This window comes from Petromyzon marinus, chromosome 52, assembly GCF_048934315.1.
Source record: "Petromyzon marinus isolate PM22_M1 ecotype Great Lakes invasive population chromosome 52, UKy_Petmar_22M1.pri1.0, whole genome shotgun sequence".
NCBI lineage: Eukaryota > Metazoa > Chordata > Hyperoartia > Petromyzontiformes > Petromyzontidae > Petromyzon > Petromyzon marinus.
In genome coordinates this window covers 12,251,465-12,380,912 of record NC_133718.1, presented here as the reverse complement: position 1 = coordinate 12,380,912, position 129,448 = coordinate 12,251,465, and the positions used below count along the sequence as shown (strand labels likewise).

Sequence of the window (129,448 nt, the reverse complement as noted above, 5' to 3'; positions counted from 1 at the left end):
AACGTCCTCGCTTGGTGTACAGGAGCTCGCGGTGCCTGCTGCTGCTGCTGTGTATTTGGAGTTTGCGTGGCCACTCTCTCCGTGGTTGCGTGGATTTCTCTCCGGGTCCTCCGGGTTTTCCCTCCACATTTAGAATCATGCGTTTGGAGTATTTGGCCGCTTTCAATTTCCACGCGATAAGCCGCTGCGTTCAGCTCTCATGTGTGGCCAGGCCACTTGTGAAACAGAGCTACATAGCTCAGTAGACCTTACATGGTCAAATATTTTTTTTTACTAAGAACTTTCGTGACTGCAGGAATTCATATTCTTGGTTCTTTCGGTAAAGTCACGTAGATAGAAAATAAAAATAAAATAATAAAACGTAATATTTTTATATATATAATAAATTGAAAATAATTAAAGCAAAAAACCCACTGACGTTTCGATCGCAACACAAGCGGTCTTCCATCAGGCGGAGAGTTTTTTATTTATTTATTTAAAAAAAATTTCTTTTTATTTTCTATCTACGTGACTTTCCCGAAAAAACCCACATTTAGAATCAACAGCACGGCGTTTAGATTATTTGGCCGCAGTAAATCTCCACGTGATAAGCCAACTTCGTCGAGCGGTTATTTGTGGCCAGGTCGCTTCTGAGCTACGTAGCTCAGTTGGGCCTTACACCTGGTTACATAGTTTAACGTGTAAAAAAATAGTTGCATTTTAGTTTCATCAGCGACACTCTGGGGGCAAAGAGAGGTGAGGGTTTCGTTGGTACTGGGACCGATCGGCCATGCACTTAATCGATTATGTGACCAAACGCCACTCACAATAATAATAACAACAACAACAACGTAACGCGCAATAATAATAATAACAACAACAATAATATTGAGTTGTGGTTGTTGTAACACCCCGGTTTACGTCGGGGATGCGTTCCTAAAAAGTGTGACAACGACGGATATCGAGACGACGTCAATCAAAGCGATTGACTGGGAAGGTGGAAGCGATGTGTTTAGACCGGAAGAATCCGATGAGCTATGAAGCTCTTTTTCGCAGGTGTCCAGACGGGGCGGATCAGGAAGTTACAACCACAACACAACACAGACGCAGAGAGGAGTGCAGAGTGGAGGAAAGCGAAGCAAGTCCCTGCATCGAGCTGCACTTTTAGGTGCGCTTCTGTAGCCGTCTGGAACGCTCTTCTTTCCGATATCCGTAAGCCACTGGAGCTATGCGCTCACTCATCTAGATTGAAAACTAATTTGTTGAGAACTGCTTTTTGTGTTTAGTTTGCTGTCCTTCCCCCGCACCTCCGATTAGCACGGGTGGCTACGTACGGTGTGGAAGAAGTTCAACATACAGTGCGTACATGGCGAGCCGACCTCGGCATCGGCATTGAGCGTCTGAACGTATTGATGCCATGCGCAGGATTTGAGCCGGAATCAACCGTAAAAGTTTAACTCCTAGACCTGGAATGATCCTAACAGAATGAAAATCCACGCGCTAAATCGCGCATCTAACGTCTGCGAGTCGTGAGCGAGCGAGTTGGGGCCACCAACCGTCGATACTGCGCCGGCAGAAGCCCTCCTCGGAGTCGGCGGTGCGGCCGATGACCCCCGAGCCCCCGGGTAGCCGCGGAGGGAGCCCCGAGGCGGTCCCGCGGCTCACCCTGACCTTGGTGCCTCACCTTGACCTTGGTGCCGAGGGGCCCCGTGAGTTCCGCCTCCTTGCCCAGCGTGAAGCAGTTCACCGTCTCCTTGCCGTTCACGAAGAGGCGCATGGTGAAGTCGTCGCCCTGTCGCTCGTACACCACCTCGATCTCGGCCGTCTTTCCCCTGGTGATGACATCCTCCTCGTACTCTGCGGACGCGACAGAAGGAAACAATGATCCCCCGCATAGCCGTTAGCAGGCTGTCGGGGCAAGTGCTGTAAGCGGGCACCTACGAAGGACAGCACCACGCCCGACATCACCGGGTACTCACTTGAGGCTGAGTCGACCTAGGGGAGGCCCAATGCCGGTTGGGATCATCGTCGCTGGTGTTGGCCGTGAGCGGGAATAGAACTCGTGTAGCTGGGTTCGTAGGTAAGCACGCTAACCACTCCATGAGCGCTCCCCACACCACGACAGAGCAAACGCCCCCCACGTCACACTTGACAATGTCACCGGCAAAATTCTCTCGTAACAATCATGAACAGCGTTATGTCAACTCACAACTCTCAATCATCAGCAGAGTGATGTCAACTCACAACTCTCAATCACAAGCAGGGTGATGTCAACTCACAACTCTCAATCAGCAGGGTGATGTCAACTCACAACTCTCAATCATCAGCAGAGTCATGTCAACTCACAACTCTCAATCACAAGCAGGGTGATGTCAACTCACAACTCTCAATCATCAGCAGAGTGATGTCAACTCAGAACTCTCAATGATCAGCAGGGTGATGTCAACTCAGAACTCGCAATCACAAGCAGGGTGATGTCAACTCACAACTCTCAATCACAAGCAGGGTGATGTCAACTCAGAACTCTCAATCACAAGCAGGGTGATGTCAACTCACAACTCTCAATCATCAGCAGGGTGATGTCAACTTACAAATCTCAATCACCAGCAGGGTGATGTCAACTCACAACTCTAAATCACAAGCAGGGTGATGTCAACTCACAACTCTCAATCATCAGCAGAGTGATGTCAACTCACAACTCTCAATCATCAGCAGGGTGATGTCAACTCACAACTCTCAATCATCAGCAGGGTGATGTCAACTCACAACTCTCAATCATCAGCAGGGTGATGTCAACTCACAACTCTCAATCATCAGCAGAGTGATGTCAACTCAGAACTCTCAATCATCAGCAGGGTGATGTCAACTCAGAACTCTCAATCACAAGCAGGGTGATGTCAACTCACAACTCTCAATCATCAGCAGGGTGATGTCAACTCACAACTCTCAATCACCAGCAGGGTGATGTCAACTCACAACTCTCAATCATCAGCAGGGTGATGTCAACGCACAACTCTCAATCATCAGCAGAGTGATGTCAACTCACAACTCTCAATCACCAGCAGGGTGATGTCAACTCACAACTCTCAATCATCAGCAGGGTGATGTCAACTCACAACTCTCAATCATCAGCAGGGTGATGTCAACTCACAACTCCACCGCCGCACAGAATTCGCTCGCTGTCGGAGAGAGGAGAGGGGAGGGCGCTTGGAGGATCCAGAGACGAGCGGGAAGGCGGCATCGGTAGCCACGCGATGAGGAGCCGGGGATACCAACACACTCGGCGGTGATCGATGTGTTATCGATGTGTTATCGATGATGTGTTATCGATGATGTGTTATCGATGATGTGTTATCGATGTGTTATCGGCCAACGGACGAGTGATTGCGTGTGAGAGGAACCCGGAGTACCCGGAGGAGACCCGCACGTTTTTGTTGGGTTCGATCGCGTAGGTATAAATGTGTCGTTAGCCCGCCACCACCCGACACAGAAAATTAGTAAGGTTTTGCCACGTAAACGACGCGCCAATTAGTTACTAGTTTAGCCCACCGGTGTGTTGGAGAGTTAACGACACATTCATACTGACGCGATCTAACCCAACAACACTTTTATTATGAATAATATTGGTCGCGAAAGCCGGCTACATGTTCAACTCTATCCCGTACAGACCGGACCAGGTGGGGTCCACATTTTGCTGTAGCGCCTTCTCCTGCCAACGCCAGACTACGTGCTCCTCCTCGGCGTCCACCCGCGGTGAGGGCGTTTCACAACGTCTATGTGTGATCCACTGACCCTCGCTGCTGGACCGCATGGCCGCCACGTGCGTAGCCACCACCGCAATGGTTCAAGGGTGCAGCCCTGCCACCGATCGCTCACGCGACTGCTGGCAGAAAGGGCTTCCACGCAGCCAACAACCACAGCCTCGACTCGCAGTGCAGGCACGAAGTGGCCATGCCACCACGTGCGTCGCGCGAGCTGAAAAGTAGTTTTTTTTTATATATTTAAAAAAAAAGAAACGGCCCCATGAAAGCGAGGCCCTCTCGGAATGCGCCCGACACTTACTGCATGCTCTCATGAACTCTTCAAAGTTCTCGCTTTTGTACATCTTCCATTTGCCCACGAATGACATAGCTGGGCGAAGGCGGAGAGGCGGCGGCTGCGGCGACGAGGTGGGAAAGGAAGCGAAGTTAGGAGCGAGCTTCGGCTGTGCCAGGTGAGCTCCTGGCTGCGCGACCCGCAGCATTTATAGCCGCAGACGAGGCCGGGAATGCAGCCGTCAGCAGCCACGAGATCGTAAGTCAGCCCCAGTGATTGCTGGCGGCACTCCCCGGGGAACAAGAATGAGACTTGAGCGAAGAATATAGAGGCGCGGACATGCAGTTGCCGGCTCACGTCGCTGCTGGTGGAAGGTTCCTCAACCCCCCCCCCCCCCACCGGCTAAATGAGTCGCGGGAGGTGTCGGGCGCCGCTCTTGGCAGTGTGTGGCTGGCCAGGCCTCGCTGTGTATGGCAGAGATTGATTTTATCCATGTTAATTGTCTTGTTGTGTTTGATTGATTGACTGTATCCGAGGCACAGCGTGAGGTGCCTGATCACTTTGTTTCTAGCTACAAGCAAATATCCTACTGGACATCTCTGAAAAGGAGCTTTGTAACTCACCGGATTACGCCACTTTAAATAGTCTGATTCTGTTAGCGCCACCATGGCACGAGAGTCAAAAGCAGCTCACAGTGTTAGTCTGTCAAGATGATGGGTTCGATTCGGACCCTGATGCCTCGCGTTCTCGCCGTGATCGCGTGGATTTCTTTCCGGGTTTTCCCCCCGGTTTTCCCTCCCCGTTGAGAACCAACGTCAAGCGTTTAGAATATTTGGCTGCTGATATAAAGTTCCACACGACGATGAGCGACATCGTTGAGCCATCGTTTGTGATAGCCAGGTCGCTTCTGAATAAGATCTAAGTAGGTCAGTGGGCCATACCTGGTAAATAAATAAATGAACACCGTCGTGACCCCCACTTCGCTGTCGGCTGCCCCCCATTTAAAGAAGCTCACACGACAGGGCTGCTTCAGTGGGGGGCTGCGGCGTCTGCGGTGTGGCTCCTACGTGTCACATGTATCAAAGTCGAGGTAGGCATTGAACCTTGGCATACATAGGCAGCTCATAGATTTCACCTGCAGTATAGGCAGAGGTGCCTGTGCGTTTGGCTCAAGCCGCATGACTAATGTGCAGGAGGATAATAAAAGCCACATAAACCCGTGTTTCCAATTAAATGTTGTAATGTCAGCTTTGCTCGGTGATAACGTTCACGGGTGTTCAAAGGTATGTGTGCAACATTGGTGCATTCGCGAATGCACTCTTTCACGTTCAGTTTAACACGCGGTCGGCTTTCGCGACCAATATTATTCATAATGGAGGTGTTTGGGTTACATCACGCAAACATAATTTTACATTCGCAATAAGCTTGACAGTTGTAACCAGACAGTGGTGTGCAGTGAGTGCCAGGCTCACGCTTATTTATTTCATTAAAACAATTATAGGGCATCCAAGGTTGATTGTATCGTTGGGTCGCAGGATCGTGAGAGGTGGCGGGGAGGCATGGGGAGGCCTTCATTCGGCAGGGGATTGATCATGGCTGCTGCTGCTGCCGCTACAGCCAGTGGTGACGATGACGCCTGGTTGTATCCCTTGAGATGGAGCGTCTCGTTTGCCAGGGTGGCCAAGGGTGTCAAGTGACGGCCGTGTAGCAAGCACGGGATGGCCACGTCGTCAAAAAAAACTTTAGTAAATGTGCACTTTGTAACGTCTTTAACACTGCGACGCACAGCCGTACGTGGATTGAATGTCTGTGACACTGCCCGTGCGTGCAGCAGGCAAAGTGACTTCGTGCAGTGCGTTGCAAGCCACTGAATGTGCAGGGTGATCCTGATGTCTTCTCAGCCCCATTTAAATCTCTGCAAAGGAAAACAGTGTTCGGGGTCCATTACTTGGGGGCCACAAGACATCCGGACCACCGTATCGAGAGAGGCAGCGGAGGTATCACAATGTAAAAAAGTCACGATGTATAAGAATTGTAATTCTGTAAGAATGTTGATCTCTCGCACCGTACGTAGAGAGCTGTGGTATGGGAGAATGAGGAGGTGACAACCGCTCCCAATGCTGCCCCCCCCACCCCCCTCCATCCTCTCCATCGTTGTCGCTGCTGCTATTGCTGTGGAGTTCTGCGATAAGGGCTGAATAAATACAATCGTGAGATTGCATGTGATGGCGAGCGTGCACGTTATCTCTGCATTATATTGTCAAGGTGAAACGTGAACAGGCGTGTACCAGAGCCAGGCTGAACCCCCCAGTCAACGCTTTAGTGTTTGCTTTAAACATCAAGATTATAATGTGCCATGGCCAAAGGCGTTGATGTCACCACCACCCCCTCGGTGCCAACGCTTCCTCTCCTCCGTAGTCGACACGCAGCCACCTCCATTAACTCGCCTGACAATGTCACGCCACCATCTGATCTAAGACTCACACAGAGAGCCACATACTCCGCACAGAGCTCCATAGACTCACAGAGACCCATCGACTCACAGAGACCCATAGACTCTCTAAGAGACCCATAGACTCTGAGAGAAATCCATGGATTTCCACAGAAAGCCACAGACAAATGGCAATCATGATTATGAAGCAAACTTGTAAGGCGCCGTCGCAGTGTTCGCTCGTACTCGACAAAAAAAAGACGACTCAAGAGGAGCGAGGATGAACCACAGACGAGTGGGAAGGCAGCAGCCACGTGATGAGCCAGCGCCAATAAATTACAGCTCTGCGGTCCTCTATATATTAAGATGTTATCGGTCAATTAATGAGTGTTTGTTTACAAGTGGGAGGAAACCGGAGCACCTGGAGAAAATCCGCGCGTGCGTGGGGGAAACACTCGATCCCGTACAGAGGGAACAGGTGGAGTCGATGTTTTTATTATTACCGCATTGTTCTGGCAAGTCAGTGGATTGCACAACGACTCCCACGAGAAGGGAGATTTGGAGCGTGCGTGATCCACCAACGCTCGCCTCCAGAGTGCTGGGTCACAGGCCACGCTCGTAGCCACCACCGTATTAGTCTGCGGCTTTCCATGGGAATAATCTACGCGTGTTTCTCTCAGAATAGATGGCTCTCTTTGGGAGTCGAGCTCACACAGAGACCCACACATCTGCCCTAACTAAACTATTTTTGTAGTAAAAAAAAACTAAACTCTTTTTGAATTCATATTATTGGGTTTTTTCGGTAAATTAACGTAGATAAAAAATAAAAAAAATAAAAAAATCTCTCTGCCTGATGGAAGACCGCTTGAGTTGCGATCGAAACGTCAGTGGGTTTTTTGCTTTAATTATTTTCAATTTATTATTAAAATGTTTATAACGTTTTATTATTTTATTTTTAATTTTCTATCTACGTGACTTTACCGAAAGAACCAAGAATATGAATTCCTGCAGTCACGAAAGTTTTTAGTAAAAAAAATATATATATATATTTGACCATGTAAGGTCCACTGAGCCATGTAGCTCTTTTTCACAAGTGGCCTGGCCACAAATGAGAGCTGAACGCAGCGGCTTATCGCGTGGAAATTGAAAGCAGCCCAATACTCCAAACGCATGATTCTAAATGTGGTGGAGGGAAAAACCCGAGGACCCGGAGAGAAATCCACGCGACCACGGGGAGAGAGACACGCAAACTCCAAATATACAGCAGCAGGCGTCCGGATCGGGATCGAACCTACGACATCCTGCACACCAGGCGAGGTAGTTAACATCTCGCCACCACATGCTCATCTCGCAGGCGACAACCCATTGTGAGATTATACATTACGACGTCTTATTCTGTGGATTTCACTCAGTCATTAACATAATACATGCTCACTACATTAACACCGTGTCGCTTGTGTCCCAGTATTTGTCGTCAATATTTATTTGACGAGACTTTTCTTGCAGCAGGTCCACAACAAAGACTAAGATCCCCCGTATAGCCTTAACAGACATTGGAGGCAAGTGCTGTTCGCGATCACCTTTGTGGAGAGCGGTAGTGTCGCAGTTAGCGCACTGCGCTTGGAACCCAGCGACCCGAGTTTGATTCTCACTCACGGCCAACACGATTATCTGATTCGGTTCTGGGCTACCCCTAGGTCGACTAAACCTCAAATGAGTACCTGGTGCGGTGTGTAAACATCGCCACTGAGGAGACAAAGGTAGTCGGGCGTGGTGCTGGCCACCCACCCCCTCGTGTGCCGTGCCGGCCTTCTGTAAGTGCTGTTTGCTGCTGGCCGATTCGGTCTTCGCGAGTTTGGGTCTGTGCTCAGCAAACATGTATTTTGTAAATCATCAGTGTTTGCATGTGCTGGCTGTACTTCGAGTCGAGACCCCTTCGACCAATATTATTATAAATAATAATTAGTTTTTTGGGGGGTTTAGATAGTCGTGTAGGTATAATGCCAAATGTTTACCTGGAACACACCACCAACGCGACAGGGACAATGGAATAAAGATTAAGAACTCTCATTAGACGATGAGACCCAGAAGGTCAAAACCGACCTAGTTTGCTTTAAAAGGGACTCATTTCGTATTGAAAAGTCTGAAGCCAATGGACGCAAACTTTCTCCGATTAGCACGGTTGGCTACGTGCGGTGTGAAAGAAGTTCAACATGCATACGTACAAGTTGCCACTTGATTTGGTTTTTCAGCAAAATCGGAGGCACGCTGAAAAGGCCAAGCAAAATTTAGACAATTTTGTCCGACGTTTCATTGGGGATTGCATCCAGCATCATCAGTCGAGACGGACTCTACCGTCAAACATCGGTCTGCTTGGCGATTCTACGCGATGCGCTTCGTCGCTAATGAGTCAACGCGTTCAATAAAAACTCCGCAGCCTTAAAAGGAAAATATATAATAGGCGACGTTTCGGGAAATGGTCGTTCTTCAAAGCACACGTTTCATTGTGCGTGCTTGCGCGAATCTACCATTGTTCCTGCTGCACAAATGCTCGCCCGGATGTGTACAAAGCAGCCGTGGAGAGCCATCGTGACAAATCCCTGGGCTAGCCCACGTGGTGAACGCCTTGCGCACTGCGGTTGAGATAAGCAAGATGGGACGTTCTTCACCGGCCGTGATTTATCCACTGCTGAATGAAATCCTCCCCCATCCCGTTTGCCATCCCTCGCTTCCAAATGAACATGAGGTTTAGGTGCAGTACGACATTAGACATCGCACAAATGTGTCTCTACCGCCTGGGCAAGAGTTGTAATAAACACGTGGTCACATTGCATCCTCGGACACGACCCAACCATTGTTTGTGCGCGACGATGAATGGTCGTTGCCCGAAACGTCGCACGTTATATATATTTTCTCTTTTAAGACCACGGTGCTTTTGACTAAATATGTTTGGGGGTTTTTTGTTGTTAATTGTACCCGACCACGATTGAGTGGTGCCTAGTGGGGGGCCGTGGCGCAGGAGTTAGCGCACTACGCAACAAACCTGGTGACCCAAGTTCGATGCCCGCCTCAGGGCCAACTATCGGTAACGAATATCCCCGAGGTGGATTCAACCTTCAATGGGTGTCCGGTTTGGTGTAAACATCAGCATTGAAGAGACAAAGGCAGCCAGGCGTGATGCTGTCAATATCACCCAGTGTACCGTATCTACCTGACCTTCATAGATGCTCGTGAACAGCACTTGCCCCAAGTCTGTTAAAGGCTACACGGTAGATCTTTGTCTTATTTTGGGACTTAAATAAAAGTCCTTAGTGCCTCAACATAATGAAAAATCAAGAGCTTGCCCCTAAGCTTAACCGGTACCAGCACAGAAACAGGCATGTTGGGTTTTTTTATCATCACCTGTTTATTCAGAAATATATTTGAACATATACACTCATATACAAAATGGACAAAGCCAAATGGCAACCATTACATATGTAAAAAAAAACTCCACAAAAAAAACCGGATTCGAGCAAATGTCATTAACCTTTGAGATTACAGAGACATTGGAATATTGCCTTCTCTACTAGTGAGCTGTGCGATATCATGAAACAGACAATTTGTCTGTGACCGTGCAGATGAAAATAACTTCCCTACCAGCGCCAACATATCATACAAATCCAAAACACACAATTGGCAAATTATCCACCGAGCCAAGGCCTGTGAACCATGGCAAGAAAGGTCCTGCTTGCAAGTATCTATGTAGAACTTTTTTCGCACCGTACATAGCCAACCGTGCTCATCGGAGGTGCGGGGGAAAGACAACAAACTAAACGCACACAAACAGACGGTGCTCCTTTCAAATCACTTCTGCTTGCTCCTTCCCTCCCGTCTCTTCCCTCCCCTCTCATCCCCGACATCTCGGCCCCCCGTCATTCATTCTCCCCCTCTTGCCCTGCTGCTCATCTAGAGCCATGCCCTCTTTGTCTCTCCCATTTAATTTTCGGTTTACATGCATTAAAATGTGACTCTACTCCCCTTTCCGTGGTGTGCCACGGGGAAAGAGTGGTTATGCTGAGAACAACCAGGCATTTACCCACACACAAAAATACGAGCGATACTGGACGGTAATACCAGGAGCTGCTGTCTCTATAATAACATAAATCACGTGTCTTTAAATGTATTATACCACCGAGTTAAGAAGTCAACGCACGTAAATTGTTCACTACCTAAAAATAATTTTGAGATGGCCTGCATATTTATACTTGCAAGCCTCGAGTACACACAGAGTACAAATGATGTACCTACTTCACATTAGGCTACAAGGCACTCCAAAAAAGGAGCTTGTTTAAAACAAATCTATGCAACATAGATTATGAGAATAAAAACGCACGTGTGGTGTTCACGATAGAGGCCGACCGAAACTGAATTTCTGGTTTCAGCCAAAACCGAAACCAGAAACCGAAAGTTAAAAGTTTACTTTCGGCCGAGACAGAAACAAAGGTTTATAACCGAAGTTACTGAACACAAGATTTATGAAATGTCATGATGCAATGCTAATTTAATTTAAAAAAATCTAGAACTAATCATTCAGAGCCTGCAGTAAGAGTCGCTAAATATCAAATCTTTAGGTGTTACTTAGTAATTATATCCAAACAAACGAATGTTGTAGTTAAGAAACAACAGTTTTTCCGCATTCAGCCAAACAGGCTGCTGTCTGTTGACCGGTTGTATCTACATTAGCAGCCTGCAAGGTTGCGGCTGTAACCTCGCTCCCAAGCTGCTGCTGCTGCTACTGACGTGTGTGTGTTTGTGTGTACCTTGTTTGTGTGTGTACGTGTGTGTGTGTACGTGTGTATGTGTGTGTGTTTGTGTGTACGTGTGTGTGTTTGCAGCCTATCGCATAGGATTGCCTAGTGCCAACTGACGGGCCAATAGGCAGAGTGATAGACGTAACACTAGCGGTATATTCTAAAAATAGATTTTCGGTTGACGAATGACGACCGAAAGTGAATATCAGTTTCGGCCTAAACTGAAACTATGCCGAAAGAGGCCATTTGCCAACTTTCGGCACCGAAACCGAATTTCGGTCGGCCTCTCGTTGACGATGCGTGTCTGCGTGCCGTGCGGCGATGCTGTTGGCTGTGTCCGCGTGTTTGGTGTCGTGCCGTGCATCTGTCAGACCAGAGAGGGCCCCTGCAGGTGGTGCTCTGACGTGAGAAGCGATGGAGTGAAAAAACCCAGCGCGTGGCAAACGCAGACGATGAAAGGAATTAATTGTCCATGCCAGAGATCGCCCCTTCATGACAAAGGCAATTAAGAGTAAACTCTGTGACACTTTCTGTCATCGATCGAGCCTAAGAACGCGTGATTAATATTATAATTTAAACTCGTAACGTGCCGAATGGTATCCCTCCTCCTCGCTCTCGAAGAGACAGAACGACTCCGAGGTCCGAGGAGGAACCACGGGTGAGTGGTCCTCTATGCATTAAGGTGTTATCGGCCAAATAATGAGTTTACATGTGGGAAGAAACCAGAGTTCCCAGAGAAAATCCACATGTGAGGGGGCAACAATACCCCATACAGATGGAACAGATTGAGATTTGGCCACATTTTTCTGTACCGCCTTCTCCTGGTGAGCCAGGGTATGGCACTCCTTGATGCCCACAGGGAAGGGAGTTTCACAACATTTGTGCGATCCACTATCCCTCGCTGCCTCCACAGTGCTGGATTACAGGCCACATGCATAGCCAACACCGCCAAATTGAAAATTATACTGTATTAAAATTCCAATTCCGCGTAACAATACGAACGTAACACCAACTGCACATTAATTTAAAATTATATAATTTTCCAAATCCCATTTCATATTTGTTACATTTCAGACTGTTACGGGAATATTGTATGCCTGAAAAATGTATCAAGATTATAATCGTGTGGCATGAATACAAGCACAGATCATACCTTCGTTTTTCTCGAAAAAGTTTTAAAACCAGTGAACCTGCCCTTCATATTTAAATAATTATCTAAAGCAAACACCACGTGTGGAATTGGCGATGAACTCTTGCCACATTACTTGAGTGACTAGTGAACCATGGCAATACTGAACCATGCCAATACTCTACTGCAGATATTCCTTTAACAACATGCACGAGACAACTGCTGCCAAATCAATAACACCGGTTCACTACAAAGACAAAGGTTCCCCGTATAACCTGAATAGACTTTTGAGGCAAGTGCTGTTCGCAAGGAGCACCTATGAAGGCTGGCACGGCACACGATGGGGTGGTGGGTGGCCAGCACCATGCCCGACCGCCTTTGTCTCCCCAGTGGCGATGTTTACACATCGCACTAGGTACTCATTTCAGGCAGAGTTGACCTCGGGGAGGCCCAGGACCAGGTCAGATAATCGCCACCGACGTTGGTTGTGAGCGGGATTTGAACTCGGGTCGCCGGGTTCGAAACGTGGAGCACTAAACGCTGCACCACCGCTCCCCCACCCCCGGTTCGCTCAAAACCACCCCACCACCACAATCAACAGAATGGTTCTATTCCACAAGGGCAAATTCCACTAAACAACCATACGAGGCAGATATGCGCGTGGTTTTACTCGAGAATCCTTATGCAACTATAAAACTAAATAAATAAGCAGACAATAAATCTCCTCCGTATATAGCCGTCCCTCCACAAGTAGCAGTGTTGCTTGGATTTAACCAATGCTGCTGAAACTATACACTCCCAGAAGCGCTTGTGGACAGATATATATAGAGGTGTAGTGTCTGCTACGAGTATTCTCCACAGCGACGCTCATGATTATTTTGTGTTAACGTTACACAGGGTCAGTTGGCACATGGTCATCATTTGTGTAAACAGCACACGTGATAATACGTGCCATTGCAGTCCTGTGGTCCCTATTCGCGTGTGAAACGTAAATGTAACAAAAATTTGATACAAAAACTTACTGCAGCGGTCCTGCAAATGCAACGCGAAGTTGGGTGGCTCGAGGTGGGATCATTCACACGTTGGCCCCAACTCCAGATGCCGACTGCGCAACATAACCAAGGCCCGGATTCTTAGGCACGGCTCAGCTCAGGCTTGGCCCAAAAGAGCCAGCCGTGAACCACGTGCTTAACTTGGGCCAGCTCTGATGAAAGGCCCTAAGCCATGCTCAGGATTTCCCGGGAGCCGAGCCTGATCCGAACCGTGGCTGAGCGGCCGCTCACTCATGCCTCTCTAAATGCGACCGAGCGGCTCAAGCCTGAGCCGAGCCAGGGGCGAGCCAAGACTAAGAATATGGTTCTCGGATGTAACGAGGGCACAGGGTTGTTTACGGCTCCGTCTCACACCAGGGTGTGCGGGCACAATGTGGTGCTGTGGTAGTGCGTGCAGTAGGGTGTAGCATCCTCGGTGTGCGTGCACTCAGCCCTCAACTGCCGATCCCCCAGAGGACGGGCGGAGCGCCCCACCGGTGGACACGACCTGTGAGGAAGGGATCGAGCCTCCCACCACCCCCACCCCGGGCGGACGGATGGAGCAGTCCGAGTCCCATCGCTTGAGCTCGTCGCGGACCAGCCGCTCCATGTGGTCGCGCCTCACTTCCTGTCCGGGCCAGGAGCCTCTCTCCTCCTGTGCAACAAAGCGCAAGCGTGGTGAACGGCGTGTACCGACAGCAGCACCGCACCGATGCAGAGGACGAAAGGGCTCCCTCGTGCATCTGCACACTTAGGGGGGCTCAACTGGGAAGGGGGAGAGGAGGAGGGGTTACAAAAACAGCCCGTCCCCTTGACCCTGCGCCGATGTGGTCCGATCCACTAGAGGCACCGTCTTTTAGCCACAGACCCCCTATCCCGTGTGACACCTGCACCGCCCCCGGCCCAGCACCGATATTTTCCACCGTACAAAAGAGCCATGCTAAGCCAGCCTGGCGCAGCTCGAGAGCCGCCAGCTTATTGCTTTTTCACCACAGAAGTCGAGCTGTGCCGCTGACGCGTGTTCGCGGCTCGAGCGTGCGATGCACCTGCAACAGGCGTGTGACGGCGTGTGACGGCGTGTGACGGCGTGTGACGGCGTGTGACGGCGTGTGACGGCGTGTGATGGTGTGACGGCGTGTGACGGTGTGACGGCGTGTGACGGCGTGTGACGGCGTGTGACGGCGTGTGACGGCGTGTGATGGTGTGACGGCGTGTGACGGTGTGTGACGGCGTGTGACGGTGTGTGACGGCGTGTGACGGCGTGTGACGGCGTGTGACGGCGTGTGACGGCGTATGACGGCGTGTGACGGCGTGTGACGGCGTGTGACGGCGTGTGACGGCGTGTGACGGCGTGTGCTCGCGGTGTGACGGTGTGTGACGGCGGTGTGGCGCGCGTCACCTCGCCCATCCCACTGATTAGCCGGGAGAGCACATCCCTCCGCCGCAGCCTCTGCCGCTCCATCGCCTCCAGCTTCACCATCACCGCGTCCATTTTGGAGACCACGCTTCCGATGGAGTGCTCCATCTGGTTGACACGACGCACCAACCTACGGGCAACACCCAACGTGCTATCACCATGACAGAGCATGCTACGATGAACTACCATCACCATCAGTCATTGTCTATCCACTGCTGGATAAAGGCCTCCCCCAAAGCTGTCACCATCTCCTGTGGTCTGGAGGTGCAACAATAAAAGTAACTTGTCCAGCTCAAATGAATTATAATCCACTTATCATGCTATATCAGAAAAAAAAGTTTGATGGCGTGATAACTTGGGTGGATTCCTGTCTGTCTGGGTGCCGTCACGTCACCCGCACCCCACAGCATCGAGCCGGGTTCCTGCGTCGCACCAGTGTCATGCCTCACCCCCCCACCCTCCACCCTGGATGTGTATCATACAATTAAACTCAAGAGTTATCATATTCATACTAAGGAGGAATGGGAGCGAGCGAGCGAGTGAGCGAGGGAGGGAGGGATAGAAGAGGGAGGTGAGACAGAGTGGAGAGGGGCAAGCAGAGAGGAAAGAGAGAGTAAAACGGAAAGAGGACAGCGGGAGAATGTGATAAGCAGTGGGAGAGAGGACTAGGGAGAGGTAAAAGATATTGAGACACACGATAGGGGGAGGTGGGAATAAGGAGAGTGAAGGTGAGAGAAACAGGGAGAAAGATAGCGGGAGGGAAGTGGGTGAGATACAGTGGAGGGAGAAGAGGAGTATAGAGGGCGGGAGAGGTAGAATAGGGGACAGAGGAATGAGAAACAGAGACAAAGTGAGACACTGAAATAAATTGCAAAATACAGTACAGAGAAGGCAAGAGAAAGGTGGAGACTGGGCTCTGTACAGTAGAACAATAACAATTTTGCTGGCTCGTTAGCTGGGTGGGATGGATTGATGGTCATGTGTGGTTTGCTTGTTTTACTAAATATCGATTTGTTTGTGCACCATTTTCTATTGGTTCTGTAACGTGGATTTTTTTTTTCCAACTTCAATTTGTTTCATTATTACACTGTTTTATGTTATTGATTTTTTCATTTTGGTCACCCAGGTCACTCTTGCTAATTAAACTTATCCCGAGCTCTCGCCTGGTTAAGACAAAAACTTGAAGGAATGCACCTTGCTCCTGCACGCGCAAACTGATCGCTCCATACACAGCAGTCCAACCGAGCCATGACCAACAGACGCCGTGCACAGCGACGAGACAGGCGACAACATCCGCGCTTTCGTAGGGGCTCACACTCGGAACTCCTCCCGCGAGACGCCACCGCCACCGCCTTGATGGTGATTTCCACGACGGACGACGGTTATGTCATCGTCCTCATCCGAGTCTCCGTCGTCATCGTCGTCATCATCGTCGCGGCTCGTCACTTGGCTGGGCAGCGAGTGACGGGACCGCGAGGTGGAGGTGTCCACGTCGTCCCCCACTTCATCCGCGGAGCCTCCCAGAGCCTCCTGGAAAAACGACCACAACTCAAAAGGCCATCGCGACTTCACCGGATTCTCCTATTCTTTTCAAGTTAAGAGTGTATGTGCGTATGTATTCATAAAGTATATTCTCCGTAACGCCAATGATCATTTTGAGATTGGTATTATATACTTTTGCGTCGAACTCAGACTCATATCGTAAAAACAGGGTCCTTGTCTGTAAGATCAGCAGCTCACCAGCACTGATAAAAGAAGCCTCCTATTAGCACCTCCAATTAGCATGGTTGCCTACGTATGGTATTGAATCAATGCTGCTGAAATGATGCACTCCCAGAAGGCTGTGCGGCCAATGGGTTGCGTAAAAAATTCTCGATGTTTTTTTTTTTTTTCACGTGGAGAGACGGAAATGTGTAGACGTATTGTCTGCTTGTGTATTTTGTAAAAACTTGGGGGTGCATCTCACCCTCCAGTAAGCCCTTTCATCCGCAGGATAGCGCTCTACATGAAGTAAAATACTGTGTCTCATTATCTCAAGCAAGGAAGCGTGCGGCATTCATTTCATCATTATTTAAAAATTATATTACCTTGGGTGCATTTTATGTATGTTGAACTTCTTTCACACCGTACGGAGCCAACCATGCTAATATTGATGTGAAGTGGACTGTATAAATAGAGCCTGATTGATGGATACAAGCAACTTTGAACCTCTGATTAGCACGGTTGGCTATGTACAGTGCGAAAGAAGTTCAACATACATATTTACAACTTTGTGCCCATGGGGCACCATGGGGGGGGGGGGGGGAGTCAATGATAGAATGTATGCAAAAAAGACAAAGCAATGGGAAAGGGACGAGAGAAGCAAAGCAATGGGAGATTCGAGGAAATGGTTGAAAGAGGAACAGATAAAAACGCGAGGAAATGGGTCAGCAGAGATGAGAATTGGGGGGGGGAGAGGTTGCATCATCAGGGCCTCAACACTGCAGCATGGAGGAGCGGCATGTGCTTTCGCAGGGGGTGGCGGGGAGAGGGAGAGATTCAGAGCGGGGGTGGCCACATCGAAGTCACGGGATTTACGGGAGGCTCGAGATAATTTAGATTAAAATGTCTAAGAAGAGTGTCTTTTCAAAATCAACAGGACCAAGGCTAGTTCCAGAGAGGTCACACAGCAAGGAATTTGAGGATGATGCATCAGACATCAGCCGGACAACCACGCCACATCTGCTGGAAGATGATGAGTTTACATTTCCTAATTAGGACGATTATGCCAATTGGTGAGTTATTTAAATGTTCTGGAATCAATCACATCCACGTCACCTTCTCCAGACGGAGGTCCCGCCTCATCTGGAGCTGCTCAGCACGAGTGAGGGCTCCATCGCCATCATACCGCGCAAACACTGCCTCGATCTCAGCATCGGCAAACCCCTGTCTGCACCCACAGCGAAGCAATGTCACAGCGCCACGTCACACCACGTCACCATTGACCACTTCACCAAACCACGTCACACCACATCAAACTAAACTATTTTATTTTAAACTATTACTAAACTATTTTTATTTTCCAAGGTAAGGTCCACTGAGCTACGTAGCTCTTTTTTAGAAGCGACCTAACTAAGTGACAGATCAACACAGTGGCTTTTCACGTTGAAATGTATAGCAACCAAATACTCTAAACGCTTGTTGATTCTAAATTTGAAGGGGAAAACTGGAGGACCCAGAGAAAAATCTACGTAACCACAGGAAGAGAGACAAACTCCAAAACTATAGGTGTCAGGGTCAGGATCGAACCCATGACCTGCTGTATACCAAGCGAGGTACCATATCACCACAACACTTTACCACATCACCACCAGTTCACACCACCATAGCACCACCACAGGAGACACGTTTGTTTGTTACATTCGAGTTTCTAATCCGGCAGGTAGGTGAATACACCGGCAGGTTAATACTGCACGTGTTTAACCTTTAAAAAAATGTGCATATTGGTATAAAGTGGCCGTTTTAAAGATCCTGTAACATCACTGACAAGGAGAGTAGTCCATTATCTACTGGCATCGTGGTCCTAATTTGCCAAATTTAGAAAAATTCTACTAAATTGGAAAAAGCATAGTGATTGCTGCCCCCTACTGTGAACATTTCACAAGGCTCTCCTTAAAAAAAGCATCATGGGACTCAGTGAGGCTTCTCCGGGGTAAACTCGCATCATAGTACGAATACTATTTGCCAAATATTTAAAAACAGGTTAGCACGGTTGGCTACGTACGGTGCAAAAGAAGTTCAACATACATAAAGCAGATTCGTTTTACCCTTTCAGATTCTGTCTCCATGTGGCAAAGTTAATTTGACCAGAGGGGGGCAGAGTCTTCTGTATTCCTGCAACACGTGGCTTCTTACAGCTCAGTCTGTCCACCACCTTCATCCAGCCCTGTGCACAAAGACAACGATCCCCGTGTAGCCTTTAACAGACTGCTGGGGCAAGTGTTGTTAAGGAACACCAAGGAAGGCTGGCACGGCACATGAGGGGTGGGTGGCCAGCACTACGAGCGGCCGCCTTTGCCTCCTCAGCGGTGATGTTTACACACCGCAACAGGTACTTATTTGAGACGGAATCGACCTGGCAAGGCCCAGGAATTGGTCCAGATGATTGTCATTGGTGTTGGCCATGAGCGGGAATCGAACTCGGGTCGCCGGATCCTTAGCACGGTGCACTAACCGTTACACTACCGCTCCCCACACGCACACACGCACCTGCTTGATCACACTGGAGAGCTGAAACTGAGGCTGGCTGTGGGCTTGTTCGCTCTTTTCTTCAGAGTACGCTTCGCTCACTATAGCCAGGAACATCACCTAGAGGTGGGGGGGGGGGGGGGTAGTTAACGTCCAGTGCAGGGCAGGAGGTGGGAAAACCGTTAAGCATTGACCCAGATCTTTTGCCATGCGCACCCCACATACACAAGCAAGCATGCGTGGACGCCTCTGTTCAATCCACCGCTGGATGAAGGCCTCCCACTCCCAAGCCATATAGGGTTATTTTATCATACTTCACTGTGCTGGTGAGTGCAGGTTTATGAAGAGAGGCAGCATAGATGTGGAAGAATAGTACCGTATGTAATTCTTTTTTTTTTTGTATTTTGCACGGTCTTCTGCTGGCAAAGATGTAACGCCAGAGCAGCAGCTGCATACACAGCATGCTGTCTGAACTCGGTCGGCCATTAGCGATATCCTGGCTCGACCCTGGTCATCGGCACCAAATGAAAATCAACTCACGGACAGCAGATCTACCAGGACCGCTTCGATACAGAAAACAGCACTGAGAGTTGGCTGAGGAGCTCAGGGAGAAAAGTCCTGGACACAGTTCTGAGATGACACCACTGGGGTACATGTTTCTGATTTAGAAATAATAATATTAAACTTGTAACGCGCCGTTGTACTGTCCTCACTCACTCTTGAAGAGAGAGAAAGACACGGAGGCGGGAGGAACCACAGACAAGCGGGAAGGCAGCCACGCGGTGAACCGGTGCTAACAATTGCCCGAGCTCTGTGGTCCTCCATATATTAAGGTGTAAGCAGCCAATTAATGAGTGTTAAAACCAGAGCACCTGGAGGAAACCCATGTGGCAAGCTAGGGTTTTGACTCCCTTCTCCATGCCCACAGGAAGGGAGTTTCACAACATTTGTGCGATCCACCAACTCTCGCTGCCTTCACAGTGCTGGATTACAGGCCACGTGTGTAGCCGCGACTGCCCAATCCTCTCAAGTGGAGAGAGAACCGTTCATCTTAGCCCATCCAAACTAAAGCAAACGAATCGGAGACACAATGCGCTGCGAGAGAAACGTCTCAAGCTGTGCTGCCCTGCCCTCTTGGTATCAACCGGTGCAGAAGAGGTGTCGTTTAAAAAAAATCTAAACCCTGCAATTGATAAAACATGATTAATACCGAGTGTGTGTGTATGAAACAAGCCCTTACGTTTCAAACAACACAAGTAAACAGCACACAGCCTCTGTGCATTGTCAAAAATTCAGAAGCACATCCTGAAGAAGTGCACGGTGCTCTTATCTTAGGTCACCATCAAAATAAATTTGTGCAACTGTGACCGACCGACCGACTGACAGGCAGGCAGCAGTGATGCAGTGATAGACAACTGTGCACAAGTTGCGTTCTTATTTGCATTCATCAGCAGAGTATAGTCACCAATGCTCACTGCTGTCGTTTTGGTTTAAACATGTGGATTTCAGGTCTATGCGATGAATCTGTTATGATAGTTTCGTCTCGTAAGGTACAGATTTTACGACTGTAAGCAGGCCCTTACCATCATGATGAGCCCCACGCAAAACACATATGAAACAAAGTAGATTGGCCCCATGATCCGACTTGCAGCCTCCAGAGATGAGAAGTCAAAATCTCCCAGCAAAATACGCACCTGTGTCAGGCTGGGGACAGAATCAAGGACATCATTCGGGGTGCGTGCTAGTTCGGATCCGGTTATTACACCTGCAGTATTAACCAGGGCTACCTGTGTCTGCTTCACAATGGACATTAAGGATCCCGTGACTGCGTTCGAAGAAGGGAAGGTCATTGTGTGCCGGCGTAGTGCTCCAAAATTTTTTACTCTAAAATGAATTAATTGGCATTACACAAGGCAAAATTGGCCCATCCTGCAAAAACTTAGCAGTACCCTCCTTCACATTCAGTTTTCCATTGATTTATGTGGATTGGGTTGGTGCGATTGTGTATATGCTGTGAAGTTATTTCTAGCAAAAATTCACTAAATGCTCTTTGAATTCACTTATGTGTGGCTATGTGGTCGGCCGAGGGAGAACACTGTATGTGTGTGGTAGGCGCTCCTCTGCTGGCAGCTGTCTCGTGCGGTTTTCTTTGTGCGCCCTTTTCTTGGAACGCAGCTTCCTCCTTAAGCGAGGGCTAATCAGTACACTCATTGGTCAGAATACACACCAGAAACATCTACTAAGAGGTGTATATATAAATGGGAGGTCACTCCTTCTCTGCTCCTGCTCCTGGGGTCTCTAATACTCTTCCTCTAGAACATCTCGCTACCAAGGGGTGCCACGGTGGCACTAGTGTCCAGAAGGATCTTTATATTTTTATACAATAAATATTTTCTTGCTTCATGTTTCCAATGCATGGTGCATTCCAACAATAAAACACGTTGCTCGGCGTTTCAGGTTGTGTCCTCATATACAGGCTCATTGTTTGGGATTTTACAGGGTTGTCCGCCGACATGTAGATTTTTAAATGTCGTGAAATGACAGTGGTGGGTGCACATGAGGCCGCAGGTGCCTGGCAATGTTGGTGCTGGTGCCATGCTGCTCACATGCAGGAGCTGAACGAGCTGAAGTCGGGAAGCGCGCCGCCAAAGATGAGAAACGCCAGCTGTGCGAACGCCAGGAACACCGTGGCGAACACCAACGTGTAGCCGAGTAAGTCCCAGGCACAGCGGGTGAGGGCACACCCGCACATCGTCAGTGTGCGGCACATGGATCCAAACCGCACCACCTGGAAGCAAGCGCAAAGACAAAGATGCCCCCCCGCATAGCCTTAGCAGACTGCTGGGGCAAGTGCCGTTAGCGAGAGCCTATAAAGGCCAGCACGGCACACGGGGGAGCGGTATTGGCAGCAACAAGCCCGGAAGCTTTGGACTCCCTAGTCTAATGGTTAGACCCTGTACAAGGTACTCAAGTGAGATCTATTCACACCAGTCTATGGTTGCTGCACAGAGCTCCATCTATTCTTGTTTGAGATTATACAGGGAAATGAGTGTGTGTGTGGGAACCTTACCTTGATCCAGGCCACAAACACGATGACTCCTGTGACGATGATAAAATTCTGCTCCCACTCGGCAACGGTGCTCACGGTGGAGAAGCTCATGGCTCGACTGGAAGATGCTTCTCCGAGTAATGAGCTTGAGAGGATTCCGTGGTGGACACCAAAAGCCGTGCCCACCACGCACAGCTGCACACGCACGTCACAAACAAAAGACAAAGATTCCCCGTGTAGAATTCAGCAGGCTGCCCTGGTTATTACTGTGGGTGTGTTCACATTAATGTACCACGTGCTGTCTGCTTCACAGTGGACATCAAAGGTCTTGTGACATCATTCAAAACGAGAAGGCCATTGCATGCCAGCGTCGTGGTCCAAATTTGCCAAATTTGACATATTACATCACCAATTACTTATTTGTGATTATACACCACAACATCACTCACTACTGTGAAACTCTTCCAGACTGTGTCGGGGAAACTCAGTCGCACCTTTCTTCGTGATAGCACTGTGGTATAAGAGCAGGACAAATACCAAATAAAGCAAATACCATTTACATTATTGTGTTGTTTTTTTTACTATGGGAAAAAAACGGAGAACTCAAAAGGACACCCACACAGAACAGGATGAGAATAATTCCACACACAAAGGCGCCTGAGCCCGGAATCTAACCCAGGTCGTTCATGCTGTGATGCGCGAGGGTTACACTGCGCCACCCTGCCGCCCCTTTATGGTGGTTATGCTAACAGCGATTGTGGCAACGGCGATCTGTGGTCCTCACGGCAATGATGGAAATGTCGAGGAAGGTCCACGGAGAGGAGAGAAAGCCAGCAGGACCCAGGTTTCTGAGCTCCAGCACCTCCTCCACCAGATAGTAGATGGTGAGCAACGCAGCTAGGAGGCCACACACGGCGCGTGCATCCCACAGGGGGGTGCCAAGCGGGCGGCCGGGAGTCAAGGACAAGGCCGTGAGGATTCCTCCAGTCGGGGGAAACTCCATGGACAGCCTAGGGACATTGATGGGAATATTGGGGAAAAGTATCACGCTAGAGCACAGTGGGCACAAGTGGGCACTGGATGTGCATCGGCGAGACGAGAACCGGCGCTGTCAAAACAGCAGGGCCCACGATGGGCACCATGTGCCTGTGTCAGCGTGAAGACTAGACCGGGCGTTGTCAAAACGTGATATAATTTTCGGCAGCCGATGGAAAGGTTCTGGCAAGGACAGTGATTATAACACCGAGCAGAGAGACAAAGGCAAGGCATTGTAGTCGCCACGGAGTTCAGCGAGCACACACGTGATGATTCGTTGAGACATCGTTTAAACATCCATTATAATTTACTCTAACGCCCACGATGCATACATCCATTGAATCACGTTCAAGAACTATTTGTAATTTATGGAAATTATACGAAAATATTATCATTAGGCTAATGGGACAAACGAGATCAGATCGTCCAGCGCCAACAAAAAAAAACATAGATTTTTCTTTTAATCAGATCCGTGATTCATCACGAAATGGCACGTAGCTGTAGGGGAAGGAAGGGCTGCATGCGAATCTGCTCCCCGTACCGTACGACCATGTAGAGGCGAAGGTTTGGGTTGAGGAGCGCGGCGTCGACCGAGAGGAGGCGGGTGGCCCTGTCCAACCAGCTCGCGTCGCGCAACGCGGCCAGCTCCTGCCACGCAGCGGTCCTCGAGTCGGCTGGCAGCCTCACGGCGTACCCGCCTGGGCCGTACCAGCCCAGCGCTCCTTGCCACGGAACGCCCGCCTCCGAATCAAACCGCCATCTGCACACCACAGTGCCAGCGCGTGCCACGTACAACAAACGCTTAACAATAATAATTATAATTATTATTTAGATTTAAAGCTTTCGTGACTGCAGGGATTCATATTCTTGGTTCTTTCGGTAAAGTCACGTAGAAGGGAAATAATAAAATAATCGAAATAAAACATTTAAATTATCACGACGTTTCGATTGCAACATAAGCAATCATCATCAGGTGTGAAAACCACAGCAAGATTTTTTTTTGAAAACCACAGCAAGATTTTTTTTTTATTATTGCTGTGGTTTTCACACCTTATGATGATTGCTTGTGTTGCAATCGAAACGTCGTGAGAATTTTGTTTTATTTTTATTATTTTCCTTCTACGTGACTTTACCAAAAGAACCAAGAATATGAATCCCTGCAGTCACGAAAGCTTTAAATCGAAATAATAATTATTTGGAAAAAAATGTCCATTTGGTGTTCACGCGATGCTTATAGTGCAGGACCAGGGCTTTACACTCACGTGTGCACACACAGTGATTTTCTTTTAGATGTGTGCAGCTGTAATTCTGTGTACACTTGAGATTAGGGTTGTTAAACGACAACCGGTAAACCGGTAACCATTATCTGAATCAATTCCCGGTTTTGAAAGTCAGGAACCGGTCTCCAGCAGCATGTAATGAATGAATAAACCAACTGAAAACTTGCACCGTCGTTTCATGTGCCGCGCCGAGAGGTTAAATTGAACCGACGACCTCTGAACGGCAAGTCCAGAGCACCGACCATTACAGCACTGTGGCAGCAGCTCCCTGCATCTCTCAATTAAAAGCTGAACTTTTTCTAGTTATTGCTCTTAGACAATATGTGCAATGACCCGGTATTAACTGTTTATATTATTGCTGTTCCCAGTAAATTTCAAAAAGTGAGATTTTAACAGCGATACTTGAAATGCATGCGCCTTACACAGTGCTGTTTGCAGGCCCAAACGGATCCTTGTTTTCGTTTGCCGATGAGTACGGCCCATAACACTCTGTCGTTCCAGTCCCCAAATTGGTGGACAATGACCAACAGGAGTTGTTGTGAACACGTGCTTGCCTTGAAAACACACATGCATGTGCGTGCACACATCAGCAAATAATTACACATTTCTAAACTTAGAGCCTTGTTGAAACAACTCGGTTAACGGTTGTTTACAACACACGTGTATGCAGAGCAGGCTGCGACAAATCCTTAATGCACCGATAGAAACGTGTTTGACAGTAGACTTGTCCAGGCGGTTTTGGAGCATGCCTGTAATCCAGCACTGTGGAGGCCAGGGTTGGTGGGTCACACAAATGTTGTGAAACTTCCTTCCCATGGGCTTCGAGGAGCCATATATAATGTGACAGCAAAATGTGGACACCGCTTGCTCCATCTGTATGAAATAGCGGTGCCCCATCGCATGCTCCAGTTTCCTACCACTTGTTCCAGTTTCCTCCCACGTGTAAAAACACCACTAATTCATTGGCCGATAATACCTTAATAGTATCACAGAGCTTGTGGTGAAATTTAACGCCAGCTCACCACGTGGCTGCCTTCCTGCCTTTGAGTCGTTCTCCCTCTTCGAGAGCGAGAGAATACCATGTGGTACGTTAAACGTTACCATTGTTATCATTGAGTCAGATCTAATCAGAAGCCAAGACCTACTTTTTCCTTGGAGGAGATAAAACTCAGAGGTTTATTTAGGACAAGAGACTTATTCACCACTAAGAGGAATTTTCAGAACAATTACAGCCATACGCAAAAAAAACACGGTGGTCAGAAATTTGTCTCCAACACACGCCGTGTGATTATTGGCTTCCGAGTCACATTTTACTCTGTCGAAGCGCTTTATCGAGATGTCGTTTGTGTTCAAATGAGGCTGCATATCTGGGCAAGCAGAAGTCTTACCGATTATCATGTCATGGTCACCTAAAAATGATCCAAACATTCATTTGTCACATTCCTTTCATTCATGCTGGATAAGCCCTCAATTTAAATAGGGTACTGCTTGCTGTGAGAGAAAAACCATTGTGCACCTGCTGTGGCAATGACTTGTGAAATGTAATGCTTTGGCTCCTGATTTTTTTAGCACAGAGACACCTCCAGTGGAAAAAATAAGACATTTCAATTTTATATAGTAGCATCACTCCATCATGCACAATGCTGGCTATTTGCAGCACTCAGAGGCGCATAGATTCATACTTTTTCAGCCAATTAAGGAGTGTTTATACATGTGGGAGGAAACCAGAATGCCTGGAGAAAATCCATGCACTTTGTTTATCAGTCTTTTCCTGGCAAGCCTGGGGTATGGCTCATCCTCGGCACGAAAGGGAATGGAGTTTTACAACATTTGCGCGATCTGCCAACCCTCACCTCTACAGTGGTGAATTACAGGCCACGTGCATAGCAACATTGCCTGGCTGATATTACAAATCAATACACTGCAAGTATTATTAAGGCACACATGAGAGCTATATCATGGCACTATGTTCCAGCATGGTCTATATTGAAGCTCGACTTCAGTACAGGCAGGGGAGAAGAGTCTATAATCGATGACCAACACTAATTACGACTGAAATCTTCACCTACATTAGTTCAAACAAGCCTGACTCTTATTCTTAGTTTTTTCGGTAAAGTCACGTTGAAGAGAAACAACAAAATAACAAAATATATATAAAACAATAAAAAATTCTCACGACGTTTCGACCATAACTCAAACGGTCATCATCATATATTTTGTTATTTTGTTGTTTCTCTTCAACGTGACTTTACCGAAAAAACTAAGAATATGAATTACTGCAGTCACGAAAGCTTTAAATCAAAATTTAAGCCTGACTCTGCTAAAATAACCAAATACATACCAGGGCAAAAACAAGAAAATACAAGATATTGAAAACAGTGGACAAACATAAATAAAAATTAATTCAAATAAATTTCTTGCAGTGTAAAATTAGCTTGGACAAATAACTTTAAAAAAATATTCATAACAAAATAAAGTTGCAGAAAAGTCGGCGTGGATTTGCGTGATTATTGCACGAACGCTCATGTCCACTAAGAAACATCATTTCCACACAGCACATAGTGCGCGCAACTCGCTCTATGTTATTAGCCATGGCCGGGACACAAACCCGGGTCTCACCAGGGTCATAATGCAGAGCACTCGCCATACATTGTTTTATTCCATGCAAAACCTTACGTATTATAAGCATGTATAATGTTTCATCTTATTCTTAGTTTTTTCTTCAACGTGACTTTACCGAAAAAACTAAGAATATGAATTACTGCAGTCACGAAAGCTTTAAATCAAAATGTTTCATCTTCTTTGGTTCTTTCGGTAAAGTCACGTAGAATGAGAATAAAATAATAAATTGATAAAATAAAATAACACGGTAATATTCTCACGACGTTTCGGCCACAACACAAGCGGCCTTCATCAGGTGAAGGGACGAGACTGTCTGGTAGGACAGCGCTGGAGTGAAAGAGCCACGTTCAGATCACGGCCTTTAAGCTGTGTGAGAGGAACAAAGCGCCTTGACAAAGGAATTAGCATATAATTTAGCATTGAAATGGCTGAATGATTAGCTTGTGACTGGTCACAGAAATAGCTATGTTAAAAGTTAAAGCATACACATCCGCAGAGGCACCCCTTGTTAAAGGAATTAGCATAGAATTTAGCATTGAAATAGCTAAGTTAAAGCATACACATCCGCAGAGGCACCCTTTGACAATGGAATTAGCATAGAATTTAGCATTGAAATAGCTGAGCGATTAGCTTGTAACCGCTCACAGAAATAGCTACGTTAAAGTCAGAGCATACACATTCACCGAGGCACTTAGTACAAATCAAACAGGAGAATTTAGCATTGAAATAACTAGGCGAATTTAGCATTGAAATTAATGAGTGATTAGCTAGTGACTGGTCACAGAAATGACTATGTTGAAGTCAAGGCCTACACATCTGAGCTATTCACAGTACTATATAGTGAACCAATAAAAACTCAAATATAAATTACCTTAATGTTATCAATAAACTCTATATTCTCCAATCAGCTAAGCTACCAACAATAAGTCGTTATATATCACAATGCTATAGCATTGCTATAGCATTGCTATAGCATTGTGATATATGCTAAGGTAATTTATATTTTAAATTACATTAAGGTAATTTATATTTTAGTTTTTATTGGTTCACTATATAGTACTGTGAATAGCTCAGATGTGTAGGCCTTGACTTCAACATAGTCATTTCTGTGACCAGTCACTAGCTAATCACTCATTAATTTCAATGCTAAATTCGCCTAGTTATTTCAATGCTAAATTCTCCTGTTTGATTTGTACTAAGTGCCTCGGTGAATGTGTATGCTCTGACTTTAACGTAGCTATTTCTGTGAGCGGTTACAAGCTAATCGCTCAGCTATTTAAATGCTAAATTCTATGCTAATTCCATTGTCAAGGGGTGCCTCTGCAGATGTGTATGCTTTAACTTAGCTATTTCAATGCTAAATTCTATGCTAATTCCTTTAACAAGGGGTGCCTCTGCGGATGTGTATGCTTTAACTTTTAACATAGCTATTTCTGTGACCAGTCACAAGCTAATCATTCAGCCATTTCAATGCTAAATTATATGCTAATTCCTTTGTCAAGGCGCTTTGTTCCTCTCACACAGCTTAAAGGCCGTGATCTGAACGTGGCTCTTTCACTCCAGTGCTGTCCTACCAGACAGTCTCGTCCCTTCACCTGATGAAGGCTGCTTGTGTTGTGGCCGAAACGTCGTGAGAATATTACTGTGTTATTTTATTTTATCAATTTATTATTTTATTCTCATTCTACGTGACTTTACCGAAAGAACCAAAGAAGATTAATCATTGCAGTCATGAAAGCTTTAAATCGAAATGTATAATGTTTACCCAAGAATAGCCCCAGCGAGTCTCAAGACTCTTGTGAAGGAGGGGCCTGCCAAGCTTTCTCAATAGGGAGGGGGGGTGGGGGAGGGGATGTTGCTTTGTGTAATGCTAATTAAGTTTCTTGTCATTTTCCAACATTTGAATGTTTGGACAAAACCAGTTCCATTTATTTTTTTACTGGAGAATTCAGAGAAAACCTGTGCAGAACAGGGGGAGAACATACAAACTCCTCGCGGGAAGACGCCCAAGTCAGGAATCGAACCCAGGAACTTCTTCCTACAAGGCACAAGCATGACTGCTGCACTATCGTGCTGTCCTAACGAGTGGATTGAGCGTAGGTCTCGTGGTGCATGCAGGCTCTTACCAGATGATCACAGGCTCCACAACCAGATTTTCCCCACTAACCATTGAATTGGTTAGGTTTCTGGAGCCGGAGTTATGCAAAGCCCATAGCAATGGGCCGGTAAGGTACTGGGGAGAGACACGTTGCACATAGATTATCAATCACTACCAAATTATCAGTTGCACTGTTTCGTCATTTAAAAAAAAAATACTCATAACAGCTGATACTCACTGCTTACCTAATATATTTACACACTCACCTAGCTAATTGATTATTAACTTACGCTCACCTACCTATTTAACCATTCACATATGAACCCACTCACATATCTATTAGTTTGCTTATCTTGACATATTTATGCACTTGCAAGGTAATTCTGGAAATACCAGAATGGTCCTAACAAGACAAATTATTTTTATTTTGCATAGTCCTTACACACCCAATACAAGCACCAAATCCCACATATCACATGACAAAGATAAAGATTCCCCTTAAAGCCTTTTACAGACTGTTGGCACAAGGGCTGTTAGCGAGCACCTATGAAAATGCAAGGCACACAAGTGGGTGGTTGGGTGGCCAACACCACCACCCTTCATCTCCCCAGTGCTGATGTTTACGCACCACAGCAGGTACTCATTTAAGGTTGAGTTGACCTCGGGGAGGCCCAGTACCTGTTGAGATATATTCATCACTAATGTTGGCCGTGTACGGGAATCTAACTCAGCTGGCCAGGCCTGTAGCCCAGTGCACTAACCACGAGATTACTGCTCTCCAGACCACTAGACAAAGACACCCACGTGCGTACACAGGTGGAATACCTGCCAGACTTGTTCTATTGTCGCAAGGTTGTGGAACGTTGTTGGGTCAGCGTTGGAGAGCGGCGATGACGTGAACATCTCCGACACAGCATGCGTGTATTCGTAAGCCAATGGAATGCGACTACTATAGGCCACTGTACACACAGCACAGACACACACAGGAACGTCTTTATCACGTACTTCGAGCTAAGGAGGGGTGAGGAATGTGGAAGTGCAGGCACACCTCGGCTATTCTCACGTCAACTGGGCACCAATTCAAGAATGCACACATTTCTGTGAAACCAGGAAACCATCAAACAGTTATTGCACTATCCGATACATGCAAATCACTGTCAATCAATCGATGAATTAAAGGATCATTACGAGCCTTACAATTTTTTTAATGTTAAGTTTAATGCTCCAAGTCACTTAATATTCTAATTCCGAATATTTAACGTTTATAGTTTTTGGAAATTTTTGTACGCCACAGGATAAGATGCTGCTGGCATAGACAGTGAAAAAGGCATGGCAGGACCCTCTCAAAAAATAATCAGGAGACTCAGTGAGGCTTTCCCGGGGGTGAACGAGTGACAGGATAACGGAATAGAAAATGGAGGTGGAATAACAATTCACAGAAGGCAGCTCTGCCCTCAGTAAACACTGAATCGACAAGAGGCGAGTGTGCAGCTGTAAGCGTTGAGACGTAAGCTGAAGCTAGCGACGAGTGCAGAGCCCTCCGTGCTTCATCTCTACGGCGCTGGGGGCTAACAGGGCTCAGTGGTCCAGGAAAGGCTTGCGTTATATTTCATGTTTTTTTACGTCAATGTTTCTGAACCATATGTAACAGCAGGTAAGATGCATTGATTGAAAATGCTCTTCTTTAGGCACTGAAGTACGGTGCTTTTCATCATCAAATGCATTTTTCTAAAAGGACTCCATCCTGCTTGTGCTCACCTCTCTCTGTAATCATATTGATCAGAGGCTGCCATCAGGAATTTCCCTAGCGTAATGATTCATTCCACGGCCCTCACTTTCGAACCTGCTCGATCTTCACACACGTGGCGTAGCCGAGGGAGTTGAGAGGGCCGGTGGTGGTGGCTGACGCCGTCTGCCGCGCTACGAAAGCGCGACCAATGGAGAGGGGAGGGCGGGAGGTGGGAGCTGCAATGGCCACTGAAGGCACGGAGGAGAGTTTATTCTTTTCCTATAACTCTACAAATACCACGGCACACTTGGGACGTATGTGCCACGGCGGAACACCAGCTGCGAAGCACTTGCCCTCGCACACCCTCAAATCACTGAACGAGTGCTTTGTGTCAATATGAAAGTGTTGATCGAAATGTGATTTTTCACAGATGCATGCTCGTGTTAATGTGCGTGGTGGGGATGCGATCCCAATATTTGGGTTAATGGGAAAAAAAAAAATCGGGCTTAAATACAAAAGTGGCATCCACGAAGGCACGCTAATTGTTTTACATCGTGTAAATTACCAGAAGAATCTAAAAAACATCAGAAATTGTCCTTAAATATACAATATACGACATGTTTAAATAGGAAGCGGATCCCCAAGTGTACGGCATACATATAAATGCATGCGAAGACCTCACCCACACAGAGCAGTGCAAGAAACACGGAGAAGGTGACAGCCTCGCGAATCGCCAGCTTCACGTAGCGCTCGCGGTTCAGCACGGGGCTCTCTGTCCAGCGTGTCGCCCACAGGCCTGCACACGCAACATGCACAAGCAAGCGCACCCCACCACTTATTTCTGTGTATGTGGTGTGATGTTGGGCGGCAAGGTGGTGCAGTGGTAAGGCACGTGCCTCGCAGTAGAAGGGGGGGGCTGGGTTCCATTCTAGACTCAGACGCCTCTATGTATGTAGTTTGTGTGTTCTCCCCCTGTTCTGCATGGGTTTCCTCTGGGTTCCCAAATTCCCTCCGATAGCAAAAAAAACCCCATAATGTAACTAGTATTGGCCAAAACATTCAAATGCCAAAATAATCACCTGCAAAATTACTCACGACAATATCACCCCCCCCCCCCACCCCACTGTAAAGATTTTGCAGGACCCTTCTGAAAAAGAGAGTGTTGAGGCTCGGTGGGACTATCCTGGGTAAGCAAGAGTGACAATAATAACACCCATACTTCTCAGTCCGTGGGGGGCCATGGGAGTCGCACTCGGGCACTTACGTCGGACGAGCCCCACGACCTTGCCCCAGCAGACCTTCCCCCTCCAGAGGCCCACCGTCTCACTGCTCCCATCACTCTGGCTCGTGCTGTCGCTCTCCGCGCTCCCGTAACTCGAGCTGCCGGAGCCAGGCTGGCTGAGCCCCCCGCCAGCTGCCTCGGAGCCGTGCGGTTCCCGCGGGTCGGCCTCAAACGCACCGTTGTTGCTCCAGAAGGCAGTTTCTTGCACTCCCTGCGCTTGTCGGCTCATGGCTCTGAAAGACGATGCCAGAAATATTAAAATAACAAAATTAGCTGACAATACGTCTCCACATAGAAATACAAAATATTGCTTACACAACACTTCAGCCAGTGCCTTCTGGGAGTGAATAATATCAGCAATGTTTTAAGACAAGCAAACTCTTGATTGGCTTCTCTTATGGAACCCATGTGAGCATGACAGAGGTATAAATAATAGGCAGGTCAAGTGACCGTTCCTTTAAACATCATCATTCTGTATGTACATAGATGCCCTAATACTTAGAAAGTGTGGCATAGCAGTTTTAAATACTTGAAATGCGTTGACATGGCCCAGACATAGCGTGTCCATCACTTGTGGTAGAGGTTGCAGTTTGAATCAGGCAAGCCACCCTGGTTAATTCTGCAGGTGTATTCACCATAAATATGCGCTGTACACTTCAGAGTAGAAGTTAAAGGTCCCGCAATTTAATTGGAGGAAGAGTAGACCATTGTGTGCCAGCGTCAGGCCCGAATTAGCAAAATATAAGATATTGACTGCAAATTACTGTAACGGGAAATACAGATCTTGTCATTCCCCCTTAGAATTGCATTTTATTTACCAGGTCAAGGCTACTGAGCTTTTGGCTCTTTTGCAGAAGCGACCTGGCCACACGTGCCGGCTCATCCAAGTGGTTGTGATTTTATAGTCGCAGCCAAACAATCTAAAAGCATGTCGATTATAAATGTGAAACCCGAGAAAAATCCACACTACCCCCTTGGGCAGCGATCATGCGGACTCCTAAAATCACAACAGGCATCGTCGTCAGGGTCTGGGATCGAGCCCACGGCTTCCTCAAGGGTCCTGCTTTCAGAATGCTTTCAGAAAGCAGGACCCTCCTGAAAAAGGAATTGTGAGATTCAATTAGGCTTTTCTGGGTAAACAAGCGTACCAATAATAATAATTGTAATATACATTTAAGGTCTTTGACTTCAATTAAAATGTTTATCCAGTTACACAAAGTGGACACATCAGGAAGGGCACTAACCGGATGGGTTATTATTAAAATTTTATTTTTTGCCATCGCTATAACAATGTACCCTGAAAACAAAGCGGAATTCTTGGTTCTTTCGGTAAAGTCACGTAAAAGGGAAACAATAAAATAATAAAAATATAAAACATTAAAATTCTCACGACGTTTCGACTGCAACACAAGCAATCATCATCAGGTGTGAAAACCACAGCAATATTTTTTTATTATTTTATTGTTTCCCTTCGAAGTTACTTTACCGAAAGAACCAATAATATGAATCCCTGCAGTCACGAAAGCTTTAAATCAAAATTTTACAATGACCAAGTTTAATACAACTGTACTGGACTTACAATCTTATATATTTAGCCACAAGAACCTCAGCTCAATGAGCCTTCAAGTGTTTCTCTCAGCAGAGTTCCAAATGCCATGAAGCGTAAAATCATTTTCCAACACTTGTGTTTTTGCAGTGCCCAAAGATAACCATGCACTATTAGAGGATAATCATTTGATGCTGCTGATAAATGTGTTCAGTTTATTTTTTTTACAGGATGCTCAAAACGCCACAGGAAAAAAACAAATATTAAATTTGAACTTTCATGAGCAGATGTAAGCAAAGCCCTGATCATTTCTCCTCCAACCTTGGCATTTGAAGTGTGTGCTACGAGACGTGTGGGCTATGTGAAGTGTGTGCTACTGGTCTCTTTTTTCAAGTGAACAGGGGTAATGAGATGATGTGGAGCATAGCTTTGCATCGAGTGGGAACGTGGATGTTGAGGAAGGGCAAAGTGAAATGGCTTCCCAGTAAACGTGGAACGTTGCGCCAACGTTGGTGCAACGGTTCCAACCACGTGCCATTGGCCTAGGCGAGATGTTAACTCCCTCGCCCTGGTATGCAGGAGGTCGTGGGATCCCAACTCTGACACCTGCATTTTGGAGTTTGTGTGTACATCACGCGGTTGCGTGGATTTTACTCCAGGTCCTCCAGTTTTTTCCCTCCACATTTTGAATCAACATGCGTTGAGTATTTGGCTTCAATACATTTCCACATAACAAGCCACTTCGTTGAGCTATGGCCAGGTCGTTTCTGAAAAATATCTGAAAAATAGCTATATAGCTCAGTGGGCCTTACCTGGAAAAATAAAAAGATAGTTTTTAATTTTTATGAATCAAATCCGTTTTAACAACACAACTATAAGTTAATATTTTTTTCTCTGTGCTGAAGGGGCCATGACCGTCTCCGAGTACGGCCCATACATGTTCTGTGTTAAGAATGAAATAAAGTTAGATCCATATTCTTCAGTCTCATCTCGACATTTGAGAAAGCCAGACAGGAGGAGTTGTCCGGGTCTGTTACCAACTTGCAGAGCAGTTGTCTTCGTTTTTCTAAAAGGCAAAACGACTGCATTTATATTTACAAGGAGAATGCTACTGAGCTATCGGCTCTTATGCAGAGGGGACCTGGCCACACGTGACGGCTCATCCAAGTCGTTGCTATCGTCGCACGTGGGATGTTAGAGTCAAACAATCTAAAAGCATGTCGATTATACATAAGAACCCCGAGAGAGAAAAAAAAATCCACGCCACCCCCTTGGGCAGCGATCAAGCTGATTCCAAATATCACAGCTGGCATCATCATCGTCGTCAGGGTCTGGGATCGAACCCACGGCTTCTCCTCGCCACCGGAAAGTAAGACGCACCCCAAAGCCGCGCTCCTCCCGCTCGTCAGTATGGTGAAACCAATGTGGCCCCACGTCGAGAAGGCACTCAGGGAACAAAGCGCGTCTTATAATCCGGGGTATAACAAAACAGCACGAACCCTCATGGCTTATGCAGAAACGTTCGAACGTCAACTATGATTGCGAACTGCAATTATCGTGATTTTCACAAACGCGCTATTCTGTCAGGGAAATGTAATGTAGAATGGGCAGAAAAGGTGAACGAGACACGGTGATCACGATGTTATGACAAACGGACCGATGCGAGTATCATGTATCCGATATCGTACGATACATCGCAGTATACATGTCGCCACATCGCGGCGACCCTTACGGCGACTTGGAACGTTCTTCCCCGACTCGAGAGACAACAAAAACGCCCCCCTCGGCTTAGAAAGTGTTGCAAAGCGTCACGGCGGTGAGCCACAAAGTCACTAAAAGTTCCTCCACTCATTGCTGACGGAGCTTTTAGACGGCGGCGGCTGCGCGCGGGTTTAGAGTCTTCTCGACATCACTCCTCCTCCTCCTCGCTCGGTGCCCTGTGCTGAATGAACTCATTACCTCGAAGAGCGTTAACCCCTCGAGACCATCGCACCGACAGCAACAAGCACGAAGACTCCCTCCCCCGTTGTGTGGCGCCTTGAGCAAACTGTTGGGGCGAGCGCTGTCCGCGAGGTCGCGCCTCACGAAGGCCCGGCCGCCTTTGTCTCCACCAAGTGCTGATGGGGTTTTTTTTACTACACAGCGCAGCGGCTATTCACTTAAGGCTGAGTCGACCTAGCCGCAGCACACGCGCACACGCAGCTGTGGGCGCCATTAAACTTCCCCAATGTCGCTTCACCTGCCCGAGGACGCGAAGCCTCCTCCGTGGCGGCGGCGACGCGGCTCTGGCCCGAGGTCTCCTCCCTCCTCCTCCCTCCTCCTTCCCCGAAGAGAAAGTCGCGCGAATTCCCCGGGAGAATGGCAATGACTTCACAGATAAACTCTTAATATAAATAAAACATTCCGACAACAGCGATGACGGTGGTGGTGGTGGAGCGGGCTTCTTCGCTGCGGGCCGGGCCTTCGTCTCCCTGGCAACAGGGGACGCGCCGCGTGGGCGTCATGGCATGGGCGTGGGAGGGCCTCGCTCAAAAACAAATTCACCAAAAAACGAGTTGGCGGTGTAACGCGTAGAAAGCCGGGCTTTCACGGCCAATTATCATCCACAATAAATGGGGTTAAATCACAATTCTGGCTGTCGTCCGATGAAGCTGGTTGTGATCACCAACGAATTGTAAATGTGGGGTTACTCTCCAAAACACCGGTGTTGATGAAAGTCCTAAATGGCACGTTTTGTTTACGTGACTAACGGGTTGAACGACACATTTACGCGATCTAACCCGAAACAAATTTTAAGAAGAAAAAATACTATTTTTATTTTACCAGATAAAGCCCGCTGAGCTATGTAGTTCTTTTTAATAAGCGACCTGGCCACGAATGATAGATAGCTCAGCGAAGTGGATTACCATGTGGAAAAATATATTTGCATCTCAATACTTTCCACGCATGTCTTAATGCTAAATGTGGAGGGAAACACCATCGGACCCGGAGAAGAGTCCACGCGACCACGGGGAGATACGTGTAACCTACAAATATCACGGTGGCGAGAGTTCATATCTCGCCACCGTGGGTTAAAAAAAATCTCAAAACCACGCACGCGGTCACTACTCCTCCACCTCGAGTGGAATTTCACTCAATCTTTGGTTTGTTTACACAACTGCTGAGCACACACTGTACCCAAAAGGGCACGTCAAACGGGCCAGCACACACAGCACTTTTATCATCATAATAGTTGACGGGTCAACGTTTTTTTGTTGAATTGAGCAAGATTACAGTATTTATTGAGCTTTGAAAAAAAAATAAGACGAAGATAAGAGGGAGTTAATTACCAAGTGGAGCGATGCGTGCGAAGACGCAGAATGAGAAGTGCTGCGACCTTCAACGTGGTGAATGAGTGGGGTGGGTGAGTGCTGTTGTGACCTGAAATGTGGCGACTGGGCGAGTCGTTTGGGTGACCTGCAGTGGTGGTTGGACAGCACTGGTGATGCTGGCACATTTGGGGGGCCCAGCGGTAGTGCGTTCTCTGCTTATTGGAGGTTCGCAGTTCGAAACCGGAAGGCCGCCCTGATTAATGCACTGCCCTATGGGTACCTGTCCAGATCAAACGGGACAGGTGACAACTCGAATATACTGCCCACCTCATTGGTAAGCATACAAAACGTATCCTTCAAATACTGCGGAAATGATGCACTCCCAGAAGGCTGTGGGGCCAATGGGTTGTGTAAAATATATTTTATGTCGAGACAGATATATGACTTTGCTTGCTTGTCTTTTTCGATTCCCCACGACAAACATTATTGCGTTACGTATTATAACACCCACAATATTTTAAAAAACAATTTTAGATTTTAAGAACCCAAACCGTCTGGGAATTGACATCTGTGCTGACCAAGGAACTGATTTGTACCGATATCTGATGGTTGTGTTGAACTTTATTACAGAATACTGCAGTTTTGTGCGTCTAGGTCTCTAAAGTAGTTTTCTCATCTGTATGCGCAGTCAACCTTTGCTCAATGGGAGATTGATAAATGTCCCCTGCTGACCCAATAGATCGCAGTTGGAATCCTGCAGACAGTAAAAGTGGACGTTTAAGATCCCACTCAAGGATCGGAATCTGCCCCAGCTCTCAGATTCATAGCAACGCAGACATTAGGCCCAAGGGTAATTCACTTTCATTCTCTTCTATCCAAAAGTGGTGTCATCAGGTGACGTCACTTTGGAAATCACGAAGGCACATTACAGTATGAAAATATATACATCTTAAGACGATAAAAAAACAATCCTAAATGTTTGAACCTGAAACGCATCCCCGACTGCAGAAGAACGGTGGCAACACTGGATCGCTCCGTGACTACAAAGCGCCACCTTGTGGACATTTTGATTTGTGCACTCGCGTGGCAAAGATCATCCAAGGGACCGCGAGCAATGTTGGTCGTGAACGCAACTCGCTTGTTTCTATCTTCGCGTCTTCAATGACCCATCGACACAATATCACCAGTTGCATCCCATTCTCGAGCGGGGTGACCACCGCCGTGTCTCCAGTCATTTCGATGGTCCAAGTTGCCCCATGCTCAAACCCTAACACAGTGAATCGAGTGGGCATATTTTTTGCTATTAGCTCCACCATTTTGCATTTTTAAAAAGTTGACTCCAAAGTTAATATCTCGTCCTTGACAGGACACAATGAAATATTTTTTTACGGCTCAATAATAAGAAATGTATTGTCAATCAACTGTGCAGTGATATCACAACCGTGGCTGTTGATATCGTGGGTGGAGCAAGCGGTTGGCAGACTTCTCTCCAGGCCCATCAACACACTTAGAATGGTGACCAGAACAAATTGGTCATGTTCAAGGGTGACAACTTGAAGCGCCAACTTCACAATAATAAATACTGTGCGAGTCCCTGGGGCAGGGGTCGGTAGCATTGGGCTCCGGAGCCGCATGCAGCTCAAGGACTGCTTCTCGTTTTCACAACTCTTGAAATATGGAGTATTTTAACCGAATTGGAAAACAATGTCTCTTCTCGTTAGTTTGGTTGCCATCCCTTGCCCCGGAGTAACGGTTATGATTGTGCAATATATTTGTCTTTCGTTACACTCTCAAGTAAGATTAACTTAAAAAAAACGTTTAAAAAACAAAAGTTGCTTAAGTTAGCATTATTTTACTCTTAAAAATACATTTTCAAACAATTAGAATTATACATCCATAATATACAAAATGTTATTCTTCATAGGTCAATTGAACACAATTTACAAAAATACGACAGAGTTATGTACAAAAATCATGAAAATATTGCATGAAAATCTTGAGGATAATAAAACTGTAAATGCAACGAGCACAAACTTATTATTGATGTTAACATCATCCAATTGTGATGGAAATGCCAGAGTATGCAAAATATTAAGCAATAGTTTTTTTACAATATAGAAATCTGAATAGAACAGCAAAGGCTTTTATTCTCACTATCAGCCAGGTAATTCAGATGGAGAGCGAGTGGCTCGCAATCGGAAGACCCCGAGGTCAATTCTAGGTCAGAGGTCGACTCAACTCAACATCCTTCCTGGGTCTTTAAAAGAGTATCCACTTTATATTCTTAGCTCTTTCGGTAAAGTCACGTTGAAGGGAAACAACAAAAGAATAATATATATATAAAACAATTTATTTTTTTATATATTTTGTTTCCCTTCAACGTGCCTTTACCGAAAGAGCTAAGAATATGAATTACTGCAGTCACGAAAGCTTTAAATCAAAAGTATCCACTTTGTGGGGAAGTCAACAGTGGTTGTCCAATCGAGAAACTCGGCCCCACCAGGTGAATGTGACATTTCCACCACTGGCTCAGGGTTGTTAACAGGTGATGAGCAACGCTTCATTGCTAATTTGAGCAGCAAAATACTTGGGCTTTCAGAGCAAAATGACAGGATGTAGACATCCCAGACTCACACCCATTGGTCATGAACCAGCGTAGCCAATCGCACACCAAACAGAGTCAGCAAATAAAGAAGACATCCTCCAGCAGCCGCGTTTCCTCATAGTTGTCCCCTGAGATCCCTGGCACTGCACTTGGATGGAAGGGCTCCGGCCCAGGTCTGCGTCGTCTCGCTGGCTTGAAAAAACACTCACTGATGACATGACTCGGAGAGGTAGTCAGCGACTCACCCAGCGAGTACACCGACCCGTCGTACCTGTCACGCAGCAATGGAAAAACAAATCAGTCACAAAGTAGACGACAAAATATTGTGCAACAATAATTACGTACTACCACTCTTTAGTATTTAAGATACCCTATAACTTGAACGAGCTGCCAATACCAAATGTACTAAAATTACTATTGATGGGGGATTTTTTTACGTAATTAAAAAATGTGAATACTTTTTCAATAATGATGCCTGTCAGTATATCGGACAGTTGGCCACTTGGTATGTTATGCGAATCGTAAAAAAAACAGACAGTGAAAAGGCTCATAAGTTTACCTTTGGGGTGAAGGAGACCTCGTTAGCGCTGGCAGGAAACTGGGAACGTGGGAACTTCCAGCCGTCTCTTGACTGTTCGTAAATATGAAGCAGCACAGACGATGGTGATTGGGACATGGAGGCAGGGCAACAATTGAGCATTCATGGGAGGGTGGCCATGGGGTAGGTGCTAATAGCCTTCTAGTCTGCTTATAAATTATGAAGACAATAATAATAATATAGAACATTTGGTATGTGTACTATTCATATAGAGCAAGGCTACCATGAAGAAAGGTGATACGTTTCACATAGTCTGCAGAGGCTTCAAAATGAAAACGTAGTTATCGTAATGAAGTGTAAAATGTCATGTTTTGTAAACGGATAACACTGGCAACAAAACAAATGGACAAAGTAAATCCCGCCACGTCACCACATGGTGCTTAACCTCCAATAATGTGAGTTCAACCCCGATGAAGCTTGGAGAGCTGAATGGAGTTCAAAAGAACGCACAAACACAATGTTGTGAAAGACCCAACACAGAAGACCCCCGAGTTTCATCTTCCACGAAGCTCAGGGTTCACCCTAACCCGCATCTGCACAAACCATGGCGGATGCAGATACCTGATGCACAAATGTAAAATTAAAAACTCTCCAGTAGTGTGCAACTGTGGTCATCCAGAACAGACCATACAACATATAACGGCGCAATGCCCGATTGACAAATACGAAGGAGACACCACAGCAATACACTCCGCTGCTCCTGACGCGGTTATCTGGCTTGACCACCTGAATGTAAAATTGTAGTTCTTGCTCTACATCAGCCGTACGGAAGGAGGAGACAACATGGTACGCGCGAGCACTCACCGCGAGTGAGGGGGTGCTCCATGTCGCTTTCGTGCAGCTGCCAATCGCGCCTCCTGCTGCGCCAGCAGCTGGCTCAGCCGCTCCCTCTCCCACTCAAGCTCCCGCCGCTGCTTCTCCACGTCCGCCTTAATTGCGCGTGTGGACCCAGCGGCTCCACGACCATCGCACCCCTCTTGCACCTCCCTCGCACGATTCCGCACCCCGTCACTTGTACCACCTTCACCTCCCACCTCAACTTGCCTCCTCTCAACCAACTCCAGCCGTTGTCTTTGCACTGCAGGTCTTGCCTCTTCTAGTTCGCTTACATTTTCTCTCCCGGCATTTCTCTCACATTCCTGCAGCACCTTCATCCTGCCATTCCTCTCAATTCCGCCCCTTCCCTGGCTGACGTCCGCTAATCTCTCGTATTCTCGACGCGATCTGCTCTCATGCATGTCCTCGGGGACCCTCGCCATCTCTCCTTGCTCATGAACATTTCTCCGGACGGTTGCTGTTGGCATGACAGAGTGCTCAGCAGGAACACACTCCCCCTGCTTCTCATTCTGTCCGTTAACTCCAACGTCCTCACACAGCCACCCTGAGTCTGCGTCGCTACTCCTACCTTTACTCTGCCTCATCATCCCTTCATCTCTAGCATGATTCCTGCTGTCGCTGTTTAACATCAAGGCGTCACTTCTTACTAGGGTTCCTTTATTTCCTACTTCTTGTACCAGTTCCCCTTTTGTAGTACCTTGTCTTGGAACTGGGGAAGAAACAACACTCACCGATGCCGATGGTTGGAAGCTCCCCTTTTGTGTCATTGTTTTGACAGTACCTGCCTCGAGGTCAAACCTCGGATTGCCATCTTGCCCAATCCCTCCGTTTTGTGCATGGCTGTGTGTCGGTCTCTGCAGGGGGCTATGTGCTGCTGAATTACGTTCGGGTGCATTATGGACGGTGTGCGCCGACAGCTGTTGGAAGTTGGGTCGTGCTATGTGGTGGTGGGAACTCTGCGAGGGAGATAAAGAAAGCGGTAGTGTGAACCCATTTGGTGGGTGTGTATAAAGCATCCTGCTCTCTATCTCACCACCCTGTGCTGATGGTGCCTCATGGTGAGAACTGTTTGCCTGCCCCTGTCCCACTGATAAAGACACATGATGAGGGGGACACAACTGTGATGCCATTCCCTGTGCATTCCCAGACCGCATTCCAGCAGGAACTACCGGATGAATTACAGCTGGAGTACCTGTGCGGTTCCCATCGGGAACTCCATATTCCCTCGGGGAGTAAAAGCCACGTGCCATTGCTGCCTGACTTCCCATCGACGTCTCAGTTTGCCTGTCTGTGTCTCGAGCCGGGAGAAGTGCAATACGTGGCCTGACCGAGGAAGGGCTGCCAAAATCAGCAGCACCAAGAAAGAGCTGGGCCACTGGAGTTGTCTGGAAGAGAACAGAACAAACGCTGAGACTGGTTTCGAAATCGTGTCAGGCTTGCTGAAACCAATGCCAGTGAACTGTCGGATGTGATCGGCAAAAGGATGGAGTTAATTTCAACAGCTGTTTTAAAATCAAGTTGATCAGGAACCTGGATTAAAGTTAAAACTCTATTTTTTACATTTATCGTTATCCATAATATGCAAAAATGTAACTATGTAAACAAATGTGTTGTTGCATGTATGGTTGTACTTATGAATTCTATTTCGGTTTTTTTCCATTTGCTTATTTAAAATTACATTTAGATCTAATTCTCAAGAACAAAACTCTTGCTCCATAGCAACCTCATCTCACGTGGCAGTGACATGGCCCAGTAGTAACGTGTTTGTCACTTGTTCAGAGGTTCGAGGTTTGAATCTTGCAGGCCGCCCTGGTTATTCCCGATCCTCACTGCCTCCACAACTCCGAATAACAGGCGTAAGCCACTTCAGCTCGGCAAATGACGATGCCATTTGCCGCGTGTGAATACTGACCGCGTGATTTTCTGCACGGGCCTGCATGCCGATCAAGTGTGTGCGCGTAGAAAGCTCTTCCTGGTACGCAAGCAGCAGCTGCTGGCACTCCGAGTACTGCAATCGCAAGGGTGGGATGGCTGTCAAGGAGAAGACACACCACAAAACTGAACAACCTTCGCCCAAATGACTGTGGTGTCATCTCACTGAATCTTTAGCATCACGTCAATACGACATTCATATATTCATATACATTTTCACAATAGGGTTATATGGCAATGCGCATCTGGCTTTAAAGTACAGCCGAAGGATTTTCATTTATGGTGCGATAAATGCTTCGATATCTCAAATCGCTTCACATCACATTTCACCTCAACCAATCCATTTCCCTATGGCGGTCTAGCCTAGGAGATCTCTGGTGGCTATTGTTCCAACATTGCACAAAGTGTATGCAGCAACTGCCTGTAAATGGGTACAGTTCGCCTGCAAGATGCAATATCACCATGTGTTTTTTTTCCCAATGAACAAATTTGCATGTCATTTTTCTCATTTGAACTGTGACGAAGGCAGACATGGCCTACTCTTTTTCAAATCATGTCACGAGATCTTTAACGTCCACTATAAAGGTAGATTTGGAGTGTAAATGTTGTTAATACGCCCACGGTATTAACTAGGGCGGTTGGGGGGCTCAAACCGCCAACTCCTGCAACAAGCAGCAAATTCGCTACCGCTCGGCCATGTCACTGCCCAATGGGAATGTTTCTTTATAGATGCCAATAGGGAACAGATAATATGACACTGTGGCATGCCCAAACGGGACAACGTAGGACTTCAGTGGTTATCCTCGAAGGATCTATCTTATCTAAATGAAGCTATATTATGGGTAATTTAATATGCCTGCCAAAAAGACCTAAATAATATTTTTTCACCATTGGGAAATAGGCCAAGATCGTGTTAACTGCAGCTTGTAAGACGTTAGTTTGACCAGATCCATGCGCTAGTCTAGCCCTCTCATGGGTGTGGACAGCACAGTTTGGAAGTTGTCAACTGAGCGGTATTGCGGAAAGGATATCCTCCCTCTCCTTCAGAATGAGTTCCTGCCTCTCCTCCACCTGCTGGAGCTTCTGCTGATACGAAAGTGTCTCCGCTGAGAGACGGCCCTCACATAGCTCCTTCTCCTCACTCAACCTGCAGCCACACGTGCACACACACACACACACATAACGCTCACACAGATGTACACGCACAAAATTCACACCAACTATTCCCATACAGAGACATAAACACACACACACACAACGTTCACACCCACAAAGACATTAGTTATATTACGGATGCAATCTAAATGTAAGTTGCCGTTGCTGTTTACTGACCTGGCTAGCTCTCGAACGAGATTGGCGACGCGACGCTTATCTTCGGGACACAAATCTTTCAAGCAGGCCGCGCCACTGCTGGTGCCCACTGCTCCACTGCTGGTGCCCACTGCTCCACTGCTGGCGCCCGCCCTCTCTGCGGGTCTCCGCTCCGCCCCAACTGTCCCTGACTCGAGCTTCGCTCCGTGTCTTGCACTCTGCAGTAGAGACAATACAGCCCGTGCGCACGACTGAATGAGCAAACAACACGCATTTCATGTTAGTGATGTTAAAATTTATTCTTTTTTTTTTGCATTACCTGCAACCAAGTGAAAAATAACGATTACCGAATTGCGCACATATAGAAATGTATAGAACAAACGTAGCATTTTTACCTTATCGACTGAGAGATGAAGGGAACTGGCATGGTGTGATGATTAGCATATTGGACTTGTAATCCAACATCGAAGAGTAGACTGTACCCTCTAGTGCTCACTCTAGTGGAGCCCCTTCCGCAAACAGTGGTATCAGTAAGAAGGCAACTGCAGCGCTGCACCTTTATCTCTTCACTGAGAAATCAGGACCGATGTGGCACGTGGTTTGTACATTCTCACGGACCAATCAGTGCATTCATTACGAACATTCCACTGCAGATGCTCACCACTTCCTGACTTTCAGAACCAGGAATTGATTGTAAAAACGGTTATCGGTTTACGGGTTGTCATTTTACAACCCGAGTACAAAGCAGGAAATATAATTATCGAAAAAAATCAAGGATTAGGTGAAGATGCAATTACATGTAATATATCCTCTGATTATGATGACTTCGGATGCAGAAACACACATGTTCATGGAGAAGGCCTACAACTCACAGCAGCGTACACATGGTATGATACCGAGCTATTCACCAGATTACAAGATGCACTTTTCCCCCGGTAATTTAAAATAAATGTTGGGTGTTTTCTCATCCAATATATGTATGTGTGACCAAATTTTTTAAACTTTATGGCACGTCTGACATCCTGGAGCATCTAATTATGCGGAGAATACACAAGTACACTGAATGCAATATTGACATTCGCAGAAGATACATTTAACATGCAGGCTTTCGCGACCAATTCTTTACTGATAACGGATTTTTGAGTCACATCGCTTGAGTAATATGCTAATGATTTTTACAATTCTGTAAATCGCCTGATTATGCTGGTTGCAACTACCAGTAAAACGTCGTATCAAATCGTTGAATGTTGTGGATTATTGCTCTCCAACACACTGCTGTGCCGAATCAGTAATAAATTGTCACATTTGTTCACGTGACATTTATCCGACTTGCTCGGCTGGAGGAGGATGTACCACACACATTGGCATATTACTCACGAGCTCTGACCGCAAAATAAATCATGAATCAGCCGATACATTTTTTGCGTTGCGCGCTTGGCATTGCGTGTGCCTGCACTCACCCGTGGCAGTGCTGCTGCCGTCGCTCCGCTCGTTGCGCCGCCTCTCTTTTCCTTCTGTCTCGCGCCCTGCGCCAGCATCAACGCCGCCTGGGGCTGCGAGTGGGAAGCTCCAAGGCCAGGGGTCCTGGCCTCCACCTCGGACACGCGCCGTGCCCAGGCTGGCGCCAGGGAGCTCGATGACCGCTGGGCAGCGCGCAAGTTTCCCTCCACTTCCAGCCCTGCCACAACAATGCGCAGAGAACAGTGGTCAGCAAGTGGCGGCAGGGTGGTGCAATAGAGGCACCCGTGTCTCACAGCAAGAAGGGCCTGAGTTCCATTTCCGACTGTGCAGAGTTTGTATGTTCTCCCCCAGTCCTGCATGGATTTCATCCATTTTCTTCCGATAGCTAAAAATAAAATGTAACTGGTATTGGCCAAACTTCCCAATGCAGCCATCCCTCATTAAATGCCAACTCAATATTTGGAATTCAGCTAAAACGTAACCAAGAAATTAGGGAACGAATTTTATATACGCCATATTAAATATGCATTTACTGACTTTTGAATCTTTTAATTATTAAAAAAAACAGTCTAACGTCTGTCCAAGCACTGATCCGGGTGGTTTGCACGCAATGCATTTGAGACTGTGTTGGTTTCTCGCACTCTTCATGCCACCCAAGCTTGGGTGGTTTTGATTCAATCCCTTGTGTTGACCACTGTGCAGGAATTCACCATTTTTCAACGTTCTTACTTCAGTAAAAGTCAAGATGTCTGGAAAGTGCAAGTGTTAGCAGAACTACAAAAATAGGCCATAAGAACCGTCCACATTTTTCGCGACTTATTGATTAATATTTGATCATAAAATTATCGATTTTCTATTAAATATGTGCTTTAAAAAGGTTTACTGCATCCTAAAGCGTGATTTTATTATGACTTGGGTGCGTTTTTTTCCGTAGGAATGCATCTCCAATTATAGAATGGAAGCCAATGAGCTCTAGGGACACGTTTTCGGGAAAGTATTTCGTATATCGATGGTTTCCCGTACCGACAAATTACTCAATTGGGATGACACGTTGCAACATCGTCCCCTCTCGAGAACTCTTGGCAGGACCCTCCTGAAAAATTAGGCGCAAGGCTTGCCTGGGTAAACAAGTTTATAACAACAGTCATAAGTGTCATTGGGTCAGCATGTCTGTTGAACTTCTTTCGCATCGTACATAGCCAACCGTGCTAATCTGTGCAGCTGCGTGAGCCACAGTCCTAAACCTCACCCATTTCCCCTCGACATCAGGAGGGGGAGGGTGGATAATGCCGACCCCAGGTGCAAGCGATGCAACTTTCATGGGATAGCTGATACGAGACCACGGTGGGTTTGAATGGGGTCCTAGATGGGCACCCACCACCGCAGCGGAAGAATGGTTGGCGCATTTTATCGCCAAGCGTCGTGTGGGTCACAAATTAAATATAATCGCTAATCCGACAGTGACCTGTGGCGTAGCCATGTAAACAGCTGGGTGGACAGGGGGGTTTCTCCGCTGCCCGCGAGCGCCTGCAACGCCCAGCTCACGGCCCACGTTACCCCCCTCTCACCGCAGCGGCGTCTCTGCTTCTCTGCAAGTGACGCCGCTCTGTCGTCGGTGGCGCGGACGAGAACACTCAACACGGAGACTCATCATCCCTCAAAGGCGGCGACGACAGACTTGTCAGCCCGTTTCGCTCAACTTGAACTTGGCTCTCGAGCGGGCACTTGACCGTGGCTACCGCGCCGCCTCAGTCACGGTCACGTTTTGTCCGTGAAACATTGTGCGCCTCACAATTTACATTCTTCATACTTAAGCCACCTTTTGCCATTGTTTTATTTAACTGCAACGACGGTAGACCGATTCGAATACCAATCGATTCCAATTCGATGATTACGACCACGGCAGCTCCATTCATTATTCACTTCAAAAACTAAATGCCACGTTTGTTGAGATAGATTTCTATGTGTGCGACAAATCGGTAATGGGTTTTCCCCTTTCAGTGACCGTTAATGCAAAACATTACTTTAACAACCCGTACTGCGACGCGGCAGCAAGAATCGATCACGCCGGCATAACCGGTGAATCGAGGAGTCGATTCCCTCGCTCGCGCCACTCAGCCCGCGCTCGCCGTCTCCACGTCTCTCACCGGGCCCCCCCTCGTCGCGTCGCCTCGGGGCCGTGGGCCCGCCACGCGATGGTAGCTGCTGTGGCTGCTGTGGCTGCTGGTGCTGCTGGTGCTGCTGCTGCTGCTGAGGCAGGAGCGCGGTAGCGGGGCCCGCAGCGGGGAGGCGTCGCGGGGCGCGACCCGCCCGCTCCATCCCGCACCAATGAATCCCCGCGCGCGCCGAGCCAGTTGCTGCTGCTTGCTCGGGGCAGCTTAGCGCGTGACGTCACCGGCCAACGCGATGGCGTCATTCGCCGTGCGGGGGACGGCGACAGTTGTCATGACGTCATGGCGTCATTCGCCGTGAGGGAGACGGTGACAGTTGTCATGACGTCATTCGCCGTGAGGGAGACGGTGACAGTTGTCATGACGTCATAGCGTCATTCGCCGTGAGGGAGACGGTGAAAGTTGTCATGACGTCATGGCGTCATTCTCCGTGCGGGAGCCAGTGACAGTTGTCATGGCGTCATTCGCCGTGAGGGAGACGGTGACAGTTGTCATGACGTCATGGCGTCATTCGCCGTGAGGGAGACGGTGATAGTTGTCATGACGTCATTCTCCGTGAGGGAGACAGTGACCGTTGTCATGGCGTAATTCGCCGTGCGGGAGATGGCGACAGATGTCGTGACGTCATCGCGTCCAGAAGGAAATGGCCCCTCCCCTCCCCCCACCTCTTTGGCTGTCGGGGCCCCAAGCACCGCCCCCTAACCACCCCGAGTCAGAATCTGTATTGACACTGGAGGAATCCGATGAGCTATAAAGCTCTTTTTTATTAAAGATGTCCGGCTTTAGGGGAGGGTATCGCCCCGCTTATCACGGTGGCTCTGGCACTGCATGGACAACGATGGCTTGCACAAACTCCTTCACCGTCATACACGGGACGGGCATAATCCCGAAATCCAAAGTAATCTTTACCCCATTATCGATCCCAACTGCCCCCTGAACGATCCGGATTTCGAACTGGCCGTAGCTGCTGCTGCTGTTGGGAATAGATCACAGCTTTCACCATCCTCGTTGAATCTGTTTTCCAGCATCAACAGAAAACCGGCACAGCAATGATTGACGTCTCTGCTGCTGCTGCGTTTCAAGTTTCATTTATTAGGTAAAGCCCTGTGAGCCATGCGGCTCTTAAGTCGGGTGCAACCGCAACAAACAAAATTTGCGTGTGGCACCATTTGACGTCATGGCCCACTTACTGAGTAGAATTCGCCTCATCAGCAATGTTACTTCCAGGGTGCAACCTGGATAGTCATCACAGCTACAAGAGATGTGTGAACAATGGCCACACTCAAGGCTCGGTTATCAGCACCATCGCAATCTAACACTAATGTGAGCTGCCGTGTACATCATCTCGTAAGTCCGTATATGCTGATGGCATCGCCCTTGCTGCACAGGGCACAAACCTCGAGACACATTTCCAATACTCGAACAGCTGATCGAACTTTATTAGGGGCGTATTTTCATCTCGGGAGACTCCGACCAAATCCTTCCAAAACCACCTCAAATGCTTTCCACCTGAACAATCATGCGACAGATGTCACACTTCACGTGTCCTTTTGTGGTAGCCTCGTGACCTGTGGCACCACTCCAAGATATCTCGTGGTTATCACGGACGGAAGCCTGACCTTCAAGCCCCGTATAAAACAGATCTGTAAAAATTAACTAATCAAGAATCGCCCTGCTCCAGGAACTTGCAGGGACATCCTGGGGCGTCTCATCTGATGTGCTGCGAACTTCCTCCCTCTCACTGATCGACTCAGTAGCAGAGCCACTGCGCTCCAGCCTGGGCCGGCAGCTTGTACACAACATTGCTGAGACGGACATTTAAATAACGAAAATGCGAATCGTAACTGGAACGCTGAAACCGATCTAAATCCCCTGGCTCCCTAGTGAACAATCTGACGCAAAATATCTGTCGAGCAGACCTCGACCATTGGCATTTAGCTTCTGAACGTATAGCTGTCATACGCAAGCATATAATATTTTCTATTATTTAGATTATTTTGCTTCTATTAATTTCCACGTGATGGGCCACTTCGTTGGGATGTCATTTGTGGACAGGTCGCTTCTGAAAAAGAAGCTAACAGCTCAGTGGGCTTGACCTGGTAGTATTAAAAAAATATTTTAAGTAATTTGCACTCCGAGTGTGTTTTGTATTGTTGTTGTAACGTTCTGACCTTCCCCTACTGGCCATCTGTGGAAAAGAGCTTCATAGCTCATCTGATTCCTCCAGGAATGAATATTCTGGTTCTGAAAATAGCCCCGCCCCGAATTCCTTAATTTAGCCCCGCCTCTGGCCCCGCCCTTAGCCCCGCCTCAAATCCCCGATCCCCCGCCCCCTGCCCTCCGCCAGTGGCGCGTGGCGCCCACGTGACCGCGCCGCACTTCGCCATGTTCCATTGAGAGGCGCGGTGTTTCCACTCCACACTCGCACTGTACAAGGTAATGCTGCTCCTCGTCGTCGTCGATATTAATATTATTGTTGTAACCACTGCGTTGTTACGAATGCGATTACAGATAAGTGTCGACGTGACCTACGGGCACTGTCGGAGCCGTTGTGTTGTTTATTCCTGCTCTGCGAGCGGCTCGCAGTGGGAAGGCGACGCGAGTTAAGGTCCCGGGTTAAGTGACATTGGTCGACTCCTGGGCCCCCATCGTCACCATCACCTCCTCCGGGGTGGATACATCGAGTACCCACTTGGGGAAGTCAACAGCCGGTTGTGCTATGTGGAGAGGGTCTCAGGCCTCCCGCCACACCGACAAATGTCCACCTCCGGCCCAGGGCTGTTGCTTGGGAATACTCCAAGCAGGAAATCACTTTGTTGACAGCTGACGTCTGTGACAACCCCACCTGCAGTCGACTAATAGCCACATTATAACAACGCCGATTGTCACAAACGCTGCAGCATTTAGTTTAACATCCAGCAGTTGTGTTGCTGGCCGTTTGGCGTTCTGAGCATTTGTTCGGCAGCTGTGGTACAATAAATATATAGTGCTGTGTACAATATCTATTATAACATAACAGCGACTCTACAGCGTACCAGATCGTGTATCATATATTGCGGCATGTTATAACATTGTGATTTAACACGCATAGCAACTGTTATTGTAATATCAATTACAACATAGCTATTATATTACACTATATGTTTCACATTTTAGCTATGGTAACGGATATGATTATAATGTAACAGCTACAGTAACCGTCACATCTGTTACGATAGCTGTTATAACATATACAGTATAGCTATGTTAACATATATTGACTTGCATCTTGTAGCAAGACTTGTATTATAACGTGTTATAACATGGAATGTGTTATAATAAACGGTATAACAACCACGTATTGTAACGCGTTTCAACAGCCATGTAACGTGTTATGACAAGTTACAATAGCCGCTTAACGTGTTATAATGTAACAGCCACGCAACGTGTTTTTTATGCTTTGACAAGGACGTCACATGTTTAATGATCATTGTAACAGCCACACAATGTGTTATAATACACATTGTTACAGCCATGTAACGTGTTATAATACACATTGTTACAGCCATGTAACGTGTTATAATACACATTGTAACAGCCATGTAACGTGTTATAATACACATTGTAACAGCCACGTAATGTGTTATAATACACATTGTTACAGCCATGTAACGTGTTATAATACACATTGTTACAGCCATGTAACGTGTAATAATACACATTGTACAGTCATGTAACCTGTTATAATACACATTGTAACAGCCATGTAACGTGTTATAATACACATTGTAACAGCCATGTAACGTGTTATAATACACATTGTTACAGCCATGTAACGTGTTATAATACACATTGTTACAGCCACGTAATGTGTAATAATACACATTGTAACAGCCATGTAACGTCTTATAATACACATTGTTACAGCCATGTAACGTGTTATCATGCACATTGTAACAGCCATGTAACGTGTTATAATACACATTGTAACTGCCATGTAACGTGTTATAATACACATTGTTACAGCCACGTAATGTGTAATAATACATATTGTAACAGCCATGTAACGTATTATAATATACATTGTAACAGCCATGTAAAGTGTTATAATACACATTGTTACAGCCATGTAACGTGTATAATACACATTGTAACAACCATGTAACGTGTTATAATACACATTGTTACAGCCATGTAATGTGTAATAATACACATTGTAATAGCCATGTAACGTGTTATAATACACATTGTAACAGCCATGTAACGTGTTATAATACACATTGTTACAGCCATGTAACGTGTTATAATACACATTGTTACAGCCATGTAACGTGTTATAATACACATTGTTACAGCCATATAACGTGTTATAATACACATTGTAACAGCCATGTAACGTGTTATAATACACATTGTAAGAGCTACGTAATGTGTTATAATACACATTGTTACAGCCATGTAACGTGTTATAATACACATTGTTACAGCCATGTAACGTGTTATAATACACATTGTAACACCCATGTAACGTGTTATAATACACATTGTTACAGCCATGTAACGTGTTATAATACACATTGTTACAGCCATGTAACGTGTTATAATACACATTGTTACAGCCATGTAACGTGTTATAATACACATTGTTACAGCCACGTAACGTGTTATAATACACATTGTTACAGCCATGTAACGTGTTATAATACACATTGTTACAGCCATGTAACGTGTTATAATACACATTGTTACAGCCACGTAACGTGTTATAATAAACATTGTAACAGCCACGTAACGTGTTATAATACACATTGTAACAGCCACGTAACGTGTTATAATACACATTGTAACAGCCACGTAACGTGTTATAATACACATTGTTACAGCCATGTAACGTGTTATAATACACATTGTAACAGCCATGTAATGTGTTATAATACACATTGTTACAGCCACGTAATGTGTAATAATACACATTGTTACAGCCACGTAATGTGTAATAATACACATTGTTACAGCCACATAATGTGTAATAATACACATTGTTACAGCCACGTAACGTGTTATAGTGCACGTAACAAGCATTTGTGGCAGAGCGCACGCTTAAAAGAGAGCCTCCGCTGTCATCCCGCACGTCACCTCCTCACGCAGGTCCCGGGAGGTGACCACACCATGAGCACCACTCCGTACAACGAGGACAAGAGCTCCTCGTCCACAGGGGAGCCCGAGTATGGGCACGACCCAGCCAGCGGGGGCATCTTCACTGCCGACTACAAGAAGTGAGTCTTGGGGGGGGAGCCGGGGAGGTTGGGGGAGCGACCGGTAGTCGTGGTCTCGAGACCATGGTTTGGTTCTTGAAGTAAGCGTTTTGGGGCTAGGATTCGGATCGGGTTTTATCGGTGTTTTGGACTTGGGAGTCAGGGTCCGGGGGTTAGCGTTGGGGTCACTGTTTTGAGGCCAGGGTTGGAGTCGAGGTCTTGGGGCCAAGGCTACAGGCTGGGAGTCGGGCTCTAAGGATCCAGGTTCTGGAGTCTTGAACTTGGGGTCGGGGTCTGGAATCGGCATCGCAGCAGGAAGAGCCATCCATGTTCATCGTCTGGAAGCAGGAGTCGGGATTGGATGGGTGTGACTGACCAACCTAATGATAAAATACACGGTAGTTGTTAACATCTCCCTGTTTGGTGATATCAAATCCGGCAGCCTGTCCTGGTTATTATTATACGTGCCTTCTGCTTCATTGAGGATGTACAAGATTCTGTGACGTCGTCTGAAAACGGTAGGACGTTGTTGTGTTTCGGCACCATGGTCCAAATTGGCAAGTTTGAAAAATTTCCCAGAGATTACTCATTTGGGATAACATCCATCAACTTTACTCCCCACTGGCAGACTATGTCAGGCTGTGAAAAATAGCGCCTTTGTGATTGCCCTGTCATATAAGAATGGTGTGAGTGCCAAATATTCAACAATTACCAGTTATTATTATGTTGGAGTACCCTGAACACAAAGTAATTACTGCACTGTCTCATTTGTGTTGTGTGCTGCTTTGCGACGTTATGTAATGTTTATCGTTTTTTCAGACACGATGACTTGAAGGAAATGCTGGACAGCAACAAAGACTCGTTGAAGCTGGAGGCCATGAAGAGGATTGTTGCGGTATGATGAACTGGTTTACTGGATCCTGCTTTGTAAATAAGTCATCACGTGAATTTGCAATGTGTATGATTTGAAATACTGTTCAAAGCAAACTAAATAACTGCATTGCCAGTGGTATACAAGCAGGAATCGGCACAACTCACTACATTCATAACTGACACCACATTGCAACAGATACGGTGGGATGACATTTCAGGCAATGACGCTTCAACACACACACACGTAAAAAAGAACACAGCCTCTGACGTCATGAGGACTCATCAGCAGAGTATTGGACAAAACCGGTCCACAATTGTCCATCACTGCATCGCTGCTGCTAGTAGTTAGTAACATGCTCACATTTATTGTGATGCTGGCCCCAGGCAAGAGAACCACAATGCATTTCTTCAGGAAATGATGATGCTTTTTTGCATAATGCACAAAGTTTGTCTGCTTTTTACAAACTTCTGTGTGATGTTGTTTGAAACTCATGGATTTCAGGCCTACTCAATTATCCAGTTATAATGCGGTTATTCTCGTCATTCGCAGACATGATTAATTACCCTTCACGTGAGCTCTCTGCTATGTAGAATGTGCTGCAGTTTGATAAATGGGTGAAATAACAAAAAAAATCGAACACAGCTAAATATGCAATGAAAATCAAACATGGGATGTATTATAAAGGCTGTAATTTCATCAACCTGTCAATGTTCAATCTCATTACAAGTGGTTTTATCGTATCGACCAGATGGTGGCCAGAGGAAAAAATGCATCGGAACTCTTCCCAGCTGTTGTAAAGAACGTGGCTTGTAAGAACTTAGAGGTGAGTTCTTGTGTACATCTCATGCTTGACATTTCATTAAAAAAATTTTACGGACGACCTGGGTGGGTTGTAAAACAAAAGGGAATTGTATCTGTGTGTATGTAGAAAATAAACACCGCTTAAATGAACACGAATGATTGAAGTTATTGTCTTTGCAGGAAATCGTTTGAACTTTGTCCTTTGACGTGCTTTGCCTTGTGTGCCCCCGTGCATTCCGCTGGTTTGCCCTCTCCGGTATAGGGAAACACGAGTCCCCAACCTGTTCCACTTCACGATCAAATCGCAAATGGAAGATACTGGCATCCTGTCCCTTTCTGGTCAATTGCCAGAGCCTTTGCAAACAGTTTTCTGCTAAATGTAATTTCCACCAATTACTGATGAATCTGGTTCCGTAATTCTTGGCACAAGAGACAAGGCCAGCCTCTCTTTGGCTCATATTTTGCAGTAAATTTTGACTGACAAAAATAAAACGTTACCTAGAACGATGCCTACTAACAGTCGGATAGAACAACTAAGATTCACGTTGCATGCTCTGAGAATCTTAGCTGATGAAAGCTTAGCCTTAACCTTAGTTGTTTCAGCTGCCGGTTGGGTACTGTCCAAACGTAATGTTGCTGCATTCGCACTGGTGCTCAAGCACAACTAAAACAATCTCAATACATTCGTCAATAACACTGTGGCCTTAAAAAGGAAAAATATGTAATAGGTGACGTTTCGGGAATAACACGTAAAAATCAATGTTTTCTTTTAAGGCAATGTTGTTCACAAATATATTTGGATTTTTTGTTCATACTTATCAGGCTGTACTCCGCAACTGTGATCAAACATTTAAGATTCACGCAAAGCCCATTACAGCACACTCACCGGCCCACAGTGTGTGAAAAACTGTCCCTCTGAGACATGTTACGTTCCACATTTAAGCTTCCACTGATCACACAGCCTTGTTTGCCATTTTGCCCAAACGGGCCTTGGCGTACTTCACGTTAGTGCTATTTCATATGAAGTGCATCTGCTGTACATTTGTTTTGTCTGCATTGTAGGTTAAATGGGAGGGTGGGGGGGGGGTGGATGATATGATTTGTGAGTCTCGGTGTATTTTCAACAAACACATGTTGCCCTGTCTGGAGGTTGCTGTCGTGAATACAGAGCTGGATCAAAGAACCTTCCCAAGGGGACGGTGGTCCTGAAATCTCGAACTTTAAAAATATGGCCCGGTATTAATGTTTAGAAAAAAATGCAATACATTTTCTCTATATATCAATAAAATACCACTTTTTGTGGTCTCATGGGGGCGGGGTGATTGCCCCCATTGGATCTGCCACTGAGTGAATGTTGTTTGGAACTTTCAAAATCAGGCCACGGCTTTTGGGCTTCTCATTTGATATTTGGTTAAAGCTCACATCCGTTCATCATAATTAATGGAAGGCCTAATATAATTTAACTTGCCCATTGCAATCAATCAGGCCCTATGCATCATCTACACACGTCATTGTTTAATCACTTGCAGTTGAATTAGTTGATGCGCTTAATTTCCTTGAGTGTATTTTCGACAATGAGACAAGTAGTCTCTAATTCTGAAACATGAGCGGTCCGGTGAGAGTGAGCGTGGGAGCGTTATGCAGTCCTGCCGAGGACTGAATGGGAACGAGTATTGTGTTGCTATCGCTGCAACGCGGAATGCGATATGGATGCACCTGCGCGTGACGTTCTCTGCACCTGGGCGCGGCATTTGCCTTAACAATCTTAACTTGTGACACGTTGCCGTGCAATATTCGCTCGCTGTCAAAGAAAGAGAGCAACTCGGAGGCGCGAGGAACCACAGACGAGAGGGGAGGTGGCAGCCGAGCGGTGACATGGCGCAAAATTAGTTCACGTCGTTTTCCTTCCACGTGCCTACACTTTGTATCACGCCGAGCGGGGGGAGGTTGAGTTAATCTGGGAGTAATAACGTCGGTGATGGAGAACTTCTCTTGCGTTTCTCAGGTGAAGAAGCTGGTCTACGTATACCTCGTGCGTTACGCAGAGGAGCAGCAGGACTTGGCCCTTCTGTCCATCAGCACATTCCAAAGGGCATTAAAGGTAATCGCGATGTGGACTTTGGTGCTTTTCATCACGGAATATTACTGTAACCCCCACTGTCTTGTGACGTTTATTAGTTCCACCCCATTAATAATGTAGGAAGCGTGTAGACGGGGCCGGACCGTGTTTCAGTCTAAACTGGATACGTTGATTGGTGACGCTGCTGCTGCCTTGCCAGTGGTGCACAAGCACAACTAACAAACAACTCGAACACGTTCGTCGGTAACACCGTGGCCCTGAAGGAAAAGAATGAACATGTGACGCTTCACGCGTTGGGCCTTCTTCGTGTGGTCTGAAGAAAGGCGTTGTGGGAAATTGCCCGAAACATCGCTGACTATATATTATTTTCTCTTAAGACCACGGAGTTATTTAAAGATGCGAGTTTGTTCGTCTTAACTTGGATTGATAAACTTGTTTTTTTTTGTGTAACCGGTGGCCGCATGAAAATAACGGTGTGAACTGGTTTCCCGCACACAGACATGTCTGGAAATAAACAAAGTTAACTGACAAACTGAGGGAGTTGCCACATTAGTGTGATGGCGGAGCATGGTTTGCACACTGGACTTGTGGTCCAACGTAGAAGAGTAGACCAAGTATTCTCCATAGGTGCCTCTTATGGAGGCCCTCCCCCATGAGTGGCATAGGAGTGAGCAGGCAAGAGGATGGCAACTTCGGTTCCATCTGCAGAGACGCAAAACAACGTGGAACGTTCCTTAAATTCACACCCCCCCCACCTCTGTCCCACCCATCAGTGTAAATGGGTACACCACATTTCATCAAACAGCAGGTCACGTTGTGGGGTAAAGTGTGGGCATGACCTACCCCTTCCAATATGTCTGGTCAGCATGGAAGAGCAGATCAAATACCCTCTGAGCTCTTTCTAGTGGAGGCCCTTTTGCCAGCAATGGTGTCAGTAAGAAGGCATCAATTGCAGAGCTGCATCTTTATCTTTTAACTGAGAAACGAGGGCCAATGTAACACGTGGTTTGTTCGTTCTCACGGGCCCATCAGTGCATTCATTACAAACATTCCGCTGGAGACTGTCACACCAGTTCCTGAATTTCGGAACCACGAACCGAATCTAAAAACGGTTGCGGGTTGTCATTTCACAACTCTGGTTTTTACACTTGAAGCTCGGCACTGAGAGACAAGGAGATAGACACGGACTCGGACCAAGACACGTACGCATTTCTGTCACCAAAACTGTTCCTGAATTCTCTCTTAAATATGTGAATAGTCACGAGTAACAAGAGTTGACTTCACTCAACGACTCAAGCATTCCAAAAATGCAGTCACCAGCTAACACCAGTCAAACATTCCAACTGCCCTCTCTCTGCGCTCTAAAGAAGTGGCCATTGTGTCAACGTCATCCTACTGCTTGTTTTCCATCATTCAGCAGTGTCGGTTACGACTGGGGAGGCGTTTACAATCTGCTCGTGTCTATAAATTATTGTTGGGTTTGGCCATGTAATGATCTGGCCAAATTTGATTTGTTACGACCCTCTACCACCCGACACGGCAAAAACACATTCAATCGTCAGGTGTACAATCTTTAACAGCTCCGCCAATTGTTATTATTTTTTTTCAGCTCACTCACCGGTGACCTGGAGAATTATTTTTATAGCCAGCGATTGGCTACGACGTTTCGTTTCAAACAGCATCAGGACAAGATCCTGGATAGAAGGAAATCCAGGACGACACACAGTTGGCCCCAGACCATTACGTGGCCTAACACCACAATCTCTCATGAATCAAGATATACGTTTTCGTACAATCGTATGTTTTTATTTATTTAAAGTGTCCTATGTTGTTGCCATGCTATTGCTCCCAGGACCCGAACCAGTTGATCCGAGCGAGCGCGCTGCGCGTGCTCTCCAGCATCCGAGTGCCCATCATTGTGCCAATCATGATGCTCTCCATCAAGGAGGCGGCCTCTGACATGTCGCCGTACGTGCGAAAAACAGCGGCACACGCCATCCCCAAACTCTACAGGTAAGAATAGCAGTGGCAGTATTACCGGCAATAATATTAATGACAGTAAGGTTTTATATCGTAGTGTCATTTATGCAGCTGCATCGCACACAACACTGGGCAATTTGCAGCATACATTTTAAGTTCATTTTAGAAACTGCTGCAACGCAGTGTGATTTGTGTCTCAGAGAGTTCTCGGGGCAGCTGTGAAGGCGTCCGAGTGAGAGATTTCCCTTCATTGCGATTAGCTTTGCATTTTAGCCACGCCGTTCGAGACCCATTCAGGGGGGGTGAAAAAGGCGCCCATTGCTGTAATGACGATGTCACAACGCGAGGTTGCACTGTGCAAATATATCAGATCACGGCCTACAACCCTGTAGGCTTTTGGCAGTGTCAAAGGGGTTGTGTGGACTTGAGAGTCATGGGGACAGCAGTGCTTTGTTGTTTTGTTTCGTTTTGTTTATAAATGCCTAGCGTTGGTAGATAATACAGTTATATCACTTCCACGGGAAGGCCAATGACATGCCAAGGTTTTTCTTTCTTAGAACGCCATATTTTCAGAGGTCACTCACAACAGCCCCAACTCGTGGAAATGTCACGAGCCGCCACTGCTTGTGCACGTGACAGTTTCATCCGCTTGGTTGGCGAGTGGTGGAGCGTTCTTACACACAACTTTGATCTGATCATTACGTAACCTAGTAAAAAATTAAATAATCCCTCTATGCAACCGCAAGTTCCAAACCAATACTCTGGAGTACATTTTTAACGTTTTGTAGCCGTGGCGTGTCTGCAGAAAGCTGGAAGGTGGTGGAATGTTTGAATGCGTTTTTGTTATTGTGCCTGCAGTCTAGATCCAGATCAGAAGGATCAGCTGATAGAAGTCATCGAGAGGCTGTTGGCGGATAAAACGACGGTAGGTGGCTGTGCTGAATGTTTGATCCCACTCATTCAAACCGAAACAAACAGTCCTGGCCAAATGACCCAAGTAGGGAGGTGGAGACCCTCTTGGTTTCCAAGATAAACGACATTTCCTTAAAATGCATAGCCATTTAACCATTGTTCTTCGCAAATCTAATCTCATTTTGTATCAATATCGCGCCTTTAATCAAGGCGCTTAGCATAGTTTGAAAAAACGGTTACTTAATGGAATGGTTTAGATGGCGGGGGGCCTCCATGGGTGACCGCAATCGAGGGGTACTTCTGGTTCACGAAAGGGTAGGGGAGAGATGGGAAGGAGTGGAGGGGTGAGGGGATGGAAGATGAAGAGAATGGGCGATAGGTGAGGCTTTAAGGGAAGAATAGAGGGAGGTTAAGGAGGGGGCCTTAATGTACAGGGGAAGTTTATTCCAGTGGAGGGAAGTCCAGTTTCTCTTTTTTTAATCTCACATCTGCCTCGGACCATTTAACAATTTTATGCAGGAATTATTTCCTTAATGCAGCTTAATGACAGCATCCAAAACTGTGAAGGAAAGTGGGCTTGGGCAAGACGTGCCACCACTACAAGGGATATGATGGATGATGGTGAAGAATAATAGAATGTTTCCTCTGGTGATTGTTCTGTGCATGATTCACCATGTGTATGTGTGCGTATTATGTTTCCATTACTGCGTGCCTGTGTATTTAACACACGTTTTCACGACCAATGCCACAAGCCAAACATTTTTTTTAGTTAGAATGTGTGTGTTGTGTGTGTGTGCTTGTCGTAGTTGGTTGGGAGCGGTAGTGTCGAGGTTAGAGCACTGCGCTATGGAGCTAGCGACCAAAGTTTAATTCCCGCTCGTGACCGGCACCATTGATGAATATCTAAACCGGTCCTGGGCCCTCTCCTAGGTCGGCTCAGCCTCAGACATGTGCCTGGTGCGGTGTGTAAACATCAGCATTGAGACGAAGGCAGCCGGGCGTCGTGTTGGCCACCCACCCCATTGTGTGCCCGTGCCGGCCTTTAAAGGTGCCCGTTAACAGCGCTGTTAAAGGCTATGTGGGTGACCTTTGTCGTGTAGTTGGTGGCAGGGAGTGTGGTGATGGCCTTTGAGGAGGTTTGCCCCGAGCGCATTGACCTGATCCACAAGAACTACCGCAAGCTGTGCAACCTGCTGGTGGACGTGGAGGAGTGGGGCCAGGTGGTCATCATCAACATGCTGACCCGCTACGCTCGCACGCAGTTCCTGAACCCCAATCAAAACGTGAGTCCCTCCGTCCCTCCGTCCCTCCCTCCCTCCGACAGGCGACGCAGCCAAGGGGCGTGTGACCACGATTTCATTTTCGGGGGGTGAAGTGGCCGAGCGGTCCGCGTTCGCCGCTTGCTGCAGGGCTTTGCGGTTTCAATGCAGTGGGCCGCCCTGGTTAATACTCGGGGCGCATTGACGGGAAATGACCACCCGCCGTCCGCTTCACGGTGGACGTTAAAGACCCCGTGCTGTCACTCGAAATGAGTAGGCCATTGTGTGTCTGAAGTTTCATTATTATATCGCTGTACATTGAGTTAACATATATAAAGCTGTATAATAGTTTTCATTTTGAATGTCTCTAATAATAAATGAATAAATAGTTTAGTCCACCAGGCTATCGGCTTTCCAAACCAATATTATCCAATCGCATTTGTTTACGCGAGCGTACACGGGACCGATTTCGATCTTCTGGGTCTCCTGAGCAGAATAGTCATGTTGGCAAGAACACTCCATATCACGCAAACAATCAATATGGTACACAAACTCATTATGCGTTGTGGAGCATTTTGGATAAAAACAAATGTAAGAAAAACTCCATTGTGTGTCCATATTTAAAAAAAACATGTTTTAGTCCAACACCCTCTTGGCTTTGCAGACCAATATTCGTTTTGAATTAAATGTTTAATAGGTGACATTTCGGGCAACGGCCCTTAATCATAACACACGGTGTAGTACAGTCTGTTCTCCTGTAACGCCGCGTGCTTTAAAAATGCAAATTGGACATAGCACTGAATCTTTAAAGAAGCACATATATTTTTTAAACGCGGATGCGAATTCGATATAATGCTATTGAGTGAACAGAACTACGTCGCGTGAGTCGGAATAAGCAGTGGTATGGCTGCCTTGACGTAGTATAACACAAGGCAGGATGCTTCTAGATGCTTCCCACGCGCCTCCATCTTTGTTCAGCCTGCGTACACACCTCACGTGTTTTTACGGACTGTGCTGTCTCCTGTATTATATATTACTATCAGGAAGTACCCGGCGTTGCCCAGGCGAAGAATATATTTCGAAACTTCTCTTAAAAACATAACATATACATACACAAATACTAAGCTATTGTGAAGGCCCGATGGGCCCTTTGTCCATTTCTACACCAAAAATAGTTGATATAAAAGGTTTCCGAAAATTGTCGCCCCCCCCCCCCCCAAAAATATTTGTACCCCCGCGTAGGTATATATACCTCCACACCCTACATACAACAGAGTGAGTAGTATCTAGTGACTCTACAGTAGTATCTAGTGACTTACAGAAGTATAATACTAACTTTATATATAAAGTAGTATATATTGACTCTGTAGTTGTATCTAGTGACTCTATAGTAGTATCTAGTTACTGTTTATATATAGTATATATACTACGTTATATATAAAGTAATATATATTGACTCTGTAGTTGTATCTAGTGACTATAGTAGTATCTAGTGACTCTATATATAGTAGTATATATACTACTTTATATATAAAGTAGTATATATTGACTCTGTAGTTGTATCTAGTGACTCTATAGTAGTATCTAGTGACTATATATAAGTAGTATGTAGTGACTCTACAGTAGTATCTAGTGACTATATATAGTAGTATATATATTTTTTTATATAAAGTAGTATATATTTTTTATATAAAGTAATATATATTGACTGTAGTTGTATCTAGTGACTCTATAGTAGTATCTACTGACTATGAAGTAGTATATATACTACTTTATATATAAAGTAGTATATATTGACTCTGTAGTTGTATCTAGTGACTCTATAGTAGTATATATACTACTTTATATATAAGTAGTATATATTGACTCTATAGTTGTATCTAGTGACTCTATAGTAGTATCTAGTGACTATATATAAGTAGTATCTAGTGACTCTACAGTAGTATCTAGTGACTCTATATAAAGTAGTATATATACTACTTTATATATAAAGTAGTATATATTGACTATAGTTGTATCTAGTGACTCTATAGTAGTATCTAGTGACTATATATAAGTAGTATCTAGTGACTCTACAGTAGTATCTAGTGACTCTATATAAAGTAGTATATATACTACTCTATATAAGTAGTAGTATATATACTACTCTATATATAAAGTAGTATATATACTACTTTATATATAAAGTAGTCTATATATATATTGACTCTGTAGTTGTATCTACTGTTTCCTCCCGCTGCTGCAGGAGTCCCTGCTGGAAGAGAACAGCGAGAAGGCGTTCTACGGCTCGGACGACGAAGCGGCTGAAGAGAAGGCGAGCGGCGAGCCACTGCCCAGGAGCAGGCCCTACATGATGGACCCCGACCACCGGCTGCTGCTCAGGAACACCAAGCCCCTGCTGCAGAGCCGCAACACGGCCGTGAGTTTGGACCGCGCCGGCAGCAGCAGCAGCAGCAGCAGCAGCACGCCATTGTGTCTTTGACCACTGCGATTCGGTGCCTTTGGTAGAGCCTCCGTTACGGCGGGGCGTCTCGAGGCATCTCGAGGCGTCTCGAGGCGACGAGCGACTTTTGCGTCGCATCTCGTCTCCGATTAGAACGGTTGGCTGCGTACGGTGCGAAAGAAGTTCAACGTACATATAAAGCCTCCACCTCCACCGTGACAGCTGTCCCCGTATAGTACAAGGTGACTCAGCACCTGGCCTGAAAGCAGGAAATAGTCTGCTGGTAGGGGGTGATGGTTGCTGCTGATCGCTGCTGTTGATCGCTGCTGTGTCATGCCAATTGAGTAATTAGTGGGTAATCTTTCACATTTCACTAATTAGGAACATGACGCTGGCACACAATGGCCTGCTCGTTGCGAATTACATCAGGGAATCTTTTTAAAGTCCACCATTAGAAGCAGACTGCATGTCGTGTTTCTACGATTAATACCACCACTGTAATAACCAGGGTGACCACCGAGCTCGAACTGCGAACCTCTACAACAAGCGGCGAGCGCGTTCCAGCTGGGCCCCATCACCACCTTTGTGGATGACCCCTGGAGTCCGTGTGGTGGTGGTAGTTGGTGGTGGTGGTGATGGTGGTGGAGGTATGGGGAGCGGTAGTGTAGCGGTTAGCGCGCTGCGCTACGATCCCGGCGACCCGAGTTAGATTACCGCTCATGGCCAACACCAGTGACGATTATCTGAACCGGTCCTGGGCCTCCCCAGGACGACGCCGCCTCAAATGAGTACCTGGTGCGATGAGTAAACGTCGCCGCTGGGGAGACAAAAGCACCCGGGCGTGCTGTTGGCCACCCACCCCCTCGTATGCCGTGCCGGCTTTCATAAGTGCTCGCTAACAGCACTTGCCCCAACAGTCTTGTTAAGGCTGTATGGGGGCTGTTTGTCATTGGTGGTGGTGATGGTGTTGTTTCAGGTGGTGATGGCCGTGGCTCAGCTGTACTTTCATTTGTCACCGAAAGCTGAACTTGGTGTAATCGCCAAGCCCTTGGTGAGGCTTTTACGGAGCCACAGGTGAGCTGCCCTTTGGCTTGGAAAGCTTTCTTATTGGTATTAATATTATTATGTTGACACTATATTTGCCCCAGAAAGCCTCACTGACTCTCAACACTTTTTCAGGAGGGTCCTGCCAAGTTTTTTTTGCCTTAAGGGGCGACAATGCAATATGCAATACCAATTCACCCATTACAAGATGTCTGTAAGTTGCAGGGCGGCTGTCCCATTCACCGCTGAATCACGGAATGCTAAATCGGTGGGCGCTAAATTTTATTTAGAGAGGCCGTGCGGAAGGACGTGTGGCACAGAAGTGTACCACACGCCCTTCCGCACGGCCTTTTACTTCCGATTCCGTTCGGAATGGGCTTGATGCCGTACACACACATGTACATTATAAGAACGGGAAAGGGTTAAATGATTTGCAGGTAATTCTTCAGCATTGGGATGTTTTGGTCAGGAATCAAACCCAGGCCCTTCTTGCTATTGGTCACACGTGATACCACTGCACCACCTTGCCGCCAATGTTAATTCTAAATGTTACGACAACACGCATGGGCTGCAGGTACTGTATTGTTGAAAGAAATACGGCCCTGATTTAGTGTCCATTTCTCAAATATTCCCGAGACAGAGCTCAGATTTGATCAACGGTATTGTTCGATGATTTGTCAGCGGATGACACATGTCGATTGTCTTGTTACTCAGTTCTTTGCATTGTATATGTTAATATATTGTTTTAATTAACATGTTTGTTTGTATTCTTAGTTCTTTCGGTAAAGTCACATTGAAGGGAAACAACGTGACTTTACCGAAAGAACTAAGAATATTAATTTCTGCAGTCACGAAAGCTTTAAATCAAAATTTATGTTTGTTTGTGTTGTTCATGACAGGTGCAACAGTGCATACTCTCATATAATAAAATGTTTGCTCATTGCATACTGACCCATACTTCTGCAATGTTTATTTCTATAATTCTCCTTTGAAAGACTAAACTTGGTGGGATTTAACCTTGTTTTTAAAATAGACAATGTGGTGAGCTTCTAAAGCCCTTTGTGGCATTCGCCAATTTGACAGCTCGGTAATGTGTGAATATATCTTGTGATTACATTTAAATATAGAATCTCTGCTCATTGGTATGCAGCTTGGTGAAGTAGTCAGAGGGCCGCATGCTCACTTGGAAGAACATGAGTACAAATCCATGTTGGGGGTTGACTGAGCCCATCATCCCTGGGGGGATCTGCTTGGCTAGACTGCAGCAAGGCAATAGAATGGTTGAGATAAGATGGGATGCCAGGCGGTATGGGACGCCGAGGCAATTAAGCAAGTGCCCTGTACATGCAAATCAAGCGATTTCTTGCTCAACTGAGCATTGAGGCAAAGTGTTCATCTCATGTTTACATTTCTGAGCTGGTGGAAATTCCACATTTCTATTGTGGGGTAGGGAAACCACTGTTGACTTCCCCCACAAGACTCTGGAGTGATGATGGGCTGAGTCAACCCCCAACTCGGATTTAAACTCAAAACCTTCCCATTGTGAGACGCTGGCTCTACCGCTGAGCCACCGATAGAGGTGATCAGCAACCTACTTTCTGTCCTGTTATTTGCTGGCCTTTCTCATCGGTTGGTGTGTCTAATGTTCTACCACCATCATCTCCACTGGCATACACCACCTCGCGGTCATCCCATTGTCTTTGACACTTGTGGGATATTGTTGGCTCGCGCTGTCACTTAACCTATCCCTTGTATCCTTACAGGGAGGTGCAATACGTAGTATTGCAAAACATTGCTACCATGACCATTAAAAGAAGGGTAAGCTCCTTTGTTTCATAGTGAATTATATTCTGTGCAATACAAAGCTCTACTCGAATGAATGTCATTGCCTGGTGGTGCTCCACAGAAAAGCATCGTCATTTTTTCGTACGCTTATGCATTGAATGGGGTCCCATTATTTATATGAAATGCTCTTGCCAATAACATCCGGAAGCTCAGCAGCATTTCTTTGAACAAGGCTGACTCCACTGATGAGACCCAGGAAGTCGAAACTTGTCCAGCGTTTCCTTGCTTACATACAAATGGTGCTGGATAATATTGGTCTGCAAAGCCACTTGGCCAATGGATTATAAGATGTGTTTATCTGTTTGCAGAGAGACAAAACAGAGCCCTGCTTACATTCGCATTTACCAATAATGAATGTTTAGAGTTTTAATGCTTTTTACATAAATTTATTGCCAAATGTTTTTTCTTTGATAATATCTCTTTGTTATATTGAAACACACTGGCTGTAAAATGGACGCTTGTGGCTTGGTTGCAGGGTATGTTCGAGCCTTACCTCAAGAACTTTTACATCCGCTCTACAGACCCAACACAGATCAAAACACTGAAGGTACCAACGACATCCTCGTCATCATGAACAGTAGGGAGCAGTGAACCGTAGGTTATCCAATTCCTCTCTCTGATCCAGATCCAACTGTATTTTAAGGTCACTGATCCTAAGCAGTTGGCCAAGTGCCAAACACTTTGAGCAGACTGCAGTACCACGACTACTCGTGGCCCAGCTGTTCCGCACTTGGGGCGGAGATTTTTCGCTGTTCAACTCCGGCAGGCCGCCCTGGTCATTACTGCGGGCGGATAAACCAATGAATATACGCGGCTTCCGCTTCACAGCGGACGTTAAATATCTCGTTGACATCGCACAAAAAGAGTGGGCCCGTCGTGCGCCGGCATCACAGTCCACATTTGAGCAAATTTGAAAAATGACACTGCAGATTACTCAATTAGGATTACATACAGCAACAGCGCCCCCTACTGTGAATCTGCTGCAGACTGAAACCCAGCAGCGCCTTCATTCATGATAGCTTTGTGCTAAAAGGATGCTAGATTATAGATATATTTCATGGGCATCCTGCAATGAAAGTGTAAATATGATATGTGCTATTATTTTTAGTTGTTAATTGTACTATGATTTCACCTCTCCGTATTTGTTGGCCGCCTGTGTCCATCTCCAGCTTGAAATTCTCACCAACCTCGCAAGTGAGACCAGCATCTCGATCATCCTGCGAGAATTCCAGGTGGGTTACTGCATTGGCAATCCACACAATGAGTGGGCTTCTGTAGGAGCATGTTAGGGAGGTAATGTTGCATAGTCATTCCCTGATTTTTATTTACTTACAATTGTTCCTCAACAGAAATAAATCGGCTCTAGCATCCTGTAAATCACCGGACTTGTGTGTGGCCACACTCTGAATCCCTCCCCTCTCCCTGCCGCCTGTGAAAACAGACGCTGCTCCGTGCAGCTCACTTCTGCTTGCCCCGTATCTCTTCTCCATCTCTTCCCAGACATCTTGGCCCGATCATTCTTCCTCCCCTTCCTGCACTGGCGCCTCCTCCTTACTTCCTGCTGCTCATCTTGAGCCGTGCCCTCTGTGTCCGTCTTGCGTCCCGGCATTCCTTATCCCTTTCCCGTGCTGTGCTATGGGTAGACTGTTTTGTTTGTACTATCTGGACCATTTTTTGTCATTATTTGTTTGAACATAAACAACCACAGCTTCATAAAGATTTTGCGGTTTTTTCCTACGCAAGTGCTTACCCTTGCCGCTGGTTGTGGGGGACACCGTCACCACTGCCCCGTGCTGCCCCGTGCTGCCGCGTCTCATTTAAAAATTGCATCCGTCGTTCCACGGTCCTCACATTGACAATGGCCTGTGCTTGAAGATGGTTTTGCTGGGGGCATTGATAATGTTTGAATTTGTGAAGATTCGACATTGTGCAGCTGGATGGCACGTTGAGTTTGTTCCAATAAAAAAAATACCCGCAAATGTAACTTGCTCATCCACCCATACCGGAAATCTGAAAACCAGCTTCATGGCTTATCGGATTTCTCCTGCAGTCTAAATCGAGATTCTGATAAGGATTCCGAATTGGGATTATGCCTCGTAATCATTGCCTCCTCCTGGCAGACTAATGCCTGAGGCCACTTATGCAAATGAGAATGATCCTGGTCTCTTGACTTATCACCTGGTTAAGCAAAATAAACTTGAAAATAGAATGTTCAGATATGTTATTCACTTTAGCAAGGGTTTATTACTTTCTATGAAATGTTATATTCTGTTTGCTGAAATGGAATTGTGTTTTCGTGTTATTTTGAGTTAATTCAGTTTGAAGACTCCAGCTCTCTTGGTTGTTTCTTCATTTTGACAGACTTACGTGAAGAGTCAGGACAAGGCTTTCGTGGCTGCCACCATCCACGCCATTGGCCGATGTGCGACCAACATCTCCGAAGTGACGGACACGTGCCTGAATGGCCTCGTGGGTCTCCTCTCCAACAGGGACGGTGAGATGCCTCTGCTCGTCTACTCGAAGCATAACAACAACAACGATGATCTGTTTGATAGAGCGAGGTCCCTTTAAAACTATACAACTCAACTATTTGTTTTCATTCACCAGGTAAGGCCCACTGAGCTATGTAGCTCTTTATCAGAAGCAACCTGGCCACAAATGATAGCCCAACGAAGTGGCATATTGTGTGGAAAGTTATAGCAGTCAAACACTCTAAAGACATGTTAATTCTCAATGTGGAGGGACAAAACTGGAGGACCCGGAGAAAAATCCACGTGCCCATGGGGAGAAGATGAACTCACAGGAACAACCAGTCAGATTTTCGATATTAATCATTACAAATTCCTGTATTCTAATTTGATTCTAATTAATCTGGGCCATTGAGCAACATTTTGACTTAAAACTTTCGTGACTGCAAGGATTCATATTGTTTGGTTCTTTCGGTGAAGTCACGTAGATAGAAAAAATAGAAACCACAAATAATTTGTCTTTTTTATTTTACCGAAAGAACCATAGAATATTATATGCATTATTCAGCGTGTTTTACTGCTGCTGTTAGCATCATCACCATAAACAGCAGTGACGCTCATGTGCTCTCCCTCTCTCTGCAGAGTCTGTTGTGGCCGAGAGCGTCGTGGTGATTAAGAAGTTGTTGCAGCTCCAACCGTCCAAACACACCGAGATTATCAAGCACATGGCCAAGCTCCTGGACATCATCACGGTCAGAACTGCCCCGCAACAAGCGTGTACTACCTGCACTGATTCTAATTACATTCGTGTGTCTCTACTGGGCGCGCATGCGTGTGTAGTGAGCGACTTCCGAGACACGTCAAGTAGAAGGCTTCTTATTTATTAAGAGCACGCTGGGCGATACACTTCGTAACGCAGCTACACATGGGCTGTCCAAACACGCAGCCCATCTCCATCGTACACTACGCGAGCTGTTCGACTAGCGTAGCGGCGGCGGCGACGGAGCTGGTCTTGCAGAAGAACAGCCACGTGGTCGAAGACGAAGAGACGACGATGAGCAGCGACGCAGCCAGGACCCAGGACCCAGGTCCCGCAGAACAGCCCCGAACCTCTGGTTCGGTCCCCCTTATATCTGCCCGGCGCGGCCAAGCTCCACCTCTGGCCACGCCCCATTTCCAGAACCTTCTAGACCCTTCGGGATGGTTCCCGGAGCTTCTCGATTGACTCCGCCCTTCACCTTTACCCCAGATACGCCCCCCTTATAATAAGGCATTATGTAATGCAGCCATAACCGTAATTACCCCTACAGGCCGGCAGGTGTCACCCTGTCATTACACGTGTATATATGATATGTATGTGCTTAATTTTCCAGTTATATTTGAGTTGTGTTATTGTTACGTAAAAGCATTTGCCAAATGAATTGTTACGTCATGAAGTGAAGAAAGTTTAAATTCAGAAGTCACACAGTGAAGCAGTGCATCACCCCGTGTCAGAGAATGGCAGTGGAAGGTGACGTGGTTGCAGAACTTCTTCTGGGGCACGTAACTCGGCCTCTTATCCACTCCGAGGAAGCACCTTGCTAATGCCCTGCAGAGAGTTCATCTCATGTCAATCAAACCAAACGGTTTTAATTTGCTCAGATTCATTATAATATTTGTGTGTGCATTAGTTGGTTGCCGGACTTTTTTTCAGTCCAACCAACACGCTCCAATTGAGAATCAGGTTTTAATAAATGTCACAATGTAACGGGTGAGCATAGTTGTAGAGAATGTCGATCGTAATGCCTCCTTCCCAATTGTGCTAGTTTATAAATAAAAAATATACATTTACACATCCCATCAGCTGCACTGCCTTCTAGGAGTGCATCTTATCAGCAGCAGTAGTTCAGTACAAGAAAACTATGAACCGACTTCGATATTCATTGTCTCATCAGCAGATTTAGGCCGGCTTAATCCAATGCTGGTGCACTGCACCCGACGCTCATGGGTACGGAACCCTTTCAGAAAGAAATGGGGTTACTTGTGGGTGGCTTAAACCTGGATGTGAACCCAGGATGCCAGTGGTACCGGCTTCCTGCTCTGCCGCTGTGTCAGGCTCCAATGGACAAACAACAGAGAGCCCGAATGGACGGACAGCTTCCGATTTAGTATCTCTATCGCCCCTTTCCCAGTGTGCTGGAAACTAAAGACGGCGTCTCTCGTACCCCTGTGACCCGTCACAGGTGCCCATGGCTCGGGCGAGCATCCTGTGGCTGATTGGAGAGTACTGTGAGCACGTCCCCAAGATCGCTCCCGACGTTCTCAGGAAGGTCGCCAAATCGTTCATCGGCGAGGAGGATATCGTGAAGCTGCAGGTGCTGAACCTGGCAGCCAAGCTTTACCTGACCAACTCGAAGCAGGTGAGTCTTTGCTGGGAGAACCGCTGCACATTTTATTTTTGAAACCGAGTTATGATAATGCAAACTAAACCCAGTGTTTGACGATGCCGTAAGTTTCCTTGGCCGGTGATGTGGCCAAGCTGTCACGTGTTCGCCGCTCGCTGCGAAAGTTGGCGGTTGCGAATCCGGCAGTCCGCCCTGGTTAACACCGCATGTCTAATCGACGGAAGAAAAAAAATACACGGCCGGCTGGTTCGCAGTGAACGTTAAAGACCGAGTGACGTAATAGAGCAGTCATCGTTGGCTGGTGACCTGCTGGATTCGAACCACGAACCTCCGCAACAGGTGGCCAAATGCGCCACCGCAGTGCCGTGTCACCGTCCCACGCCGGTGCCAGTGTGTAGAGGGTGTGGGTGTATGAAATGAAATATTCAAAAAGATGAATCTGTAGTTTTAACTCTCCCGCAGCATAGAGAACCACGTTGGTATATTAAACTGCTTTCATTTTAACCTTTAACTTGACTCAATAGGTAAAGTATACAACAGGTGATGTTTCAAGCATTGGCCCTTCTTTACAGCACCTAGAGAGGCCAGAGGTATCACCTCTCTTATATCCTTTTAGAGCCACGGTGTTAATGATAACTTGTGCACAACGTCCGAGCAGCAGCAGCAGCAGCATCAACAGATACTTTGTTTAACCTGACACCATTGCCTTTCAGACTAAATTGCTGACTCAGTATGTACTGAACCTGGCCAAGTACGACCAGAATTACGACATCCGGGATCGGGCACGGTTCATCCGTCAGCTCATCGTCCCGACGGAGAAAACGGGAGCCCTGAGCAAGTACGCCAAAAAGATATTCCTGGCTCAGAAGCCTGCGCCGGTGTTGGAGTCGCCGTTTAAAGGTACGAGGCAACGGTCGTCGGCGACTGACTCTGTGTTCTCCGAGTTTTAGGAGGGGGTGTGCGTGTTATTATCTGGACAATCCATTTGTTCTCGGGAAGACGCGTTTTACTCGAGTTGTTCAGAATGCCCTTCGAGTCAGACGGGTATTCCTAGCCGATACGTCGCCGCCCAGAGGATGGACGACACTGCCAGCCATTCAGAATCCTCTTCCAGAAGACGTCCATCCTGAAGCGGCGTGTTCATCATCATCTTCCACAAGGCGGCTCTCCACACTACCATTAATCTATCGATTATAAAACCTGTGTTTTACAATCGTGTTTCATAATCTATCGATTATAAAACACGTGTTTTATAAGTGTTTTATGATCGGTAGATTATAAAACACGTGTTTTATAATCTACCGATTATAAAAAACTTTTTTTATTACCCCAACATTTTGGGGTGTATATTTCTCTCTGGAGAGCCTTGCAATCTGGAGAAGATGGTGAAATATCAATGTATAGGTGTGATAGTGAGCATACACTTTGAACTTCTTTGGACTATAGGGGTCTCTATCGGATGGTAGCAATAAAGATTGATGTTTCTTCTCTCCCGTTATAGAAGTGGAGTTCGAAAGTAATAACTATAATGAAGCCTGGTATTTGGTTCCGAAAGCCTCACTGAGAGTTTGGTTTTTCATTGTTGCCGATGATGATGATGATGAGAGGTGGAAATTATCCCAAAATTCTTCGAAAGATTCTAAACCATCCTTAAAAATGTGAAAATCTAACTTTTTGTTCCCCGACTCATCCCTAGTGCATTGCCGTTTTCAGACCGTGATCACTACCAGCTGGGCTCACTGTCCCACATCCTGAACCTGAAGGCCACGGGCTATCAGGAGCTGCCCGATTGGCCCGAGACGGCACCGGACCCCTCCGTGAGGAACGTGGAGGTAACGTCACGTCAAAAGCAACAGCTTAGCAAGCGGGTTATCATTTGAGTTGTTAATAATAATATTAATAGTATTGGAGGTTATTTCGGTAAAGTCACGTAGAAGGGAAACAATAAAATAATAAAAATATAAAACAACAAAATTCTCACGACGTTTCGACTGCAACACAAGCAATCATCATCAGGTGTGAAAACCACAGCAAGAAAATTTGAAAAAAGTGGCGGTTTTTTTAACGTTAGTACCACGGACAGCGATTTTGGCAGTTATTCAGACGGACGAGTCCATCTATGTTCAGAAAAGAGGAGGGGGGAGAGAAAGACAATGGAATGCGGTCTGAAAGTCACCGTAAGCGTGAACAATCAATTTCAAATTTTCTTGCTGTGTTTTCACACCTGATGGTGATTGCTTGTGTTGCAGTCGAAACGTCGATCCCGATTGAGTGATGTGCAGGTATTTTTTTCTAATTTGTTCCGTGACGCCGTAACACAATGGCCCTCTCTTTTTATACGACGTCACGGCATTTTTAACGTCCCCTGTGAAGCAGATGGCACTTAAAATTGTACGGTTAACACACCATGCAGCATTAACCTGGGCGGCCTACCGGATTTAGAAGCAGGAACCTCTGAAAAAAATCGGCAAAACTCGCTACGGCCGGGCCAGGTCACCGCCCCAGCGAAATGGATCAATAGACTTTCAAAAAATTAAGACAAAAAAAACAAAGCTGCTGGCTTGGAAAAATTGTAACCACAAACAGGGGAAGTGCCTAAATAGCTTGGTAATATGACCTTGTGGGATACATTGGTTCATGAGCACATGTGTGGTTCAATGCCTTGTGGGGAGTGGGGAGCAGTAGCGGGAATGCAGCGGTTAGCGTGCTGCGCTATGAACCCGGCGACCTGAGTTCGATTCCTGCTTACGGCCAACACCAGTCACGATTATCTGAACTGGTCCCCCCGGGCATTCCCTAGGTTGATTCAGCCTCATCTAAGTACCTGGTGTGGTGTATAAACATAGCCACTGGGGATACAAAGGCGCTCGGGCATGGTGCTCACCACCCACCCCCTCATGTGCCGTACCGGCAGTCTGTTACAGGCTACACGGGGGGTCTTTGTTTTGTGGATGGTTCTCCGTCGTAATCAACGATGACATCCCATTCCATGTGCTCCGTCTGCTTCGGATTCTTGTCATATTAACGGTGTAGGAGTCGGGCGTTGTCCTTCGGGTTTGTTCCTGTCATGTGGGTTCTCATAGGAACCGTGTAGTCTAATTATGGGCCTACAGACCCCATAATATTCTATCCCTCCAGCCTCTCCTATTGATGTGCTATGAAGAAGGGGCCATTGCTCAAAACGTCGCTTGTATATTTCTCTTTTCCTCTAAGGGCCACGTTGTTATTAACGAATATGTTCCATATTGTTCTTGTGCACCATTGTCGCAGCAATCGCCAAGTAATTCGATAACCGTCTGGGCATTCCACACCCAGTGGGCGGCATCGGCGAGAGGTGAACCCGTGATGGTGCCGCCGCCGCCGCTATTGGGGCCTCTGCTGTCCGCTCGCCCTCTGCGCGTTGCACAAATCGAACGTCGAACCACTGGCTGGATTTTGTGCGCAGGTTCCCGAGTGGTCTAAAGCGTCAACGAAGGAGAAGAAGAAGGAAAAGAAGGAAAAGTCGTTCTACTCGGAGTCGGAGTCCGAGGCTACGGAATCGGCCGACACCAGTGAGCAAAACAAAATTTTCGAACGTCTCCACGCGTTGTGTGTATGTTGAACTTATTTCGCACCGTACGTAGCCGACCGTGCTATTCGGAGGTGCGGGTGAGCGGGAGGAGACACTCCGGCCTGACACTGACTTGACGTTTGGAGACGGGCGCCCCAAACGTGGCACGGCAGGTTGTCCTCCAGTAGCCTCAATTGTCGTGGGTTGTGCATCCCCGGTGGGAAACGCCCCCGCGTTCTTTGTTGCGCGCAGGTGAGGATTCGGAGAGCGAGTCCGGTAGCGGATCTGCCAGCGGCTCCAGCAGCGAGGAAGGGGAAAGCAACGAATCCGAGTCCGATAAGGAAGACGCCAAGACCGTCAAGGTTAAGGCACACCACACTGACAGGTGTGTGTTGCATGCATCTTCTCAGTTGTGTATTTGAACGGTGAATTGCACGTGACTTGTGTGTACGTACGTTGAACTTCTTTCGCGCCATACGTAGCCAACCGTGCTAATCGGAGGTGCGGGGGAAGGACAACAAACTAAACGCACTCAAAACTTTGGTCTGCGGGCTCTGTCGTCGTCATCCATACAGCTCGGAAGTTCCGAGCGGCTGTGCCTTGACGCGTGATCCTCCGCCGCCTGTCGCGATCGCTCGCTTGTCTCGTCGCGTCCATCCCAAGTGTCACCCGAGCGCCGTCGATGCCTCGCATCTTCTGCCGCCTGCCTCTGGCCCGTCTTGTGTAAATCATCCCCTCGATCTCCCCGTTCTCTAGACCAAGTGGTTCTCCAGTTGTGGGTCCGCAAGGTCATGGGAAGTGGTCCGGGCAATTATTGCATGATTTATACGAGTTGTAATTTATTTCAGTGTTATTTGTCACGCTCATTACACACACAGTGCTTGCCACATATGAACCATAATACCTTGCTAATCTCGTTAAGGAGCATATAAACCATCACGGAAACTCCGGTTATCCTCTCAGCGGCTTTTAGCTAACCATCGAACAAAGATGGTCACCGCATCTCGCTTTCAGATGCGCTTCTGCGGCCGTTTGGAATGCTCTTCCGATATTAGGAAGCCACTGGAACTTTTATATTTAAACTGAAAAGTTATTTCTTTAGAACTGCATTATTTGTTTAGTTTGTTATTCTTCCCCCGCCGTCTGATTAGCACGGTTGGCTGGGTATGGTGCGAAAGAAGTTCAACATACATCCACGTGTGATTAATTGAAGATTGATGGGGTCGCAGGTCCAGAAAGTTTGGGAACTGCTGCTCTAGGCTTTGGATCCAGGAGCTCGTAATAAAGCCTTAGATTTAAAAAAAAAAACAGTCCGGGTTTTAAATCTAACTCACGTATTGCGTTTCCATTCTATGCACGTAGCACATGCCACTCATAATGACGATACAAATGTTTTATATTTAACATTTTCTTTCGGGGGTTGTACATTTTCTGACATCACGCTTGAATGTGCACCTTGTAGTGACAAAAGTGAAGAGGAAATAAAGAAAGTTGCCGGTAAAACGGACGATTCTTCAGAAGAGAGTTCATCAGAAGAAAGTTCCTCCGAGATTTCGTCAAAAAGCGATTCCGAATCGGATGAAGCCCCCGTCAAACCGGAGAAGAAGCAGGTACGGCGACGCTGAGGGGTGGCAGGTCAGCGCAGTGGCAACACTTGGGTGCCACGGCGAGAAGGGGCGAGGTTCGATTTCCGACTGTGGTGCCTTTTTGCGTGGAATTTGTCCTCCCGCTGCTTTGCTCGCGATTCCTGGAGGTTCTCCAGTTTCCTCCCATAGCTGAAACAACAAGATACAATGTACCTGGTGTGGTGAATGACTCGATTGGGATTGCACAAAGTAACATTTCCCTCCCCTCTACTGTGAAACCGGTGGCAGACACTGTCCATTTCTGATGGCCGTGCCATATTAGAATGGCTCCCACACTAAATGCACGAAGTTTTCAAAGTGTTGCGAACACGTGAACAGGCACGGGACGTTGTCGGGTGATGTGTGTGTGTGTGCACAGGCCGAAGTGAAGAAAGTGAAGAAGCGAAGTGGCTCGTCGAAGCAGGAGGTGTCGCTGCTGGACCTGGACGACTGTAAGCAGTCTCGCAGACATCACTTGACACTGGATCTCTTGGGCTGATGGGTTTTGTCTATGTGGTTTATATGATTTTATATTTATCTAAATCTGCTCAGACCTCCCGTATATCATGTGGCTGCTGTGTGGCCACCCCCCCACTCTAAACCGCTTACCACTCCCCCCTGCCCCCACCTCCAAAAACGGATGCTGCCCCTCTGTGCAGCAACATCGAGGCGCTTTGTTGCTATTTTTCCCATTACTCTTCCATAATTTTCCTCTTTATTTTCCATTCTCTCTCTTCCTCGTTCCTTGTTATTTTTTCCACGCGTTATATCCCCGTCTGTACCCCCCTTCCCAACGTGTGCCCCGGGTAAATAATGAAAGTTGTATTGTGGCTCATCTTTCCATTGTTGGATGGCGTTTAATCACATTGACTATGACCGGTACCGTTGGGGGTGGCGTTTAACCACGTTCACAACCACCGTAATGCCTGTTGCCGTTCCGCAGTCGGCACGAGTCCCTCTGAGCCGGCGGCTCCGGTCAGCCTCCTGCCCACGCACCTCGCCACTGACCTGCAGGGCCTGAGCATGGCCGAGAACTCGCCAACGATCGACGTGAGCTCGCTCGGACGTCCGCACACACGGGGGCAGGGGTGGCTGGGATGGGCCCTGCACCGCCAAATGCCCCTTTGGGCCCGCTCAAGTTGACTCCTCCTTGACGGTGTTCGTCACCGCGGTGGTGCCTCCACAACCCCCATGATAGCTCTACCGGCCCCTTGCATCCAAAAGGAGCCGGACCTGTTCCAAACACACTCGGGGATGTGCTCTGGTGTCCAATGTTGATACGTTTGTCCAAGCATCTGAAGATTCTGCATAAGGCAACCATATACACACGCACAGTGCTCACAAAAGCGAGGGACTCTCTGCAGTGACAGACGTGACCGAGATGCGTGTGTTGTTCGTGCGTGGTTGCCCGCCAGAGCTACTTGAAGGTCCTGTGCAACTATTGGGACGCAATCAGAATCTTTGTTTAGACTGGGGGAGGAATCTGATGAGCTATCAAGCTCTTTTTCAGAGATGTCCAGTATGGGCAGCAAGGAATCGTTTCCCTTCCCCCTGGTTTTGGCGACTGACCTGTACCACCCCCACCACCCCGTGTTGCCCCTGCCGCAGGTGTCCAGCCCCATGTTCGTGCCCAGCAAGTCTCACGAGCTGCTGCACCGGCTGAGCGGGGAGGGGCTGGCCGCCGAGTACCGCTTCCCGCGCCAGGCCTGCATCTACAACGCCAAGATGGTGTCGGTGCAGGTCACCTTCACCAACTGCGGCGACGCCACCATCGAGAGCGTCCACATCGGGGAGACCAAACTGCAGCCGGGCATGAGCATCCACAAGTTCAAGGAGATCGGTGCGGCAACGATAGGGTTCACGAAAAATAATAACAACAACAAAGTGTGACTTGTCGAAAAATCGAAATGGACAAATCATTATTTGCAATTGCGAACCCTATTTAAACTTTACTATTTTAATTTTACCAGGTAAGGCCCACTGAGCGATATAGCTCTTTTTTCAGAAACTACCTCGCTTAGTATACAGGAGGTCGTGGGTTTGATCGTGACCCTACCCTGACACCTGTTGTATATTTTGAGTTTGCGTGTCTCTCTACCCATGGTCATGTGAATTCTTCTCCGGGTCCTCTGGTTTTTCCCTCCACATTTAGAAACGTGCGTTAGTATTTGGTTGCTATTAATTTCTACATGACAAGCCACTTTGTTGAGCTATTATTTGTGGCCAGGTCGCTTCTGAAAAAGAGCTGTATAGCTCAGTGGGCCTTTACTGGTAAAATAAATAAATTCTTCAAATAGTTTGGTTCGTGGCTCAGAGCCAAGCCGTAACGAAGAAGTCGGGCCTACGTGTTCTTTTTTCAGATGCCCTACCTCCTGGCGAGACAGTGACTGCTTCGTTGGGCATTGACTTCTGCGACTCCACTCAGCCTGCAAACATTCACCTGTGGTGAGCCAGGTCGCCGTGCCACGGTGTCACGGGCATGTATCACGCAGTGCAATACAGGATCCACGAGGATCGTGCTAAGGCCAGGATATAGGGTCCACAGAGATCGTGTCCCCTCCGTTTTCTAAATATCGTCATTTCGTGATTATCGTTGCTCGTTGACTTTTTTGTTTTTTGCAAAAACATTTACCAGATAATTACGGTTAAAAGTAAAAATTAATAGCGAAAGTTACATTTTGATTTAAAGCTTTCGTGACTGCAGGGATTCATATTCTTGGTTCTTTCGGTAAAGTCACGTAGAAGGGAAACAATAAAATACAAATATAAAACAATAAAATTCTCACGACGTTTCGACTGCAACACAAGCAATCATCATCAGGTGTGACAACTACAGCAAGAAAATTTGAAAAAAGTGGCGTTTTTTTAACGTTAGCACCACGGAGAGCGATTTGACAGTTTGTTCAGATGGACGAGTCCATCTATGTTCGGAAAAGAGGAGGGGGGAGACGAAAATAATGGATGCGGTCTGAAAGCCACCGTAAGCGTGAACAATCAATTAAAGCTAAAGTTACTTTAAGAAATAGCAAATGCCTATTAGTTCATGCTTTGTAAAACTGTTTTCAGAGTAAGTGACTGTACGATGGTTACGTGACATCACCGTTGGTTTTATATAAGGTGTAAAATTAGGTGTAACATTTTTACTTTGCCACCCTGCCACCCCATAAAATAATGAGTGGCAGGGTGGCGCCTCACAGCAAGAAGGTGCCTGGTTGCCATTCCTGACTCGGGCACCTCTCTGCGTGGAGTTCTTTGTTCTCCACTCCACTCCATCCCACCCCGCTCCCCTCAATTCTCCATGGGTTTCCTCCCATAGTTGTTTTTTTTAAGCATTTAACAAAAAACAATTCAAGAGCCAAGGACACAGTGAGGAATATCAAAGGGAGGGGGGCGAGACAGCGCGTTATAACAAGAGAACGTCCAGTTGTAATCGCGAGCGGCGACACCGCTGTGGTTAGGAAGCGGGCGAGAGCACCTGGGCTTGCCGCCCTGCCGTGGCAGGGGCAACAATCAGGGACAAAGTATTTCATAGGGGGCAGGGTGGGGGGGGGTTCCTCCTATGGTTCAAAAGAAAACCACCCATACAATGTCATTGGTCTTGGCCAGAACATCCCAATGCTGAAATGTACCTGCAAATGACTCCGTTGGGAGTTACGGAGAGCAACATCATCATCAAACGCCCCCCTCCTCCTTACTGCCAAAGCTTGTCAGGACCCTCCTGAAAAAGTGTCTTGAGACTCCGCAAAGCTCTGAGGCGTAAACTATCATCATAATGAAATGTACATTTATGAAAGAAAGTAACACAGTCGTTGTGTTTCATTTCAGTACAAAAAATAGAAAGTTTCCTGTGACCATCCAGACTCCTGTGGGGGAGCTGCTGCTGCCCGTCACCATGACTGAGAGTGACTTCAAGAAGGAACAAGGTTCACACTTCACTGCTGCTTCTTCTTCTTCTTGCTGCTCGTTTCGCTTGTTAATTGAAAACGCATTTCTTTAGAACTACTTTTTGTGTTTATTTTTTTCTCCTTCCCCCGCACCTCCGATTCGCACGGTTTGCTACGTACGGTGCGAAATACGTTCAACGTACGTACATACGCATTGTACCGACCGCTGATTTGTGATTGGAGCGCTTTTTAAAAACCTGAATTTCATAATGAACGGCAGCTCGCTGACCCAGATGCCAAACTGCGAGCGTTTACTTGGTGCGTATCACCCGCTGTCTTAAAAGGAAAAATATATATAAATACGTGAGACACATCAAGATGCATTGCCCATTACATATTTATCGTGTTAAAGCTACACGCATAGTGTTGTTGACGAATGTGTTGAGTTTTTGTATTACTATTGGTGCTTGTGCACCACTGCCAACACGCAGCAGTAGCAGAATCGCAAAGTAATCCGCTTTGACGTGGATCGTCACAAACACGCACGATGGCAGAGAAGATGGTACAAAGGCTGAAAAAGAGCACAGAAGGATGAAGAGGTGCACGCTTGGATTTTGACCAAGAGACAGGAAGGAGGAAGGAAACCTGTGGATGAGAGAACGAATGCAAGTCGTAGATAGAAACAAAACGAGCAGGCCTGGGCAAGGCCCACCGCCCCAAGTGATGACGGCCCGGCGGTGGAGACTAACGGCAGAGTCGCAGCCAAAGGAGGAAACGCTCCTGAGAGGCCGATTTAAAAAAATAATCAGAATATGCTTTACCCCTTCTGGCAATAAACAGGAGTTAAGATGTTAAAACACTAAATAGATACCTTTTGCAAGGTATCAAGTTATGAAATTGGCTTGTGTGTGCAGGAGCTATGTGGATGGTCACGTCGCCAGACCGTCTACGAGATGCAGACACCTTGGGGGAAGGCCTTCATCCAGCATTGGATGGATCATGGCTGATTATGAAATAAATTATATTAAAACCGAGTGTTAAATATTGTAAGGTAGTCATCTTGATGCTTGGTTCCCATTTTGACATTGAATTGTACAAGACAGTAACACTATCATGGTAAACAGTGGTATAATTAAAGTAGAGTCAATACACAAAATTCGCTTGTTTAAATGTATTCAGGACGAGAGCGATTGTTTGTCCTTGTTTTATGTTTGTAACGTTATTTGTTCTTAATTTTCCTGTTTTTTTTTCTAAACCTTTCAGGAAAACTCTCTGGCATGAATGAGACTTCTGCGAAGGTGGAGATGCCGGCTCATAATTTAACGAGCCAAGTTATTCGTCAGAAAGTGGCGTCTGTCGCGAATGTGGGCAGCGTGCCTTCGGGACAAAATAACGTGCACAGGTGCGTGCGCTGTCGTAACACACTGCACCTCGCAACCAATCTCAACGCTTCGTCGCACAGTACTTTCTGCATTACACGACTCACTTTTTCCCCCCGTATTTCAAAGCACGTGACCCAAAACCATTTGTTTTCCACTCGTTTACCCAGGAATTGAATCTCATGGCTCTCTTTCAGGAGGATCCTGCCAACTTTTATGCAGTAGAGGGGTGACGTAATGCCAATTGAGTAATTTACAGGAAATGTTTCAGCATTGAGATGTTTGACCAATACCTGTTGCATTGTGTGTACGGTAAAAACTCATTATTTCGGTATTTCGTAATTGGGACTAATTCTGCACGGCTGCACTTTGGGTATGTATACGGTGTATTAGTATTCTTGGTTCTTTCGGTAAAGTCACGTAGAAGGGAAATAATAAAATAATAAAAATATAAAACAATAAAATTCTCACGACGTTTCGACTGCAACACAAGCAATCATCATCAGGTGTGAAAACCAATCAGGTTTTCACACCTGATGATTGCTTGAAAACCATTGAAAACCAATCAGGTTTTCACACCTGATGATTGCTTGTGTTGCAGTCGAAACGTCGTGAGAATTTTGTTTTATTTTTATTATTTTCCTTCTACGTGACTTTACCGAAAGAACCAAGAATATGAATCCCTGCAGTCACGAAAGCTTTAAATCAAAGGTGTATTAGTAATTCGCCACGAGCCGAATCTCCGTACCGAATGGTCCAATTTGGGCGTAGTACGTGGAGTGACGCCACTGCACGCCACGACCAAAGCGACGACTCGGTCGAGTGGGCGGCGCGCGTGGTGAGCGTTGGTGCAGACCCGTTGCTTTGGACTTTACCCTGTGTGTGCACTCTGTGCAAGCCAACACTCTCAGCAGTGTCGTCTACACCTACATCAAGAAGTTATAGAAAGGGACCTGAAGTATCCAAAGATTTTAATAGATTTGATGCAGGTGTGTCATTGCGTATTGTGTGTGAAGAGTTGTGAAAACAAATATGGGGCAGGAGGCACTGGGGGGAATACCATTGTACATCATTCGGAATTTTGGACAATTCGGCAAGGCCAGAGCCCTATATGTGTCGAATTAACAAGGGTTTATTGTATATTTTATTTGCTGGACCTCATTCCCAACAGAACTGTTTTGTAATGCATTGTCGTGTGGAAGAGGAGCGAATTTTACTCTGGTCGTTCAGAATCATCTTGCGGAAGGCTGTTCTCGGTGGCGATACGTGACCAGTCAGGAGGAAAGAGGGCAAAATAATGCGGCGATGTTACGATGTGTTGCAGATTTGCTGCCAAGACGGTGAGCTCCTCCAGCCTGCTGCTTGTGACTGTGGACATGAAGTCCGATGGGGTAGCTCAGCTGTCCGTCAACTGTGAAAAAATGGTCGTCAGCTCCATGCTGTCTCAGGAGCTGAAGCAAGTGCTGTCCGTGCCATAACCGCGTCAACCCATATCAACTACCAAATCTCCCGGTGATGGGCAATTCTCAATCGGCTATCTGCATCCGTTCCACCTTATTTAAGTATGAACATTTTGTTGTCAATTTAAACTTTACGAAATCAATTTTAAAATTAACGTAAGTTATGTAAAACCAAATATATAAAAAACGCCATTGAAAGTTTAAAGTGGCTAAGTGGCGTATTTTAGGGTTGCGATCGCTCGAAGCTCGTGGGAAACTCCCCCAGGGCTTCAGAGGTGAATGAGAACGATCGGTCAGTCAGGTGCAGCACGTTCGCCTTTGCTCGTTGGGTAAAACTATCGACCAGAATGAAGTATTTCTCCACGCTTAAATCCGTGTCATCGTCAGCCTTGGTCAATCCACAGCTGGATGAATGCCTCCCCAAGTTTGTCGCCGTCTCTCGCGGTTCTTCTGCGCTGTAACAATTTGCCTCGCAGCTGCTAAGCACGAGCCGACCACGTGGCTCCGCCTCCTCGGTGGACGACCTCTCAGATCCATTCCATTACTTGATCCTCTTGTCGTCGTTCTTGGCCATGGGCCATCTTTCCTGCTAGCAATGACGTCCTGCCAAAGCCCACTTGGTTTTCACATCTTAAAGGTGGTGTTTAACCTGTGTACGTTCTCTAATCAATGCGTTCCTCTTCATTGTCTCTCAATGTGCATCTCTCCGTGCTCCTTTCGTGTACTCTCGAGCTTTTGTTCCATTTTTGTTGTCGTTCATCAGCTCGTTTGTTTCTGAACCACGTGCTCCAGCAGGCAGTACACGCACCGAGTGAAAACGTTCGTCCAGAGGCCACATTGCTCGGTTATCTTTCAACATCAAGTCTATCCAAATTCACTCCAACTTACTCTCATCCACCTCTTCATCATTTTAATTCTAGTGCTCTTCCATATTTTCCACATCTCTTTAGTCATATAAACTGGAAATAATACATTTTACATTGATAGGATAAGCATATTCAATAAGATATAATTTGTATTTATTTTGTAAGTTTAAGCAATGTATTGGGCATAATAGGTAATCCTTAGTCATTGATACAATATTACCAAGGAAAAAATATTCTGTAAGTTATTTCAGACAGTTAAAATTTTACCAGGAAGCTAATTAAGAAAAATTAAATTAAATTGTACAGTCGATAGGTGTAGCCAATGTATGGTTGGACAACTTCTGCTCTCTTAAACTTTTCCAGATTGGAAACCGTTATGGTCTTGAAACACGTGTTTTTGCGCACGAATGAATTTATAGAAATGTTTCCCCCGCCGATAATCCGGGAAACCCTTACGTATGTTACGTAGATAATCTTGAGAGGTCAATATGCTGTTGTACCACTTGTACTTAAGATGCATATGCCCCTGTAGTTGTGGACGGTCCAGGAGAAGTCATTCAAGAAAAGTCAAAGCAATGTTCTGCTCAAATGAGCATTGAGGCATTTGTGCTCACGTGTTTACATCCCTGCTGAACCAGTGGTGGAAATTCCACATTACCTGTGGTGGCGGCGAGTCTCTCCATAGGACAACCACTGTTGACTGGCCCATCAAGTGGCACTCATTTTATCGACACTGGAGGGTAATGGGCCGAGTCCGTCCCCTCAGCCAGAATTTTAGCTCTCGCAGCCTTCCAATGGTGAGAGCTCTCCCTACCGCTGAGCCACCTCGCCAGATGAGCGAGCCACTGGTTCGGGGCTAATGAGCCGCAGGATGGCAGCGTTATATATGAAGCTCTCCTGCGTGCCGTTGAATATCTCAAGCCGAGTCGAGCCTCACCGCAGGAAGTGGACGCCACGGACCCAACGGTTTACCCTACAAAACTGCCATTGCACGTGCTACATGCGGCAGTGGAAATGGGCCTTGGCTTAAAGTCTACGCGCTCATTGTGTTTCTTGGTTCTCAAGATTTGCCGAGCGTGGAGCATTCCGCAGTGTCGTGCCCCTGCACGCCTCGTTTTGAACGCTGCAAGGCCGGTCGCGATGAGCCCCGGGCAGACCTTTTCACAGACGTTCAGCATTTAGCAGACAGGTCGAGATCTCTCCCGAGTCTAAAAACTGCATCGGCAGGACTCGATGTTGGCGGCACCAAACGCACGTCCCGTCCTTGCCTCGTAGCCGCTGAAGCCGACCGTGAAGGTTGTGGCATTGTGAAGGCCAATTGTTGTACCCAGTAGGGGGTCCTCGCCCCAGCTCAAGGACGGAGACACCAAAACCTTTACGTTGGTACAACACTCACGCAGGGCACCGCAATACAACACACGCGTTTCGGTAGACCCTTGCGTCCCGATTGAAGGTTTCCCAGGCAGGGCCGCGTGCTGCCGTGGGCATCTTTAGCAGCGCGGGATGCCACCCTGCAGCAGTAGCGCGTGGCGAAGGCTTGAGAGTAGAAATGCCCAACTTGTGGCCCCAACCCACAAAACCACACTCGGGATTGCTGCAATGGTCAAACTGTCCTCGGTGCAAACTTTATTGGGTAAATCCATTCGCATGTTCATCCAGACTTCTTCGTCGTCTCCACATTGTCGTGTTAATTTTGGTGAGTTTGATGCCCTCCACGTTTGTTTTAATAGGTTTCGAAATTGCCTATCACTGCTGAATTTGCTGGGTGTGATGAACCGTCAACTTTTGTATATGGTCATATGAAATGATGCTGCAGTCTCTACACATAAATTATACATATACCGTACATTCCTCTCCTTGGTTGATAATCATGTATGCAAAGTTGTAGGCAGTGTTAATTGTGTTCACATTAGTGGCAAAACTATTCATCGGCGAAGCGGTGTTTTTCGGCAACTTTGGCTCGTGGACGAAGATCGTGAAGAGCGAGTGACTGCCCACCACAGACCAAAGTGCACCTTGCTGTGACGAGTCTGAACCCAGATTATTCAGGAACATCATTGGAGCCTCCAGGGCACCGAGGAAGTCCAAATATGGAGACTTTCAGAGTTCACTATTTGGTCGACCTGATACTGATGGGGGGGGGGGGGGGGGGGAGATCTGACACTTAAATCAACATTCAATAACCAAGAGTGGACTATTTTTTGCAAATTGTAACGACTTTTGACTAATTCTACAGGTTTGTAATGTACGGGAGTAAGATTACAAATGAAGTAGTTACGGACGATATTAACACTGCTTGTAGTTTCCCCCACGTAATTAGTTACTTTCCAATGTGCTGTAATCTTGTGACTTCAAACCCTGCATGCAAGTTAATAAAATGTACACACAAGTGGTCGTTTTGTTCATTTTGGGAATGTGACTGACCGTTTTGATATTGTAGTCGCTGGTTTGTGTCAATGTTGATTTAAGAGTTTGGAAATGTTCATCCAGTAAACAGGACGTATTGAAGCAGACCAGAAATAAACCTTCCCATGCAAAGCGTTGCAAAATTAGCACGAGTGAAAAGCCATGGGCACTAACAATTAAACAAATCTGGCAGCGCTGCCTCTGAAAGTAAAGAGGCAACATTTCTGGCAATGGCCCCTCTCTTTCATAGTGGAGGCCAGAGGCTGAGTGACAAGCTGCACAATGGAGCCCTGGTAGAGCTGTATAGTGCAATCTCCAACGATACAATCTTTGACCTCACAATGGGCCAAAATATTTTGTACCACCAGAGATGGGCGACACTATTGTACGACTTTATCAACGTGAACATGACATGTTTTTGCACAAACCACTTTTTGCATTTTTAAATAAGCCCATACAACTCAAGTTGCCGCCCATACAACTGAAGTTGCTGCACCTCCAATTAGCACGGTTGGCTAAGTACAGCGAGTTCAACATATTTCGGTAGTACCAAGCAGATATTTGGTCTGGCCCCATAAGGTCATGGACTAATTCGTACAGCAGGCATATAGATTCCACGTCATTTACCAGGTGGTGGTGATGCACGCCTGAAATTCTGCAGCACAGATGGTGGATCACAAATGTGAAATTCCCTTCATAGGTGGGACAGCTCCACCTGTTCCATCCGTCTTAGTGTTGTCCCCCCCTAGCCCTTGTGGATATTCTCCAGGTGCTCCAGTTTTTTCCAAAATGCAAACTTACTAATTGGCTTAAAACATCTTTGGGGGGGGGGGGGGGGCGGGGATGGCAGAACTGTTGACGCCAGCTCACCATCCAGCTCCCTTTCCACGTGTTAATGGTTCCTCGTTTCCGTTCTATTTTCTCCAGGAATGAATAGTGTGGCAGCACGCTATCTTTACAGCAGTTGCCAAGAAACGACGCAAGCACAACACCATATCCACTATCAAAGACTTTATTGAGGCTGTGCGTGGGTACAAAGTGCCAATGCTGACACTTTCTGGGTCCCCTTTGTTGCAGGCCAAGCATCAATCCTTCCGCAGTGGTCTGAGAAAGCATTGCCACACCAGGCCCACCACCCACGTCTCTGCCAGGCCTCGCATGGTTGTGCACCTCCACATTTAATGCTGCTTCCTACGGAATGAGCAGCCTGCAAACACAAACAAAGCAGTGCTTAAAAAGACGCACGCACTTAGGCAGGCATAGTCTATAGGTTTCCATTAAAGTTCTGGTAACGTACAGCATTATTAATTATCAAAGGAATTAAGAAAAGCGTGTAATCGAATTCACGCTTAATCTAATCAATAGTGAAATCAAACAGCATTTGCATGCAGCTATTTCATTGTTCATTATAGGCAATTAAATGTAATGCTACTCAATTGTCACATTCAAGGTCTAAACAGTAATTTGTTAATGCAAGTTTGAATATTGCCACCAGAATGCTTCCTACAAATAAACGACACCAGAACACAGAACTTGTCACCAACATTTCAAATGTAATGCGTGCTGAGCTATGGGTAACATGAGGTTGGAATGCTCAATAGTGCACAAAAGTAGCTTGGGAGAGCCAGATACAAGCTTGGAATTACATGAAACACGGCTTGTAGGGGGACGCGCGCGCAGGTTACGCACATCACGGCGACTGTTAGGCGAGTTTGGGTAGAACGGGTCGGCAACCAAAAGAACAATGTTTTTTTAATTCGGTAAAAAAACTATTTCAAGATGCGCAACGCATGTGAATACAAGGCGGCGGTCCTTAATAAATAACGTCGCGAAGCAGTCCTTGAGCCGCAGGTTGCCGACCCCCGAGGTAGAAGACCGCTAACAGGGTGACGACGACCGAAGGAGTGAACATGCTCGAGTGGGCATCCACCGCAGATACGGAGGTGCTCGTGGATTGTTATACGCAGGAATGCAAGACGCAACCACTTGGGATTGATCATGGTTGACGATGCTGTTGTGCTCACCCTCTGTCAGACGGGCCTTGCCGCCTGTGGGCTGGCAGAGGACGGTGGAGCAGCCGACGCACAGAACCACGGTCTGTGCATGGCTGAACACCGTTGTGATCTTGTAGCAGCCTGTTTTTCGCAACACGCATGACAAGAGTGGACATGTCACATCAATTGTAACTCGTTAAACACGAATAATAAAATGCTATTAGCAAGTAAAGAAAACATACGATTACGATACCCAACACCTCACCCTAAGCCTTAAGACCATAACCCAAAACCTCTTAACCCTACATGAAAACCAAAGCCCTCTAATATTTAATCAACAAAACCCCAGTTCTGCATTAGGACGGAAATCTGGACTGTGCTTGGAACATTAACGTGCATGGACAGTCGTGCCGGAGATTTGGTTTCTTTCCTCACATTTGTGGTGACAATTGTGGAATCCGAGACAATACCAACTTACGAGTCCTATGCTGGGAATTGTGTTTTTTCAGTGAAGGACCTCCACAAAATTAACTTGATAAAAACACAATTGGCTTATACACTGAATAGAGCGCCCAGTTTCAAACCTGTGCTCCCCAAGGCCATGCGAAATTGTGAACTTCTGAAATGTTTTTTCCCCATAAAACACCGCATATACTTTACTGCATAATAGGTTAACAGCTGTTCGCGGGTCCAGAAATGTCGAGTACCACTGGCACGGAGAGGTGTTCATAACGGGGTGCAGCAATGGTTGAGTGCACTGTGCTGTGATCCCAGCTACCTGCATTCAATACCTAGCCACAGCTAACAGTGACAAGAGGTATACAAGCCAGTCTTGAACCACCAGAGACCCCCTCCTTCACCAATCTATACTACAATGATAGCATGTTGAAATAAACCCAAATACCGACATGAATTCGGGGGGGAGGGGGGAGCTTAAACCAAGTGCATTGACAATACGAATTATTGCTATCTATACAGCTCTGGAGTATCACGACATGCGGCTGTCAACAATAAACCAAGTGTCTGCAGGCAGTAACTGATGTGAGAAGTACAAAAACGTAGGTTTTAATAGTTGTGCTGAACAGCTTTCCAATGTGTGTTCAGGTTGTACCATGCATTCAACAATTTCTCGACACGTGCTGGAAAGAGCAGTGATATCATTTTCGGGCCTTTCAAATGGATAATCCCTCATGTGGCTGCAAGCCACGTTAAATTAACTCGCATGCTGTAGTTTCCTCACCCCCTGCCCTAAACGTGAAAACATTCAGTTGCCCGTAGTTCCTGAAAGCGGCTCCCAGCAAGTGGAACGAAACGTCGTTCGTTACGCCGAACAAAACCGCGGTACATCCCGAAAGCACATGGACGAGCTGATGCAAGGTGTGGTCGCACGCGTTTACCCACCCGGGCATTTCACATCCATAAAGTAAGAATTGGGGCTCTGCACAAGTCGCTTCTTCTTGTGACACCTCCTCTCCGCTTCGAGGGAAGGGTGAAGCAAGTCCTTTGCGAGCTGAGAAACACAAGCGGCAGGTGAGACGTGGCCACAACACAACCACGTGCGTCACCGCTACGTCGTCTACACGATGTCGCTTCACTCAACGCACACTCAAAAAATACAAAGCAACTTGAAAATCGGGCAGCAACGTATTGAGGCGGGTGACCAACCCACAATTCCCACGTGGCATGGGGAAGCCCTGAACTATCAATGTGGAGCGACAAAGGCGGCCGTGTACCCGCTTACAACAAAACAGTAAATGTCAACATACAGCCGCACACTTGTTTTTATTAATCTTAAGAACATATGGAGGTTTGTAACATTTGAACACCTGGGGGTTAAATCATACTAAGTTACTACGTTAACTTCATACACCTCATTGGAATCTCTTGTAAAGTATTCACTATGCTTGTTTACCGAGGAAAGGATAGCCGAGCAGTAATCTCAAGAGAAATGCAGTTTTGATTGTACATCACTACGCGTTTCGCCTCTTAGTAATTAATGCGGAATGAGCCCCATATCTCACGGAGCCCCATATCTCACGGAGCCCCATATCTCACGGAGCCCCATATCTCACGGAGCCCCATATCTCACGGAGCCCCATATCTCACGGAGCCCCATATCTCACGGAGCCCCATATCTCACGGAGCCCCATATCTCACGGAGCCCCATATCTCACGGAGCCCCATATCTCACGGAGCCCCATATCTCACGGAGCCCCATATCTCACGGAGCCCCATATCTCACGGAGCCCCATATCTCACGGAGCCCCATATCTCTCGGCGCCCCATCTCGCCCCATGCGAGGTCCAGCCTGCGAAGCACCGTGCACAAGAGCCGCAGGGCTGCGGTGGTCAGCAGTGTGTGAAGGAGTCCGCTGTGAGCATCTCACGTCTAATGCTATCACACGTCTGTCCTCCCTGCCTTAAACACACACTGACCAACGGGAAAGCGTGTTCGAGTAACTCGCAAAGGCGAGGCCCTCATCCAGCAGCAGATTGACAAAAGGCGTCCATGCACCATGAGGCTCGACCATCAGCCTTGACCAATCCACTGGCTCGATATTAGGCCTCACCAATCGGTCCAGCGTAGTGCGATGCAACAAATCAAAGGAGCACGCGCCGCACGAGGGAGCCGATTCCATCGCTCCATCTCCTCGTGAGACGACAACATAATTATATATTTCTCTAATTCACGCGGCAGCCGCCTCCCCTCCCATTCATTCCAATGGCGGCCTAGTCGCCATCAACAGCCCGGGCTCGCCTAGCCCCCGTGGGCCTGAGGACGGCGCAGAGCTCAAATAAAGCCGCGGCGGGCGGCCGAGTCCACCGCCGCGGCTCCGCGAGATCTCGGGGTCGCCCGGCATCGACTCGCGCGGTCGGAGGCGTCGCGTGGGGAGCGGAGGGCGCGGCGAGAGGCCACCGCGGAGCCCCGGCGCTACTCACAGGCATCGCGACTCCACGGGCGCGCAGGGGGAAGAGGGAGGGGCCCCACCGCGCATGCGCACACGCCCTGGACGGGTTTCCCGAAGTGAGCTGCAGGGGACGGCACGGGGTGGGCGGGGCAAGGAGAAAGAGGCGTTAATGGAGCACGTGGGATGCGTCGCACAGGCGTCGTGGACGTGACATTGATGATCGATGCCGCCTATCGATTGTTCGTTACACGCCTATTGAACGTGCAAGTGAGGGGATTAACCGCTGCTTCAATCGCTACCCCCCACGAGAGGCTTTTACTCGTATCCTGGAATCGACGTGTCGTCACATCCGTGGTAAACACGTGCAGCTTCGGGCCGCGGGCGGTGCAGGTTCCGGGCCCCGCGGAGCGGGGCACGACTGCTCGTGGGGGCACCACGTGGCCGCACAGGGCACCACGTGGCCGCCGCTGGCAGCACACAGCAGCTGCCATTGCACAGCGAGCGAGTGGGGCGCTGGCATCTGCTGGTTGCGCCCCGCGTCTCTTGAGCCCAAACTACAACAACCCGAAGCGTTGTCAACATTTACCTGCACGAAAACACGCGCCGCTGCCCGTGCGCAAACAACCCGGGGCTGTGTTGGCAGTCGCGTAGTGAGCATCAAAGCAGAACAAACTCTCTCTTGCCCTTAACTGCCATTACGCGATTCGTCGTGGCCACGGGTTGCCAACCAAACTTATAAAAAGTGCCAATTATTTCGAATTTTGTATTTAAAAACAACTTCAAGAGCCGCAATTTCCCCTGAACACGAGACGCAGGTTGCCGACCCCTGGTCATGTTGCAAGCAATGCCCCTTATTGGCCCTAACAACAATGTCATTTTAATTTTTATGCAATTATACGATGCACGTCTTTAAACTACCAGCTTTCGCCATGCAGCACTGGACCGACGCGGTGAAGTATGGTCATGCGAGCTCTCAACGACCGGCAACGACGTCGAGATAAAGTGGCCCCTCATCCAGCAGTGGATTAACAGAAGGCGCTCTACACATGGACTGTATATGCCGCCTCATTACTTTGCTTGGTTAAATAAAGGATGGCTCGCGAGGCGGGAGGTGTTGCAAAACCCTTGCCACGCAGTGGCACCGTTTATGAGTCGGGTTAAAGGTCTGTTGTTGTTCAACACAACTCGACCCTCCCCACCTGCCATCACTGCCTCGTGTTTGACAGGCGGCGTTCGTGGTTGGGCTTCATCCAGCAGTGGATTGACCATGGCTGATGATGGAAACGACGTTGGGGGCAAACCTCAAAGTTTACCTGCGACGCGAGTCGACGTGCAACCACCGCCCACTAACACGCGGAACGTGAACAACATTCCCCCGCCGTTCCATCAAATGGAGGTGAAAAATAATAAAGAATGCTGCTGCTGGGTTGTTAGTGGTGCCGAAATGACACAACTTACCACGCTCGCGTCAACAACATCGTGGCTTTCAGATGCACTTCTGCGGCCGTCTGGAACGCTCTCCCTTCCGATAGCCACATTTAAATCATCATCTAGATTGACAAACTTCATTGCTTTAGATCCGATTTTTAGTGTGTTCGCCTGTTGTGCCTTCTCCCCGCACCTCTTGATTCGTGCGGTTGGCTACGTACGGTGCTAAGGAAGTTCAACATACTGTACATACAGTACAAACACCGTCGCACGTTATAAATGTATTGAAAGTTGTTTAAGATTATCTTTTAATCACAGTAGCAAACGGCGTTTGGCAGCGGTGCGCAACGTCGTCAATCCCCTGCTGGATGACGGACCCCGTCACCCCGTTGGCACCGGACGCCATGGGGAGAGGTTACATAACAAAACTTCCCCACGCTCAAAAAGTAACAACACTCTTCGCGCTGAGCGGTGAAAGCCGGGCGCATATAATCACAGTACAACAATGGATGTTGCTTCACAGTCGTCTTTGTTTCACGTAGGCACTACCCAGCAGCCTAAGCACGACGACGAGGTGCTTTGCTTTGCTTGCTTCATGTGCGCGGTGTTTTCTCAGCCACGCAACTATCGCGACACCGTCCACGCTCAACTCTGCGCAGCTGTCGAGACCGAACGCAGCCCGGCTCGAGTTGCTCACGGGCACAGAGGCTGCGTCTGTAGACGCGGAATTGTAACAGAAACGCTGAACACATGAGCACGATTTACAAAATAAGAGTAACATGCGTGTGTACACGCGGTGCTATCATAAAAAAAAAATTTTAGCGCGATTACTGGGACATGCCCAGACACGCATTGCCCTACACACGCAAGCGTAGGTGCAACAAGGCACGTCGACGTGCAGTTTAACATCTCGACAACAAAACAACAAGCTCACCCCAAACTGCTGCTGCTGTCGACTACGGCAACGCGTGCGGCGCTTCGCTCCTGAGTTTCTGGCCGGACTTGACGGGATCCCAGTTGTTTCAAGACCGCAGCCTGGAGGATGGAGTGGGCGAGTGACGTTCCCACTCAGCAGGGCGGGCGGGACGCAAGCCCCGCCCACCCGCCCCAGTGCACCCCCAGATGCAGGTTTGGGGGTGCGTGTGCGGTGCGAGTGAGTGGGGGTGCGAGTGAGTGGGGGGTGCGAGTGAGTGGGGGGTGCGAGTGAGTGGGGGGTGCGAGTGAGTGGGGGGTGCGAGTGAGTGGGGGGTGCGAGTGAGTGGGGGGTGCGAGTGAGTGGGGGGTGCTCAAGCATCCCGTAAACCACGTGACACGTGCGTGGCCACTCCCACTCCGAATCCCCGCCCCCTCCCCGCCCCCTATGAAAACAGACGCTGCTCCTCCGTGCGACTCACGCCTGCTTGCTCCTCTTTTCTCCCGCTCATCCTTTCTCTCCTCTCATCATGATCATCACTCACTCTCTCATTCGCGACATCTTTGTTCGGTAATTCCTTCCTCCCCCCACCCTCCAAAAGACAAAAATCCCCCGTATCGCCTAAACAGACTGTTGGGGAAAGCGCTGTGAGTGAGCACCTATGAAGGCCGGCACGGCACACGAGGGGGTAGGTGGCCAGCATCGCGCCCGGCCGCCTTTGTCTCCCCAGTGGTGATGTTTGCACACCATACCAGATACTCATTTGAAGCTTGCCTCTTTGTCTGTCTTGGGGAATTCTGCCTTGACATCCATTCATTTTTTTCCTCATTACCTCCTATAATCACCCAGAAATTAATAATCATGAGCAGGTGACGTCACTCTACATGGGGTGGGAGGCGGCTCCTCCCTCCTCACCGATAACTTAACTCTGGACTCAAAGCTTTCGTGACTGCAGGAATTCATATTTTTGGGGTATTTCGGTAAAGTCACGTAGATAGGTTGAAATAAAATAACAAAAACTACGACGTTTCGATCGCAACACAAGCGGTCGACCGTAGTTTTTGTTATTTTCTTTGAACCTATTTACGTAACTTTACCGAAAGACCCAAAGAATATAACTTAACTCTCATTAAAAAGCCAGAAACCCTCATTTCACGCGAACTCCGTCACGCTGTTGAGACATAGAAGGAAAAATGACGTCATGATGAACAAGGGATATAACCGTCAATCAAAATGTTATGTGTGAATATGACGTCACTGTCTGCTTTTCGCTTTAATATTTCATATTTACTGCAATACACCCGTCCTTGGGCTGTAGGCTCGTTACTCATATTCAGCAAAGATGACGCGTGACTACTCATTTCGTACAATCCTCTCTCGTTAATAAAGTACACAACGCCACCGAAGCCACGTTGTGCCTGAACGAGGTGGCCGCTGCGAAGCGTCAGACCCCCTCCCCCCACCTCGCGTCACGTGACGCGCGTGGCGTTCGTCGAGGCGCGTCACGTGCCAGGCGGTGACGTAACCCGCGTTCGGAAAACCTGTTAACATCACGATGGCGTCACGGACCCGTCTCACGGATACTCGTCGACGAATTGACAGATTATTTGACGTCTCTGTGTTCTGTAAATTGCGTCACGGATCCTTTGATGTCATCTCACGAGACATGTTAACATATCAGAATTGATATTTATCCTGGAGAAGGGTAATTGCTTGAAATGTCGCCTATTGTCGACTTTTCAGGCCGCACATTGTCATTGACCCAATATTTGAGACGTTGTTACCAGCAACATGACATCACATATGTTTTGATGACGTCACGCCGCGGCGTCCGTCAATCTTTCTGTAATAAACGACGTCACGAAACGCTGCGATGAGGTCACCTCGCGGCTCTCAACTCCCCCCCTTTCATCGTCGTCAGTGAAATGACGTCACGACCCGCGCCGGTGACGTCACTGCGGAGCAAAGATGGCGAAGGCGTACGACTACTTGTTCAAACTTCTGCTCATCGGAGACAGCGGCGTGGGCAAGACGTGCGTCCTCTTCAGGTTCTCCGAGGACGCCTTCAACTCCACCTTCATCTCCACCATCGGTGAGACGCCGAGAACAGAGAAGCGCATCTGTGCGCGCGAGCGCGCGCCGTCTCGGTCTCAAGGTGCACCTAGCCTGGCACAAACGCCGTGGTGTCGTCACCACCACTCGGTGGCGAGTGGCGTTTGTTGTTGTGGCCGTGTCGGTGCCGCGGTTGTTGACGGTGGCAGCTTTGGCAACTCGTTTATTCGAGAGGCGGCCGTCAGTGGCGCGGCAGGGCGTGCCCGGTGAGCGAAGCGTACGTGTCCAACGTGATTATACTACTTCTTGATTTGTTATATTCCTTGTACAACGTTATATTCCTCGTACGTGTACAACGTTATATTGCCCTGTGCGCTGCGTGACCATTCCTCAGCCCGCGCTACTCGGTGCGGCCTCGAAAGTTGACGGCGAGGAGCGCGGACGCGTGACGCGTCGACGTTTCAGGCATTCTCGCCGATGTTTTCCTCTGCCTCACTCTCACCACCAAGCCCTCGGGCGGCCTGCTTGTGCATGCTGGTTGGTGGTCGGTCTTCGCTAGGGCTGTCCGAGCTTCAACCCTTGCCCGGTGGTGGCTTCCGAGATCCGACGAGAATCGGGCGCAGTCCGGGTGAAGCGGGTGTTCTCGCACAAGTGGATACAGGCCCAGACAACGAATAAACAAACCTCACTCGGAGGTTATCTCCGTGCAAGGCAGACCGACACGCGCCGAGGCTGTGGTGCTGCCCGGCAAACGTTGTCCGGCGAGAGTTTGAAGCTTGGGAGAATGAGCGGAACAAAATTTACATGAAAGTTCGGGTCGAGGGGGGTGCCGATGTTAGCCTTCTGTAGGCTGCCGATGTTTTTAGACTTCCTTCCCGTCGCATCTTTTTCCCATGTTTATTAAATGACATAATTTTGTATTATTAATATAAACGTAGCAACTTTCGTCTCGTACAAGTTGCATAGTGCTGTTTGTTCCCGGCCGCTTGGTAGGTTCGGGCCTCCTGTGGACCGCTCGGCAACCGTGACTAAAATAAGGCAAGCGTGTGACGCAGCCTTATCCAGAGTTTCAGTCTTAAGTGTTTATCCTGTTCGTGATCGCTTTGGTTTGATTTATTTTGGCACCGGGAAAATCCCATTGGGCAATAATGAATGCCCATTTCCGGCGAGAACCTGGTTACACAATAGACACATTGTTAAAGCAACAACAAGCATCGAACACAATGTTGTGCATGGTCAACTTCCGAATGGCGAGGTCGTGCCTCAATATGGTACCACAAGCACGTACGGAAAGGTATTGTGTGGGCTGAAATAACTATTTGGCGTTTTGTTTACGTGACAAATCTCTTATTGATTGGTCGGGTGGTGGAGGGTTTCGACACATTTATACTTACGCGATCTAACCCAAAAACCTTTATTCTGAATTTCTGTAACACTTTGTACGTATATTCTTGGTTCTTTCGGTAAAGTCACGTATTGTTTCCCTTCTACGTGACTTTACCGAAAGAACCAAGAATATAAATCCCTGCAGTCACGAAAGCTTTAAATGAACACTTTGTACGTATGTTGAACTTCTTTTGCATCGTACGTAGCCAATGGTGCTCATCGGAGGTGCAGGGGGAAGGACAAGAAAACTAAACACAAACAGCAGTTCTAAAGAAATTAGCTTTCAATCTAGCTTTTAAAAGTGCATAGCTCCAGTGGCTTCCTAATATCGAACGGAGAGCGTTCCAGACGGCCACAGAAGCGCATCTGAAAGCGATGCGATAACCGCGTGATGCAGTGTCCGTCCTTACAAAGACAGACACTGCATCGCGCGCTTTCGGATGCGCATTTCTTTAGAACTGCTTTTTGTGTTTAGTGACTTTGAGGATGAAGATGGCCCAATGCCTTTCCCTGCGTAGATTAAGGGGGAGCTGATGAGCGTTTAAAGTTCACAGTGGTGATGGATTCTGTAGGGGGGCATCGAGGGCAAAACGAAGTGCGGAGTGGGGAAATGGAACCAGACTTTTACCGCTCGGCCAACACCAAGTCTGTCAATAATATCACAGTAGTTGAAGATTGAGAGTTTAATGGCACTAACAATATATAATTGTAGTTAGGGTGGAATGCTAAGTTTATTTCAGTACAGGAAGTACATTTTCACATTTATTTTTTTAGAAATAAAATAGCTTGTGATCGAAGATGACACCTCTAGGTATATAAATTTGTCGACAAGTTCAGTTTGTTGAAAGTTGAACGCCATACATTTCGAAGTGGGGACGTTAATTCACCGTTTTCTATACAACGCCAATAGTTTAATCTTGCAGGCGTTAAAACGTTTTAAATCGTTTAGTTGCATTCAGAGTAAGCCAGTGGTATTTATTATCCAGAATGTTGAAGATAAAATCAGGAGTGTCTATCACCGCCGGTGTTGTGCTGAACTTTTTGCTAAAGCCTGATTGCTTTTGGATGAAGTCAGTATATTTCGATTTAAAGCTTTCGTGACTGCAAGGATTCATCTTCTTTGGTTCTTTCGGTAAAGTCACGTGACTTTACCGAAAGAACCAAAGACGATGAAGTCAGTATATTGTATATTTAGTACCTTTTTAAAAATGTTGATCATGATAGGATGACATGAAAATCACTCAGCAGTTATTTGTGCCTCCAGTGGCACCTCCTTTACAAATATGACACACAAAGTCAGTTTTATATTCCTTGGGCACTGAAGAATCCTGGATGGAGAGGTTAAAAATATGAGAGATGGGATCAGCAATGAGGTTTGTGCCACACATTGAAGGGCAAAGGCAAGAGAGATCATTGGCGCCACCCACGAATGGGCTTTGCAATGTAAATAGCATATCAGCGACCGTCTGAGGCAGAGATTCACCTAAAATAAATATGGGAGCAGTGGGGGGGTCTTAGGCAAACTACTCACAGGGGGACCTCGCAGAAAGGGGTTTTTGGTCTGTAAGTTTTCCTGAAGATATGGCCTGCATACGGGAAGTTGGAGTTTCACATTCATGATGTTGGTAGCAGCAGCAGCCAAGCAGGTATCATTGAGTAAACGCTTTGACAGGAGACCACTGTCCTCGACTTTACCTTCAATAAATTTGTTTCGCTTTACAGAAAAGTTTAAGGTCACCAGTAAAGTGTCAGTTTTTCGATGTCTGCACAAGACAACTAACATATTTTCTCAAGTTTAATTCGTTGGTAATATGTATAAATATTACACTGATGCCTTAAAACACCAATAACACACAAGTGTTTTACAACAGGAGTATAATATTTAGTTGTCGTCTTTAATCATGAACAAGTGGGTTTGTTACATCGTATGATCACGACATAGAGACGTCATTTTGGGAGGCCTTCATGCAGCAGTGGATTGATCGTGGCTGGTGGAGGTTGTTTCATGGTTTACTCCCTCGCCAGAGGAATGTGGAATTTCTGCTATTATCTCAGGGCTGTAAACAAGAGATGAGTGTCTCCCCAATGCTCATTTGATTAAGTTTCAAATGTTTTCTCGTAAGATTTTTGCGGCGTTAATTTGAGCTCGCAAGTTACAATTTCTCTCTACTTTATAAATAATAATATATAGTAGGCTAAACTTTCACGCAAAGGCCCTTCAAACTAGAGAGATGATTGAAAGGCTGGCTTGTTGTTGGAGATTAGATTTTTCACTTTGGTGCCTGAAAAGCTGAATAAATTAAATGAAACATTTTATTATTCCATAAACGTGGTGTCATTAAAATATATTGAGTAACAAGGAAACCCTCAAAGATACATGAAGTGGCCTAAGTATATCTGGAGACTCCACTGCTGTTTCATTACAGGTAATTTGCGAAGTTATAATACTGTATTACTTTTATAAAGCTCCTTTGAATGATTATTTTGGCAGAAACAGGGGAGCCAGTTTGGCTTGTAGATTTCGCGTTGAAGACTTGCTGGGGACTTTGGTATAGGCGGATACGTGAAATGGTCGGATATGTGAACACCTGTAGAAAGAGATGGTTTACTCCTTCATTCACAAATAGGTCACTGGACAAAAATAGAGTGCAAACTTCTTCAAACATGGGACAATGCTTGATTGTGCTTCAGTAGTGAGCGAATGTACACAATATTAAGTAAAACATGACCGTGTGAAATGGTCAGACTTATAAACACCCATAAGAGAAGCACAGTTACACCTTGCGCAACTTACTGCACTGGGCATAGGTGGTTAATTAGGTCAGGGTGGTTGTGTGATTGTCGGATATGCAAAGTACGTACTGTGTTGTCATTAGAGTCTCAAGTCCTGTGCTCATGATGATTCTGTGTTGGCTTGTTTCACCAACTCCTAAAGTATTTTTAGTGAAGTGTTTAGTGCCAACGCACGGCAGGGCAGCAAAGGAGTGCCGTGCTGAAACTCACGGGTGGAAGGAGGAGAGGTTTTACATTTTTGCACAAACGTGGATTTTGCTTTTTATTTGTTTTGCCCATAGGGTATCCGCATGGCATCCGTTGATGAAGTGTAGTTGTAGTGTTTTCGCGACTTGCTTCGGTCAGCGTGAACTCTGGCTGGGGCACCGCTCCACGGGGTGTGGCCCTGCACGATAGCGCTCTGCTGGAGGCAATTGTGACGGGGAACAACGCCGTGTATGGTTTATTTATTTATAGTTATTTAACATTCCGTTTGTCGCGTTCACAACTTCGAAGTTTGACTTCTCTGACTTCATTAAAGTTTGTCAGCTTGACCGAGAAAGCTGTCGAAATGTTTGTACAGTGTATTTCGTGAGTTCGGAAAGCTATTTATGCTTAAAGTTAATATGCCGAAGGAGTTTTACCCACAAATTCACGTTTAAATAAGTAGATGTATGTGTTGGACCTAAGACTATCTCGGTAGCACCTGGTCACATCAGATAATCTACACAGAGTTCACTCGTGCTTAGATGGGTCCACCATCCACACAAATAGGTTGTCATTGACTTCAGTGATATATGGTGTGACGTACAGGGCAGTGCTATGATGATTTCAGTGCAGAAAAATTCATTGTTTCTGTACTTCTACGCTTCTGCATTACCTACCCACAAGGACCAGCTTGGTGAAGTATTATCGAATAACCACTGTGACCCACTTGTCCCTCATCGAGCAGAGGATTGGCAGAAGGGCTCTATACATGTGCAATTGTTGTACTGGAAAAGCAGTGTTGAGATACATTGTCCGCACATCCGATTAGCACGGTTGGCTACGTCCGGTGCGAAAGAAGTTCTACATACATGCATTGTCAAGTTATAATAAACTCACGACTCGCCGAGCTGAACTCATTGGGCATCAGCTTTTTTAATCCTTGGTGCATAAAATAGGCGAGGTTGCAATAAAAGGAGGCCGCCCTATTTACGCGCGCTACAAATTAACGGCAGGGGCCACAGCTTGGTGAGGCGTTCACTCGGGAAAGCCGCGCTGGCAGCCTGGGTGTTTTGTGTGTGTGTCGGTATTGAGGTGCAGTCGAGCGGTGATTTGGTGCTCGTTTTACCCAGCGCTACTTTACACGCAGAATCGGCCCACGTCTGCCCGGATTTTTTGGCGATAACTTGAACGAAAGCGGACGGCCTCTTCGGCTTAGTGTGGCAGTAGTTTGGCAGCATTGCTAAGCGGGACGCTAAAACGACTATTGCACTCAAAGCATTTCAGTCTAACATTGCAGGAATATTTATACAAACAGCTTGGTCTTGACCAACCTGTTCTGTTATATGATGGGTGTGCTTTTATGGCCCCACTATAATGGAGGCTTTTACTGTAAGTGTTTATTAATTTGCCTCTACGGGTGGCGTCGTGTCTGCATTGTGTCTGAACCGTGGTAATGTGTAAGTTGACAAATGTGTAATTTATTTTTCAAGGCATTGATTTCAAGATCCGAACAGTCGACTTGGATGGCAAAAAAATCAAGCTTCAAATATGGTGAGGAAACCAGAGACCATTTGAAATGAATTGCTTAGCGTCATAAATGCTTGATGTGTTATTTAATACGTTGACCAATATTGTTAAGCATGGGTGGATCCTCTCCAACATACCGATGTGTTGAAGCAACCATAAGTGTGTACGTTTGTCCACGAGACAACTTTATTTGTACGTGTCTGGTGGGGGAGGGTGTAGACCCACATTGGCATTTTTAACTCGCACGGCGATCTGACCCAGAAATACAATTTGAATCGGTGTGATGTGTGCAGAAAATAGTGACCAATTCAGTATTAACAACATATGCATATGCTGTAAAGTGTAAACTTTGTTCATGATGCAATTCTAATATTTATCTTCATTTTTGCAATTTGCGTGTCTTTATCCTCTCATCAAACCAAGTTGACTGCACTTCACACCTTGTAAAATGTTTACAGAATTACATTTGTTCATTATTCAAGATGTATCACTTTCTTAATGACGATGGCTCCGTTTTCTGCTTTCTTGACGCGCGTATTTGCAGGGACACAGCTGGTCAGGAGCGATTCAGGACCATCACGACGGCGTACTACAGGGGCGCCATGGTAGGGGAGCGACTTACGGGTTTTCTCACTGATGATGCGACGCCTGAGCAGATAGAAATTGACTGCCGTGGAGCGGCTCGGCCGCACTTGAAGTTGGGGGTTCCCCACTACGAGCTGATGGCTCCTGGTGGTCACTGTCGATCACCAGACAGGATCCACAAAATGTCATTGTATTCAAATTTTAGTTTTATTTGGGTGCAGTTGTGAACAACAGCCATATCAAACATTATTACATCTGTTTCGATTTAAAGCTTTCGTGACTGCAATGATTCATCTTTTTTATTTTATTCTCATTCTACGTGACTTTACCGAAAGAACCAAAGAAGATTATTACATCTGACCAGCATAATCATTGGTTCACTGCAGCTCAAAGACTCAGTCCCTACAAGACGTGAGGTGAAGTTAGGAGATTTCCATGTGCTCGGCCTTTGAAGGCCTGAAGACCAGAATCGGTGATTTCGCCGACAACGTGTTGAGGGGAGGCAGTTCCATATCCATACAGCAGAGTGAGGAAGAAGGCAGCTTCTGTCCGGGTGGCACGGTGTCTTTCATACGGGGGTGGAAGCATGGCCTGAAGGTTCGTGGGGCAGTGGTTGGTGCGCATTTTGTACAGGACTGTGACGGTAGCAACTTGTCGACTCAGTACTGAGCCGACTGTGTTGTGCACTCTCGTGTATTTCAAAAAGATCGGCATCATCAGCGTCCATGGGCGGCGTGACGCGGCCTAGCGGTTGTGCGCTCGCTGCTCATTGCGGAAGTTTGTGGTTCGAGTCTCACGGGCAGACCTGGTTATTACTGCGGGTGTTTTAACCGCAAGAAATACGCGTCATCTGCTTCACAGTTGATGGTAAAGATCCTGTCATGTCGTTCACATGAGTAGGCCGTTACGTGCCAGTATCTCGGTACCAATTTTGGCAATTTTTTGTTAAAATTCCCCACACATTGCTTATAAATAGCAATTATCATAGCCCCCTACTGTGAAAGCTTGGCCAAGACCCTTCTGGGAAAGGCCATGACACTCGGTGAGACTTTCCTGGGTAAACAAACACCTCTGATTAGCATGGTTGGTTATGTACGGTGTGAAAGAAGTTCTACATACTTATATACAATGATAAATACTAATAATCTATGGCTCATTGTTGCAAGTAGGGAAACTCGGGATTCCAAAAATACCACCGTGATATTTGTCCACAAATTAGTTGGTACACCATGTTGGGCTGTGTCCGGAAAGCCACGGCATCCAGACGGTGGTTGTGCCCTGCTGTTAGCTTCCTCCATAAGGGATCGTTCCACATTTCCATTTTGGTTTGCCCCTCCCCTAACTGGTGACTTCGCTGTTTGGTGTTTACAATATCCATTGATCCATTATTGTTACGGCGCAGAGACTCGCAAAACACTTATTGGCATTTATATGACGGCCGACGAATCAAGGCGTGTTCACGATTTTATCATGCGTTCTAAGTGCCATGCGTAACATTAACAATGTTTGTGTGTTTTGTGCTTAGGGAATTATGCTCGTGTACGACATCACAAACGACAAGTCGTTTGAAAACATAAAAAACTGGATACGAAATATCGAAGAGGTAACGACGCCGCCGATCTATCGCACGCAAGCATTTTTTGCGCTCATTTTTTGCGTTTCGCTCGTTTTTAAAATGACATTGGATGTTGCGACTATGAAGGGTGCCTTAGGCTGTCATAGAGTTAAGTAAATTGCATGGCATGTTCACGGTTCGGTTGCTACTGTACTCTACACATACAAATCGATTTGTGTTATGCCTGTTACAGAAGCAATGCACAACTGTAGAAACGGTCTCAATCTGTCGTGAATGATGATGTTACCGTTTTAAAGAAAGTACATTGCGTTGGTAGTGAACGTCACAACCGCACTCGCCCGAAATGCGCCCCGGAGCCACATAGGGTTGAGCCTGGAGAAGTGCGTAAAAATGTTTTTTACTCCTCAAAGTATCACCCCTCCACTCCGTCTCCTCCAACCTCCACTGAGCTTTACCCCTCGCGTCCCCCCACCCAGCCCCGTCTGACCGTATGTTTTATCTTCCCTTGTTTTTTTTTATTTCTCTTCAATAAAATACTTCTGCTAAAATAAAAAAATTAAAGCGTGTTATATAGGCCCCTGCCCTGGGAATATGTGTTTAGTAGCAAAGGGTAGTACAGCAAAATACATCATTACATTGTACTTCGATGCTCCCACTTGGGCTCCCCACATTCACCAACTTGCACTGACTAGCGTGGGTTAAGTGTGTACGGCCATTTAACCCCCATGACCTATAAGGCTTAGGGAGGCCCTCATCCAGCAGTAGTTTGGCATAAGGCCTGTAGGTTGTGCTTGTATACGAGTCACTTAAGCAATGCATTTATGGGGATCCCAACTTTGTGCGCTCTAGTTTGTATTCGTGTTATTTCACTTGTGTACCCAGGAAAGCCTCACTGGGTCTCAAGACTCGGGAGGATCCTGCCTAGTTTTTTGCTGAAATAGGCGATGTTGCTACGTGGAATCCCAGTTTAATACTGTTGCAGGTACATTTTTCCGCCTTTGGGATGGTTATCAAGTGCCAGTTACATTTTGATTCTTTTCTTTTACTTTAGAAAGAAACCATGAAACCAAATTTACTTTTTTCAGTCGGGTGTTAGCCGCTGAGGGCTTCTTTCTTCTTATTCCATTCCTGCTGCTCCCTGCCCCCGATGTATACTTTATTTTGTATTGAGGGTGATATTGACACTTAAAATAATGATTGATTGAAACTGGAGAAAACCGATGCAGAACAGGGAGGGGAATGTAAACTCTGTTTAGAAAGGCGCCCGAGGTGGGAAGCGATCCCATTGCTGTGAGGCACGTGTGTTGCCACTGTGCCCAGCCTTCCCCAAAAAACGTCACCTCCATTAATCCGCACGCCTCTTTGTCTTCTCCAGCACGCCTCCGCCGACGTGGAGCGGATGATTCTGGGAAACAAGTGCGACATGAACGACCGCCGGCAGGTGTCCCGGGAGAGGGGCGAGAAGGTCAGAGCAGATTTAAATATCAGCCCTGAACTGGGCACTCGCGCACCTCGCCGCTTAAACGTTGGCGACGCACCACGGTGGCATGGGGACGGCCACTGCGAGTAGCCTACGCTGACTGGCGTGCAGCTTGCCATGCGCCCTCGTGTGGATGCACTGAAGTGTTGCCCCCCCCCACCTCACCCCCCACGTGCGTGGGTTTTCTCTGGGCGCTCCGGTTTCCTGCTGCGTGAGTAATAAACACGCTCATCGTTAATTGGCTGAAACACGTTAAAATAAAAACCCCGCTGCTACAGGACCCTCCTCACTGAGAGCCCTATGACTCGGGAGTGGCTTTCCTGGATAATGAAATACATCGATTGTTGTGCTGTACTTGTGTGGTTACACGCCTGTGCTCCTCACCTTCACCGACATACTGACCAGCGTGGTGAAGTATCCTCAAATATCCCCCACGACCCGTACAGTGCAGGGAGGTCATCTTCCAGCAGTGGATTCACATACTGCTGATCAAGTAACGATAAAGTAAATTATACATATGGTATTTAAATGTTTTTTTAGATTGCAAAAGCCTGTTTTCTGTGCAAATCGGTTAAATGTCAATCTTTGTGTGAGAAAATTGAGCTTCATAGCTCATTGGATTTCTCCAGATGAAGAAAAGGTTCTGATTCTGTGTTACATTCTGACCACAGTTTGCCTCGGAGTATGGGATTAAATTCATGGAGACAAGTGCCAAAGCGAGCATAAATGTGGAGGAGGTAAGAAATAATTTGTTTCATTTATAAATTTGCTTTTCACCATTCATTTAGCGTGCGGCTATTACGTATTGGTACCGTTTCACGACATATATATTCTGTTAGTATGGTGCGGCCTTGCCACGTGCAATATTAAATGAGTAATTTGCCGGTCGTTATTTTAAATTCGGCAAATTTGGACCAATGGCGCCGGCACACGATGGCCTGCTCGTTTCCATTGATGTCACGGGATCTTTTAACGGCTGCTGCGAAGTTGAGGGCACGTTTCTTTCCGGTTAATCCACCCACAGTATTAGACGGGGTGTTGGCCTGCCGCATTAGAATCTCGGCAACAAACGGCGAATGCACTACTGCTGGGCCATGTCACCGTTTTGGTAGCAGAGCGCAGCGTGTTGGGGTTGTCAACATCTTGTTTTTATTGACATCACACACATTCCAGACCCCGTACAATTAGACACCAGAGAGGTGTGTTATAAGGTCTTAACTTGGCATGAGCTTTGCAAACTATTCACTTTCTTAACCAAGTCACATTTACTGATATATTCTACAATTCCCCAGGAACAAATCACCTCAAGTGGAGTGATCTCATCAGATCTTGGAAGCTAAGCAGAGTTAAGCCTGGATCGTGCTTGGATGGGCAGCCACCAAGCTCAAAGAGGGTGTCATAGGGCTGTGGGACTTCAGGGTAGTGTGGGTGGCAGAAGAGCCGAGGCGCTACGAATCGGGCGAGCCGAGTTGGCATCCCGCTCATGGCCAACACCAGTGACGATTATCTGAACTGGTCCTACACCATGTACTCATTTGAGGCTGACCTCAAATGAGTACATGGTGTACAGTGAGGGAAAAAAGTATTTGATCCCCTGCTGATTTTGTACGTTTGCCCACTGACGAAGAAATTATCAGTCTATAATTTTAATGGTAGGTTTATTTGAACAGTGAGAGACAGAATAACAACAAAATCCAGAAAAACGCATGTCAAAAATGTTATAAATTGATTTGCATTTTAATGAGGGAAATAAGTATTTGACCCCTCTGCAAAACATGACTTAGTACTTGGTGGCAAAACCCTTGTTGGCAATCACAGAGGTCAGACGTTTCTTGTAGTTGGCCACCAGGTTTGCACACATCTCAGGAGGGATTTTGTCCCACTCCTCTTTGGAGGTCTTCTCCAAGTCATTAAGGTTTCGAGGCTGACGTTTGGCAACTCGAACCTTCAGCTCCCTCCACAGATTTTCTATGGGATTAAGGTCTGGAGACTGGCTGGCCACTCCAGGACCTGAATGTGCTTCTTCTTGAGCCACTCCTTTGTTGCCTTGGCCGTGTGTTTTTGGTCATTGTCATGCTGGAATACCCATCCACGAAACATTTTCAATGCACTGGTTGAGGGAAGGAGGTTCTCACCCAAGATTTCACGGTACATGGCCCCGTCCATCGTCCCTTTGATGCAGTGAAGTTGTCCTGTCCCCTGAGCAGAAAAACACCCCCAAAGCATAATGTTTCCACCTCCATGTTTGACGGTGGGGATGGTGTTCTTGGGGTCATAGGCAGCATTCCTCCTCCTCCAAACACGGCGAGTTGAGTTGATGCCAAAGAGCTCCATTTCGGTCTCATCTGACCACAACACTTTCACCCAGTTGTCCTCTGAATCATTCAGATGTTCATTGGCAAACTTAAGACGGGCATGTATATGTGCTTTCTTGAGCAGGGGGACCTTGCGGGCGCTGCAGGATTTCAGTCCTTCACGGCGTAGTGTGCTACCAATTGTTTTCTTGGTGACTATGGTCCCAGCTGCCTTGAGATCATTGACAAGATCCTCCCGTGTAGTTCTGGGCTGATTCCTCACTGTTTTCATGATCATTGCAACTCCACGAGGTGAGATCTTGCATGGAACCCCAGGCCGAGGGAGATTGACAGTTCTTGTGTGTTCCATTTGCAAATCATCGCACCAACTGTTGTCACTTTCTCACCAAGCTGCTTGGCAATGGTCTTGTAGCCCATTCCAGCCTTGTGTAGGTCTACAATCTTGTCCCTGACATCCTTGGAGAGCTCTTTGGTCTTAGCCATGGTGGAGAGTTTGGAATCTGATTGATTGATTGTTTTTGTGGACAGGTGTCTTTTATACAGGTAACGAGCTGAGATTAGGAGCACTCCCTTTAAGAGTGTGCTCCTAATCTCAGCTCGTTACCTGTATAAAAAACACCTGGGAGCCAGAAATCTTTCTGATTGAGAGGGGGTCAAATACTTATTTCCCTCATTTAAATGCAAATCAATTTATAACATTTTTGACATGCGTTTTTCTGGATTTTTTTGTTGTTATTCTGTCTCTCACTGTTCAAATAAACCTACCATTAAAATTATAGACTGATCATTTCTTTGTCAGTGGGCAAACGTACAAAATCAGCACGGGATCAAATACTTTTTTCCCTCACTGTAGGTGTATTAGCGTCGCCACCGGGGAGACAAAGGCGGCCAGGTGTGATGCTGGTCACTCACCCCCTCGTGCAAATTATTGGCCTTCATAGGTGCCTGGTAACAGCACTCGCCCAAAAACGGATGAGTAAACTAACCCTGCTTGCGTCTAATTATATTCCGAATCGTCAGACAGGTATTAGTGTGGTAAGGTGATCTCTCTGAGCCAATGCCGCTGTTGTTGTTGTTGTGTGTTTCCAACAGGCTTTTTTCACCCTAGCAAGAGACATAAAGGCAAAAATGGACAAGAAATTTGTAAGTCCTGTGCACAGTGAGCAAAGCCTTTGAAAGCAGCTTCCAACTCCTTTGCACTTCTGCATCGTCGACTGTGAACTGTTAACGTTAAACTCTCTCACTTTTGAAGTGCAGAGTTTTTATGATGCCAAAATGCAGTTGTCACGAGTTTGAGAAACCGGTGACAGCTGACCTATATCTTCTTTGGTTCTTTCGGTAAAGTCACGTAGAATGAGAATAAAATAATAAAATAACACTATAAAATTCTCACGACGTTTCGGCCACAACGCAAGCGGCCGTTTTCGTGTGGCCGAAACGTCGTGAGAATTTTATTGTGTTATTTTATTTTCATTCTACGTGACTTTACCGAAAGAACCAAAGAAGATACATCCTTGCAGTCACGAAAGCTTTAAATCGAAACTGACTTATAGTTGAGTGGAAGATATCTAAAATATATGTCAGTGCGTATACGTTTACATTTACTGAATACCGTGTGTTATAAATGTGATATATATTTGTATCTATAATATCTGAATCATCACAATAAGGTATCCATGGCAGTGTCTGAGTACACATTCTCAACCTATTAATTGCTGGGTACACCATTACATCCGTAGCCTATGTATGCCTTCTTTACAGTTGACTTTGCTGCAATGTATTTTCTCTCGTGTGCGTGGTTCGCTGCATCTGCTCTAAATGGGGGGGGGGGGCAGGGTAATGGTTATCCCTGCTGTGTAGGGGTAACTGACCACACCGCACCTGGGATAATGGCTGTCCTGCTAATTTGGTAGGCTTTTGTAACCCGTTCCGAGACATCTGCACGTTGCAGGGTGAGCCCCATTCACCGCTGAATCTCGTAACACGCAAGCGCTTTGTGTTCATTTTATTTAGAGACGCAAAGCACCGTTGTTTTTAAAGACGTTGTATACGACTGCACTCTATGATATCTGATGCCAAACTGTGCCACATGCCCTCCCGCATGGGAGCCTCGGTACCGATAAAGTTATTTTAGTTTTCTTCCGATGACGTACATCATCGGAAAGGGTTAACAGTGAGGTCACTGAGCCGGCACAGCTGAGATCCTGGGTTGGATTCTGTGTTTCATCCACACCGTGGTTAAACTGGGTTCTCGAGTGTATGTGAGTCGTAGGTTACCGCGCAGCGCTGATCAATTACTTCACGAAAAATAAACCCTGTTGAATGAGATGTTTTAGCTCTTCGGCAAATTTAAGCTCTGAAAATTATACAAAAACGGTTTGCTTGAGGTGCGTCAACTACTCTTTGTAATGCACATATGGGGAGTGGTAGTGTAGCAGTTAGCCCTGTGTCCTACTTAACCCAGCGATTCGAGTTCGTTTCCCGCTCACGGCCAACACCACCACCACTAACTATTATCTGAACTGGTCCTGGGCCTCCCCGAGGTTGACTTGGCATCAAATTAGTACCTGGCGCGGTGTGTAAACAAAGGTGGCCGGGCTTGATGTTGGCCACCCACCCCTTTGTGAGCTGTGCTGGCCTTCATACAACACTTGCCCCATCAGTCTGTTAAAAGGCTATACGGGGGGTGCTTATATTTTGTATTTGTAAAGCAATACAATTTACAGTTGCAGTGTGAGATTTCTCAGGATTGTGTCGGTTTGTCTAATGCAGTGCTCATCTGTGTAAAGTCAAACTTTGCTCATTGAGAGGATGGTCACTCTCCGCTGCTGCTCCCATAGTTTACAGTTTGAATCCGGCAAGCCACCCTGGTTAATACTGCAGGTCTATTAACATTACAATGCACATCTCCTGTTTCACAGTGAAAAGAGTAGGCCATTGTCTGCCGACATCATGGTACAAAACTGCCTAATTTGAAATATTACCCACAAAGCACTGTACTCAAATGAGATTGCACGTAGTAACATCATCGCCTCCTATAAAACTATTGCACACTGTGTCCGTGAAGCACAATGCTTTTGTAAATATCCCTGCGCAATAATATTGGCTTGAATGCCACATTTTCTGAATTATGATCATAGTTTGTAACTCTATTCCCCTGCCATGCTTTCTGCTGACTCCCTGCTCATGTGTTTTAAGTCCAGGCGTTTGAGACCTTCCTCGTCGCATCTGCCCATGGCTGTGACTGCCTCTCTCTCGAAAATAAATACTGCACTTTGTCTTGAGGTGTAGGCCGTGTTCAGGTGCTTCACAAATACATCGTTGTATTTTTATTTGTTTTACAGGAGGGCATTTCTCACCAAGACAACAGTGTGCTCCAGATGAACCAAACGCAACAGCCAAAGAAGTCCAGCTTTTTCAAATGCACTATCCTGTGACTTGCTCGATTATAAGACACGAGGGATGGGGCGGGGCAACTGCAAACAAAAGGCACTGAGAGAATAAAAAAACTAATTTAAGCAACAACTCTACGAAGCCGCATCTCGGCAGTCTTCCAGCACCTTCCTTAGCGTGGACTTCCCACTCCATTGAGAGCCTTGTGGTGATTTGGACCATGCTGCCACCCGACTACTGGAAGAAAGATCAAGATCGATCATTAATTAAATCGGCTGTTTGGGGATGGGAGGGGGGTGGAACCAAACATCTTAATTTCGTACTTAAAGTTCTTCCATTCCAGCCACCGACAGTCATCTGTGAGAAGACTCTAAATGAGACTTTGAATAAGGCTGGACACATCTGGATATATTAAGCCATACAGTTGTGGACTTTACACTTTGATCAGGTGTTTTTGACGTTCTTTTGCAGTGGCATTACGGGGCAAGGCTGCAGGAGCTACACGAGTCTCCATGTGAATCTTTGTACATAGCACCCACAGTTGGTGTTGGCCGTTGTTTGAAGTGATTTTCACGACGCTCTTAAAAATGTATAAACAGTAACTATCATAACTTATGAGTTATTCCTTATACTGACAGAAATATTTCTAGTTTGGCATATGCAGACATCTAAAGTATTTTTTTTATTTCATTTAAGGATTTTTTTCATAAGCCACAATATCAATATCACAAATATTGCACCCATTGCACACTGTTTAAGGGCCTATTACAGCTTGATAAATGTTCTTGTAATAAGGTAAGTCATCAGCACTTATATATAAATATCAGCATTATCCCTATCTGAAAGGCATTAAATGGTGTTGCATTGCAAATTGGATGTACATGTTATGGTTACTTGAATATTGATCTGCCTTACATTTTTATTTGCTGTGCCTAAAGTCTAAAAGTTTACAGCGTGTATGAAACGTTGTGTATGCCTGTATAATGGTTTTTAAAAGAGACGGACAACATTCTTCATCTTTGCCACATGATGGATCATCCCGTGTGTGCATGAACTGCTGCCTTTGTAAGATCTCGCAGAAAGCCCGGAGGGCTGGCTTATTAAACATGCCGCCAGTTTTCCAAGATTTTCTGAGAAGAACTCAATTTTCACGCTCGAGGTGGTTTCCTGGAATACATTGGTTCGAGACAAAAAAAATACACTTGTGAAGTTAGTTAAAACATCGTTTTGGACTGTGATTCTTAAGGGTTTTTGTGCAGAAGAGGGAGCGTCATGACCCATGCTTCTCCCTCAAGAACTGCTGCCTGGCCGTTTACGCCTCCCAACTCTTTTTGCCGCTATAGCCAGAATTTGAAACTGTGATTATTTTGCATTCCAGTGTTCCATCTCGAGAGGTGACGCCAAGAAATCACGACGGCTTCCTCGCGGTGCTTGATAGTAACCGCCGTGACGAACACTCGCCTGACACTTTCTCCCCATAGTTCACTCTTTCCTTACTCGGCATTAACAGCTGATGCGCTTAAATTAGTTCTTAAGACGTTTGGGGTTCATTTATGAATGATGGCTGTTGGGTGCATAATGGCACACGTCTGCATTGCATGTGAATGCCTAGTTCTAGGTGGCCGGTGGTATATTCAGAGGTGTCTGTTTTGAATCGAGTGCTGCGATGGGAGAAATCCTCATTCGGTGGTGAGCACAAACACTTTGTAAATGCCATGGTAATGTATTAGCCATGGGGCTCGTGTAAGGGCGATGTGGGTTCCAGGCTTTTTGTACAAGTGGTGTTCCTCAGTGCTTACAAAATAAGAACTATAGATGCCCAATAACCCGTTATCAAACCCATGTTGGAGTGCAAAAATGTGGGGAGAAAGAATATGCATTTACCTGGTTGCATAGCACCAACCTTAGCTACCCAACTGTTTTAAGTAATGCGATAAGGTTGCTCATGGTTTGTCTGCTTGTCATAGTTTATATCGTAGCGCTAAAATATACTGTATGCATATATTGTTCTGTATTGAAAACCTGCTTTAACATTGTGGGCAATGTGTGGGGTTTTTTTTGTTTGAAACACAAGTCTGGGTACAAGCAGAAGCAATGGATGATTTGACAGTGTGCCAAGTGGCGTGGGTCGTGTCGCGACGATTGATCTCGTTCCCGTAGCGCTCACGATACACGAGCGGCATTGTACCACACTGGTCATGTTTTATCGTCACTTGTCTGGTCTGTAATGAAGCCTCCATTATATATCGGGGACTTGCATGAATAAAAGGGAATAAACAGTGAAGGCATTGGGAGGGGCTACAACATTTATGATTGTATCCCTTCCCAATAAAGTGTGATGTCAACTGTGGATATTTACCGCATACATTTTTGGCCAGCATGCACATTTATGATGTAACGGAGAATGTGGTGGTTTATTCACCAGTTTTCGAGTAAGGCATCCCAAAGTATAATTTATTATCCCAGGACTTCACAACGGCCATGCGTAATCTACACGTCCGACTGAAGACGCGCCGCGTGTTGGTACCGTGTCGGCTCTGACCCGTGAAACTCCGTATTACACCAGTTTGGTCATACCTGTTGGGGGGTTTTTAGGAGGAGGGGGGGGGTGGACCAAGCATGATTGTGGTCGCTTAAGACCTCGTGTACCACTGCGCTCGAGTCCGTGCTGTCACCGTAAGCGTTTACATTTTAATGAACCCTCACGCCCCTCTGCTTTTACGATGTTTTGAAAGTTGCTTGGTGGCTGTGTCGTGGGAGTCGCCGTGGCTGGCACGAGGCCCGCTGCGAGGAATGGAATTGGACTCCCCCATCCGGCGTCTTGCCCCGAGCCCTCGGCGCCTGCCGCTCCACGAGCCGGGGGCTCCGAGTGCAGTGGCGCTCGCGGCACTCGGTCGATGCGCCGGTGGCGGGTGCGGGTGCGGGGCGACGTTCCGCACGGGAGGTGCGTGGTTGGGTGCATTCCTGGCGCGCATGATCACGCGTTTACCGTACATGGGACTCGTCGTGAAAACTCCACTCACGTGGGCGTCCAAGAGGTGCCGTACCTTGACTTGCCAGGAGAAGGCAGTATAGCAAAGTGGACGAATCACCATCTTTCGCCAGCGGTACAGAGATAGTTGTTGCTCACACGCGCACGTGGAGTTTATCTGAATGCTCCGGTTTCTTCCCAATTGCGTACAAGCACTCGTGAATTGGCAAAAAAAAAGTTTAAATAAAAGCCCAAGGGAGGTCCTTCCGGAGACTTCTCTCGCGCTGTCGAGGCCGGAATGAGTTCACTGCCCAATGCGGTGACGCCAAGTCATTGGTTGTGAGAGGAACGTACCAGTCTGAAGCATTTCTGTTTTAATTGCCAAGCCGCAAAGGCACACGGATTTGTAGGCGTGTCCGTTCACTGTGGACATGGATAGCCCTTTGATCAGTCCTTTGCTGGATTGATGGCCTCCCCATGTGCGGGGATTTAGGAAATATAAGCCCATACTGTACTTTTCACCACGTTTGACTGGATTGTTGAAGGCCGGGAGCAGGGTGGCGAGATGTTAACTACCTCGCCTGGCATGCAGGAGGTCGTGGGTTCGATCCTGACACCTGCTGTATGTTTGGAGTGCATTTTCTCTCTATCCCCGTGGATTTTTCTCCGGGTCTTCCGGTTTTTACCTCCACATTTAGAATCAACACTCGTTTAGAGTATTTGGCTGCTATAAATTTCCACGCGATAAGCCACTTCGTTGAACTATAATTTGCGACCAGGTCGCTTCTTAAAAAGAGCTACACCGCTCAGCGAGCCTTACCTGGTAAAATAAAAAATAGCTTTAATAGTTGCAGAGTTGTGGGAGCACATTTGTGTTCTGTACAGCAACGCGTTTTTGCGACATTGCCCTCTGCTGGCCACGAAGCACAGCTCCAAACGGTGGTGGTGGTGGTGCTGGTCACCCATCAAAGCGGCCTCGGGGCTCCACCGGCTGCTTTGCTTTCGGTGAGGCGCATTCCGAGTGAGTTAGCCAGCGGAATTTATTGTGCACCGAGTACAAATACAAACATGTGACAAACCTTACCAATTGGTGGTGGCGGGTGTAACAACACATTTACGCGATCTAACCCAAAAAAACCTGTTATGGACACGTAGCTGTACGCTGCTGGTTACATTATCACTTTATCAGAAGGCGCTGTTTCATGCAAGCGTGAATCTCTCATCGATACCCCCATACATCCCACAATAAGTCTTACAATGAATGTAAATTTGCGTTAATTCTGTACGTTGCCAGGATTCAAACTTAGCCACGGCTCTTCTGTGGCTGGAGTGAGCCGGCTGAAAGCCATGGGCCGGTTCTGAGCATGATCTTGGCCCATGTTCAGGAAGTCTATGAGCTGAGCCAAGCCATGTGTCTTTGCAAAACAAACGAGCGGCTCAAGCCTGAGGCTGAGCCGAAGTTAATAATACGGCTCTTCGTAGACGCTAATCATTCATCGTATGCAGACATTCTACCGTTCAGCTGCTGTTTCTGTGATGAATTGTTACTCTTTTACACGTTGAGCTCTATGTACATTCGGAATGCCTGTAGTTTATACCTATGCAAAATGAGTTTGTTTTGCTATTGCACGCAGTAGGGGGGACACGTCATGTAGTGAGTGATCTCGCGCTGACACTTCCCAGACGGTTACAATTGCTGCTTTGAGGTCATGGTTTGCCGAACGCGCCTGCTGATTTTCTCTTGTTTTTAATCGTGTAAAGACCACCGAACGTAATAAATGCATTTGCATATAAAACGCGTCGTCCCTTGATGATTTGATGCAATAGAAGCGTGGAAGGGTGGTGGCGCAGTGGCGACACTCGTGGCTCGCAGCCGGAACGCCATGGGTTCGATATCCCGTTTGGGCGCTTTTCTGTGTGGAGTTTGTGTTCTCCCCGTTCTGCATGGATATTCTCTGGGTGCCTTCCCATAGCTAAAACACACATTGCAAAGGGTATTGGCCAGACATCTCAGTACCGAATAGTTACCCTCAAATCAGTGAATTAATGTGCAGTATGTTGAACTTCTTTAGCACCGTACGTAGACAACCTTGCTAATTGGAGGTGCGGGGTGGAAATGGGGACGGAATGCCCCTGAGTTTGGTTGGACACCGGCCTGCCCAAAATAACAAACACGAGTTCACATCTCAGCTAAGCAGAATGATGATGTATTATCATAATGATAACATCTGCTATGTAAATTATCATTCGTCATTAATACTATCGTCATATTTGCAGTAAAGTTCACCAATTGTGGGGGTGGAAAGGATGGGGAGGGGGGGAGCAGTAGCGGTAGTGGGGTGGGTGGAGGAACTTGAATGGGGTTTGGGTGCAGTGAGGGGGAGAGCTGCTGGGGGGTGAAGGGAGGGGTGAAGGGAGGGGTGAAGGGAGGGGTGAAGGGGGGGTGAAGGGGGGGTGAAGGGAGGGGTGAAGGGAGGGGTGAAGGGGGGGTGAAGGGGGGGTGAAGGGGGGGTGAAGGGGGGGTGAAGGGGGGGTGAAGGGGGGGTGAAGGGGGGGTGAAGGGGGGGTGAAGGGGGGGTGAAGGGGGGGTGAAGGGGGGGAGGGACGAAGGGAGGGGTGAAGGGAGGGGTGAAGGGAGGGAGGGGTGAAGGGAGGGAGGGGTGAAGGGAGGGGTGAGAAATTTGAGTGGGGAGGGAATGAGATGAGGGGGGGGGGGACCGCAGCTCGGAGCGAGTTAACGTCACATGACGTCAGAGTCGTCGCTATGGCAACAGAGCAAATGGAAAAGTGATGGGAGGTTGGTGGAGTATTGAGTGGGGGGGGGGGGGGCGCGGGGGGTTAAACTGGGAGTGGGGGGCAGGGAGTAAAGGAGGGAGGGGGTGGCGGGGAGGAGAGTGGAAATTAACAATCAGTTGAGTCAAGGAGAGGGAGGCAGGGGGCAGGAGAGGATGGCGATTGGTGTGCAAGGACGTGTCATAGTCAATATAGGATGATGATGACATGAGTCTGTGTGCTTTTTTGTCCTTGCGGGAAGCGGCGGCAGTAGTTTGCGCACTGCGCTATGAACCTGGAAATCCCGAGTTAGATTCCCACCTTAATTGGTGCTCCTAAACAGCACTTCCCCTGACAGTCTGTTCAAGGCTATATGGGCGACCTTTGTCTTTTGGCGCCATGTATGGCAACAGGGGCTAGAGAAGAGATGGAGTGATGTGGTACAGGAGGACGTGGAGCTGAGTGGACTTGCCGATGACTGGTACCAGCGGTGTCAAGATCGGCCTCTGTGGAGGAGGCTCGTGAAGGACGCCGCTACTGGGCAGTCGGAGGCAGTCGCCCTCCAACAACAGCAGAACTATGCTCACAAGCGGACACAACGCAGCAAGTTGACAGTGGGGAGCACAGGTGGGGCATCTGGCAGTCATCTCACCCAGTTAACCCATGGCACCTGCTGGGTCTGTCCCGTGTCCTTCTCCTGCCAGCAACGAGCCTTCTGCACTTCACGTGATAGCCTCAGGATGCACCTAGCCTGGCACAAGACGCCGTGGTGACCTCACCGCCACTGAATGGTGAACGACGGGCGCTATTGTCGATTGTGGTGGATGTCCACGCGCTTATCTTTGTGTATCGGCGAGTGCAGCAATGAAGCAAATATAAATCAGTGCAAAAGCAATTGCGTCACATGGGAAATAGAAAATATTGCATACACACAAATCATAGCCAGTGACGGCTGGTGACTTAACTCCTTGAGGGGCGGGGGGTCAGACCGGGTGAGCAGCAACAGGGGGAGGAAAAGGTCTTACTCCCACCACCAACCCGCACCGACCAGTAGTGGTGAAGTATGGTCAAACAACCCCCACGACCCCGCACGGTGTGGGGAGGTCCTCATCCAGCAGTGGATTGAGACAAAGGGCTGTGCATGTACACGTGGAGGCGACACTTCAGTGGGGATGTGGGATGTAGGAAGGAGGAGGGAGGGATGGAGAGAGAGTAAAGGATGGAGGGAAGGAGGGATGGAGAGAGAGTAAAGGATGGAGGGAGGGAGAGAGAGTAAAGGATGGAGGGAGGGATGGAGAGAAAACGGGGTTTGAGGATGGAGGGATTGAGTAGGGAGAAATCGAGCGATCTATGGAGGGGAGAGAATTTGACGGAGGGATTGATGGAGGTAGAGCGGCAATGGGTATGGAGGGAATGATTGAATAGGGGGGGGGCAGAGGAGTGAGGGGAGGGGTTGGGTTTGGAGATGCCGTGCACACTCCGCCCTGATTGATGCACGTCCCGTCTCCTAGCAACGGCCAACCACATCGCTACCATTGAGCACAGAGAGACGCAAATAGCGAACAGGACTCGGGGTGTGGGGGCACTTGACGGCAATAGCGGCATGGTCATGTGAACAATATCGAGCGAGAAATCAAGGCCTGATTATGGGCAATATAACAAAGACACGGCCAGACGTATTAGCCCTGGGGACATTCAATGGTTCGACTTATCGCGCGCCTTGTCTATCCACTGTTGGATTAAGGCCTCCATCCCCACACATCGGGGTTGCTTGAGCCATAGAATGATCAGGCCGGTGAGTGAGGGTTGGCGAGTCAGTCGGAAAAGGGTAAACTGGTCTAAACGGGTTATCGTTTAACGAGCCGACTTTTCCGACTGCCTCGTTATGTTTTCGGGCCACGTTGCTCATCTGAGTCAGAACCCTTATTGATTCCACTCCGAGGCCAGAGTTAGTCCTTGACAAGAACTCTCTCTCTCTCTCGAGTGCAGCCCTCACATCGCCGTGACTCACTCCACCATCCTCCCCCCTCGTTCCTCTACAGACAGCAGCAACAGGCACAGACAAAGTTCCCCCAGTGTAGCCCACACAGGCTATTGGGGCAAGTGCTGTTAGCGAGCAACAGCACCTATGAAGATATTAGTCTCCCCAGTGCTGGTGTTGTTTAACACGCCGCACCAGGTACTCACTTAGGGCTGACTCGACCTAGGGACAAGGTCAACATCGATATTATCCGTAAGCGGGAAATCTAATTCGGATCGCTTTCGGGTTCGTTACGTGCGAAAGTGCGCTAACCACCGCACCACCGCTCCCCACATCACCACTCCCCCCACCACACCACCACTCCCCCCACCACACCGCCACCTCCCTCCCCCACGGCATCATTAGCACGGAGCGGTTGCCCGGCAGCCGCGCCACCTCGCTCGTCTGTCCGTGTCTGCTGCACACTCAGCGGTGGAGCCGGCACAGGTGCGAGGGGCTGATAGCGGAAGCCGCCGCTGTTTGAACAAAATCCGTAAAGACCAGGGACTGGGTGGGGGGCGGGGAGGTTGTAGGAAGGGGGGATAGTGACCCCCCCCCTCCAACCCCCACCCCCCACCACACCTGCTGCCACCCCCCACCACACCTGCTGCCCCCCCCCCCACCTCTCTGCCTTCTCACAAATGACAGATCCAGAGGGGGGACGGTAGGGGGGGGGTGCGATTCCCACCCCCCCCCCCCATGACTTTTTTAATGTGTACACAGGGTGGCCCAAAGGTCCAGGACACAGGGTTATTTGATTTATTTAAACAGTGGCATTAAAACATTTAAATTGTTTATTCTTTAAGTTAATATTATACCTATTCTCATTAGTAATATCCATTCTGTTCTTTTTCTGATGACATTTACATTTTAAACGAAAAATCTAAACCCATGTCATTTGTTAAAATAAATATAACCGTGTGTGCTGATTTTTTTGTCCACCCTATATATGACTCAGACGAACATAAGAACCGTAGACTTATACAAAGATCCCCCGTATATCCTGAACAGACTTTTGGGGCAAGCGTAGTTAGCGAAGATGGTGGGTCGCCAGCACCACGCCTGGCCGCCTTTGTCTACCCAGTTGCGCTGTTGACACATCGCACTCAGTACTCACTTGAGGCCCAGTCGGCCGAGGGCTCGGGACCGATTCAGATAATCGTCACTGGTGTTGGCTACGAGTTAACTCGGGTAGATGGGTTCGCAACGCTGCGTCGAGCTAACCACAACACCCCCGCTCCCCACAACCACGACACAAGACTTATACAGTGATCCATAGACTCACATTATAGACCCATTGACTTAAAGATACCTACAGACTCACATAGCAACCCACAGACTCAAATAGAGACCTTACAGACTAGCATGGGACCGAAAACTAACATGGAGATCCAAATACTTACATAGCAACTCAAATACTCGGATAAAGACCGAGAGACTCGCATTCTATCCTTGCGTATGGCAGCGTGTTCAGGAGCTGAATGCCAATGAGGTGTTCTGGCCACAACGAGTGGGCTTCAGGAGAGAGTTCCTGTCGTTTTGCTGTTCCTCCTTCGTTGAAGGATCGCAGACTAGTGGCTTACTATACGGTCCAATATAAATGACACGTTGGTATAAGGTTGCACTGCTATTCGGGACTAATTACCAGAGATAAAACATGGCCACACTGATCAAAGAGATAGCCTGCCAGGGTTGCTATCTCCGCAAAATTAAAAAACCGGAACACAATGGGAGGAAGTGAATGAGTCTCGCAATATCTGACTAGTGGAGAGCCACACGCCATCACGGGAAGGACTTATCCATTGAGCACAATTGCACCTTTTGCAGTCAAAAATAATTTGCATTTTACGTTCGTGAAATTCAAATTGTTCAACTTTTAATTTCGCATTCGTTAAAGTTACAAAACAAGTTTGCTTGTAGTTGCATCGGCACTAGTTACGTGCAGATTGTGAGAGCGAGTTGGAGAAAGCGAACCAGCAGTTCTCAACACGTGGGTCGGTCTTGCAATTGCGACTTACCTTGGTCTCCCCGAGGTCTCACCTGGTTAAACAAAACACTGATCCTTTTAGAGGGCGGCAGAGGCTGCAGCACAGATACCGTGCAGGAGATATTTCGAATGCGCGCGGGGAACGCCGGCGACGAAACAAAGTTGATGTGGGACGCCCAGGTGGCGAGCTGTTAACTCCCTCCCCAAGCATGCAGGAGGTCGTGGGTTTGATCCCAACCCTGCCACCTGTCTATGTGGAGTGTGCATGTTCTCCCCGTGGTCGTGTGGATATTTGTCCGGGTGCTGCGGTTTTTCCCTCCACGTTTATAAACACGCGTTTGAGAGAATTGGGATGCTATAAATTTACACGTGATAAGCCACTTTCGTTGCCCTATCAATTGTGGTCAGGTCGCTTCTGAGAAAGAGCTACAGAGTTCAGTGGGCCTTACCTGGTGAAATACAAATAGTTTAGTTTAGTACTCGATGCTCGTGGTGTTTGTGTGGGAGAGGACGCACTCATGTCGGTGCCTCTGTATTCTGACTGGATTCGAAGGATCTTCCGCAGGTAGCGTTGATGGCACTTCGAGCACGTCGTCCGTGACATATACTTTAAACCACAACATGAAACGATTGTCCAATTCATATGGGGTGGGTGGGGTGGTGGGCTGGGTGGGTGAGGGGTAGAATCCCAGTGGGTGCAGATACTCATTCACACGAACCAAACACCCAAACAGCAATTCCAACAACAACGCTCCAAACAAGATAACATAACATCTACGTTTTCAGGGAGGCATTGGGGTGGGGGAATCTAAGGCAGAGGGATAGATCAGAGGAAAAGCATGGGGAAAGCAGGGCGAGGATACGGCAGGCATGGGGCCACAATAGGAGGGCGGGGGAGTGAATAAAAGGGCAGGACAAGGGGAGAGAGGGATGCAGGAGGCACGGGGAACGTGTGGGGTTGGGGGGTTGGGGGGTTGGGGGGGTGGCAGGGAAACACGTGAGACTGGGTGAGACTGTGCGTGGCAAATGCAGACACTACATCTGAGGGAAGCAGGCAAATGCTGGAAGAGAGTCGTGAGAAAACTGCACGAGACTTGGGGGAAGCGCGGGGAAGCGCAGGGAAGCAGTGAAGGGCTGCGTGAAGCAATGTGGGATGTAGAGAGACCTGGGTGGACGGGGGGAGAGGTATGGGAAGGCATGGGGAGGTCTGTGCCAATTGGCAGAGATGCAAGGTCAACACTTAGGGCCAAAGGGCAGAGGCCCGAGCTCTATCTCCACTTCGGCCACGTGCAGGTCGCAGTGGCGCCGTGACCTCCCGTGCCACGCCCTGTAGCTCTGCTGCTTGTGCTGCTCGTGACACCGGTTGTGCTGCTCGTTGTGCTTCGTGTTGTGGCCCTGTCCCCGTGTGGGATGCGCCCTCTGGGCCCCGTACTCCTCGGGGCCCCGCCAGTCCCTCCCCTTCATCTTCAGCTGCTCTTCCCCTCTCCGCCTGCTGCCCTGCCCCTGACCTTGCCCCTGCCCCCGCCGGCCGTCCCCTTGCCGCGCCTCGGCGCTCGCCTCGCTCCCGGCCCCCGAGGTCGCGTGGCCTCCCCAGCCGCGGCCCCGGCTTGCGTCGGACTCCGCCTGCCCGGCCCCACGCTCTCCGCGCTTCCTCGTCGAGTTCTTGGTGTCCTCGTAGGGCCGGTGGCGGGGGTCTGGCCCTCGCACCTCCTCCTCCTTCTTCCTTTTCCCGTGCTCGGCGGCCGCGTCGCGCGCCTCCACGTAGAGCCGCTCCCACAGGTGCGAGCGCTGCCGCTCGGCCTCCAGCGCCACGGCCGCCGCGTCGCGCTCTCCACGGGTGGTCGCGGAGGCCGCACGCTCCTCCCGCAGCTCCCGGTGGAGTCGGCGAACCTCGGCCTGCAGCCGGCGGCCCTCGGCCGCCAGCTCCCGCGCCGCCGCCCGTGCGGCCTCCTGCCCTCGTGCGGTGGTGGCCCCGGGGGCCTCCTGCTTCACCGCCACAGTGGATCCCCTGGCCTCTTGGCGTAGCTGGGACAGCGCCGACCGCAGCTCGACATTCTCCTGGGACAGGGCTCCGCGCTCGGCCTCCCAACGCCTGGCCATGGCGGTCCCCTCGGCCTGCAGACGGGAACATACGTACAAAAATCCCCCATGTAGCCTGAACAGACTGTTGAGGAAAATGTTGTCAGCGAGCACCTGTGAAGACAGGCACAGCAAGCGAGGAGGTGGGTGGCCAGCACTACGCCAGGCCGCCTTCCTCTCCCAAGTGGCGATATTTGCACATCGCACCAGGTAATAATTTGAGGTTGAGTCGACCTATGGTGGCCCAGGACCAGTTCAGATAATCGTCACAGGTGATGGCCGCGAGTGGAAATCGAACTTGGGTTACCGCTGCACGACCGCTCCCCACGTGCACGAACAAAGACACGTACACACACACACGCACATCGCGGATTCCGGCATGTGGCGGGGCCAGGTCCACCAGAAAGAGGTGTGAGTGTACTCACTTGTGTGACAATGTGAGTGTGTGCGTGTCCGTGTGTGGGAGACCATATGTAAACACGTGTGTATGTGTGTGTACATGTCTACGTGTGCACATATGCGAGTATTAATGTGTATATACGTTGATCCAATCTCCGACCCCCAGGAACAGGTTTGCAGATTTGCTGAGCATTTCTGTGAGGTCCTGGGGGAGGGGAAATCCCTCAGCCAGGAAAACATCGTGGCACAAAGTGGGATGACTCTGCTGAGGCTGCGGTGCCTCAAATATTGTAAGAAGTCACCCCCTGTGAGTGGCTGGCTGAGGTGCCATCTGTTGAGGAAATACTGAAGGCAATCCGGAGTCTGAGACCAGGAAAGGCACCGGGTAGAGATGATCTCCCAAGCAAAATGCTGAGGGAGGGTGGCGTTTGTGCACAGACTGCCCTATATGACATCATAACAACAGTCTGGACCGCTGGACGGGTTCCGCAGGATTGGAAGGATGCCCTGGTAGTCCCCCTCTTTAAGAAGGGGGACCGCACAGACTGTAACAACTACAGGGGAATCTCACTCCTCAGTGTGCCGGGAAAGGTCCTGGCAAGGATTATTCAACATTGCCTTGCCAGGCACGCTGAGGAGAGGCTTGCGGAGCCCCAATGCGGTTTCAGGAAAGGGCGGTCCTGCACAGATGCCATATTTTCTGTCCGTCTGCTACAGCAGAGGTGTAGGAAATTCCAACAAGACCTACATCTCTGCTTTATTGACCTGGTCAAGGCCTATGATACCATCAGTAGGCCTGGGCTCTGGGTTGTTCTTCGTGCTTTTGGAGTCCCTGACCCTCTGCTCACGATCATTAAAGACCTTCATGATGGCGAGCGGGCTCGGGTAAAACTACGTGGCCGGGAATCAGAGCCATTCCGTGTACACCTTGGGGTGCGACAGGGATGTCCTCTGGCTCCCACATTATTTAACATCTATTTTGACCACGTAGTTCGTGAAGCCTTCAATAGCTGTACCGGGGGAATCTCCATTTGGTACAGATATAATGGGAGGCTGATCGATGCCCGGGTGCGGTCAAGGGATGGCTCCCTATTGCTCAACCATGTTATGTCTGCCGATGATTTGGTAATAGCTGCTCATTCAGAGGAGGAGTTGGAGACGCTGCTGCTGAGACTGGAGCGTGCCACTAAGAGATGGGGCCTTACCATCAGCCCCACCAAAACTAAGCACCTGCCTGGGTATTTTGTACCATCGGACACTCCACCCCCACAACTCCCAATCGGTGATGGGGCAGGTGTGGAGAGAGTGGAGAGTTTCCCATACCTGGGCAGTGTGCTTATGACCAGCTCCAGTTTAACAGCAGAGGTCTCACTCCGAATCAGTCGAGCGGCAATATCTTATCATCGGTTGCGTAACGCTGTGTGGAAGCTACCTGGTCTCTCGCTCCGCACTAAGCTTCAGGTCTTCTCGGCCACGGCCATTCCCTCCCTTCGCTACGCTTGCGAAACGTGGACCCCCCTAATGTAACATCTTCGCCGGTTAGAAACATTTAGGCTAGCCTGCCTACGATCCATTCTGGGTTTAACCAGGCTGGATTGTGTGAGGAGCTCACAAATCTTTGAAAGATCTGGGCAAGGTCCCATCGGTGAGCTCTTCCGGCAAGCAAGGCTGCGTTGGCTGGGTCATGTAGCCCGCATGCCCAGCCACCGCATGCCGAAACAGCTTTTGTTCGGCCGGATCGAGGGGCTAAACAGGCGCGGCACGGGCTAGAGAAGAGATGGAGTGATGTGGTACAGGAGGACGTGGAGCTGAGTGGACTTGCCGATGACTGGTACCAGCGGAGTCAAGATCGGCCTCTGTGGAGGAGGCTCGTGAAGGACGCTACTGGGCGGTTGGAGGCAGTCGCCCTCCAACAACAACGAAGGGCGGAGGAGCGACGCTCACAACAACGAGCGGAGTGCCGGGTGGCTAAAGCACAGCAGGTTGGCACAGTAGGGGGCACAGGTGGTGCATCAGCCAGTCATCTTAGTCAGTCGACCCGTGGCACTTGGGTCTGCCCCGTGACCTCCTGCCAGCGGGCGTTCGACACTTCACGTGGCCTCAAGGTGCACATGGCCTGGCACAAGCGTCGTGGTGACGTCACCGCCACTTTGTGGCGAATGGCGGTTGTTGTTGTTGCTGTGGGCTTGGTACTGCCCACAGAACCCTTCATGTGCCCTGTCAGCCCTCATAGGTGCTCACTAACAGCACCTGCCACAACAGTCTGTTAAAAGGTCAACTGGGGATCTTTGTATGAATAAACATGTGTATGTGTGTATGCGTATGTGTAGACCTGCACCACCTCCAATTAGCACGGTTGGCTACGTACGGTGCGAAAAAAGTTAAACCTACATACACCTATGTGAGTGTTCATGTGTGTATATATGTTGGTAAACGTATGTACATGTGTGTGCGCGTGTGAGTTCACCATCACCTGCAGCTGGCGCTCGGTTGCCCCGAGCTGCTCGTTCTCCTGCATCAGCGTCCCCTGCCTCCCGCTTGCCACTGCTCACGCACGCACGGCCACACATTCAGGGGGCTCACAATGGCCGTGTCGGGGCACCGAGCCGGCACCACTGAAATCCTGGGTTCAAATCCAGTTTAGCCACCCGTGACTATACCGGGTTCTCAAATGTAGCGAAATGATGGTCTCAGCCCAGTCGCCCATGGTCTCATATTGAGATCCATAGACTCACGTAAAGTCACAGACTCAGATACCTATAGACTTAGACTAGAGTTGTGACTAAATTGGCTTCTTAAGTGCAGAGAGATGATGGTCTCAGTCTGGTCACCAATGACTACAAAAAAATGACAATAAGCAAACTGCAAATAAAATACTCAGACACCACAGGGCACCCTGCTCTGTTAGCGAGCTCTGGTTACTACATCTGACTCAAAGCCGCAGACACGCATATTAGGCCGAGTGGACCTGGGGTTGGATGGTGTGGATGACCGGGGAGTGTGTGGTTAGGGGCTGGGTGGTGGGGGGCTGGGTGGTTGGGGCTGGGTGGTTGGGGGCTGGGTGGTTAGGGGCTGGGTGGTTGGGGGCTGGGTGGTTGGGGGCTGGGTGGTTGGGGGCTGGGTGGTTGGGGGCTGGGTGGTTGGGGCTGGGTGGTGGGGGGCTGGGTGGTTGGGGGCTGGGTGGTTGGGGGCTGGGTGGTTGGGGGCTGGGTGGTTGGGGGCTGGGTGGTTGGGGGCTGGGTGGTTGGGGGCTGGGTGGTGGGGGGCTGGGTGGTGGGGGGCTGGGTGGTGGGGGTTTGTGCCGCTCACCGTGGTTGCTCGCGACCACCAGGCCCAGCACCCCGATGAGCGCCAGGGTGGGCACCAGCACCGTCAACGACGCGTCCGTGCCGGGCACGGTGCCCCCGGTGCCAGGTGCGGTGCCGTCGGCCAGCGCGGTGGGGAGTTGCCGGCGGGCGAGGCGTCGGCGCAGCCTGGGCGCCGTCGGCCCGCTCCTGATCTCGTCACCATCACTTTGACCGAGCTTCTCCTGGTCTTCCTCGTCAGTGCTGGAGCCGGCACCCAACGGGGCTGCAGGAGACGCAAGCGGAACCATCATCGCTCGGCTCCATGAACCCTCGTTATCCTTGTTACGATGGCAGGATCACTGCCCTCATCGAAACAGCAGAGCGGATAGCGCAGGTGGAACGATTTTGCGAATTTCCGCATCTCTGGATCGTGAATGGCGACACCTCTCGTGGCCGTAGTGGTGACATTGATCCATTACGTACAACAAACGCGAGCCTACAACACGAGTGTTTGCACGTGCGATTTGGACGCACGTTCCGTGAGCTCGTCTGTGTTGGTCACTCGTCTTTTCTGGGTATTGGCTCCCACGTGAGTGTCTCAAACGCTGCAGATCGCCGAACTAAACCCACCTCGCTCGCGCCCCAGGGGGAACGGGAAGCAGTCACGGATTCTTGAGGACCCCACGAGGGCATCCTCGCTGCCCGCCCGCGTGCCAGGCTCCGCGGATGCCTTGGGGTGGGAGGAGCGGGGAGGAGGGGGGTCCTGCAGGCCTGCAGAGGGTGACGGAACTGCGGAGTCGGGCACCTCCACGGGTGGCTCAGGGGAAGCGCGAGGACCCGGAACCTCGTCGAGCGCAGAGGGATCCAGCGCGAAGAGGTCATTGTTGTCGCTTCTGCTCACCTCCCGTCTCACCTTCTGGTTCACTTCCCCACACACCTCCTTCATTACCTCCATGCTCACCTCCCTTCTCACCTCCACGTCCACCTCCTCCATCACCGCCTCGCTCACCTCCCCTCCCACCCCCTCACTCACCTCACCTCTCTCCTCCTCGCTGAACTCCTCGCCCACCTCCTCACTCGCTGCCTCTCTCACCATCTCACTCGCCTTCTCGCTCAACCCCTGTCTCACCTCCCCACTCACTTCCTCCATCTCATCACTCACCTCCACCCTCATATTGCCACTGACTTCATCCCTCGCCTCATCTATCGCCTGGCTGACCTCGTCTCTCACCTCCTCACTCATTTTCACCTCTTTGCTCACGTTGGCTCCATCTTCTTCCACCCTCTTAAACACCTTGTCCATTGGTTCATTTGTCTTGCCCACCTCCTCCGTTATCTCGTTCACCTCCTCCTTCACCTCTTCAGGTTTGGCGGGTTGCTCCACCTGTTTTCGTTCACTCAGTTAGCGCTCCTCACCGTGACGTGAATGTGATATATGCAACGCTAATGTCCAAAATGTTTACATTTAAGATAAACAAGGCAAATAACTCGGAGCCATTTCAAACACATTTAATGTGAGCTCCGAATTGTCTTAGGGAGAGTTCAGGACGAACAGCTTAGGTATGTGACTGTAAGATAGGATGCGCTGCTTTTGTGCTTGAAGGGTGAGCCACAAGCTTAAGCGATAACATCTGGCAACACAGCACTTTGTTCTAACATATCACTCTCTGCTTAAATAAATGCTACTGTTCAACGTAAGTTTCGAATAAATACTACCCATGATTCAGCTGTTATTACTAATGCTGCTGCTGCTACTGCTGTGGTTACTGTGGTGATTGCCACTGCTGTTACTCACCGTGCACGTGGCCTCGTCGGGGACTCGGCCCTCCCCCACCCCCTCAGGGCCCTCACCCCCGGCGTCCAACGCCTCCCAGAGTTTCCCTTCCAGGAACCCTGCGAGACAAAAACTCCTCGATCACTCCGAGTGTGGAGGACGACCGCAGCAGCGGTGGCGCAGGCGAACGTGAACCAACACAACCGCAATCCTAGCCACCGTGGTGAGATGTTTACTACCTTGTTTGGTATACAGGAGGTCGTGGGTTCGATCCCGGAATCTGATGCCTGCATGTGTAGTGACGTTAATGGTGCCACTATGGTGTTAGCGCCAGCCACTGTGCATCTGGAACCTCTCTCGGGGGCCAGGGTGAGTATGGCAAGCGAGTGGGCCCTAAGGGGCATAGTCCTGGTGACGGCCTGAGAGAGGGCAAGTGAGGACGGGGTAGTCTGGGTGAACCCGAGAGGGCACGTGACTGGGACAAGGTAGCGAAGGGAGCTTGAGAGACACGGAATGCTCGGTCGGGCGTGGCCGAGGGCGGAGCGAGGCCACGCTCAGGAGCATCAAGGGGCAGGCCCGGGAGCGTTCGTGGCTGTTCTCTGGAATCAACTATCGGCGCTACGTCTCTCCGATCTTCGGTCTCCGCTCAGCATCGTGGGTCAGTCAGGGTGTTACTGACTGACCCGGTTACGTAGTTGCCCTGTTGGGGTCGAGTTAGCCGTGTGTACGTTGTGTAGTTGGCCCTGTTGAGGCTGTGTAATAAACGTGTTGCCTCCAAGTAAAGTGTGTGCCTCCGTGAAGAACACTAAACATATTTGGAGTTTGCATATTCTCCCCATGGTCGCGTGGATTTTTCTCAGGGTCCTCCGGGTTTTCCCTCCGCGTTTAGAAACAACGCGCGTTTAGAGTATTAGGCTGTTAGAAATGACCACACGATAAGCCACTTTGTTGAGCTATCATTTATTGCCAGGTCGCTTCTGAAAGAGCTACATAAATAGTTTAATCCCAACTCTTCATTCAAACCCCTAAACCTAACCCATAATCCTAACTGAAAACCTTAACTCTAACTCCTCACACTAAACGCGAACCCCTGATCTCGACCCATCACAACGCGAGGCCCTGACCCCGCCAGACAGGTGCGCGCTGTGTCACTGCCGTACCCCCCAGCTCGGCACCGCACGGCGCCGTCTCAGCGACATCTCCCTGGGGATCGTCGCAGT

The 129,448-nt window shown here is 47.8% G+C and overlaps 7 protein-coding genes across 11 annotated transcripts in view; 2 read left to right on the top strand and 5 right to left on the bottom strand.

Moving 5' to 3' along the window:
- Positions 1 to 4,383, bottom strand: part of LOC116953598 (fatty acid-binding protein 2, liver-like) — a 6,403-nt gene extending 2,020 nt beyond the window's left edge. Inside the window, exons 1-2 of the mRNA XM_032973936.2 lie at positions 4,042 to 4,383; positions 1,664 to 1,836 (exon numbers count right to left, since the gene is read on the bottom strand). Coding sequence (XP_032829827.1) covers positions 1,664 to 1,836; positions 4,042 to 4,222 — 354 coding nt within the window. The 5' untranslated portion in view covers positions 4,223 to 4,383. The remainder of the gene's footprint in view (positions 1 to 1,663; positions 1,837 to 4,041) is intronic.
- Positions 4,384 to 9,832: 5,449 nt separating this feature from the next.
- Positions 9,833 to 36,179, bottom strand: LOC116953474 (polycystin-2-like). Of its 2 annotated transcripts, none has more exons than XM_032973703.2 (17): positions 35,923 to 36,179; positions 32,120 to 32,370; positions 31,538 to 31,651; positions 29,952 to 30,085; positions 29,155 to 29,261; positions 24,829 to 24,960; positions 23,668 to 23,886; positions 22,876 to 23,101; positions 22,113 to 22,286; positions 21,649 to 21,830; positions 20,626 to 20,746; positions 19,064 to 19,162; positions 18,622 to 18,740; positions 17,633 to 17,744; positions 16,131 to 16,345; positions 14,798 to 14,945; positions 9,833 to 14,053 (listed from the first exon to the last, which is right to left on the bottom strand). In XM_032973703.2, exons 2-17 carry the CDS (start codon positions 32,364 to 32,366, stop codon positions 13,847 to 13,849), a joined length of 2,556 nt encoding a protein of 851 aa, XP_032829594.2. In that variant the 5' UTR covers positions 32,367 to 32,370; positions 35,923 to 36,179; the 3' UTR covers positions 9,833 to 13,846. The 2 variants fall into 2 exon arrangements, with proteins under 2 accessions (XP_032829594.2, XP_032829595.2); XM_032973704.2 differs by lacking the exon at positions 35,923 to 36,179 and adding an exon at positions 35,643 to 35,899.
- A 1,221-nt stretch (positions 36,180 to 37,400) lies between these two features.
- On the bottom strand, positions 37,401 to 48,175 carry KIAA1328 (KIAA1328 ortholog). 2 transcript variants are annotated; one of them, XM_032973712.2, is made up of 8 exons: positions 47,886 to 48,175; positions 45,738 to 45,955; positions 44,299 to 44,495; positions 43,998 to 44,113; positions 42,947 to 43,056; positions 41,002 to 42,419; positions 40,159 to 40,230; positions 37,401 to 39,870 (listed from the first exon to the last, which is right to left on the bottom strand). In XM_032973712.2, exons 1-8 carry the CDS (start codon positions 48,055 to 48,057, stop codon positions 39,675 to 39,677), a joined length of 2,499 nt encoding a protein of 832 aa, XP_032829603.1. In that variant the 5' UTR covers positions 48,058 to 48,175; the 3' UTR covers positions 37,401 to 39,674. The 2 variants fall into 2 exon arrangements, with proteins under 2 accessions (XP_032829603.1, XP_032829604.1); XM_032973713.2 differs by lacking the exon at positions 47,886 to 48,175 and adding an exon at positions 47,307 to 47,871.
- A 2,064-nt stretch (positions 48,176 to 50,239) lies between these two features.
- On the top strand, positions 50,240 to 86,386 carry AP3B2 (adaptor related protein complex 3 subunit beta 2). The gene is made up of 28 exons (XM_032973908.2): positions 50,240 to 50,345; positions 53,037 to 53,164; positions 53,963 to 54,038; positions 54,766 to 54,840; positions 56,824 to 56,919; positions 58,751 to 58,911; positions 59,737 to 59,803; positions 60,891 to 61,073; positions 63,295 to 63,468; positions 64,469 to 64,566; positions 66,300 to 66,354; positions 66,857 to 66,928; positions 67,551 to 67,613; positions 68,743 to 68,875; positions 69,492 to 69,601; positions 71,072 to 71,248; positions 71,947 to 72,133; positions 72,947 to 73,065; positions 74,679 to 74,784; positions 75,036 to 75,168; positions 76,246 to 76,393; positions 76,788 to 76,860; positions 77,352 to 77,458; positions 78,017 to 78,248; positions 78,769 to 78,853; positions 80,234 to 80,331; positions 81,556 to 81,694; positions 82,996 to 86,386. The coding sequence occupies exons 2-28, from the start codon at positions 53,058 to 53,060 to the stop codon at positions 83,147 to 83,149; spliced, it is 3,228 nt and encodes a 1,075-aa protein (XP_032829799.1). The 5' UTR covers positions 50,240 to 50,345; positions 53,037 to 53,057; the 3' UTR covers positions 83,150 to 86,386.
- Positions 86,387 to 87,399: 1,013 nt separating this feature from the next.
- LOC116953582 (small ribosomal subunit protein eS27-like) lies at positions 87,400 to 93,821 on the bottom strand. Its single transcript, XM_032973909.2, has 5 exons — positions 93,668 to 93,821; positions 91,337 to 91,426; positions 89,799 to 89,907; positions 88,428 to 88,538; positions 87,400 to 87,610 (listed from the first exon to the last, which is right to left on the bottom strand). Exons 2-5 carry the CDS (start codon positions 91,340 to 91,342, stop codon positions 87,582 to 87,584), a joined length of 255 nt encoding a protein of 84 aa, XP_032829800.1. The 5' UTR covers positions 91,343 to 91,426; positions 93,668 to 93,821; the 3' UTR covers positions 87,400 to 87,581.
- Positions 93,822 to 95,546: 1,725 nt separating this feature from the next.
- LOC116953459 (ras-related protein Rab-8A-like) lies at positions 95,547 to 115,706 on the top strand. The gene is made up of 8 exons (XM_032973675.2): positions 95,547 to 95,738; positions 101,554 to 101,614; positions 102,135 to 102,195; positions 103,701 to 103,778; positions 105,127 to 105,216; positions 105,903 to 105,968; positions 108,639 to 108,689; positions 110,891 to 115,706. Exons 1-8 carry the CDS (start codon positions 95,615 to 95,617, stop codon positions 110,981 to 110,983), a joined length of 624 nt encoding a protein of 207 aa, XP_032829566.2. The 5' UTR covers positions 95,547 to 95,614; the 3' UTR covers positions 110,984 to 115,706.
- Positions 115,707 to 120,556: 4,850 nt separating this feature from the next.
- LOC116953527 (uncharacterized) overlaps positions 120,557 to 129,448 on the bottom strand; it is an 11,054-nt gene continuing 2,162 nt past the window's right edge. For all 3 annotated transcript variants that reach the window (XM_032973796.2, XM_032973797.2, XM_032973799.2), the window contains 6 exons: positions 129,389 to 129,448; positions 128,250 to 128,347; positions 127,085 to 127,838; positions 126,477 to 126,737; positions 125,641 to 125,711; positions 120,557 to 122,804 (listed from right to left, as the gene is read on the bottom strand). The exon at positions 129,389 to 129,448 is cut by the window's right edge. In XM_032973796.2, the coding sequence (XP_032829687.2) occupies positions 121,923 to 122,804; positions 125,641 to 125,711; positions 126,477 to 126,737; positions 127,085 to 127,838; positions 128,250 to 128,347; positions 129,389 to 129,448 (2,126 nt within the window). In that variant the 3' untranslated portion in view covers positions 120,557 to 121,922. The remainder of the gene's footprint in view (positions 122,805 to 125,640; positions 125,712 to 126,476; positions 126,738 to 127,084; positions 127,839 to 128,249; positions 128,348 to 129,388) is intronic.

Excerpts from the sequence above, each read along its gene's own strand:
- LOC116953474 (XM_032973703.2), bottom strand. The coding sequence starts at position 32,366 with ATGAGCCGACAAGCGCAGGGAGTGCAAGAAACTGCCTTCTGGAGCAAC. Across the intron at positions 16,346-17,632 it reads GGGACCTCCGTCTGGAGAAG|GAGGCTCTGGGAGGCTCCGC; the intron begins GTGACGTGGATG and ends TCGTTTTTCCAG. Across the intron at positions 14,946-16,130 it reads TCGCGGGAGGAGTTCCGAGT|GTTGGTGCGTCGTGTCAACC; the intron begins GTGAGCCCCTAC and ends TGTTGCCCGTAG.
- KIAA1328 (XM_032973712.2), bottom strand. The coding sequence starts at position 48,057 with ATGGAGCGGGCGGGTCGCGCCCCGCGACGCCTCCCCGCTGCGGGCCCC. Across the intron at positions 45,956-47,885 it reads ACGCGACGAGGGGGGGCCCG|GGCTGGAAGTGGAGGGAAAC; the intron begins GTGAGAGACGTG and ends TTGTTGTGGCAG. Across the intron at positions 42,420-42,946 it reads CCCGTGCAGAAAATCACGCG|ACAACTCCAGTGGCCCAGCT; the intron begins GTCAGTATTCAC and ends GTTCTCTTCCAG.
- AP3B2 (XM_032973908.2), top strand. The coding sequence starts at position 53,058 with ATGAGCACCACTCCGTACAACGAGGACAAGAGCTCCTCGTCCACAGGG. Across the intron at positions 56,920-58,750 it reads CATTCCAAAGGGCATTAAAG|GACCCGAACCAGTTGATCCG; the intron begins GTAATCGCGATG and ends TATTGCTCCCAG. Across the intron at positions 66,929-67,550 it reads CACAGATCAAAACACTGAAG|CTTGAAATTCTCACCAACCT; the intron begins GTACCAACGACA and ends GTCCATCTCCAG.
- LOC116953582 (XM_032973909.2), bottom strand. Across the intron at positions 88,539-89,798 it reads TATGGATGTGAAATGCCCGG|GCTGCTACAAGATCACAACG; the intron begins GTGGGTAAACGC and ends TGCGAAAAACAG. Across the intron at positions 87,611-88,427 it reads CAAGGCCCGTCTGACAGAGG|GCTGCTCATTCCGTAGGAAG; the intron begins GTGAGCACAACA and ends TTGTGTTTGCAG.
- LOC116953459 (XM_032973675.2), top strand. The coding sequence starts at position 95,615 with ATGGCGAAGGCGTACGACTACTTGTTCAAACTTCTGCTCATCGGAGAC. Across the intron at positions 101,615-102,134 it reads AAAATCAAGCTTCAAATATG|GGACACAGCTGGTCAGGAGC; the intron begins GTGAGGAAACCA and ends GCGTATTTGCAG. Across the intron at positions 105,217-105,902 it reads CCCGGGAGAGGGGCGAGAAG|TTTGCCTCGGAGTATGGGAT; the intron begins GTCAGAGCAGAT and ends TTCTGACCACAG.